The sequence below is a fragment of the Gobio gobio genome (assembly GCF_949357685.1).
Source record: "Gobio gobio genome assembly, chromosome: 11".
NCBI lineage: Eukaryota > Metazoa > Chordata > Actinopteri > Cypriniformes > Gobionidae > Gobio > Gobio gobio.
In genome coordinates this window covers 53,822,967-53,938,151 of record NC_137104.1, presented here as the reverse complement: position 1 = coordinate 53,938,151, position 115,185 = coordinate 53,822,967, and the positions used below count along the sequence as shown (strand labels likewise).

General features: G+C 45.6%; 2 protein-coding genes across 7 annotated transcripts; both read left to right on the top strand.

Moving 5' to 3' along the window:
- Positions 1-8,720: 8,720 nt before the first annotated feature.
- On the top strand, positions 8,721-94,282 carry LOC307133510 (major histocompatibility complex class I-related gene protein-like; the record flags this gene model as incomplete). Its single annotated transcript, XM_079828593.1, has 5 exons — positions 8,721-8,888; positions 91,269-91,502; positions 91,586-91,852; positions 92,675-92,959; positions 94,146-94,282. The coding sequence occupies exons 1-5, from the start codon at positions 8,798-8,800 to the stop codon at positions 94,280-94,282; spliced, it is 1,014 nt and encodes a 337-aa protein (XP_079684719.1). The 5' UTR covers positions 8,721-8,797.
- LOC307133427 (nuclear GTPase SLIP-GC-like) lies at positions 34,876-53,894 on the top strand. 6 transcript variants are annotated; one of them, XR_013817438.1, is made up of 19 exons: positions 34,876-35,048; positions 38,888-38,920; positions 39,025-39,087; positions 39,230-39,540; positions 39,661-39,876; positions 39,972-40,166; positions 47,363-47,541; positions 48,675-48,714; positions 49,100-49,177; positions 49,264-49,360; positions 49,509-49,645; positions 49,735-49,908; positions 49,986-50,143; positions 50,699-50,822; positions 50,962-51,070; positions 51,244-51,375; positions 52,872-53,005; positions 53,089-53,173; positions 53,285-53,894. XR_013817438.1 is itself a non-coding variant. In XM_079828510.1 (18 exons), the coding sequence occupies exons 2-18, from the start codon at positions 38,908-38,910 to the stop codon at positions 53,338-53,340; spliced, it is 2,169 nt and encodes a 722-aa protein (XP_079684636.1). In that variant the 5' UTR covers positions 34,876-35,048; positions 38,888-38,907; the 3' UTR covers positions 53,341-53,890. The 6 variants fall into 6 exon arrangements, 2 of the variants coding, with proteins under 2 accessions (XP_079684636.1, XP_079684637.1); XM_079828510.1 differs by lacking the exon at positions 51,244-51,375 and having other exon boundaries at positions 53,285-53,890; XM_079828511.1 differs by lacking the exons at positions 34,876-35,048; positions 51,244-51,375 and adding an exon at positions 37,614-37,748 and having other exon boundaries at positions 53,285-53,890.
- Positions 94,283-115,185: the final 20,903 nt, after the last annotated feature.

Genomic DNA, 115,185 nt, shown 5'->3' with positions numbered 1-115,185 from the left:
ATGAACTAATAATGATGGAAACCGGGGAGACAGACAAGTGGCGGGAAACAGAACAAAGGAACATGTGAAAAGAGGTAAAAACAAGAACAATTTGATAAATAAACTGTGACTGCAAAAGTAGGTGGCGATATGCACATAGGATGCAATGCGCCAGGAAACAGAAGAAGAAAGGAACATGCGAACAAACTGAAAGTCCAATCAAACTGAAACTAATGTGACTGACACATTTCTTTTCCACTAAAGAAAGAAAGACATGAACATCCTGTATGAGATGGGGTGAGGAAATCATCAGGAAATGTTCATTTTGAAGTGAACGGATCCTTTAACACACATTAAAGGGTTAGTTCAACCAAAAATGAAAATTCTGTCATTAATTACTCACCCTCATGTCGTTGGACACCCGTAAGACCTCCGTTCATATTCAGAACACAAATGAAGATATTTTAGTTGAAAGCTGATGCTGAGAATGGCTTCAGATAGGCCTCCATTGGCATTCAGTACATTGACACTTCCAAGACCCATGAAAGGCACTTAAAACGTCGTTACAAAGTCTATCTCACCACAGTGGCTCTACAATAATTTTACAATGCGACGACAATAGTTTTTGTGCGAAAAAAAAAATCAAAATAACACCTTTATCCAGCTTGTTCTCGACTTCCGTGTGTGCCTCCACGACGCATGCGCGAGAATATGACGTAGCGCCGGCGTTCGGGAATCCATGAAATCCACACTTAAGCCCCATTTTGAGAACTACGCCGAGACCTAAAGCACGATCAATGTAGAATCCAACAGCTGAGACACGCGCGTCTTCCTCTGCTCGTAAACAAATCGCTTCTGGGTCATGTGTCTGAACGCCGGATCTGCGTCATATTCTCGCGCATGCGTCGTGGAGGCATACACGGAAGACAAGAACAAGTTGGATAAAGGTGTTATTTTGATTTTTTTTGGCGCACAAAAACTATTGTCGTCGCATCGTAAAATTATTGTAGAGCCACTGTGGTGAGATAGACTTTGTAACGACGTTTTTAGTGCCTTTTATGGGTCTTGTGAGTGTAAATGTACTGAATGCCAATGGAGGCCTGTCTGAAGCCTTTCTCAGCCATCAGCTTTCAACTAAAATATCTTCATTTGTGTTCCGAATATGAACGGAGGTCTTACGGGTGTCGAACGACATGAGGGTGAGTAATTAATGACAGAATTTTCATTTTTGGGTGAACTAACCCTTTAACACTCTTTACACGGGCCAGACAAATGAAAGTTCTGCGTGTCCTTAAACTCTAATGATCTGAGTTCAAGAGGATAAACATGAAACATGTGCAACCTGTTATAATTTGTTATGAAAGCCACAAATATCATTTTACTCTTTAGATCATTATGATATGAAATATGAGTTTTTGACTTGCAAGTTTATTTGTAAAGCACATTTCAACAACAAGCCAATTCAAAAGTGCTTTACATAAAACATAACAGAAACATAGGCAATATAAAAAGACATGTAAAACACTTTAAAAGAGTTAAATAAAAAATAAAACAGGAGAGTAAAAGTTATAGTGCAGTGTAAGAAGTTAATCATTATTGCTTTCCAATTAATAAAAGGCAGCGTTAAAGTCTCTAACCTTGATTTAACAGATATAAGAGTAACAACCAGCAGAAGTATTTTGACATCAATTCTTTGACCGACAGGAAGCCGGTGTACAAACCTCAGAACTGGAGTGATGTGATCCACTTTCTTGGATTTAAAGACACTTGTTGCAAATGATCCAGTAATCAGTCAAAGCACAACAATGAATATACAGAACACTTGCATTCACAGCACATTGCACACACAAAGGAATAAAATCAGCTTTCACATTGTCCATCTTGTTGTGCTAATGCAACACGGTGGCTAAAACATGACATGTTTAAAGAGACAGTTCACCCAAAAATTAACATTCTGTCATTATTTACTCACACTCAAGTTGTTCCAAAGTTGTTTCTTTCGTCTGTTGAACACAAAAGATGATATTTTGAAGAACCAAACAGTTTGTGGACCCCATTGACTTCCATAGTATTTATTTTCCTACTGTGAAAGTCAATCCATCAAACGTCTGGTTACCAACAATCTTCAAAATATCATCTTTTTTCTTTCTTTTTCTTTTTGTGTTCAACAGAAGGAAGAAATAAAATGGAAATAAAGCCAACAATTAAGCATATTGTTTTATAAACCAACAAAAGGGTTAATCTTGTTTTATTTCACTTTTTTATTTTGTCATTCGTTATATTTTTTATTATATTAAGTATATTAAATATTCAATTTTGTATCTACATTTTTTATAATTTAATTGCATTTTTAATATTTTATTGTGTATTTTTTATGTTTTTATCTTTTGTATGTTCTTAAGTTGTTCTTTATGTCGTCAGTTCATTTCAATTATCATACAGTGACAGTGTGGGCTTTAGATCAGTAATTTAGTTGATATGGTTAATTTAGTTTAATAATTAGATTTATTTGGATATTTAGTTGAAAAAAATTAAGAAAAATGTAGTGAAATTTAGTGTCCCCAACTGAGCACGCCAAGTCAGAGGCAACAGTGGCAAGGAAACGTCTCGGTTACGTATGGTAACCCTTGTTCCCTGAAGGAGGGAACGGAGACGTACGTCGGACGTACCGACGAATTGGGATCACTTCAGGGAGCCCCTATCAGCTTCGAGATATAGAGAACAGGCCAATGGGCCATTGGCGTGCGAGATTTGCATCTCGCGCTCCGCCCCGCGCCGCGGGTATAAACAGGAAGCGAGAGCGAATGCACGCTGTTTTTCACTGAGGAGCCGAACTTAGTGACTTGGCCCTGCAGTGATGGTACAGCAACTGTGGCGATGGGACGTACGTCTCCGTTCCCTCCTTCAGGGAACGAGGGTTACCATACGTAACCGAGACGTTCCCATTCAGTCGGTCACGTTTGACGTAAGTCAGACGTACCGACGAATTGGGATCCCTTTGGAAAACGCCATAGTTACTACCACTTCCAGCGCCCAGCGATGAGTCCCTCAGACCCCGATCTGATGCGGGCGGGGAAATTCAAGCAGGGAGAGTCAAAGCTGCTGTTCCGCAAGACCCTCTCAGCTGACTGTATTGGATAACGCTGGGAAAGGGTGCCTGTGAAGGCCGCTGCGGAAGCCACATCATGCCCAGAGGGAGTTACCATGTGGAGAATACACGTATGGGCTGGCCGTGAGCAGCACAACATACGGAAGTCCCAGGGGTGGCCCCGGCCAATTAGTGGAGGGGGACAACACGTACCTGGGACGGCAGAGGAGACTCTGCCGAGGGAAAGACACGGGCTCGCCGTAAGGAGCCGCACCGTGGAAGAATACACATATGGGACCGCCGTGGGGGTCACAACATATGGAACCCAGCCTAACACAAGTTCCACCAATGCATACGAGTGTTAGACCTGGCGTCGAACGCTCCGCCACGTCCGACTGCCGTGGGTTGCGGAGGACTCAACAGGGTTCGCCGTTCTGGGGAACTCGACTGGAGCAGATAAGCGCACGTATCCGTACCATAGGGGAGGGAATGGCGCAGCAAGCCGACACTGGAACGGGCACTTCGGTGTTACTGACTATGGGAAGTGAGCACACAGGAAGATACCGGCCCTACACGGAGGCTATAGAATCTAGCGAACGTGTTAGGTGTCTTCCAGCCCGCAGCTCTACAAATATCTGTCAGCGAGGCGCCACGAGCCAGCGCCCAGGAAGAAGCAACACCCCTAGTGGAGTGGGCTCTTAACCCGAGTGGGAAGGGCACGTCTTGGGACTCATAAGCCAAGACGATGGCATCCACTATCCAGTGGGCCATCCTCTGCTTGGAGACAGCCTTTCCCTTCTGCTGTCCTCCGTAACAGACGAAGAGCTGCTCTGAGTTCTGTCCACATAAGTCTGGAGAGCACGGACAGGACAGAGAAAAGCTAGGGCTGGGTCTGCCTCTTCCGAAGGCAGCGCTTGCAGGCTCACCACTTGGTCCCGGAAGGGAGTAGTGGGAACCTTGGGCACATATCCAGACCGGGGTCTCATGATCACATGAGAGTTACAAGGCACGAATTCCAGGCACGATTCGTCGACCGAAAATGCATAGAGGCGCCTCATAGAGGGGGCTCTAGCGGAAGTGATGGTGTCAACTACCGCTTACGGTAGGTCACCTAGAACCTCTGCGTCCCGTCAGGGACCAGACATGGAGTTCCCAGATGTACGGACGTGGGTGCCATAGGGTGCCCCGTCTCTGAGTCAGGAGGTCCTTCCTCAGAGGAATGGGCCAAGGAGGTGCTGTCGTGAGGAGCACTAGTTCCGGGAACCAAGTCCGGTTTGCCAACACAGAGCGACCAACAGGACTTGCTCCTCGTTCTCCCTGACCAACCTTCGTAAAGACGCGGGGCGACAGGGACAGGCCGAAGGGCAAGACGCGGCACTGATATGCCAGTCCCTCGAACGCGAAGCGCAGAAAGGGCCGGTGTCGAGGGGAATCGAGACATGAAAGTACGCGTCCTTCAGGTCGATCGCTGCAAACCAACCTTGGGAACGGACGCACCTGAAGATGTGCTTCTGCGTTAGCAATCTGAACGGCAGCCTGTGAAGGGACCGGTTCAGGAATCGCAGGTCCAAGATCGGCTGTAACCCGCCGCCTTTCTTTGGTACAATGAAGTACGGGCTGTAGAACCCGGACCTCATATCGGCTGGAGGGACCGGTTCTATCGCATCCTTCACCAGTAGGACTGCGATCTCCGCCCGGAGCACGGGGGCGTTCTCCTTCACTACTGTCGTGAAGTGAATGCCCCCGAACTTAGGGGGACGCCGGGCGAACTGAATCGTATAGCCGAGTCTGATGGTACGGCCCCGAGTCGGGCTGGGAGGCGCTAGCCAGGCTCCCAGACACCGAGCAAGGGGATTAACCACAGACGTACCCGCAGCGGGGCAGCGACGCGGAATGCAGGGACCCGACTTGGACGGCATGGGAACGGCCCGAAGTGGGATCTGAATGTGCTGTGCAACACCTACCTGCGTCCGCGGAGGGGGCGTGCGAGTGTGGGGAGGCCGCTTGAGTGCGTTCCCACAGCCGGCGCCCCCTGCTGGCGAAGGGAGAGGCGTCTGAGGGTGGCGAGGCATGGGAGCGTCGACCACCGCCAAGCGCGCTCTCCAAATGAAGGAGGGGCTGAGCGTGGCAAGGCTTTGTGGCGTTGCGCACGGTCTGCCTCACCTCCTTCCTCAGCGGGGAACAAGAGTGGCGAGGCATAGTGTCGCGCACTGTTGTCCACGCACCGCTTAGAAGAGGGGAATGAGAGTGGCGAGGCTTTGTAGCGTCACACACTGCCATTCTCGCCCTCTCGTGGGGAGGGGAATGAAAGCGGCGAGGCTTTGTAGCGTCACACGCTGCCATTCCTGAACTCCTGAGACCCAGAGGTATTGGAACTGCTCTTATTTTTTATTTAATTTGGGTACCACTGGCTGTTTTTAACACCAATGGCGGAACAGAATTACTAATGGTTTTCCACCCGGCCCTCCTCCGGGGAAGAACAGTTCCAGACCGAATACGGGCCAATGGTGTTTCTGGACCAGGGTGGACATCGTCTAGCCAAGGGCCAGCGCTGTGCGCAGCTCAACCTCGGCTCAGAACTACCCTCGTGCAATAAGCAGGGCGGAGGTGGCCTGCCAGTGGCACTGCCACCTCACCAATGAGGGTAGTGAGAAAGAGAAAAACTTTATACAGATTATGGCCCTATTGGTTTTCCATATTTTGGCACCAATAGTTCCACAATGCCAAAGCCTTCCAATTCACATCCTAGAAAAGGCAAGGGGCAGGCAAAGCGATTTATGCGTTGCACTATGCCTCAGCCACCCGGGAAAGCATGGCTGTCAAGTATGAATCTGATTCAGCACGAGCGCCCACTATTACGGTGGGAATCTCAGCATCATCTTCATTTTCAACACATAACAGCCCTCTCTCCAATGCAGCGATTGACATCTGTCCCGTGCTAGAGCCCCAAATGAAACGCTAGGTCCCCTTTTAAGGACCAGCAATCCCATCTGTAAGCTACCAGCAGACATGTGAGATAGTGAGCATGGCCGTGAGACGGCACACGGTGCGCTGAACACTTAAGCCCTTATGAAAAAGGCAAGATGAACAACGCGCTGACGTGGCTATGCTCTCATGAGAGAGCATAGACCATCCACAAACACAGTCTCAACATGCTTGCGATGCGATAGAGGAGTGAGGGGCCCACAGAGGTGTACGCGGCAGGGAAGCCTCACTGTAATCCTCAAGTCACCCAGGCTTATCTGCCAAAATAGTCCCCCCTCTGGTGCACTAGAAAAGAGACTAGATCGGGGTATAAGCGAAGGGACTCAACCCCGTTTGAGGCATCATAGTCTTGACCGCGCATCGGAGGCGCCGAGTGACGCGCGCTGAGTTGCCGTGGCAACCCGCGCTGTCACCCGGCAGCAAGACGGCACATGGCACGCTGAACACTCAAACCCTCACGCGGAAGGTGAGATGACCAGCGCGTCGACGTGATCCCGTTCCCCTGAGAGAACACGGATCACCCACGAACACAGTCTCAACATGTTTATGCGAGAGGGATCGTGGCCGTCAGGACAGGAAACAACCGCATCCAGAAACGCACGAGTGGAATGACGTCTTGAAAAAGACGCAGTGTCACACCCATGTTGCTCTTTTGTGAGGAAACGCTCTTTCAACAGTGCTGAAGCACCCAGGGGAAGACCGCGGCAACACACAGGTGGTAAGTGCAGTCCTGTGTTTGCACTCACTGAAACAAACGCCCTCACCAAACCGACAGTTGCTGTGAGAACAGCAGTTTGTTATGCTGATGCAGCGGTGAACATGCGGTCGCGCTGATTGTACCTTTTCGCCAACACAGAGCGTCCTTCTCGTTCTCTGGAGCATCTCTCTTGCAGATAGGCTCTCTTTTAGAAAAGCAGTCTTGCTTCATCAACGCCGTTCGGCTCCAAAGTGAATGACAGCGTGCATTTGCTCTCGCTTCCTGTTTATGTGGAGCGCGAGATGCAAATCGCGCACGCCAATGGCCCATTGGCCTGTTCTCTATATCTCAAAGCTGATAGGGGCTCCCTGAAGTGATCCCAATTCGTCGGTACGTCCGACGTATGTAGAACGTGATCGACTGAAAGGGAACCAAAACCCCATCAGGTGACCTAATGGAGAAAAATACACCTTGGTTTATGTATTTAATGTACATAAACTGTTGTGCATAAATAACAGTTAGAATAGGCTATATATCATTTAACGCTGAAACTAGGGCTGAAACGATTCATTGAGTTACTCGATTAACTCGATTACAAAAATTCCTCGAGGCAAAAATTCTGCCTCGAAGCCTCGTTAAATTCCTATGATGCGCACTATACGCACAGGGATCTGATTCACACGGACCGCTGTTCAATATTCAGGAAGAACACCATAGCGCGTGATACATTTGGAATTTAGTTTAGATTCTAGATGCCCAGAATCACTATAGTAACTGCATGTTTTACACAGTTTATACAGGTAAGTTGATTGCCGTTCTTATAGCTGCCACACACACACGGCGTGCGCAAGCCCCGAAGCCAGATCGCTTTCACGTTTCGTCCTCATAAAGTTTGTCAAGTAAATGCGTTTAAAGGCTTGCCAGTTTGAACATTGAAGCGATTGTGCACTATTCAAAAACAACAATACGGAAAACTCCGTTCAGTGCTCAGCTTTTTTTATGTGACACACAGAGCCGAGCCGTGTCGTGTATCTGACAACGAGCGCGCCCTGAAGGCAGACCTCTTTTCACATGAAGATCGCGCGCAGAGAGGAGCGCAGAAACGCAGTGTCAACGCCGTCCTGTGACTAAAGTAAAGTCACTAAAGTAGCTTAGAAACTCAACTCAACCGTTTTAGGCATACATTTGAATACCTTTGAAGTACAAACCCCAGCTTCATAATGAATAGAGACGGTATGAGTGATTCACACACACAATCACTCTCTCATTAATGCATTCAAATAAATGTAATGTAGGCCTACTGTGTTAATTTATCTGTAGCCTATCTGATGTAAAACAAACATATATCTGCCCCATAGACAATAACTGCTGAAAGTGAACCGTTTCCTTCAAGTATTTTAAAATCACAAAGAAATGCACTTTTTGCATTTGTTGGAAAAATTCCAAATGTAATAGTAGATGAATGAATGTATGTATTTCTGCGCGCACACATACACACACACACACACACACACACACAGGTTGCTAGGTTACCATAGCAAATAGGCTCACCCCAGAAATGATATATTATTTGTTAGTAGCCTAATGGTCAATGCTGCAGGTGTAGAAATCTATATAAAAGATATTTACTTTGATGTCAGGGCTAGATTACAGCATGAAACCTGTTGTGCATAATTAATAAATGAAATTGCTTTTCGTTATGCATTATTTGTTTTGGTTGTTTAAAAACACGCAATTTTTAATCCGATTAATCGATCGATTAAGTGCTAGATTAATAGATTACAAAAAGAATCGATAGCTGCAGCCCTATAGCTGAAACACAGGCTAATTACCTTTATGAAAGCCGAGGAGTGTGCACTAATATCATCAGTGGCGCTTTAACACAAAACAGGAAACATGAAATACTCATACAGGCTGCAGCATCGCCCACAGAAACTCACAGAAACTCTCAGACTCTGATTATTTCCGACCAGTGACCACAAAGGGTCACTTGAAGTAGCTCGAGCTCATCCACACTTTCAGTATTGATTTGGAAGTACAGGGCAAACATGTTTCACACACTCTCGTTTAAAAACATTTTCTTTATAGGGAAAATAATGTTGAGTCTGTTTCTCTCTCGTCTAAGCGATGCGCTGAAAGGTAAGCACAGAGTTCACTTGTTTCTGCACTGTAAAAAAAATGTAAGGTTGGACAACAACAAAAAAGTCTTAGTACCAATTTCCCCTAGCTTTTTTTTGTTGTTGTTGTTGACTCAACTTTTGTAAATAACAGTTATACGAACTGAAAATAAGTTGTCTGTGACATAGAACTGTTTAGTTGAGTCAACTTGATATTATTTGTTTTCTGGAGAGATGCAACTATTCTGTAACAAATCTTTTGTAGTTGAGCCAATTCAAGAAATGTTGTCCATTGGAAACAGAAGTTTTTTAAGAATTTACAGGTTGAGATGTTGATTAAATTTTTTTTTTAAATCATGTTTCCTTTGTTTGGGCAGTTTGACTCGTTGTGTGAGTGTATGGCCTTTGCAACAGTGTTTAGCAAAACACATAATTTGTTGCTAAGAAAGAAACCAAGATGATCAAATTTTCAGCCTCATAAATTTTAATAAATCAATAATCTTATTTCTGACCAATATTTTACAATATTTAGTATTTTACCAGCAAAACTTTGTTGCAGCAGATCAGACATTCTGAATTTAAAATACATTACGGGGGAAAAAAGTATTTTGCCGCACACAGACATCAAGAATCAGCTTATGAATCTCAACAATGGTGATATGCTTCATGCAGCAATGCATGCTGGAAGCCAACAAAGTATTAAAATTATGGCTCCCAGTATGCATTGTGGCATGAAACATGTCACCATGGTTGAGATTCATATGCTGATTCTTGATGTATGTGTCTAAAAAAAGTTCCCACAATGTATTTAAAAATCAAAATTCAGAATGACTGTTCTGCTGTTTAAAACTTAAGTCTGTAAATATAATATATTATTCATAAATAATCACTTTTGATCAGGAATAAAGTAGTAAACTACTCCACTTTATAATGCTGTTATCTAGAACAGTGGTTCTCAAATGGGGGTACGCGAAGGCACTCCAGGGGGTACGTGAGATTTTAAAATATAGCCTACATATATTTAAAAAGAAAATAATCTACATATATTATTTTCTCTAATAAATATTTCAGGAAAATATAAGTATAAGTTCACAAAATGAATTTTATATTCAGTAGGCTATTCAATTTCATTATCCTAAAAACCCAGAGTCTCCCCCATACCAGGATGGTTTGACCCAACCTGTCATATTCCGCCTGGCATCACCTGTCAATCACTTGGATCAACGATAGGGTGACCAGACGTCCCCGTTTCCCGGGGACAGTCCCGGTTTTTAATGTTCTGTCCCCGACTGGAGTTGGAAATGTCCCCGTTTTACAGCTCGTTCCAAACAACCTGCAGATATATTGGAAAAAAGCGCCCAACCAACATACAGCTGCTACGCTGACTCTACTTGGTCGCGCGCGCGCCGCTACTACTTCATGAAGAACGTACCGAGTTGAAAGCAGACAGAGCGCCATTATCGTCAAATATCAAAAGAAACCTCGTTGTCGCTTTCAAGGTAGTAACATACTAACTATTCGTTTTTAATTTAAAGGGACTATATGCGTTTTTCTGAAATTTTAACTCGCGACTGACACCTGTGGCCAAAAAACAGAACTGCTCTTATTTTCTGCTCGCTCTCGCAGCGGTGGTGACGTCACATCCGCAGACAGCGCGGGAAAAACCTACCCGCCAGAAAATAGGAAAAATAGGATACAGGCTTATAGGTGCACCCACTGTGAGCGGACAAGGTGTCAGTATGCTCATCAGGAGATGTTTGAGTCATAAATGGTAAAATAAAAAGGCTATTGTTACGTTTATTTTGGGGGAAAAGTTGAATATAGCCCCTTTAAAGTAATATTGTATGTGCTTTATAGCAGAGCCTCAACAAGGTGCAGGATTGTTTTGTCCCCAAAAGTTCCGCAGTCACAACGCAGTGATTACCACACATCTGAACTATAACTTAATATAACTATATATAAAAACCTTAACCCCCCTAACCCCAAACAATTACACTTGCAACCAATACATGTGCAGAATACATATACTTTCTGCTTAAAATAATCCTAAAATGCTAAATAACAAGACCAATTAAGGACAGTAATATATTTTCAAGCATAAACGTAAAACTTTTAAAGTAAAAAAAGTAATTTATATAGTATAAACTTAAATACAATTATAAAATGTTACAATATTTGTTGAATTGTTTTATTTATCATATTTATGTTTTATTTTTGTAATGTGTTTTTGTTAAGTCATGTTACAATATTGTTTTGAACTGCTTATTTACAATGGTTAGCTTAGCAATAACTGTTTTCATTGTTTGTTTGTTTTTTGTGTTTTTTTTATTGTATTAAATCCAGACCAAAAATCCTAATAATCAAACTAAATCATAAAACTTAATGTTAATAATAATAATAATAATATACTAATATAATAGGACTCCACAACAACAACAAAAACATTCAAAAATGTATTGTCCCTGTTTTTTAATTAAAATATAATAACAAATGAGATTTGAGTGATATTTTGACCACTCAAATAGGAAATGTCCCCGGTTTCCATTTCAGAAATATGGTCATTGTTTTCACTACATTAGTTTGAATCACTACATTTTAGTGATGAGAAATATTTGCAATAAATTTCATGGATCATTTAAAATGATCAAAATAGTTTATTTTTTTCAAATGTTTGAATTTTGTATGTGTTTATCTGTTCCAAAGTTTAATAAATCAGACACTGATGGCACAGTACTCTGTTATAAGTCTTTTTTTTCCGAACCAAAAATGCTTTGTGCTGGTTAAGGGGTACTTGGCTGAAAAAATATTTCACAGGGGGTACATCACTGAAAAAAGTTTGAGAACCACTGATCTTGATCACCTGATCATTGGTTATGGCTTTCTTTACAACAAATTAAATGTTTTGTTAAACACTGTTACAAAAACCACAAACTCACATGAAACACTAGGAGTCAAACTGCCCAACTCTAGGAAACACAGATCTCCATAATGGTGACCAAACATTTCCAATAAAAAATTCTACATCTGAACCTGTTAATTCTTAATAAGAGCTTATGTTTCCAATGGACACATATTGTTGAATTGGCTCAACTACAAAAGATTTGTTAAAGCTACACTATGTAACTTTTCCGTCCACTAGAGGTCGCCTGAAAATCGCCAGAAATCATGTTCATGGATGCGATTATTAACATTACTGTAGTCTGAAGCAGAGCAGGAGCGAGTGTTGTGGAGCTGAGCAAGGCCGCAGGAGCGATTGAAGAGCGGGACTGTTATTATGGCATAGTCGCTGGCGGGACTTTTATTATGACACGGTTGCCGGCGGCACTTCCTCTTCTCCAGTGCTGAGTGTGAGGTAACGCAGCTCTGTTTATCGTATTAGATATATCTGAGTGTGTTGAAAAGGAAGTTATGACGTTCGCTCGGCGGCTGCTATGACACTTGTTCACACTGCAGTGAGAGTAAAGTGTTTCACTGAATAAAACCGGAGACCGAGGGTGACGCAGATATGACGTAATCGACAGGCGACTCCCTCACACGCATAGCTCACACGTCCCGGCTCCTTGGTTAAAATAGCAATTTTCTCACGATTTACAAATAGTTGAAAACATTTGGGATATTCTAAGTACTCAACTGAACAAAATATATAACACTGGCCTAGTGGTTTCTGGATGTTTTACTGCAAAAATCCTACATAGTTCACCTTTAAAGAATAGTTGCATCTCTCCAGAAAACAAATAATGTCAAGTTGACTCAAATAAAAAATTATTTTGTGTCACAGACGACTTATTTTCAGTTTCGTATAACTGTTATTTACAAAAGTTGAGTCAACAAGAAAAAGCTAGGGGGAATTAGCACTAAGGTTTTTTTGTTGTACGAGATTTTTACAGTGTGGATTTTTGCTGAACCAACAAAACAAAATCAGTCTGCTTTCAGGTTTTATATTATATAGTTTCAGGCAATCATATTTCCGACTATTGTTCCACATACAGGGGACGGATGTTTCCCTCTATATTGTGACATTCAGGCAGTTTCTGTTCGGGTTTCATGAAAGGTGAAGTGGTTGAAGAGCTCATTATCAGCTGAAGAAAATGCTCGATCTGCTTATAGTTTCCGACATGAATGAGGAAGTTAAGATACAGAGTCATGTTAAAAAGTTGAGCTGTAGTATTGTTTTTATAGCAGGATTTATCAAGCAGTTAGTTATGTAAACGATGATTAAATAAATATTTATTTCAACAACACTTCATTTCCGAGATGATGCATGGCAAACTTTGAATTGTAATACAATATAGTGCAATATAGAGGCTTGTATTAATATTGTATAAGCTATTCAAATCAATTTCTGCAGCTAAACACAGATATACGTTAAAGGGTTAGTTCACCCAAAAATGAAAATTATGTCATTAATAACTCACCCTCATGTCGTTCGACACCCGTTAGACCTCCGTTCATCTTCGGAACACAAATGAAGATATTTTAGTGTAAAGCTGATGCTGAGAAAGGCTTCAGATAGGCCTCCATTGGCATTCAGTACATTTACACTTCCAAGACCCATAAAAGGCACTTAAAACGTCGTTACAAAGTCCATCTCACCACAGTGGCTCTACAATAATTTTACTATGCGACGACAATAGATTTTGTGCGCAAAAAAAAATCTAAATAACGCTTTTATCCAACTTGTTCTTGTCTTCCGTGTGCCTCCACGACGCATGCGTGAGAATATGACGCAGATCCGGCGTTCGGACACATGACCCAGAAGAGATTTGTTTACAAGCAGAGGAAGACGCGCGTGTCTAAGCTGTTGAATTCTACATTGATCGTGCTTTACGTCTCGGCGTAGTTCTCAAAATGGGACTTAAGTGTGTATTTCATGGATTCCCGAACGCCGGCGCTACGTCATATTCTCACACATGCGTCGTGGAGGCACACACGGAAGACAAGAAGAGGTTGAATAAAGCCGTTATTTTGATTTTTTTTCCGCACAAAAACTATTGTCGTCGCTTCGTAAGATTATTGTAGAGTCACTGTGGTGAGATGGACTTTGTAACTACGTTTTAAGTGCCTTTTATGGGTCTTGTGAGTGTAAATGTACTGAATGCCAATGGAGGCCTATCTGAAGCCTTTCTCAGCATCAGATTTCAACAAAAATATCTTCATTTGTGTTCCGAAGATGAACGGAGGTCTGACGGGTGTCGAACGACATGAGGGTGAATAATTAATGACAGAATTTTCCTTTTTGGGTGAACTAACCCTTTAATGTTTAATATTTCCTCCATAATTACATACATAAAGAAATATGTTTGTGTTAGTTCAGTTATATTACAGGTGTCAGCAGTGTAGGCACACCCACATTAGCGATTTTCATTATATGACTCATCCTCTCTGAAAAGACCATAAACATTACATATAACTTCTGAAGTAACTATTAATTTACATACATATACCGTAAAGCTAATCCTGTGAGACTGAGACGCTGCAAATCGTGTGATTTTAGCTCAATGTTTTGGCTGTACGTCAATGATGCCCTCTGCTGGTAGGGAATAGTAAGATGGCCGCTCCGGCACTTCCGGTGGCTTCACTGCGTGATGGCAGTTTAGAACGCGATGAGCTATCCAGTCATTTATATAGATCAGTGATGAAAACACATCAATGAAATTGACCCGGAGGTATTTATAGCCTCGGCCGGTGACTTCAAATGCGCACCTGCTGCACGAGGCTATAAATAGATGAGCTCCAGCAGTAGCCATCAGATCTCTTTATTTAAAGACCAGTCCTGGAGCATCATCAGCACGGCCTAGCGATGCAGCATCTCGTTCCGCTTTATCAGGGAACAGGGTTACAGTCAAGAAAAACCAAGTGTTCCCTTTCAAAAGCTACACTCAATGCTGCATAAGCTTATGCAAATGAGAACGAGAATACCCACGCCACCATGCTTGATGGTGCCTGGACCCCTTACGGTTGTGTAGGTGTGCACAAGAACGCAAGAAGCCTCTGACATTAGCCTGTGATGTCGACTCAAGGACATGAGAGCCCGGAGTGGCATGAGCATTCAAGCTATAAAATCTTATGAATGTGTGTGGAGAGGACCAACCTGCCGCATCACAAACAATTTGTAAGGGAGCACCCCTTGTTAACACAGTAGAAGAGGCGACTCCCCTGGTGGAGTGAGCCCTTAACCCTATAGGCGAAGCTTGACCGCGCGTCAAGAGCAATAGCATCCCTGACCCAATGTGACATTGTTTGTTTGGTGGCAGCAGCAGAACCTCTGTTACGGCCTCTGTTATGGCAAACAGACAGTTGCTCTGACTTACACCACTGGCTATTGCGGTGGACGTAGGCCTGAAGAGCATGGACTGGACACAGTCTATGAAGTTTCTCCTGATCCGGCGTTGTGAACGGCAGAGGGCAGAAGGTTTCAAGAGTAACAGGATGTATAGTCGAGAAAGGAACCTTAGGCAGGCAGTCAGGATGAGGATGTAAAATCACCTTTCACCATTCCTGGGGCAAAGTCTAAGCAGGATGGCGATATTGACAGAGCCTGCATGTCCCCAATTCTTTTCAGAGAAGTTATAGTCATAAGAAAAAACATCTTTAGAGTCAGAAGTTTGTCAGACGCTGATTCTAGAGGTTCAAAGGGGTCTCAACCAGACCCTCAAAGGCTAAAACTAAGTCCCATGAAGGGATCTTGGTTCTTACTGGAGGCCACAACTGCCTGGCACAATGAAGCGAGCGAGCAGAGGATGCCTCCCGAGCGGCAGCCCATCCACCAGGGCGTGGCAAGCCGATAGAGCGGCCACATAAACCCTGAGAGTGGAGGGACAAATGCCTGATGACAATTTATCTTGCAGAAAATCCAGAACTGAAGCAACCTGGCAGTTGACTGGGTCTGCATTATGTGTCATACAAACATCTTTCAAAGACGCCCCATTTATTGCATAAACTCTCCGAGTGGATGAAGCTCTAGCACTTAGGATGGTCTCAATAACTGCAGGCAGAGTGTCTTAAAGTGGACATGAGCCCATTATAGTAGAGATACTCCTCTAACGAAATCCATATTTTAAGCACTTTTAAGCACAAAACAATTAAACATATTATATATTCGAAGAGATCTTTTCATCCTGAAATGCAAGGCATCAGAATAATCAGGAACCACAGTTTCCACAAATCCCTTCACACTTTTATTCTGGACGGCAAGGGTAGTGACTGTAACATTGAGCGTGTTTTGAAAATGAAACACGTATTTATACCGATGTCATCAGGCTCAGAAAATTATTAAAAAAGAACACAAAGAATGGCCTTCTCAGCTGCCATAGTTGCAACTCCTGCGTCATCAGAACAGGGTGTTCAACGCACCACCGTTTCCGTTTAAAAAACGTTTTGTCGGGGCTGAACGCAGTCCAGTTGTAGGCCTACACTCGTTATTGTGGTGCATTGTGGGATTGGATGAGTGCACTAACGTCCACTATGGTTTCGGACAACACTACAAATGGCTGTCCCCAAATAATGCCCGATTTAAGGGTATAGGGGGCGATTTCGGACACAGAGATTTAATATAGCCTGCTTCATAAAGTGAGTCACAAGATTTGATCGCGGGGACTCTGAGATATTCAGATACAATCTGAACGTCACTGTCGGGTCTCTGACAAGATCTCAATTTCTTCATTTTAAAATAACGAGGAACCACATTTTTTTTCCTTTAATGAAGTGGAGGGGAAAGTCTGATATTATGCTTTGCAATGTAGTGAAAAAAAGAACGTTTGTTTTGGCCCTTGTCAAACGCTTGATACTATTGTAAGGTCAACATTTGTACATTGTACAACATTGTAATGAACATTTCAAATAGTTGCATCCATGTTGATTTCATGGTGGCTTTAAAACATAAGGGCCCGTATTTATCAAGTTTCTCAAAGTGCCATGTTAGTCTTAAGTGCTGAGAATTCATGAAACATACTCCTACTTTCAAACTTAAGTATAAAAGCAAGTTATCAGATTTCTTAAAGCTAAGAATCACTCTTACTCCCCCAGTTATTTAAGACAGCTCGAGAGGTCTCTCAAGTGGTTAGGAGTTGCCAGTAGGGGCTTGTGATGGCACTGAGGAGACAGAGATGTGCGCAAATCTTTTTAGAAGAGGAAGAATGTTTTTGAAATGTTTGACAATGAGCAGTTAATCAAACGGTATCGTTTGGACAGAGCAGGCATCATCTTTGTCAGCGCTGGATAATGTTGAGCTGAACTTGCCTTTTATAACGTTTCCGCTGTTCGACTAATTCAGCAAGCAGTAGCACTTCTTCCTCCCACCAGTTCAGTTTTCTTTTGGAATCCATGGTGGCTGATTATATCAAAAAATCTAGGCCATATATAGGTAGGTCAGTTAACAGCACACCAGTTTAAAAAATTTAATTCAGACATGGTGGAAAACATGTTTATCTTTCATTTCAAATGTGTATGTTATAATGTATTGTCTTCAAAATTCTTTATTGTCAAATGTGTGTTGAATGTAAACTCCTCTTAGGAATTTCACCATTCAATGTGAATTTATCTGAGAATATAATATAAGGAAATCTATTCAGTGATTGGTTCATGCCTATGACATCATCCAAAATCCTGTTTGTGGCACAGCAAAGTGTCGTGAATCATCTCTAAGACTGACACTTAAGATTTAGTCCTACACTTCACTTAAAGTATGACTGAGATGCTTGATAACTAACTTTGAAGCGCAGCTTTTAGCCAAGAATTCTTTTACTCTTAAGTCAATTCTTATCAGTGTTCTTGTGAGTAATTCTCAGATGCTTGATAAATACGGGCCCTGATCACTGGTGTAATGGATTCCTTGACCGAATAACATGAATGGTTTTTATTTGTTGTTTGTTTTCCTCAGAGAGACACTTCCTCCACTACAAGTTTACAGCCCTGACCAGAGCAGACACATTCCCAGAGTTCAGTGCTGAGGTTGTTTATGATGACAGACGGATCTCACACTACAGTGATGAAGAAAGAGTCTGGATTGGGACTGAAGACTGGACTGAAGTTCCAGGAGAACCATCTGATCGTAAAGACTGGTACATGCATCAGATCAGGACTCTGTCAAACTGCACAGACTCACAGTGTTCTGGTGAGATTCATGCTTTACTCTTATTAATGATCACACATTATATTTACTGTAAGTTTCTCATGAGTGTTGTTCTGTGATTGTAGAGCTTCATGTTCTTCAGAGAATAATTGGCTGTGAACTGGAGAAACTTCCTGATGGATCAGTGGATCTGACTGTCTTTGATGAATATGGATTTGATGGAGAGGATCTTATATCCTTTAATTCTGACACTATGCAGTGGATTGAGAAAAGCCCCAAAGCCAAAAGAACCAAAGAGCAATGGGACAGTCAAACTGGACGAAACCACGTCATCAAACATTTCCTCGTGAACTGCACCGACTGGATCTCAACGTTTACAAACACTAAAAAGAGTAAGTTCTGTGAAATATCAGCAGCACCTTCACAATATAAAACACTTTTAATTCAGTCTAAAATATACATTTATAGAAAATCTTTCATGTTGTATTCATACACTCACCTAAAGGATTATTAGGAACACCTGTTCAATTTCTCATTAATGCATTTATCTAATCAACCAATCACATGGCAGTTGCTTCAATGTATTTAGGGGTGTGGTCCTGGTCAAGACAATCTCCTGAACTCCAAACTGAATGTCAGAATGGGAAAGAAAGGTGATTTAAGCAATTTTGAGCGTGGCATGGTTGTTGGTGCCAGACGGGCCGGTCTGAGTATTTCACAATCTGCTCAGTTACTGGGATTTTCACGCACAACCATTTCTAGGGTTTACAAAGAATGGTGTGAAAAGGGAAAAACATCCAGTATGCGGCAGTCCTGTGGGAGAAAATGCCTTGTTGATGCTAGAGGTCAGAGGAGAATTATGTATTTAGCTAATATTCAATATTATTTATAATTATATATTCAACTTTATTTATATAGCGCTTTTTACAATGCAGATTGATTCAAAGCAGCTTCACAGTGTTAAACAGGAATATAATACAACATAATTTAATTCGGCCGTACAGCCGCTCTGGAGAAAACGGTGATGTCATCAGTTTATTTCAATTATCATACAGTGACAATGTGGGCATTAGAACAGTAATAAGATCAGTAATTTAGTTGATAAAGTTAATTTAGTTTAGTGATTACATTTATTTGGATATTTAGTTGAAAATGTAGTGTCCCCAACTGAGCAAGCCAAGCCAAAGGCGAACTCACTGTTCAACAACATCTATAATGTGTGTGTTTTTATTTTAATTATTTATTTATTTTTGCAGTGGGAAATTGTGCTGAGCGTGAAACAGAAGACCAATGGTATATTATAACAGTAGCAACAACCATTGCTGTTCTAGTTTTAACTGGGATTGGTTACTGCATCTACCTAAAGCAATGTTTAAATGGTGAGTTTGAAATATATTTTATGAAGCAGTTTCTTGTTTTTAAATATCCTTGTTTTAAAGATGTTTCAAAATATGAATATGTTTTGACAGTATTTACTGTATGACAATAGAAATATGAGCTAGTAGAGATTTTGATAATGCGGAATTAAGTATTTTTGTTATTTGAAATGTATTTGTATTTCATTTGAAGGACACAAGGTAGGATTCATAACAAATGAGAATTTCATGACATCTGTTTGTACTCCAAAATTTTTTATTTAATTTTTATTTAATCTACTGTATTTTTTCTAGGCACGTTGAACAGAAATATCGTCCCTCACATCAGACCTTATTAGTCCAGTGTTTTCCATCCACCCCGTCACAGCAAGGGCTGTAGCAGAGTAATCTATACATTTAACTCCCACAAAACTAAAATGAATAGTTTATATAATAATTTTGTTATCTTCTAATTGGTTCCAGAGTTCCCGTTGATTTGTTTTGGGTGGGATGGAGATTAGTATAACATCTTAAAACTCTACACTGCCTCCCCGCCTGATTTCTTCAGCATAAGCATCTGCTCATGGGTTCAGCTGTTAATGTGAAGCTTCTGTCAGGACAATATTGTGTCGAATTTTAACATTAAAATGTATTCATTTGTTTAGCGGACTTTGACTTAAATAGCACTTTTAATATTTTTTTTATATATATTTCTGTATGTTGTAACTTTTTCAGTGTGTACGAGTGTGACCTGATTGTGGCCATGCGTGTCACATACATATGCAAATATTCATGATCTGAATCGTGATCTTCCCAGTTTTGAGGTGTGAAGAATATCCAGACTGGAACAAGCCTATCTATTTGCACAATTTAAAACACAGTATTGCATTAAACAATCAGTTGTCGTTAAACTATTGGTCGACCCGATATCCAGAGTCGTCTGGACTGAGGAACAAATCCTCCCAGAGAAAACAAAGGACGTTTGTGAAAGTAGCATCTCCATCCGAGACAAGAGTTGATCACCCAAGTATTGCCTTAATTTACATCTCATTCCCTTCACTGCCTCTTCCCACATGTCTTCTCTCCACAAGATGAAAACATTTCAAATTCACCCAAAATCTACATGGGTTAATGTGAACAAGTACTATTATACATGTTTGGTGTCATTTGAAGCGTCTCAGTGCGACTGCTACAAATGTCTCATCCCCACAGAAGTAAACCTAAAGGTAATAAAGTTTTTAAGAGTTTAGAAAGATTTGGCTTTCGGTGGAGGGCGGATCCTCTAATAATTGGTCTTTCATACATATTGCCCTTGTCCGCAAACGGTCTAAACTCCTCAGATCTGGGATCCTGATTAATGCAATTTCCCATTGTGAACCCGTGTTTCCATTTGAAAGCGGTTTCTGTCATGTTGTGGTATTTAAGGAGATGTTGCTGGAGCTCAGGGCACGATTCTGTACTCAGGTCAGTTTCAGCATTTCATGTTTTGTATTGATTATGTAATTGCCATGATATATTTACCTGACAATAAATTGTTATATTTGGATGTATTCTGATTTACTCTGGAATGATTAACTCTAGTAGATTACGTATAGGCCAAACCATGGGAAACTGCGCCAGCTGGTAAAGAATTGTAACATGCCTTGCCAACAGAACGAAAGCCTCAACAACGATTGTATCATTAGTTAAATTGGTCAATTGGGCCATTTTATGAGAATGAAATATTAAAATTCTGTCAAAACGTATGTAGTTGGCAGTAACACAGGGACATTTATTTTTTTAATTGAATTTCAAAAACACAAAACGAGCGTATGAATATGAGTATATTCAAAAGACTTTTAACAAACAATGTTTAATAAGAATGCAATAACTACATAAAATAAATGAAAATGAAATGGCAACACTATTAAATTCATTGGCTGCACCGATGTCAACCATAGACAGTCAAAGATGGCCGACGCCCCTTCACGATCTCGTAAAGGTGTAAAGTGAAGCCGCCAACATCTGAATATGGCGCTGACATCTTGCGGTGATTTGTTGTACAACAAATTGATTTGTTGTTTCTCTGTTGTAAACAATGAATGATTTAAACCAGAATGTCCTATTTGGAGTCGTGAAATAATTATGTCTTCTTTCCTACTATTAAAATATTCTCTCCCTTTACCAACTTGATTTTGGATTGGACCGGACCCTGCGCAGTAGAGAGCAGGAAGTAGAGCCGATATCAAACTCCCGCAGTATCTGTTAGCTGCAGAACAACTCAACAGTTATGGAAATGTAGAAATTAAAGTTAAAAGTCTGATCTCCTCCTGAAAAAAATCTGTTGGTGCTTCAGCGATAACTTCGCTCAGAGAAGCCGTCAATCTCAGTTGACAATCATTGACACACCCCCGTTCCCATTCAGTCGGTCACGTTCGACGTACGTCGGACGTACCGACGAATTGGGATCACTTCTGGGAGCCCCTATCAGCTTCGAGCTATCTAGAACCGGCCAATGAACAATTGGCGTGCGAGATTTGCATCTCGCGCTCCGCCCCGCGCCGCGGGTATAAACAGGAAGCGAGAGCGAATGCACGCTGTCATTCACTTCGGAGCCAAACGCCGCATGAAGACGACTCTCATTCATGAGTTTATCGCTGCTATCAAGCAAGAGGAACAAAGAACCGGAGAATCCAGGAAACGCGTGTTGGAGAGACAGCACATTTCAGCGGGATCGCGCTGACTCATCGGCTGCCTCTGCAAGCAGAGAAAAACTGCTGTTTTAACAGCAACAGCAAATCTGTTGGTCTGGTTGGGCGTTTTTCCTGTTGAGTACAGGCACGGGCTGCACACAATCCCGTGCGCTGTCGCGTTTCCCCCTGAGTGCTTCAGCACAGAGCGTTTCCTCACAAAAAGAGTTCACGGGTGACGTGCCGTCCTTTTCAGGATGTCTTACCACCCGTGCGTTTCTGGATGCGGTCGTTCCCTGTCCCCTGCTGACGGTCACAATCGCTGTCTCACGTGTTTGGGCACACAGCACGCTGAGGCGGCGTTTGTGGATAGTTCATGTTCCCACTGCGGGAACATGACTATCTCGGAGCTAAGATCGAGACTCTCCTACCTCCGGGCTGGGGGAGTCCCCTTACCCATCCCACGAACCAGGGCTGCCCCTAACCCGGGCGGACCTGCTTCTTTGGATGGCCAGGGTGATCTGAGGATTACGTTTAGGGCAAACCCGCCGAGCGACCCTCCGCAGGCCCCTAATCCCTCAGCTCCGCAGCCGGTAGAGCCTCCAAGAGAACCCGCTGGACCCTCCCACGGGAGACCAGTGGTGACTTTTGGAGCTCCAGCGGACGAACAGATGTCGATCGCTGCATCGGAGGGGGAGTTTCAGTCCTCAGAGGATGAAGGGTCAGCTGTACTGCCTCCCTCTGGGAGAGTGGCAACGGCTGCCCCGGACCCTGAGATGGCTGCTATGCTTGCCCGGGCCGCCGAAAGGGTTGGGCTCGAGTGGAACCCTCCACCGTGTCCCGAATCCTCTAGGTTGGACGATTGGTTCCTCGGGGTGGGTCGCGCTGGTTCTCAGCGTCCCGCCCTGACACCTTTCTTCCCGGAGGTGGAGCTCACGAGGTCGTGGACGGCACCTTTTTCTGCCAGAAACCGGCCGAGTGACTCCTCCCCCCTCACTACCCTCGACGGCGGGCCAGCCAAGGGTTACGTGGGGATCCCGCCAGTGGAGCGCGCCGTCGCGATGCAACTGTGTCCGGCGACCGCCTCTAACTGGCGCGGTGACCCACGTCTCCCGTCCCGGGCCTGTAAGTTCTCTTCCGGTCTGACCGGGAAGGCTTACAAGGCCTGCGGGCAGGCTGCGTCCGCCTTGCATGGCATGGCGTTGCTTCAGGTCCACCAGGCCCAGGCACTCCTTGACATGCACGAGGGTAGGCCTGACCCAGAGCTCCTCCGGGAGCTCCGGACGGCGACGGACCTCGCCCTCCGGGCGACGAAAGTCACCGCCCGTGCCATCGGTCAGGCGATGTCCACACTTGTGGTCCAGGAGCGGCATCTCTGGCTTAACCTGGCTGACATGAGGGAGACCGATAAATATCGGTTCCTGGACTCCCCCATCTCGTCAGCTGGGTTATTCGGCGACGCGGTCGAGAGCTTTGCCCAACAGTTCTCGGCCGCCCAGAAGCAGACGGAGGCGATCAAACACATCCTGCACCGGCGGCCCGCTGCTGCCTCCACCCCGCTGCCGGCGGCAGCGCCTCCGACTACTCGTCGCCGAGGACGTCCACCCGCCGCCGCCTCCGCCCCCGCCAAGGCACCGCAGCAGCCTTCCACCAGCCGACGGCGTGGGGCCGGCCGTGGGAAGGATGTCCAGCCCGCTCAGGCCGCTGCCAAGCCAGGTGGCAAGCGTCGTCGCAAGCGACCCTGAGACGGGCCGCCCAGAGATGGAGGAGACTGCTCTGAGGGAGATGGCTGCAGCACCACTCCTTCCCCCGGAGGAGGGCCGGGGGAAAATCTTTTGTTTTTCTGTTCCGCCGCTGGCCCCAGTGCCAGCGGCACCCAAAACATCAATAAAAGAGCAGTTTCCAATATCTCTGGGTGCCAAGAGAGCGCGCTTGGCGATTGTCGACGCTCCCATGCCTCGCCACCCTCAAGTACCTCTCCCTTCGCCAGCAGGGGACGCCGGCTGTCGGGACGCACACAAGCGGCCTCCCCACACTCGCACGTCCCCTCCGCGGATGCAGGTAAGTGTTGCACAGCACACTCAGATCCCGCTGCGGGCCGCTCCCATGCCGTCCGAGCCGGATCCCTGCGTTCCGCCTCGCTGCCCCGCTGCGGGTACGTCTGTGGTGCCGATGGTCCCCCTTGCTCGGAGTCTGGGAGCCTGGCTAGCGCTTCCCAGCCCGTCTCGGTGGCTCATCCGTACCATCAGACTCGGCTATGCGATTACGTTTGCCCGGCGTCCCCCCAAGTTCAGGGGCGTTCACTTCACGACTGTAGTGGAGGCGAACGCCGCCGTGCTCAGGGCGGAGATCGCTGTCCTACTGGCAAAGGACGCGATAGAGCCGGTCCCTCAAGCCGATATGAGGTCCGGGTTCTACAGCCCGTACTTCATTGTACCCAAGAAAGGCGGCGGGTTACGACCGATCTTGGACCTGCGATTCCTGAACCGGTCCCTTCACAAGCTGCCGTTCACGATGTTAACGCAGAAGCGCATCTTTAGGTGCATCCGTCCCCGAGATTGGTTTGCAGCGATCGACCTGAAGGACGCGTACTTTCATGTCTCGATTCTCCCTCGACACCGGCCCTTTCTGCGCTTCGCGTTCGAGGGACGGGCATATCAGTACCGCGTCTTACCCTTCGGCCTGTCCCTGTCGCCCCGCGTCTTTACGAAGGTTGCGGAGGCTGCCATTGCTCCCATGAGAGAGCATGGTGTTCGCATCCTCAACTACCTCGACGACTGGCTGATTCTTGCCCAGTCGCGAGAGCAGTTGTGCGAACACAGGGACAAGGTGCTCAGTCACCTCAGCCAGTTGGGACTTCGGGTCAACTGGGAGAAGAGCAAACTCTGCCCCATGCAGAGGATCTCTTTTCTCGGTATGGAGATAGACTCGGTTGCCATGACTGCGCGCCTCACCGTCGTTCAGAGGCAGGACAGCGGTTCCACTGAAACATTTTCAGAGGCTCCTGGGGCATATGGCATCCGCAGCCGCAGTAACGCCGCTCGGATTGCTTCATATGAGACCGCTTCAACGCTGGCTACACGATCGAGTCCCGAGATGGGCGTGGCACAGCGGTTCCCTCCGCGTCCAAGTGACTCCGAGGTGCCGCCAAACCTTCGGCCCGTGGTCGGACCCTCTGTTTCTCCGGGCGGGAGTTCCCCTAGAACAAGTGTCCAGGCACTCCGTTGTCTCCACGGATGCCTCATCCACGGGTTGGGGTGCCACGTACAACGGGCTTGCAGTTTCGGGTCTGTGGACGGGGCCTCAACTGCAATGGCATATCAATTGCCTCGAGTTGTTAGCAGTTCGTCTTACACTCAGCCGCTTCAAAGTGCCGCTCAGAGGCAAGCACGTTCTGGTCCGGACGGACAACACTGCGGCCGTAGCGTACATCAACAAACAGGGTGGTCTACGCTCCCGTCGCATGTCGCAACTCGCCCGCCATCTCCTCTTATGGAGTCAGAAGCATCTGAGGTCGCTTCGTGCCATTCATATTCCGGGCCTGCTCAATCGTGCGGCCGACGAGCTGTCACGTCAGCAGGTGCTTCCGGGAGAATGGCGACTCCATCCCCAGGCGGTCCAGCTAATCTGGAGTCGTTTCGGGGCCGCACAGGTAGACCTGTTTGCCTCCCCAGAGACGACCCACTGTCAGTGGTTTTATTCCTTGACCGAGGGGACCCTCGGGTCGGATGCCCTGGCCCACAGCTGGCCCCGGGAAGAACGCAAGTATGCGTTTCCCCCAGTGAGCCTTCTTGCGCAGACACTGTGCAAAGTCAGGTAGGACGAGGAGCAGGTCCTGTTGGTCGCTCCGTATTGGCCCAACCGGACTTGGTTCCCGGAACTAGTGCTCCTTGCGACAGCACCTCCCTGGCCCATTCCTCTGAGGCAGGACCTCCTGACTCAGAGACAGGGCACCCTATGGCACCCGCGTCCAGACCTCTGGAGACTCCATGTCTGGTCCCTGGACGGGACGCGGAGGTTCTAGGTGTCCTACCGCAAGCGGTAGTTGATACTATTACTTCCGGTAGAGCCCCCTCTACGAGGCGCCTCTATGCGTTGAAGTGGAACCTGTTCGTCGATTGGTGCTCTTCTCGCTGAGAAGACCCCCGAAGATGTTCGATCGGATCTGTGCTTACCTTTCTACAAGATGGGTTGGAGCGAAGGCTGTCTCCCTCCACCCTCAAAGTCTATGTTGCCGCTATCGCCGCTAATCATGAGCTCGTAGATGGAAAATCTCTAGGTAAGCACGATCTGGTCGTCAGGTTCCTTAGGGGAGCGAGGAGAATAAATCCGCCTCGTCCTCCCTCCATACCCTCTTGGGACTTAACTCTGGTGCTAACTGCACTACAGAGAGAACCCTTTGAGCCTCTGCAGTCAGCTGAGTTGAAAATTCTGTCGTTAAAGACAATACTCCTGACTGCATTGGCCTCCATCAAGAGGGTAGGGGACCTGCAGGCATTTTCGGTCGACGAATCGTGCCTGGAATTCGGGCCCGGTAACTCTCATGTGATCATGAGACCCCGGCCTGGATATGTGCCCAAGGTTCCCACTACTCCCTTCCGGGACCAAGTGGTGAGCCTGCAAGCGCTGCCTTCGGAGGAGGCAGACCCAGCCCTAGCTTTTCTCTGTCCCGTCCGTGCTCTCCGGACTTACGTGGACAGAACGCAAAGCTTCAGGACCTCAGAGCAGCTCGTCGTCTGTTACGGAGGACAGCAGAAGGGAAAGGCTGTCTCCAAGCAGAGGATGGCCCACTGGATAGTGGATGCCATCGTCTTGGCTTATCAGTCCCAAGACGTGCCCTGCCCGCTCGGGTTAAGAGCCCACTCCACTAGGGGTGTTGCCTCTTCCTGGGCGCTGGCTCGTGGTGCCTCGCTGACAGATATTTGTAGAGCTGCGGGCTGGGCGACACCTAACACGTTCGCTAGATTCTATAGCCTCCGTGTAGAGCCGGTATCTTCCTGTGTGCTCACTTCCCATAGTCAGTAACACCGAAGTGCCTGTTCTAGTGTCGGCTTGCTGTGCCATTCCCTCCCCTATGGTAGACGGATGCGTGCGCTTATTTTGCTCCAGTCGAGTTCCCCGGAACGGCGAACCCTGTTGAGTCCTCCGCAACCCACGGCAGTCGGACGTGGCGGTGCGTTCGACGCCAGGTCTAACACTCGTATGCATTGGTGGAACTTGTGTTAGGCTGGGTTCCATATGTAGTGACCCCCACGGCGGTCCCATATGTGTATTCTTCCACGGTACGGTTCCCTACGGCGAGCCCGTGTCTTTCCCTCGGCAGAGTCTCCTCTGCCGTCCCAGGTACGTGTTGTCCCCCTCCACTAATTGGCCGGGGCCACCCCTGGGACTTCCGTATGTTTTGCTGCCCACGGCCAGCCCATACGTGTATTCTCCACATGTTAACTCCCTCTGGGCATGATGTGGCTTCCGCAGCTGCCTTCACAGGCACGCTTTCCCAGCGTTGTCCAATACAGTCAGCCGAATGGGTCTTGCGGAACAGCAGCTTGGACTCTCCCTGCGTGAACTTTCCCGCCCGCATCAGATCGGGGTCTGAGGGGCTCATCGCTGGGCGCTGGAAGTGGTAGTAACTATGGCGTTTTCCATAGGGATCCCAATTCGTCGGTACGTCCGACGTACGTCGAACGTGACCGACTGAATGGGAACGTCTCGGTTACGCATGGTAACCCTCGTTCCCTGAAGGAGGGAACGGAGACGTACGTCCCGTCGCCACAGTTGCTGTACCATCCCTGCAGGTTGAGCCACTACGTTTGGCTCCTCAGTGAAAAACAGCGTGCATTCGCTCTCGCTTCCTGTTTATACCCGCGGCGCGGGGCGGAGCGCGAGATGCAAATCTCGCACGCCAATTGTTCATTGGCCGGTTCTAGATAGCTCGAAGCTGAAAGGGGCTCCCAGAAGTGATCCCAATTCGTCGGTACGTCCGACGTACGTCTCCATTCCCTCCTTCAGGGAACGAGGGTTACCATACGTAACCGAGACGATTAATTGTCAATGTATTGCTTGGCCAACAAATACTGAGATATTTGATGAAAATAAAGTTTATTTGAATTGGACTTAATGACTCTGGCTTTAATGCATAAAAATGGGGATTAGCAGTTAGACATAACAATAGCATTATTTGTACATTATTTACCTTGGTGCATCTTCGATTTGCACAGTTGATCTTCTTCAGGCAGTGGGCGCATTGCCGAAAAGTGCATCCACCTGGCATTTTTACTACAGACGAAACAAAAATAAATTATAATTATCGACATGCCACGTACATTTTTTTTAAATTATGAGTACGTTATTGTCAACCATGGATAAAGTTTGTTGGACCAACGGGATGGGTGACATGGAAAACATTAGACAAAATGCATATTAAGTAATCTAATTGATATACATTATATTGAACTGCAAGGTAATGTAAGTGTGTTATATCAGAGTAAGTATGGGTAGCACTTTTGTGGATATCACAAAGTAACTTTTATTTTATGGTAATAATTAGTAACTATTTTGTAATATTAATGTGTAATTTATTGGTTAAATATTAGTCATTTTTGGTAAAAGTAAATATTAGCATTATAAAAGTACTACATTAATGTAGTAATTTGATCACTCATTGAATAATTACTATGTAATACTTTGGAAACATTGGCTTACTAGTCCTTTCCTTCTCTCTTTAAAGGGGTGGTAAACCACGATTTCACTATTCTAACTTTAGCTAGCGTGTAATGTTGCTGCTTGAGCATAAACAACATCTGCAAAGTTACAACGTTCAAAGTTTAAAGCAAAGGGAGATATTTGCTTTTAAAGAAATCCATTTCTAAGGACTACAGCAAACGGCCAGTAGGCGACTACAGACATTCCTCCAGGGTCTCTGACATCACCAGGCTCAATATTTACATAAACCCCTCCTCCGAGAATATTAAATATGGGGGGTGAGGCCATTTTGTATCGCGGCGCTGTTGTGGTATAGTGGTATATGCAGGAGTGGTGTTGCTGCAATGCCGACGAAACGCTGTTATTTTCATCCGGATTGCAGGTCTGGGCACGTGTGTGTTTGAGACGGAGGGGAACAGGCGCGCGCGGGGCTCCCGCTGCACATCTCACGGAGGAAAACTTCCACAAAATTCGCGAGTTCAATACAGGATTCGCACAACGTCAGCTGCGTGAGACAAACACGGCCAGTGTGAATCATGCATGACGCGTGCGGGGCTCCCGCAGCACATTTCACGGAGGAAAACTTCCACAAACTTCGCGAGTTCAATGCAGGATATGCACAACGGCTTGTCCTGAAAGCTGGATTTACAAACAGAAGCTGTTTACGGGTCACAACCTGTAAGTCTGATTTATTTTTCATCGATGTGTTTTCCTGTAATACGTTAATTGTGCGTTGTAGCGAGGAAGTAAACAGATGACAACGCTGTTCTGCAAACCAGTCTGTTTAATGCTCATTCATACTTAAAGTTATCTGACAAACACCTAACGTTAAAATCTCAACAGCGAACTTGGCATTAGTGTAAATGATTCTTTGATTAGAGCTTTTATGTATTGTTTATCTACAGGCATGCTAAACATGGTTCTGTGTGTGATTTGGCTACTAGTAAAGTCAGTGTTTAGTGTTCGTTTTGGGTTAATAGTTCTTGCCACAGATATTTGGCTATAATCGTTCTAAAAATACAAAAGTGGCATTCAGTAGCGATCACTATAGATCCGCAGTCTTTACTCTTGAGGACTGAACAGGTTCTGCTCGATCATCTTCACTAAAATATTCTGGGTCTGATTCAGGCTCATATGGTTTTATTGACGCCATTGTTTCTAATACTGACCAAAGCACAGCCTCCAGGAAAGGTAAAGGGCGTGACGTTTCCGACAAACGTGCACTGCGGTTAGCGAATCACAACACACTGGGCCAGCTAACCAATCAGAGCCCATCGCGTATTTTTGAGGGACTGGCTTCAACCCGGAAAGCATCAGACCGTTTTACAAGGAGGGATAGAGCAGTGTAGAATAAAGGTCAAAAATATATGAAAAATAATGCCCTTTTTTTTTTTTAAACGAAGCATGAACACATGTTACAGTGCACCCCACAAACACAATCAAGCCTTCAAAACAATGTGTTTTACCACCCCTTTAATAGAACTGCCATTTTCTCGAGAACAGATGAAATTGTCTCAGTACTGTAACCAAATAAATATTAAGTACTAACACAGTAAATTCAGGCTTGATACCTTAATGTTGATGTTGTTGTTGTTGTTGTTTTTTTCTGCTTGAGACAATTTTTCTTTAGGTAAAATGCTAAAATTGTGGCTTCTTATTTATTATATTATTTCATATGAATTAATTTTTACATGCCACTGAAGGCTCTATTATTGTCTTCTCTCTTTTTTCAGTGTTGATAGTCATTTGATTGTGTAAGTGGTCAATCTAGCAGTCATCCTATATCTGTGAATTATCATGTGCATAACATTTATGCACCATTAGTCAATAAACATTGATGAAAATGTCTTCTTTTTCTCTCGTGTCAACAGGAGCTAACTACACCCCAGAAAGAGCCACAGCACTGAGCATCTTTGGCTTTGTAAGTATATATTTTGACTAACATTATGTGATTAACGTCTTTTAATGCATAACATTTTATTATTTCAACAATACTTGTTGCCTACATTTCCTACTTGGCATCTATTTGTTATCTTGTTGTGACTGTTTAGTCTCATGTGGGATATGTCACTGCATAACATGACAAAGTAATTAAAAATGATTCATTGTATGCACTTAAAAATTTGGGTAACACTTTACAATATGGTTCATTAGTTAACTACATTAGTTAACATGAACTAATAATGAACTGCACTTATAAAGCATTTATTTATCTTTGTTAATGTTAATTTCAACATTTACTAATGCATTATTAAAATCTTGCTAACATTAGTTAATGCACTGTAAACTAACATGAACAAACCATGAACAGCTGGAATTTTATGAACTAACGTTAACAAAGATTAACTAATGCTGAACAGAGCTGTTGTTCATGGTTAGTTCATGTTAACTAATGCATTAACTAATGTTAACTAATACAACCTTATTGTAAAGTGTTACCAAAATATGTATACATTATTTTATATGCAGATCATATCCAACCAATGACCTGAAAACAGAGAGACTGAGGAATAGACGGAGAAACGGACAAAGCTGGAATACAACTAAAATCTGAACTAAAAACTAATCATGCAAGTATGTACAGGTGCAAGTATTTAATTATTTGCAATTTCTGAGAGACTTTTATTTTTTAATTTCCAGCCAACCTCGTCTTATGCTGCCTTCAGATGCTAGAAATTTCCTACTTCCCACTTCTGAAGTTGTGATTACGAGCTCATCACATTCAGATTTTGACTTGAAAGGGCGTTCATGTCCAATTTTTTAACTAGGAAACTAGTTCAGTACTTCTGATAGCACTTGAAGGCAGCATAAGATGCCAGTTGAGCAGGAGTTGACGTTTGCCTACCACACCACAGGTGATATGAAGTATATCATATCATGAAATTGCGCTTATAGTGTATGGAATTCTTTTTAAAGAAAATTTGCGCGGGGGGGGGGGGGGGGGGTGTTTAGATGAAGTAATGGAGACGGTGTGAACATGGCCTTTACATGTTCCAGCGTGAGCTGGAGGGAGGTGTCTTCCGTCAGTAGCTTGCTTTCTGATTGGGTATTGTTTCGTTTCACGTGATAATCTCCAGAGTGCGCACGCTTGTCCTCGGGATAGAGATATATAATATAAGTATAACTATGAATAATAATAATATAATATAACTATGAATAACTGCTGTTGCACAAGTTGTTACCTCATCTGTCCATGAACAAATTTAGATGAGATAAACCATTTCTCACACATTTTCCCTCTGCTTTGTTTCAGATCAGCCATCAGTAGTTTACCAGGCCAGCCAAGACCAACTGGGACATTTTGTTCATACTTTTTGTTGCCATATCGTCATGATCTCTGCTTTGATTTGTTGTTATGAATTCAGTTCTCTATTTTTTATTTTTTTTGTAATTGATTGTGACGGTGAATAAAAAATATACCGATGGACTCAAGTCTCTTATTTGGAATTTATTAAATGTATTATTTATTTTATTGCATTCATGTAAAATATTCAAAATAAAGTAATAACATATTAACATATGCATATTTTGTAAAATAAAAAGTAAAATAAATTACAGTAAAATTACTGTAAAAATTATTATACTGTAAAAATAAATTGCGGTAAGGGCATCATACTGTAAAATGAAATTGCGGTAAGGGCATCATACTGTAAAATTAAATTACGGTAAGGGCATCATACTGTAAAACACGTTTACAGGTAAGCTACTGTAAAGGGGCAATTACAGTAACTTACTGGCAATAGTGCTGCCAGTAAGTTACCGCAAAAATACAATAAAATGTCTAACAGTGTGCTTACAATTGTCTGGGGTAGCAAACAACATCCCTTAAGATAATCTGTAGCTTTTTAAGAAGGATACTGCATCATTCGACTTAACTATATGTTAAAGGATTTTGTGCTACAGTAGTTAAAAGTAATAGAGCATAAAAGCATAAAAGTAATGCTTATGCCAACAATATAAGTGTATGTTTTTTTGTTTGCTTCAGCCTAAAGGCAAGGGAAAGGGAAGACAAACAATAGGCAAAGACTTGTGTTTCCTGATTAACACACTTGCATTTGTAAGATATTTAAGGGAAACAGGTCAGTTTAGCTCAAAAGGAAAATATTAATTAATTTATAGGGAATTTTGAAAGAGCCACTTATTTTATGGCCAGTTGAATGATTTTTGATAGATACTGACCACTGCAGACCGGGAACACCCCACAAGAACTTTAGTTTTGGAGATGCTCTGACGCAGTCGTCTATCCAATTCGGCCCTTGTCAAACTTGCTCAAATTCTTACGCTTGCACATTTTTCCTGCTTTTAACACATCAACTTTGAGGACAAAATGCTCACTTGCTGTCTAATATATCCTGGGCTGGATTTCCCGAAACCTTCTAAAAACTACGTCGTTCTTAAATTATACCTTAAGGTGTACCTTAACGTTAATATGTGTTTCCCGAAACGATCTTAGTTAAGAATATCTTCTGTAAGTCATTCGTTCGTAAGGTTGGTCTGGAGCACTCTTAGCTATACCGTATCACTATTGACAGTTCATTCCGATAGTGTATTCCACTGTTTCTTTACATCTCAGTCTACATGAATTTAATTATGTTAATTGAAGTGTTTTCGTGCAAAGAATACAATTGTCATTACACTGATGGTTGTTAGCTTTTTAATTATATTATCCAAAGCTACATCAGCTGACAAACCATTATGGAGTCTATATTTAAAGGGAATGCTTGTGGAGTGGAGTTTTGTCAAACTATGGCAGCGATACAGCGAATAGTTGTCCGCGGAGCCATTTCTATGTGCACTATTTCATCCGTGAAAACTTTAGTCCCCTGACTACCATGTCAGAAGCTGCAATTCAAAATAAATAAAAGCAGCAAATTCAGCAGATTTTAGATCTTGCTGGTCCGACTTTGTCAAGACAAACCCGACTCTCCTCTTTTTTTATTCTTCTCCGCTATTGATAAGTTTCGCGTGTTGCGACTTTATTGAGCAGGTCATCCAATAACAGAAATGAGTGATTTACACCAAAAATGTGATGCGGCCAATTATCCCTGCTTGTGGAGTAAAGGAAGACTATGGCAAAATATATTATGATAATATAAATGGTTAGTGTAATGTTGATGCATGATACGTTTGGACATGAGAGCTTGCGGGTTTGCACAATCATTTCAAAATTATACAAAATATCCACGGTTGGATTTAGTTTGCAATTTGGATTATATTATAAGATCTCACAAGTCCTGATAAATGCAATTTCAACTATTTCTGAAGTGCTTCTATTATAAAGAACACTGCTTTCTCACATAATGCAGTTAAACAGCCCCTGCATGGAGTTATTAATTGATTTTTGAGCCATTGATAAATTAATTCAGCACCGCCGCCAGGGACAACACCTGCCAACGTCGCACTTAAGAAGGTATACCTTAAGCAACCTCCTAAGGTATAGTTCGGGGAACACGCCCAGATATTGGATACCTTTAGTTAAGTTATACCTTTAGAGTAGGGCTGGGCGATATATCGCATGACATTGTTAGGCGCATCTCGTCAGTAAAGCCGGTTCCTTGATTAGTAGTAAATCGCCATCACCTGCTTTCAGATAGAGCGGCATTTACTACACAGAGCCGTAGTTCACTGACAAGCTGAGCCATATCGCATTACTTATCGCAGGCGATACGTCCGTCATAATTAATGCGATATGGCTCAGCTTGTCAGTGAACTACGGCTCTGTGTAGTAAATGCCGCTCTATCTGAAAGCAGGTGATGACGATTTACTACTAATCAAGGAACCGGCTTTACTGACGAGATGCGCCTAACAATGTCATGCGATATATCGCCCAGCCCTACTTTAGAGTCTTCTTAGCGCGCTAAGAGACAAAGTTATCAGGAAATACAGCCCTGGCCATTAAAAGGTGCCATAATGATGAGATAATCAGTGTTATTCACTTCACTTACACCTACGCCTAGTTGGTTTACACACCCTGTAAGCTGACTTATGTACCACATCCTGTGTGAACATATAACTTTAGGTTCATTGTGCAAAAACATTACTGTGTGTGTGCCAAATGAAATTATGAAGAGAGTTAGGAATGAGATTCCTAGAAAGATAGTCAAAAATCGGATAAAATGTACAATGTAAAAGTAGAAAAATGTGTATTACCATTGCAGTACCTTTGAAAATAGCAAGTGCATTGATACAGGAAACAGGAAATGCGTTGATGTAGGAAGTAGAAAACTGACTGCATAAGAGGAAGCGTTTTATAGCTCCCACTTCTTTTAATCTTAGAGAAGAGCGCGCAAACATCTCGACAAGCAGCAGGAAGAGGAATGCAGCGCTTCAGATCCAAGCCTTAAGATACACCTGAAGTTTCACAGAGACACAGACGAAGGATAGGGTAAGATTTATCTATGATCTGATCCACAGATTTACCAGATTACATTCTGATATAAAGTGGTGTATTTAGCTTTTTCCTCTGCAATAAATAATAAAATGAGAAAGACCCACATGATATTGTGCTGGTATGATCATTGCTGTCGAGTAAGAATCCATTAGGGGTACCAGTGTATGCCAACCAGTCACCATAGAGTGGGCCATGAGGGTGCATATAGCAGGCACAGATGTGGTGCACTTAATGTGAGAATAACTCACCCCACCCGGGTAGGCATGGTTATTATCCGGACCGTAGGCCTAGGGAGGTACAATAGTGACCAGAATAAGTTAACCCTGAAATGATATAGCCTATTATATGTATTTGACAAGAAGGGGTATCACTGCAAGTTGAGTGATCTTGATAGAGTGACATGTGTGAGGTCGAAAACACCCAGAGGGGTGATGCAGCTCACATGGCTCCTGAAGTTTGATCAAGTAACTCAAAAAATGTGAACATGTACAGATAACATGCAATCAAGCTTAAATTAAATGTATTATTTCTACACACTGATCAAAAATGATGAAAGAAGATCCGCACATGAAAAATAGGCCAACAAGCTAACAAGAATTTATTGTTCAGAGGCCACAAATAAAGTTCTAAGTGTACAAATTGTTTTCGGGTTCAACCCTTTATCAGTTCTCTCTTATTTCTACACACTAAAATAAAAGGCAAATCTGTAGATGCACGTAGATAATACGTGTCTCAATACATTTCATCTCAGTTCATTTATCTAACAGACCTGAATCCTTTACCTTTACCTTGGTCTTTGAATCCTAGTCATTAGATGTTAATCTCTATTTGCACTCCAGGGCAAATAGAACGTTGTGCCATTTTGCTTTAACTTCATGTGCTTATTACTTTCATTTCCCCTGAAATCTGTATTGCATTTTGATGGAATAAAGCTCAGTATAAATAAAGATAATAATAATACACTTAGCACAATATGAAGTCAAATGAAACTTTTTTAAAATATATTTTCCTTGCTTGGCACACAGGGTTTCATTTGATATCGGAATGTTTTATTAAGAAGTCCACACCCAAAAGCTGAGTCTGTGCAGGCAGATCTAACATAAGTACTCTTACCCTCTGTTTCACAGACAAGGTTTAAGCCTAGTCCCAGACTAAAATGCATGTTTCAGCTGTTTTATCTAAAAGCAACTTGCGCTGACATATCTTAAAAATAATTGTCCAAATAGAACTAAGGCCTAATCCTGGCTTAAACCAGGCCTTAGAGTCAGAGCTCAGAGCTCAACTTGATAGCTTAATCGACAGCAGTGTCTTGTTCCACAAGCATTATCCTGAGAAATCTGGAAAGTATTCACAGCACTTAACTTTTTCACCTTTTGTTATGTTACACCCTCCAAAATGGATTAAATTCATTATTTTCCTCAAAATTCTACAAACAATATCCCTTAATGACAACGTGAAAGAAGTTTGTTTGAAATCTTTGCAAATTTATTAAAAATTAAAAATCACATGTACAAAAGTATTCACAGCCTTTGCCATGACACTCAAAATTGAGCTCAGGTGCTTCTTGTTTCCACTGATCATCCCTAACTTTACCGTATCCCACCTCAATATCAGCAAAAGTGTTTTGCAATACAGAATGAACACAATAAGTACATTGTACTTATTTTTTGATGTGATTGTGGCATGATGAGCTGGAAGCCCATTTGCCCGCGTAGGCATAATTGCAGTGACGTCATGTAGTTGCGCCCGCATTTAGGTTGGAGCGCACTTGTGGTGGGTTCTCGTCTGTTTGTTCGCGTGCCTGGCATGGCGCTGCGGTTTTGTGTTGCTGCGACTGTTTGAGTGAGCAACGGTTTGCTGCTGTAACAGAGTTCCCATCAGACGTTGGTTTGGGGATTTTCCCGTTTGTTATCAGCTGGCTGCTGTGCGGGCGTCTGTGTCTTTCAGTCCGTGATGTGTGAATGACTATCGCGAACTATTAAAAGGATGTTTCTTTACTCTCTCTTGGTGTACCTAATCCCGCAGCGACGAGGATCGCATTGAGTGCAGAGATGTCACCGCTGTTTTGTCATAGGTCATTTTGATACTGCTGCTTGAGTTATTATATTCACACACTCATTACTTTATACGGTCCGAGTTCCTTGTTTATTAAGATAAATTTGTTTATTTGTATTTTTTTACATAATTTTGCTTTGAGTTTTTGACTGTGGTTATGAATCATTTGTTCAAATCCTGATTTATTTAATTTGATTTAACTGTTGATTTGTGAATTGTTTATAACCATGCATATGTTTTCTTTTCTTTTCAATTTTGATTTCTTTCCTTGACTGAAGTTAATTGTCTTGATTTCTTGTATGTGCATAACAAACATTTTGTTTTCTTGATTTTGGGATCAAAGATTATTTTGTTAAATTCGGTTTATTATATTTTTATTGTTAATTGCTTTCTTCATTGAACTGGCCCAGTAAGGGTATTACGACCAAAGGCCGGTTGTGAACTAATAATTGACATCCACTTGTCTGTTTATATAATTAATGTCTTTTTCTTTTGCGTGTTTGTGTGGAGAGTTGTGAGTGTATATTTTTAGGAGCTGCGGCCGCCTGGCGTAGGCAATTGACTCCTCCTTCCTTGCTTTTGGTGGTGGTGTTTACACCGTGTGCCGTGACTGATCATTTTCACTGGGGCCCGTGTGATGTGAGCGTGCAGTGCGTGTGAAAGGAGCGTGTCTGTCTTTTGCCGGCTACTCCTTGAACGAGGCCGCAGCTTCTGTCCTTTTAACACTGCAATTGAGTGATTGTGCATCAGATTTTATGCGGATGAATCATAATACATTTTTGTACTTTTGTATCAAATACCTGTGTCTCCATTCTCCTTGTCTGTAGTAGGGAACCTGTGCACTGGTCATATTCTCTGGGTGAAATTCCCAGGGTGGCGTATTCGAATATCCTAATTTGAACCCCTTTTCCTCTGTCTGCTTCTTGTGGACGCCACATAAGTACATAGTAGTTAAGGCCACCTAATAGAAAGTGGGACCGTATAAATAGGATGTAATTACTATTTACACATAGGCTATAAGAACTGCTCCTTTTACATGGTGCAAATAGAATATAACACTATTTTCACTTAGTGTAAATGGCCGCTGCCTAATAATAATATTTAATAAATAAATGTACACTAAACATGTTTTATCAAGTTTGATAATGAAACAATGTTGAGGCGAAACGTTTTAGTCATCACAGGTCACCCTTTTAGCTGTAAGTTGAATAAAGAATCCCTGCAGTCATGGGTGTAAATTTCATCTAACAGTTGGGGGGGGAAATAAACATAACATTTCTCAAGAGCAATTTTTGAAGGGGACACAGATAATACAGCCAAAATCGTACTTGTAAGGATATGTGTACCACAAAGAACATTTTGTACATACTTGGCGTTTTGTGCACTGAAAAATGATCTAATGTCCGTTTTCTTTTCTCTCTCATTTTATCTGACCAACAACACAAAACGATAGTTGTTTAAATATGAGTAAGGTTCACCACACAGTCAAACTATAATTATTAAATTATCTTGCGTCCTCCACATTATATTTTATACTATGATATTCTGATATTTAAAAATTCAACTGCAGCAAGCCCTCTGATCTGCCACTTATCATATTGAGCATTATTAATATTGAGGTTAAAAATGTTTCTAAACTTAAAACGCATTCTTTGTCCCGTTTGTGTTTGTATTATTTGACTACTTACTCAATTATTTTAAGTATATATCATTATATTATTTACAATACAATACATGTGCTTGATCCGAGTGTATTTATTTATTTTTTTCCTCTCCAGGAATTTCCATCAATCTCACAATGGCTAGAAGAGGTATAAACGTTTCTCAAAAAAAAAAAAAAAAAGATTTGTGTGTTTGCTTTACAATCAGTGATTGATTGAGGAAATATATAATGAGTGGAATTAATTCTCTATAGGTACTAAAAGAAAGCGTGTTCACAAACCGTCTGACTCAAGCAAAGAGTCACCTCTGACAACAGGCAAGTAAAATCTGAATCTGTCAACTTAATCTGGAACCACTAGTAACTAATCATGTGGTTGCCTAGAAGGTCTGCACACATTTTCTTTATTTAATGTGTGCTTTAAATAATCCCCATTGTGATTGTCTTCTTCATTGTGCAGATATGGATATCATGCTGAAGGGAAAGCAAATCATGAAAAGAGTCACTGACAATTTAGTCCACACAATCATTATGCACAGAGACATAATTTCAAAGATAGATCAAATTAATAATGTCAGCAGGAAAAAGGCAACTATTGGGATTTTTGGAAAATCAGGAGAAGGGAAGAGCTCCCTATTAAGTGCAATCTTGGGGAAACAGGATTTACTGCCATCTGGTTGTTTTGGTGCCTGTACAGCCATTGTCACTCAGGTGGAAGCCAATCTGACTGACTCCAACTACATAGCAGAGATTGAATTCTTCTCTAAAGAGGTTTCCTCATTTGTATTAATTTTAGTTTTAAAGCATTTTAAAGCAAATCATTATTTTTAAATATGTAAATATTTATCAATCAGACTGGAAGGAAATAAATCCTATATTGTACCTCTGCAGGAGTGTGAGAAAGAGCTCAAAGATATTTTCAGAGTTTTGTCGGATGAAAGTGAGGACAGGAATGAAGACTTGATTGAAATTGCTGCACAAAAGATCACTGCGCTGTATGGAGCTGATGCAGATAAGAAGACATTAGAAGAGCTCAAGAAAGATGACAAATTTACTGAGATTGAAACCTCTTTGTCTATCAATAAGAAAACAATCTCAAACAATGATGTAAGTTAGTAGACTAATTATGTTAATGCCTGATGGTTCATAACATTATAATGAATTTGTAATTGAATATACAACAATAATTATTTTCTCAACAGGTCTCAGAATTTATCAATGATGTTGCACCTTACATTCTGCACAGTGAGGCCAGTTCTGGTGGCTGGTACTGGCCACTTGTGAAGAGTGTGACCTATAAGGTTCCAGATTGTCATGAACTCCTGGAACACTTTGTGTTTGTTGATATTCCTGGATCTGGAGACTGCAACAAGTTAAGAGATGACAAGTGGAAATCTGTACGTATATTACTGCACTCTTTTCCAATTAACCGTTTACTAAGTATACTTACAGTATTGTGGAAAGTTAAAGTGTGTGGGGGGGATTTTTACACTGTTAAAGACTTGGATTCCCATGCTAAACATGGGCAAAGTTTCAAAAAAAAAAGTTGGACGTTTGATGGAATATTTCTGTGGCAAAAATACTCATACTAAGTTTCGGAAAGTTTTTTTTCGAGTATGGGTATATGTGACGTCAGATGGGGCGGAATGTCCTTGTACGGGCCGTACGGGCTCTTTTCCCGGTAGGGCGCAACAATGTCAACAAAAGATGTGCGTTTTTGGTTGTCCGGGAAACCCAAGACAACCCTGTACAGCTTCCCAAAGAACCCAGCGTTAATGGGATCCCTGCATTTCGGCGACGATTGTTTTATAAACAAGGCCCAGTTCAACTCCAGATTTGTAGCTTGTCTAACGCTGAAAGATGGAGCGGTTCCAGCGATTAAGCTTGGAAGCAGGTGGTGAGTAAAACTGCTTCAAATGTCTTTATGTTGTTAGCTATTGACTCGTTCATTCAAATGCGCTACTATTCCATTGTTTTTCTATGTAAACACACACTAGTCTGACTTGCAAAACCGTTCCGCTTGCTACTGCTAACATTGAATCACATACAATGGTCCATAAATCAAATTATGTCCTCATAAACCATGAGTAAACACACAAATGTTGTAAAACTCGCGCATGACAAGCCGCTATAAGCAGGTACCATTATAAGTTATACGTTTTACAGTACATACCATAGATACGTCCTGCTGTTGTCGTCGTTGCTGCTTCTCCTGTTCAATTTCAGCCTCTAGATCTGATTCTGGATCATATATGTATGGCTAGATCCGATTGATCTCCATGGTTTATTTAGGATAACGTTTTTTCCATGTTCAAGGATGTCACAGCTTTCTCAGCTCTCAATGCAATCACTGTGCGTGCTCATGATTCTTGATTCTTGACACACGCTCGTTTTTTTCTGGAAAGACTCGGTACAGCGTATCTTTCTTTTATAAATATAATAAAACTAAACACTTTTTGGAGATATGAAGGATGCAGTACTACTCTATAGGCACTCAAGATTGACATGAGATTGACTGAAACTGAGAGTTTCACCCCCCCTTTAAGGGGGTCACGACATGAGAAATCAAATTTGCCTTGATTTTTTGACATATAGGAGGTTAAAACATCCCACAAGTTTAATGTCCTCCTCATTATAAAAAAATAATTTATTAAATCAAACTATTGTTTTGATATTGCGGGATCTTTAACATCACACGGGCAAACACATTTGCATATGAATAGTGTACATCATAGCACCATGTAGGCTCTGCCCATTGTCGTTCAGTCATTTAACAGCTGACACATGCCTACACCGGATGCGAGCACCACATTGTGTCAAAAGCGAATAGACCCCATTATAATCACTGACGCTGTCTACACTGTATGGGAGCAAGTCACATGTGTTCATGTCACAAGTAAATCTCAAGTCCCTACCATCAAGTCTCAAATCACAGTGCACACAAACCAAGCATGTCAAGTCAGTGGCTTTCCTCAAGCAAGTCAAGTCCTGCTAAGGGTTAAGTCAAGTCAAGTTACAATACCAAACAGAAACAAATAGAGTTTATATTGCTCTTGACCTTATTTATTATTCACTCAGAAATTATTAACTTTCTTATTTATACATTTATACCGTAATATTGATTCATTGATTGCAATAATAATATCATTTTGTATAGTTTTTTTATAGTTTATATAATTTTATAATTATTAACATTTTGAATTATTATTATAATAACAATTATACAAACATTTTTGGAGATACGCAGCACACACACACACTCACAATAATCTGCTGTAATACTCCATATAAAACTCCATAGAAAAGCCAGAATCCAAGCTTTTTTTTGCACAGTCCTATCTAAAGGGTTAATGGTGCCAACTGGTTATCAACTGTAAAAAGAAAACAAATTTTACCTCTTCCCAACAGGGAAAACCATCAACAATCAAAAATGCATGGGTATATGGTGGCATGGCGTTGCAATCAAAACATGTGGTTATAATGGAAGTCAATGGGGCAAAAACAGCCACGAGGAGTAAATGAAAAAAATTAAATGAAGTAAATGAAAATTAAAATCTGATGCTGCACAAAAACTAACAATGCATCAAAGCCAATGTTGTTTCTTATCTTTGACATGTCCAAGACTTTGATAAAAGGTAAAAAAATCCAGTTCTCAATTACATTTTATATTGAAAATAAGTCATTTTGCCCTGATTTAAAAAAAAAAACATTAAGTAGTTTTGATCAGGACTGAGGTTGATTAATGGATTTATGCAAAAAAAATTGAAAAAAATATTGAATATTTATCTGATACATTTTTACAGCAGTTTAATTTAGTGGCTGTTTTCAGCCACGAGGGTAATAAAAGGGTAGTGAATTTGAAGGATGCACAAGGGTTAAACAAGATGGTTCGGGTCCCGTATCCACGGGTCTCGGGTGCTCCGTGTAGACCTCTACATCAAAGTACCACCAGAGTCATACGCCAATAGGCCTGCATAATGCAGATGCATCTAGAACAAGCCTAGTGACTGGGCCACTGAATCACTGAACCGATTTGTTCAAAACCACAGATTCGTTTAGTGACAAAATGCAGACGCTGTGACTTGGAACTATTGTTGTTGGAGAAATAGAGCAAAAATCACACTCTTATCACACTAGTAATGTTTACTGAACTGTTGTATAAAATCAATATCACATTTGCAATCACGCTAATATTCTGGAATTATTGCTTAATATCATATGTTTTAAATATAAAACAATAACTCCTACTGGGGCAGTTTTAACCACCATATCTTGAATTTTAGGTGCATTTTATTAATTCTGGTGGTATTTTGCCCCAATAATGTCTGGACTTGTTTAAGAGAAACATCGATAAAAATCTAGCTCCATTAACAGTTTTGTATTTTTTCGTCATTAGAAAGAGAGACATATTTGGCATTAAAGCACTTAGAAAGAAACAGACTTCAGGGAATTCAGGGATGACCTCTGTGGTCACATCAGGGCGGACAGGGAACTCAGGGGCGACCTCCGTGGTTGTATCATGGCAGAAAAGAAATTCATGTTGACCGGGAACACAGATATGGCCTCCATGACCACTGAAGATTCTGGTGAAGGATCCGTGAAGGCTGGAGACTCTGGCGTAGTGTCCCTGACGCCTGGAGGCTCTGGCATAGCGGCCATCTTGGCCATCATGCTCTTATTAAAGGGGTCATGAACTGGCTTTTAAAAAAATTTTATACTGTTGTCTGAGGTCAACTTATGACGTTCGCTTGGTTGTCTCCTGACGGCCTGTTCGGTGATGCCGTCACTACTGTCACCGACAGGTTCCAGGAGGCAAAGAAGCAAGCTGCGGCGCTCAAGCAGTTTCTCCCCCGTAAGCCCCAGGCCCCGCCTGCTGGTGCCGAGTTTGAGAGAGCGTCGCCACCCGTACCCCCCCTCAAAAAGCGTGGGGCGGTGGGCGGCGCTCGCAGGCGCAGCCTTCCAAGGGTAAGACTGATCTGAGGACAGTCATTGTCTCAAGGAAGGCTGCGTCGAAGAAGCCCTGACGCCAGTGTGCCCAGGGCTGTGACGGTGGTCCCCCCCGGGGGCAGGCGGTGTTCACCTCAGCAAACGGTGCCCGTCTGTCGTCGGTGCCCTCACAGGGTCAATCCACCAACCCCGCCCGAGTGCCCGGGCATCCTGGGATGACTCGCGCCCTCTGAGGAGGGAGGTGGCGCTGTCGAGCCAGTTGTTCCCTGCCGGTCCGCCGTTTCAGGGCGCTGCGCTCGCGGTGCAGAGTCCATCAGAGGCCAGTCTCGAGAGGCTGGTACCCTTAGTAGATTTTCTGGCTGAGTGGGAGAATCTGCCAAATATATCTCAGTGGGTCCTGCAGTTTATAAGAAAAGGGTACACCATTCAGTTTCGATGTCGTCCACCCAGTTTCAACGGGGTTCTGCCCAAAGATGCATATTTTCATGTCTCCATCCTTCCACAGCACAGGAAGTACCTGAGGTTCGCTTTCAGGGAAGAAGCGTACCAATATCGGGTGCCTCCTTTCGGTCTAGCACTTTCACCGCACACGTTCACGAAGTGTGTGGACGCTGCACTAGTCCCCTTGCGTATGCAGGGGATCCGCATTCCCAATTATATCGACGGCTGGCTGATTCTAGCACATAGGCTCAACTCCAAGAAGAGCGTTCTTTCTCCAGTTTAGAGAATAACATATTTAGGCGTGACTTGGGATTCAGTCTCTATGCATGTCCGCTTATCAGAGCCTCGCATAGGGTCGATCCTCTCTGCAGTCAAAAGGGGTGAAGCTAGACCAGCCGCTCACTGTCAAACAGTATCAGAGACTGTTAGGTCTGATGGCAGCAGCGTCCAACGTCATTCCCTGTGGCCTGCTGTACATGAGACCTTTGCAGTGGTGGCTCAAAACCAAGGGATTTTCCCAGAGGGGAAATTCTTTTCGCGTGATCAAGGCAACGCGGCAGTGTCTCCGCACCTTGGTCATGTGGAAGGATCCTTGGTTCCTGGCCCAAAGTCCGTTACTCGGGGCACTGTGTCAGCGAGTATCTCTGACCATGGATGCCTCCCTTTATGGGTTGGGGGGCAACCATGAGTGGTCGCTCAGCCCAGGGCTTATGGCAGGAGCGCCATCATTCATGGTACATAAATTGTCTAGAAATGCTGCCGGTGTTTCAAGCTCTGAAGCACTTCCTCCCATATCTCAGGGGCCATCATGTGCTCGTTCTCACAGACAGCACATCGGTGGTCTCTTACATCAACCATCAGGGGGGTTTGAGGTCTCGCCAGTTATACAAGTTGGCTCGCCTTATCCTCCTCTCCCAGAGGAAACTGCTTTCAGTCAGGGCGATGTACATCCCTGGGCGGTTGAATGTGAAAGCAGACATCCTGTCGAGGCAGGGGCCGAGGCCCGGGGAGTGGAGACTCCACACCGAAGTGGTGGAGCTCCTTTGGGAGAAGTTTGGCAGGGCTCAAGTGGACCTGTTCGCTACTCACAAAAACACACACTGTCATTTGTGGTTCTCCCTCACGCCTCCAGCTCCTCTGGGACTGAACGCAATGGTAAAGGAGTGGCCGAGGCTGCCTCTGTATGCTTTTCCCCCGATTGCTCTGCTTCCGGGAGTTCTAGTGAGAGTACGTCGGGACGGGGCCCATCTACTGCTAGTAGCCCCGTTCTGGCCGGGCCGAGTATGGTTCTCAGACATCCATCGTGTCTCTCCTCGACGGCTCTCCCGTGGAGATTCCGCTCAGGAGAGACCTTCTCTCTCAGGCGGGCCGTGCCATCCTGCACCCTCGCCCAGAGTTGTGGAAACTGTGGGCTTGGCCCCTGAGGGGGCTCAGTTCATAAGTTCTGGTCTCTCAACCAAGGTTGTTGAGACCATTCTACACTCTAGAGCTCCCTCCACAAGGAAACTGTACGCTTTGAAGTGGAGACTCTTCACCTTATGGTGCAGAGATTGCTTGTGGGATCCAGTAAACTGCCCTGCGAGCGCGGTGCTGCATGAGAGGTTCTCCGCTGGGTTAGCTCCCTCCACATTAAAGGTGTACGTGGCGGCCTTAGCAGCTTACCAAACTCCTTTAGGTGGGTTTCATTGGGGCGACACCCCTTAGTTACTCGTTTCCTCCGTGGCACTTTGAGGTTAAGACCTGCAGTTCGTACCGGGGTGCCGGCCTGGGACCTCGCTATTGTCCTTCAAGGCCTTTCCGAGGCCCCCTTTGAGCCGCTTGAGGAAGTTTCTGAGAAGTTTCTCACTCTAAAGACTATATTTCTTTTTGCTATATCTTCTTTGAAAAGAATAGGGGATTTGCAAGCCCTCTCTGTGGCACCCTCGTGCTTGGAATTTTCCCGCGGCATGGCTAAGGCCTTTTTACATCCTAGACTGGGTTATATTCCCAAGGTTCCTTCTAACCCTGTAAGACCCATAGTACTGCAGGCCTTTTGTCCTCCTCCGTTTCTGATGTCAGACCAAGAGAGACTTAATCTGCTTTGCCCTGTCCGGGCTCTAGATGCCTATGTCCACAAAGCTGCCCTGTGGAGAAGATCAGAACAGTTGTTTGTTTGTTATGGGCCACTCTCGAGGGGGGTCCCGTGTCAAAGCCGAGGATGAGCAAGTGGGTAGTCGAGGCTTGCTTATGTGGCGGTCGGACAGCCTTCTCCTTTGGCTGTCCGGGCCCACTCAACTAGGAGTATGGCTGCCTCTCAGGCACTTTTGGCAGGGGCCTCCCTGCAGAATGTTTGTGATGCGGCAGGCTGGTCCTCAAAGCACACTTTAGTCAGGTTCTACGAGCTCGACATTAATACTACTCCTGGGGCTCGGGTGCTCGCCCCTTAGACAATGTCACAGCGAGCACCCGGCTCCTATGGGGGCGTGGGTATTGTCATTCCCAAAGCGTTGACGCAGCGCGAGTTCCCTTGAAAGGGAACGTCTCGGTTACGACTGTAACCTTAGTTCCCTGAGTTGGGAACGAGATGCTGCTTCACTCTGCCATACTCCCTGCATGGCCGCAAGAGTCTTGCTTCATCCATTCCAGAAGCTGTGGGCATGTTCTTCCTGCCTTGCTTTATAGTCTCCGGTCGATGACGTCACCCGCCTATGACGTTCCTCTCTATTGGACTGATTACATATGAGCTTCACAACGCAATCTCGCAGAGGCGTTCTCAAAGCGGTGACGCAGCATCTCGTTCCCTACTCAGGGAACTAAGGTTACAGTTGTAACCGAGACGATTCTTGGTCTGTTCCCATTTTGGAATAGAAATAAATTTTTTATTGTGTGTTATTGTGTTAATTTACTTGTTACATCAAAAAAGTTAACTGATTATGTAATGCATGTGAGATGGTGGTCCAGTGGGTTAAACCATGGAACTGATACACAGAAGGTTGCTGGTTCGATCCCAGCGGTCACCACCAGTGTGTCCTTGACCAAGGCACTTTACTCCATGTTGCTCCAGGGGGATTGTCCCTGTAATAAGGGCACTGTAAGTCGCTTTGGATAAAAGCGTCTGCCAAATGTAAATGTAAATGCATGTAATGCATTATCCCCACACTGTGTACATAAAAACACACAATATATTATGCTACTAAAATCATGTCATCTATTTCCAATCTTGTAGAAACTGACAGAGTGCTCTTCTGTATGGATAGTAAGTGATATTAATCGAGTAAGCACTGACAGTGGCCCCTGGGGGATTTTAAAGCATTGCATTGAAGAACTGGGACCAGGAGGAGAATGCAAAAGCATGAACTTCATCTGTACAAAGACAGATAATATCAATCTACCAGCCTATATAAGGTTAGAATTAAATTATCTTTACCATTAAAGGTGCAGTGATTTTTATTGGCAGATATCACTGAAGTAGGTATCAAAGATAAATCAAATTGTCTCTGTATCTCTATGATCTCTCAACAGTGAGAAAAAAGGAAAAAAGAAACATGGTGTTGACCATTTTTGAGCTAGTCAGGAAATGTGTCAATCATTTTGCTTGTTCAGGTTTCCTGACATGTTTGGGAGAATGGGTGTCCAATCCTGCTCCAGGAGGGCCAAAGTCCTGCAGAGTTCAGCTAAAACCCCAATCAAACACGCCTGAACTAGCTAAACAAGGTGTTACTAGAAACTTCCAGGCCAGTGTGTTGAGAACAAGCGTGTTGCACACATCCTGAAAAGTTAAGCCAAAGCGCCTCGATCGACCCCTGGTGGTTGGTCCCAGTATAGGTCATAAACCCCATCCTCTCCATTCAATGTAACAGGACATAGGACAAACTAAACAATCAAATTACACTTCAAATAATTTTTTCCCAAAAATGGTGTCTGTCATTTTAGGCAGTTTTTATCACGCTGATGTCATTTCAAGTGTTCTTTTGTGCGTTTATTTATAAGCGTTTATTCGTTTGTGAGTTATTTGATGCTATAAAAACATATCAAATTTTTTTATTTCTATTTTTAAGTATTTTTAAGTATTTAATGTCTACATTTCCATAACTGTTTATTTCACACCAACATAATGAGTTGTTCTGCATCTGCAAGAGTGTGGGCGGGCTTTTGATATCGGGGCTCTACTTCCTGCTTTCTACTGCGCAGACTCCCTTTTACTATGTGCAGACTCAGGTCCCAAATCAGCGCAAGATGTATGTACACATATTCGGATATTGGTGGCTTCACTTTTCTTGTGAAGGCATGTCGTCCATATTTTTTACAGTCTATGGTTGAGCAAAACTGGAGTGGCCCTCCAAGACAGAGTTTGGACTCCCCTGTTTTGGAGAATGGTTGAGGGGCTGGATGGGGGGCTAATTCAGTCTTACAGGAGTTTGCAAAATGTCACAAACAGCACCCTTGCATACAGTTTCTGTTTGTTACTGCTATTTTGTCCAAAACAAAGATCAGATTTTTAAAACAACACTTTGTGACTTTTTAATATTACTTTTTAGATCTGCACGGATTACTCTAGACCAAACCTCAGGAGACAAGGTTTGTGAAATTTTAAACTGTATAGCATATATTTCTCTTTTATATACATTTTCCAGTTTACAGTTTGTATTGAAAGTGTTTTTTTAATTTTTATTCAGACAATGGAAAACAAATACCTTTAGAAAATCCTAAAAATAAACACATTTTTAAATTGCCACTTCATAGTCCACAAAATAAAATATCCCTGGTTTACAGTGTGTTCCAGCTCTGAGCTGATTTGATGTAAAAAGTTCCTAGCTGGTTTTAGATATACAGCTAGTTTGAGTACATTGAGTAATATTATACAGCTTGTATTATCAACCATTGAATTACATTTCACACTGGTATTATATTATTATTCATTATATTAACATATTGCTGTTTTTATCATTCTTATATGGATCAGAAAAAAGTGTGCATACTTCATAGAAATGAACATGCCAAGACAAGAGTCAAAGAAAAGTTTGAAAATTTGGAATTCAAGGTATTTTATTCAATTTTACAATTTTTAATCATCTCAATTAATTAATACAATTATTATTATTGCTATTATGTATTTTTATTTTTTAGAAAAGATTCAGCACTGATGATAATTTCCTTAATATCTTCACTGTAAGTTCCAATGCCTTCTTTGACCATAATTTAAATCTGGAACCTTGTGAAACAGGTAAACTACTGTTCACCAAACTACTACATTATTCATCATTCAAAAAATCCTTACATGAACTAAATGCCAAACTGTTCTGCATTCACATCGTCTAAAGTTATTATACAGGCAATGCAGTCAAACTGACCAAAATCACACCCTTCTGTAGAAATCCCTAAACTGCAGGATGATCTGAGGACTTTTAACAGGAACATCAACAGAGAACTGACCAGAGATTATGTCAATGAAGCAAAGGGGCTGTTATCCCTGATCCAAAGTGTCCAGCTGGATACAAGCACGAAAACGGTAAGAGTCAGTATCGCTAATATACATGCAAGTCTTCAGAATGCTGCCAATATCCTGTAATTCACTGCTTTTGTGTGGATGTGTTTCAGGTTGAGACAAAAGTCAAAGTCTACATTGAATTAGAGATGAACCTAATAAAGGCACTGAATGAATTGGACAGGGGTTTTGACACCATTTATAGTAACCTGGAGCAGTGTCTCTCAAAGGGAGTGGACCAATCAGTGCAATTATGTGTGTCTTCTACACAAGCAACAATATCCCCTGTAAGTGTGATTTTAATGTGCAAAATTAACCCCCCCCCCCTCCCCCTTAACGGCATTGGTATTTTGTTTTTTGTCAGAATATAGATAAAAGAGGGTTCCATAAAATCCTTCAAGCTTTGTGCAAGAACGACGGATGCTACTGGTCGAAAAATTGGGATGTAATTCTAGATCTGAACAAGCAATTGGCCAAACACTTGCAAGAATGTATTGATGAATATTTCAATCTGATTTTCCCGTAAGTTCTATTTTATTTTTCCATTAAACCCATTAACCGTTACCCCCCATTTTGGATCATAGAAGTGAAAATTGTCATGAATGCTTTGGAATACAGACCTAAGATTGCTCTCTTTTTAAGAAGACACTCGGAAGATTATTGGAGAAATGAAGAGCATTGTTTTTCTTGAATATCATCATGATTACAAATGTGATATTGATTTATAACAGCATAAATATTTATACAGCAGTTAATATTGAGTGAGATTTAAACAATTGTGAATATTTTTCTTTTTGTTCCATTTTGCTAATGAGCCACAGCAGAACAGTATATCTCAGAGCAACACAATATTTTATTACTGAATGAACCCACAATTTGAATGAATAGGTTGAGTGAATGATTCACTGCTGACAGTCTGTAAATTTCAGATTAATATGAGGCCAAAAGCTTTGTTTCACACAGCGTTAGATATGAGCAAATACATAATTGGGTTTATATTGGTAAGTATTGTATCAGATTACAACAACATTTTGTTAAACTGTTTTTAAATTAAACTCTGTTTTCTCTTGGTTTCAGTATGACTGGAACAACAGGGCAGTCAGTGCAAGAACAGATTGACAAGTTCAGTATCATCCAGAGTGACTCAGCTTACTCTGAATCTCCCATATTACATCACATTCAGAACTACATCAAAACAGAGGTGAGTTCAGTTGTCCTCTTGTGGGGATGCAGGGGTCTTAATGCGACCCTGGGTCTTTGTCTTTACTTCCTCTACTCATTACTCAAGGAAGCAGGGACATTGGTCATTAAAAAAAATAGTTTTTCCCCTTTTTTGAAAGGAAACTGACCTGAAGGCAAACCTCAAAAGAGAAGTTGTTGATAACAAGAAGAGCATCTACTCATCAATCCAAATGACCATTAAGAAGGAAATGTCTTCTTGCTATGAACGTAAGATAGCATTTCAATTTAAATCACTATTTATATTAATAGTCGCCTTTATGGTCTTGCAAAACAATTGTTCTAATCACTAGCTCATTCATTGTATATAAAGGAAAAGGGAGCATTTTGAAACATCACTGTCGAGATAATTATGCATTTTATTTCTGGAAAAAAATCCTCAGATGACGCAAATATCGTGCTAGTTCTACATGTTTTCAACTGGCCCACAGGGAGGGATCTCACTCACAGAATGTAAATGTGCACGTCCGCTGCCTCTCGGCTCGGGCATTCATAACGGAGCGGTACGGAGCAAAGTGAGTGTTTCAACTTTTCAATGAATTCCTATGAAAGTTTATCTTCCACATGCGATCTGATAACGCGCCGATAATGACAGCCGCGCTTACCTCAGCTCTGCACAGCTCTTCTCTCGTGATGAATGAGATCTGACTCCTGCTGCGTCTGTGACGTGACTTTCGTTCCGCTCACTCACACTTTATTGAAAAGACACGTTCAGTTTTTAATTGTAGTGTCTATTCTCTAACTGAGCGAAATTATTTTATTACTATGAAAATCAAAATGATGTGGGAGTGGTGCCGCGGTGGACAAGTGACAACCAATAGCCGTGGCCTCGTAGGGCAGCGAAGCAAGTGCATTCTGGGAGTTGTTGTCTTTCATCCACATGAGACAAAAATACATTTTCTGTCTTTTCTCAGTCTAGAAGGCATCAAATTCAAAAACAATTTCACATTTCTACTACATAAATGACACAGTTTAAACACACATTCATCTTCCCAGCGCTGATGTACCCCTTTAATTCAGTGTATATAGAGGTGTAATTTATGTTTGGGTGAATATTTTTATGGGGCTCTGCCCCACCTGCCCATACAGACAATCCGTGGCTGCATGTGGAACAATCCAAAATTAAATGTAAAAGAAATGAATCCTGTAACCTTTCTTGACGGTATTCAGATCCCACTGAGAGAGACTCGGCAGTAGTTGCCATGCTGCCACAAAGTTTGGGTCCTGAAACAGCTGACTTGCAGGGACCCACCAAACTGACGAAGAGGAAGAGTCATTGAAGAGCGAAGATAAGGTGGATAGCCCGCTGGATGCCTCTTTCTCCCAAATCACCTGCGGTAGTGGGATTGGTAGATATGCTCCCTGAGAGCCCCGAAGGAAGTTATGCACACAGTGGAATGGTGTTCACAGACATCACTCACAGGGACCAGGACAGAGTGGCGTCTGTTTTTTCTCTTGGCTGCCCTCGAGGAGATCCCCTTGCTCAAATCCAATCCCACCCTAGGCAGGTTTCTTTATGAGGGCTTGAGTGGCCACACTCACCTTTTGTTCCTCTCTCCTAATGCCCGCCCTGGTCAAGCCTGGCTAGTTGACGCTGTGGGCTCCTGGACACGGTGAGGGATCAGCTCCTTGACCGCCAACAAACAAATGTTTTGACTCCTGATACCTTACTTTAATCTCATCCCTCTCAGAAGAGAGCCAAGCAGGATCGGAGCTTATGCTAGCTGAACTTGTCAAAATGGACACATTCAGTCCCCTCAAGGACTGACTTAGCAAGCTCCTCATCGGCTACGATAATAAAGTGGTGTCAATCATCTCCTGTACTTTAGTCCTGAGATGTTTTTTTCTAAATCTTGACTAAAGACTTCAACACACACACAGGAACAGTTATGTGCTGAACAAAGAAGCTGACAATGCACATTTCTGATGTCCATTAATGGACTTGGTGTCACTATGTTCATATGTTTGACCGCTTTTAGACACCGGCTCACAAAAATGTTTCTTAATTTAGAAGCTGCAGCAATGACTGGAATCGGATCCATGAAGAAAAGGCAAGAACTGCTAATAGCCACAGTCGATACGATAAAACATGACATGTTCAACCAGGCAAAAACTGAAGTGCTTAAAAAATTCAACATTTTAAAGGTAATGATATCATATTTATTTAGACAATCATGAATTTAGTTGTACAATGACTAAAGTAATTTTCTTGTTTTTTTTCTGTTAAGCTGTACATAAAGGATTATCTTAATTCAGAATTAAAGAAATCAATGAAACTCTCACTGTCACAAGCCAGCAATATCACATCGATGGGTAAGAGAGAATGTCATCCTATTTTACCACAGAAACAGGAGTTTAAACAAATAATACTTAGCAAGTGTTTAAATAATCTCAATTACTCCCTAATATGTAATATGTCTTTAGATGTCTCAGAAGAGATCGAACAGATGGAGAGACTTGCAGAGCAACTGTCAAACTGAGGTCATCAAGCAATAAAAGGCCCAAGAGAAGAAGCAGAATTCACAGACAAACATATGTAACACATTTTCTGTAAATGTTTTCTTTAGTTTTACATTATATAGATCATATTGTTTTACTTACATTAATGTGTTGGTTTTTAAATGGTGTACTTTTATCAAATTTCTTTGAACCTTGTGTTTTATTTTAGGGTGAAAACTGCGTATTGCACAAACTGTGTATTTAATTATTACCCTTATAGGGTTAGGGTTAGGGTTAGGGTTATTCAGGGAATAGGGTTACCCAATTTCTAGGTGATGCATTTAGATGGGAATGAAGCAAGGGTCTTTTTTATGAATTAGTACAAAATAGATATTTTCTTTTTTATATTTTTAGTGTAAAGAATTTAGTTTTATTCTTATCCCATGTGCATCTTTAATCGTTTTAGGTTAGGAATGTTCAGTTTAATCTTTAAGTGCTCTGTACTCTTCTTGTATTGAATTATTCAAAAAAATTATTTAATTGAAATTAGATTTTGATTTAATTCTCAATAAATAATAAAAACAGATATCTACTTTACTGTTTCTTTATTTATATTGATTGCTTACAAATATGTGAAATGTCTTTAATCATCAATGTTGTGCTTAGAATGCACACAAAACGTGTACATGAATACAACACGGTACATTAATCATTATTGATATTATAGTGCTATTGGCTTTGATACATAAATCATCCACCCATAACATTCAAGCACAAGCACATGCATTAAAGAGCACCTATCATGGAATTTTTAAATTTACTTTTCATGTAGTGTGTAACATAGATCTAAGTGAACAAAAACATCCTGCAAAGTTTGAAATATGACAGTGCAACGTATATATAGTTATTTTCTTTCAAAAGTTATTTTTAAGAATCGTTAGAAGACCGAAGCATTTTCTCTGACTAGATGACGTCAACTTGTCAAGTTATTTGAATACAATACGCCCACTTATTGCGCTCCAAGACGCCAGTGAAAACTAGAAAACATCATGGCGACGAGACGCCAGTGAAAACTAGAAAACATCATGGCGACGAGATGCCAGTGAAAACTAGAAAACATCATGGCAACGAGACGCCAGTGAAAACTAGAAAACATCATGGCGACGAGACGCCAGTGAAAACTAGAAAACATCATGGCGACGAGATGCCAGTGAAAACTAGAAAACATCATGGCAACGAGACGCCAGTGAAAACTAGAAAACATCATGGCCACGAGACGCCAGTGAAAACTAGAAAACATCAGGGCGACGAGACGCCAGTGAAAACTAGAAAACATCATGGCGACGAGACGCCAGTGAAAACTAGAAAACATCATGGCCACGAGACGCCAGTGAAAACTAGAAAACATCATGGCGACGAGACGCCAGTGAAAACTAGAAAACATCATGGCGACGAGACGCCAGTGAAAACTAGAAAACATCATGGCGACGAGACGCCAGTGAAAACTAGAAAACATCATGGCGACGAGACGCCAGTGAAAACTAGAAAACATCATGGCGACGAGACGCCAGTGAAAACTTGAACACATCATGGCGACGAGACACCAGTGAAAACTAGAAAACATCATGGCGACGAGACGCCAGTGAAAACTAGAAAACATCATGGCGACGAGACGCCAGTGAAAACTAGAAAACATCATGGCGACGAGACGCCAGTGAAAACTAGAAAACATCATGGCGACGAGACGCCAGTGAAAACTAGAAAACATCATGGCGACGAGACGCCAGTGAAAACTATAAAACATCATGGCGACGAGACGCCAGTGAAAACTATAAAACATCATGGCCACGAGACGCCAGTGAAAACTAAAAAACATCATGGCGACGAGACGCCAGTGAAAACTATAAAACATCATGGCGACGAGACGCCAGTGAAAACTAGAAAACATCATGGCGACGAGACGCCAGTGAAAACTAGAAAACATCATGGCGACGAGACGCCAGTGAAAACTAGAAAACATCATGGCGACGAGACGCCAGTGAAAACTATAAAACATCATGGCGACGAGACGCCAGTGAAAACTATAAAACATCATGGCCACGAGACGCCAGTGAAAACTAGAAAACATCATGGCGACGAGACGCCAGTGAAAACTATAAAACATCATGGCGACGAGACGCCAGTGAAAACTAGAAAACATCATGGCGACGAGACGCCAGTGAAAACTAGAAAACATCAGGGCAACGAGACGCCAGTGAAAACTAGAAAACATCATGGCGACGAGACGCCAGTGAAAACTAGAAAACATCATGGCAACGAGACGCCAGTGAAAACTAGAAAACATCATGGCAACGAGACGCCAGTGAAAACTAGAAAACATCAGGGCGACGAGACGCCAGTGAAAACTAGAAAACATCATGGAGACGAGACGCCAGTGAAAACTAGAAAACATCATGGCGACGAGACGCCAGTGAAAACTAGAAAACATCAGGGCGACGAGACGCCAGTGAAAACTAGAAAACATCATGGCGACGAGACGCCAGTGAAAACTAGAAAACATCATGGCGACGAGACGCCAGTGAAAACTAGAAAACATCATGGCAACGAGACGCCAGTGAAAACTAGAAAACATCATGGCCACGAGACGCCAGTGAAAACTAGAAAACATCATGGCGACGAGACGCCAGTGAAAACTAGAAAACATCATGGCCACGAGACGCCAGTGAAAACTAGAAAACATCATGGCCACGAGACGCCAGTGAAAACTAGAAAACATCATGGCAACGAGACGCCAGTGAAAACTAGAAAACATCATGGCAACGAGACGCCAGTGAAAACTAGAAAACATCATGGAGACGAGACGCCAGTGAAAACTAGAAAACATCATGGCAACGAGACGCCAGTGAAAACTAGAAAACATCATGGCCACAAGACGCCAGTGAAAACTAGAAAACATCATGGCGACGAGACGCCAGTGAAAACTAGAAAACATCATGGCCACGAGACGCCAGTGAAAACTAGAAAACATCATGGCGACGAGACGCCATTGAAAACTAGAAAACATCATGGCAACGAGACGCCAGTGAAAACTAGAAAACATCATGGCCACGAGACGCCAGTGAAAACGTCTCAGGTTACGTATGTAACCATGGTTCCCTGAGAGGGAACGAGACGCTGCGTCAAGCGCTGCGGGAACGCCCCTGCGTTTGCGTCATGAAGCACTCGTAAAATCAGTCCAATGGCGTGACAGGACGTCATAGGCGGGTGACGTCAGCGACCAGGAAACTATAAAGCACCCCTGAACCAAACAATGTCAGCTTCTGAAAAAGTCGAACAAGTCGGTCACGGGCATGCCGGGAGTATGGCAAAGCGACGCAGCGTCTCGTTCCCTCTCAGGGAACCATGGTTACATACGTAACCTGAGACGTTCCCTTTCAAGGGAACTCGCGCTGCGTCAAGCGCTGCGGGAACTCAATACCCACGTCGCCATAATTCTCAAGTGCCCGTACATGTGAAGTCGTAGCGCACATTTAAGCTATAAGCACCCGAGAACCTGGAGTAGAAGCTACATCTAGGTTGTAAAACCTCACAAAAGTGTGCGGAGAGGACCACCCTGCCGCATCACAGACCTCCTGCAGGGAGACTCCTGACAGAAGAGCCAAAGAGGCAGCCATACTCCGAGTAGAGTGGGCTCGGACCTTTAGTGGTGAAGGTTGGCCGGCCGACTCACATGCGAGTGAAATAGCCTCGACTATCCACTTGCTTAGCGTTTGCTTAGATGCGGGTTTCCCCTTATTTGGAGACCCGAAACAGACGAACAGTTGCTCAGATTTTCGCCACAGGGCAGCTCTGTGGACATAAGCATCTAGTGCCCTCACTGGGCAGAGCAGATTTAATTTCTCCTGGTCTGAATTCTGAAAGGGAGGCGGAGAGAAGGCCTGCAGCATGATAGGACCTGCCACGTTCGTGGGAACTTTGGGGACATATCCTTCTTTTGGAAACAAGAATACTTTCACCATCCCTGGCGCAAACTCAAGACAGGAAGGGGCAACAGACAAAGCTTGCAAATCCCCTACTCTCTTTAGAGAAGAAATAGCCAAGAGAAATACAGTTTTTAGTGTTAGAAATTTCTCTGGCACTTCCTCGATCGGCTCAAAGGGGGCCAATGCTAGACCTTCTAGCACCAAGGCCAGATCCCAGGTCGGCACCCTCGAGCGTGCCGCAGGCCTAAGCCTCAGAGTACCACGAAGGAAGCGAGTAACCCATGGGTGTCTCCCCACCGATGCACTATCCAGATGAACGTGATAGGCAGATATTGCCGACACATAAACCTTCAAGGTGGAAGGGGATAAACCCGAAGAGAACTTCTCTTGTAGGAAATCCAGCACTGAGTTGACTTGGCAGTTAACTGGATTTAGAGAATGGTTGGAACACCATGCAACAAAGACTCTCCATTTAAGGGCATACAGCCTCCTCGTAGAAGGAGCTCTGGAGTGCAACATGGTCTCCACTACCTCGGCAGAGAGACCTGAGTCTGTGAACTGATCCCCCTCAGGGGCCAGGCCCACAGTTTCCATAACTCCGGCCTCGGGTGCAGAATCGACCCCGACGCCTGGGAGAGAAGGTCCCTCCTGATGGGAATCTCCCACGGGGAACCCTCTAGAAGGGACACAATGCCCGAAAGCCATACCCGGCCCGGCCAGAACGGGGCTATTAGCAACAGACGAACCCCGTCCCGGCGTACTCTCTCCAGGACTCCTGGTAGCAACGCCAGAGGGGGAAAGGCGTACAGACGCAGCCTCGGCCACGTCTGCACCATGGCATCCAACCCCAGAGGGGCTGGATGTGTGAGGGAATAAAATAGGGGACAGTGCGTTGTCTCCTGAGACGCAAACAAATCCACCTGAGCCTGACCGAAGTGGTTCCATAGGAGCTCCACCACCTCTGGGTGGAGTCTCCAGTTCCCTGGCACCACTCCCTGCCTCGACAGGGAGTCTGCCGTCGTGTTCAGATACCCCGGAATGTACACTGCTCGTAACGATAACAGTTTGCCCTGGGTCCAAACTAAGACTCGATGAGCCAATTTCCACAGCCGGCGCGAGCGTAGCCCCCCCTGGCGATTTATATAGGAGACCACCGATGTGTTGTCCGAGCGAACCAACACATGATGGCCCCTCAGGTCTGGGAGAAAGTGCCTGAGCGCCAGGAACACGGCCATCAGCTCCAACTGGTTTATATGCCAGGAGAGCTGATGGTCGCTCCACAAACCTTGAGCTGGGCGGCCACTCATGGTCGCCCCCCAGCCGGTGAGAGATGCATCCGTCGTTAGCGTTAAGCGACGACAAGGAGCCCCCAGCACCGGACCCTGGGACAAGAACCAAGGATCTTTCCACATGACTAAGGCACGTAGGCATCGCCGCGTGACCTTGATCATGCGAAACGGATTTCCCCTCGGGGAGAATCCCTTGGTCTTGAGCCACCACTGTAAGGGTCTCATGTACAGCAGGCCAAAAGGTATTACGTTGGACGCTGCTGCCATCAAACCCAGCAGTCTCTGGAACTGCCTTACAGTGACTGACTGGCCTAGCTTCATCCTGGTTACTGAGTGTAGGATCGAATTCACCCTGGCGGGCGCCAGGCGCGCCCTCATGGTGCTCGTGTCCCAAACTACGCCGAGAAAAGTAGTACTCAGTTGTGGAGATAGCACACTTTTCTTTGCGTTTAACCTCAACCCCAACGCCTTCATATGAGCGAGCACAGCATCTCGATGCTGAGCCGCTAGCTGTTCCGACTCTGCTAAGATTAGCCAGTCGTCGATGTAGTTCAGCACGCGAATGCCCTGGAGTCTCAGCGGAGCCAAAGCTGCATCCACGCATTTTGTGAAGGTGCGGGGTGATAGTGCTAGGCCGAATGGAAGAACCCGATATTGGAATGCCTCGCCCCCGAAAGCAAACCTGAGGAACTTCCTGTGTTGAGGAAGGATGGAGACATGGAAGTACGCGTCTTTCAGGTCTATTGTGACACACCAGTCCCTGGACCTGAACTGACACACGATCTGTTTTAGCGTAAGCATCTTGAATCTTAGCTTCTTTACCGCCCGATTTAACTGGCGCAGATCCAGAATAGGACGCAGTCCTCCATCCTTCTTCGGAACTACGAAGTACCGGCTGTAAAACCCCGACTCTCTGCTGTGGGGAGGAACCCTTTCTATAGCCTCTTTCCGCAGAAGAGTCTGTACTTCTTGTTCCATTACCAGAGCCTGCTCGGAGTTTACTACCGTGGGTAGTACCCCGTTGAATTTGGGTGGGTGTGACCCGAATTGTATTCTGTACCCTTTTTCTATAGTACGCAGGACCCACTCTGAGATATTCGGCAGAAGTTTCCACGCTGCCAGAAAATCTACTAAGGGAACCAGCCCCTCGGGGCTGGCCTCTGGATTTTGTTGTGCGGGCAGTTTGGTGTCCTGAAACGGCGCGCCGGCAGGAAGCAACCGAACTGACCCACTTTGAGCCCTCCATGGAGGGAGCGAGCATCCCCGCGCCGCTACGTTTCCGGGCGGACGTGGAGATATGCGCTCGCCGAGAACCGCTGCGCCCTGAAGCACCAGAGGTGGCAGGGTTGGCAGAACGGCCCCCTGATGGCACCGAGAGGATACGGGTGCCTCGGCACACCGCTTCCCCTTGGAGGGGACTGCCATCAGAAGCCTGACACCCTTGGCGTCAGGACTTCTTCGCCGAGGCCTTCCTAGAGATAAGGACGGTCCTCAGATCCGCTCTACCTCGGGAAGACCTCGGCTGAGAGCGCTGCCCCGGCCCCCAGTCTCTCTGTGGGGGAGCGCGGGTAGCAACACTCTCTTTTTGTTGCGCTCTATATGAGGAGGACGTACTCGGCTGGGTCTGCTCCCGCCCAGCAGCCCCAGAGACATGAGACTTTCTAGGGAGAAACTTCTGAAACGCCGCCGCCTGCTTTTTTGATTCTTGGAACCTCTCGACGACCGCATTAACTGAGTCGCCGAAGAGGCCAGCAGGGGAGATAGGAGAATCTAACAGAAATTTTTTATCCTTCTCTGTGATATCAGATAAATTCAACCACAAATGTCTTTCCGTGGCCACCAGGGCTGCCATAGAACGGCCGATGGATTTGGCCGTCTCCTTGGTAGCCCGAAGAGACAAATCTGCAGCTCTCCTAATCTCCGCGATCGTTTCTCTCCCCACTTCTACACATTCGTCATCGATGTCTTTCAGCAGGTCAGCCTGGTATGCTTGAAGCACCGCCATAGTGTGTAAACAGGCGGCCGCCTGACCTGCTGCCGAGTATGCCCTACCCACTAAAGCCGACGTTGTTCTGACCGGCTTAGTGGGCAGCTGCGGGGCTTTTAGCGATGATGCAGACCCGGGAGAGAGATAGCTCGCGAGCGTCTCTTCTACCCGAGGCATCGCCGCATAACCGTGCTTTTTCAACCCCACAATGTTTGAATATGACGCAGTTGTAGGGTTAAATGGACGAAAAGATGCTGGTTTAATCCATGATCTCGACACCTCGGTGTGGAGATCAGGAAAAAACGGCAAGCCCCGCCTTGGAGGTTGCGATGTAGATGGCAGAAAGCGTTCGTCTAATTTACTCGGCTGACGAACCACCTGCGTCTCGGCTGGCCAGTCTATTTGCAGCCTGGCAACAGCGCAAGTCACAACCTCCAACAGCTCCTCATTAGCGTGTGAATGAGGCGGCGAAACCTCATCTAAATAATCCAGGCTCACCACATCCAACTCCTCAGAGCTGGAATGATGCTGAGCCTGCGCTTCAGCGCGAGCAGAAGAAACCGCAGCGCGTGCTTCTAACTCGGCAGCTGAAGCGTCAGATCTAGCGGGTAAAGGCAGAGATAGGGGATCACCCGTCTCTAACCCCTCCGCTAGATCCCTTTGCGATCCCCAGGACATAAGCCTTCGCTGTGCCTCAGCAACAGCGGGACCTGCACCCTGGGGAACGCGAGCCGAAGCGCCCTCCTCAAAGAGCGCTCGGCGGGATCGGAGAGTTCTCATGGGGAGCTTTTCACAGTGCTCACAGTCAGCTCTCTCGAGAGCTGACTGTGCATGCTCCGATCCCAGACATACAACACACAGCAGATGTGTATCCCCACCCGTGATGTAACGAGGGCAGGGAGAAGCACACTGTCTGAATTGTTGTAGATTCGCCATTATTTTTCTATTAGAGAGACACACACACACTTTGATATATATATTGGACAAACGATTTCACATGGAGCGCTTGTGAAGACACAGAAGCTGACATTGTTTGGTTCAGGGGTGCTTTATAGTTTCCTGGTCGCTGACGTCACCCGCCTATGACGTCCTGTCACGCCATTGGACTGATTTTACGAGTGCTTCATGACGCAAACGCAGGGGCGTTCCCGCAGCGCTTGACGCAGCGCGAGTTCCCTTGAAAGGGAACTAGAAAACATCATGGCAACGAGACGCCAGTGAAAACTAGAAAACATCATGGAGACGAGACGCCAGTGAAAACTAGAAAACATCATGGCAACGAGACGCCAGTGAAAACTAGAAAACATCATGGCCACGAGACGCCAGTGAAAACTAGAAAACATCATGGAGACGAGACGCCAGTGAAAACTAGAAAACATCATGGCGACGAGACGCCAGTGAAAACTAGAAAACATCATGGCGACGAGACGCCAGTGAAAACTAGAAAACATCATGGCGACGAGACGCCAGTGAAAACTAGAAAACATCATGGCGACGAGACGCCAGTGAAAACTAGAAAACATCATGGCGACGAGACGCCAGTGAAAACTAGAAAACATCATGGCAACGAGACGCCAGTGAAAACTAGAAAACATCATGGAGACGAGACGCCAGTGAAAACTAGAAAACATCATGGCAACGAGACGCCAGTGAAAACTAGAAAACATCATGGAGACGAGACGCCAGTGAAAACTAGAAAACATCAGGGCAACGAGACGCCAGTGAAAACTAGAAAACATCATGGCCACGAGACGCCAGTGAAAACTAGAAAACATCATGGAGACGAGACGCCAGTGAAAACTAGAAAACATCATGGCGACGAGACGCCAGTGAAAACTAGAAAACATCATGGCGACGAGACGCCAGTGAAAACTAGAAAACATCATGGCGACGAGACGCCAGTGAAAACTAGAAAACATCATGGCAACGAGACGCCAGTGAAAACTAGAAAACATCATGGCAACGAGACGCCAGTGAAAACTAGAAAACATCATGGCCACGAGACGCCAGTGAAAACTAGAAAACATCATGGCCACGAGACACCAGTGAAAACTAGAAAACATCATGGCGACGAGACGCCAGTGAAAACTAGAAAACATCATGGAGACGAGACGCCAGTGAAAACATCATGGCGACGAGACGCCAGTGAAAACTAGAAAACATCATGGAGACGAGACGCCAGTGAAAACTAGAAAACATCAGGGCAACGAGACGCCAGTGAAAACTAGAAAACATCATGGCCACGAGACGCCAGTGAAAACTAGAAAACATCATGGAGACGAGACGCCAGTGAAAACTAGAAAACATCATGGCGACGAGACGCCAGTGAAAACTAGAAAACATCATGGCGACGAGACGCCAGTGAAAACTAGAAAACATCATGGCGACGAGACGCCAGTGAAAACTAGAAAACATCATGGCAACGAGACGCCAGTGAAAACTAGAAAACATCATGGCAACGAGACGCCAGTGAAAACTAGAAAACATCATGGCCACGAGACGCCAGTGAAAACTAGAAAACATCATGGCCACGAGACACCAGTGAAAACTAGAAAACATCATGGCGACGAGACGCCAGTGAAAACTAGAAAACATCATGGAGACGAGACGCCAGTGAAAACATCATGGCGACGAGACGCCAGTGAAAACTAGAAAACATCATGGCCACGAGACGCCAGTGAAAACTAGAAAACATCATGGCGACGAGACGCCAGTGAAAACTAGAAAACATCATGGAGACGAGACGCCAGTGAAAACATCATGGCGACGAGATGCCAGTGAAAACTAGAAAACATCATGGCCACGAGACACCAGTGAAAACTAGAAAACATCATGGCGACGAGACGCCAGTGAAAACTAGAAAACATCATGGAGACGAGACGCCAGTGAAAACATCATGGCAACGAGACGCCAGTGAAAACTAGAAAACATCATGGCCACGAGACGCCAGTGAAAACTAGAAAACATCATGGCAACGAGACGCCAGTGAAAACTAAAAAACATCATGGAGACGAGACGCCAGTGAAAACTAGAAAACATCATGGCAACGAGACGCCAGTGAAAACGATACTCGGTTACTTAACGTAACCTCGGTTCTCTCTAGAAGAGGGAACGAGTATTGCGTAAGTTCCTTACGCTACGGGAAAGTATTCTTTCTTCGAGATTTCTGAAAAACCCAAAATTATCCTTAATTTTGTAACATTGTCAACGCAGTGCGGCAGCCTGGCAGACCATAGCAGGCTATTCCAGCGTGCTATTGGCTGCTCTGCTGGCAACTGCAGCAGCCTATCGGTGAGCCCGCGTGACGTGGCGACCAATGAGGGCGCTTCGCGCCCACCTGGCTTCATTTGCCTACAGGTGGGGCGTGGCCACGTGTATATAAGCAGGGCTCACGGGCTGCATATTCGGTTTTCATAGTTCTGAAGCGTAAAAGCCCGCGGGGCGCACGGCAAGGAACGCAATACTCGTTCCCTCTTCTAGAGAGAACCGAGGTTACGTTAAGTAACCGAGTATCGTTCTCTTACGAGAGGTTCTCTCGTATTGCGTAAGTTCCTTACGCTACGGGAACATATTGTCAACGCCGTGCGCGCCTCGCATACAGCATATGTATCCCAGGGAACCGGGGAAAAAACACTGCTCGGGCAGGGTGGCCGGTAAAGGAAACGGGCCACCACATATACGGACACTTCATTTGAACTGACGGGTGGTTACAACAGGTGGTTACAACACCCTGTCCCATGAATGAGGGAACGGCACCTGCCGGTCTCCTTCAAATTCACCACACCTTGTCTCATGAATGAGGGAACGGCAACGCCGGTCGCCTTCAAATTCACAATATCTTGTTATATGAGTGAGGTAACGGCACCGCCGGTCACCTTCAAACTCACAACAGCTCGTCTCGTAAATGAGGGAACGGCACCGCCGGTCTCCTTCAAATTCACATGAGCCTAGTACCGAACTTACTACCAGTATGTGAGCTATGTCTGCGCAGAATCACTGGGCAGAACGAACAGCCCTATTGAACTGATAACACTTTCGCCTGTAAGGCAGGAACTTCCAGATTGTAAAATCTCACGAACGTAGACGGGGAGGCCCAGCCTGCCGCCATACAGATATCGTGGATGGAAATCCCTCTGGCCCAAGCCCACGAAGAGGCCATGCCTCTGGTGGAGTGTGCTCTGACACCTAGCGGGCACTGCAGGTGTTTGGAAGCGTATGCAGTTGCAATCGCGTCCACTATCCACCTGGACAGGGTCTGTTTCGAGGAGGCGAGACCTTTAGCGCGCCCTCCAAACGAAACAAATAGCTGCTCAGAACGCCTGAAGGCGGCGGAGCATGTGACATAAACCCTCAATGCCCTGACAGGGCAGAGGATATTGCCACCGTCCCCCTCGTCGGATGCTGGCAGAGCCGAGAGGGAGATAATCTGCGCCCTGAAGGGAGTGCCGATCGCTTTGGGGACATAACCATGCCTCAGTCTGAGAATGACCTTAGAGTCATTAGGACCGAACTCCATACACGTCGGGCTCACTGAGAGCGCGTGTAGATCCCCCACGCGTTTCACTGAAGCCAGAGCCATCAGGAACGCGGTTTTTAGCGAAAGGAACCTTGGTTCCACAGTCTCGAGCGGTTCAAAGGGATGAGCCTTCAGGGCCTCTAGGACCAAGGCCAGATCCCATATAGGAACCAAAGGGGGCCGCGGGGGATTCATCCGTCTGGCTCCTCTGAGGAAACGGATGATGAGCTCGTTCCTTCCTAGCGTGCTACCTAGCGTCGTCTGAGCGAACGCTGCTATAGCCGCCACATACACTTTGAGCGTGGAAGGGGACCTGCCCAGTTCCAAAAGCTCTTGGAGGAAGGAGAGCACCCGCTGGACCCCACATTGCTGTGGGTCCAATCCCTTGGAAACACACCACTCAGTGAACACAGACCACTTAGAACTATATAACCGCCTCGTCGAGGGGGCTCTAGAGTGTGAAATCGTGTTCATAACCCCTTCGGGCAGGTCAACGGGTATCCGTTCGTCACCCATACATGCAGAGACCATCGCTCTGGATGGGGATGCCAAACTGACCCTCCTGCTTGAGAGAGGAGGTCTGCTCTCAGCGGAACTGGCCAGGGGGGTGAGTGCGACAGCTTCACCAGCTCTGGGTACCAAATCTGGTTCTCCCAGCGCGGCACTATAAGGAGCACCGGGCGGCGCGTCTCCCTGATTTTCGCTATGACGTGGGGCAATAGGGAAATCGGCGGGAAAGCATACAGCGGGAGGCTGGGCCAAGGTTGGGACAGCGCATCCTCGCTTTTGGACAGAAACCTCGGGCAGCGGGCGTTCTCTTTTGTTGCAAAGAGGTCGAGCTCCGCTCTGCCGAATAGGCGCCATACCAGCTGGACTGTCTGGGGGTGCAGGGACCATTCTCCTGAGAGAATGAGGCCCCTGGACAGCTTGTCCGGGCCCACATTGAGGTGGCCCGGTACGTGCGCAGCTCTCAGCGAGCGCAGCGAGCTGTCTGCCCACACGAGCAGGCGTTCTGTCAGATTGCCCAGACACCTGGACCTGACACCGCCCTGCCGGTTCACGTAGGACACCACTGTGGTATTGTCCGACCGGACCAACACATGGTGTCCTCGTATAAGCGGGAGAAACTGCTTGAGTGCGTTCTCTACCGCTATCATCTCCAAACAGTTTATGTGTAGGAGTTTTTCCTCGCTCGACCAGAGGCCCGAGGCTGATCTGCCCTCGAAAACGGCGCCCCAACCCGTGGTGGAGGCGTCCGTCGAGATGACCTTGCGGTGTGAGATGGCTCCCATCGTCACTCCCCTCTGGTACCAGTCGGCTACTAACCAGGGCTCTAGGCTGAAACACAGCTCTGAGTCACTCTGATCCTGAAGCCTCCGGACGCCCAGGCTCTGTGAGGCACTCAGGCGTTTAACCAGCATTGCAGCGGGCGCATGCGCATTAAGCCCAGCTGGAGCACAGCTGCAGCTGAGGCCATACATCCCAGCATCCTCTGAAAGAGCTTGAGAGGTGCGATTTTGCCCGGCCGGAAGTACACAGCCATGCGCTGAACTTGGCACGCGCGTTGGGGTGACAGGTGGGCTGACATTGCCACAGTGTCCAGATTCAAACCCAGAAATGAGGTTGATTGCGTGGGCACTAATGAGCTCTTGGTCCAATTGACCGTGAGCCCCAGGCTGTCCGGATGGCTGAGCAGCATTGCCCTGTGGGCGAGGAGCTCGGCCTCTGACTGCGCCAGGATGAGCCAATCGTCCAGATAGTTCAACACTCGCATCCCTCGACTTCTCAGAGGAGCGAGGGCCGCGTCCATGCACTTCGTAAATGTACGGGGTGCTAGTGACAGGCCGAACGGAAGGACGGTGTATTGATAAGCCTGGCCGTCGAAGGCGAATCGTAAGAATGGCCTGTGACGTGGCGTTATCTTGATTTGAAAATATGCATCTTTCAAATCTAGGGAGATTAGCCAGTCTCTCGGGCGAGTATGCGCGAGGATCTGCTTGGTCGTGAGCATCTTGAACGATCTTCTCATAAGAGCTTTGTTCAGACGCCTCAGATCCAGAATCGGTCTGAGCGACCCATCCCTTTTTGGCACGAGAAAATACCGGCTGTAAAAGCCTGACTCGCTCATAGAATGGGGAACCAGTTCTATAGCCCCTTTGCACAGCAGCGTGGCTATTTCTGCTCGAAGTAGATGTGCTACTTCCTCGCTCACTCTCGTCTCTGTACGCGCACAGAAGCGCGGAGGGTGGCGAGCGAACTGCAGAGTGTAGCCGTGCTTCACTGTTTTCAGCACCCATTCTGATACACCTGGAATGGCTTCCCACGCTCTCGCGTGTGCCACACGGGATAGAACGGCCTCCGGGCTCAAAACGCCGCGCTTCGCGGGTTTGACGGCCTGTATAGGACGGGCGGGCGCAGTGCGCGCGCTCTCTGTGCTTTGGGCCAGCCGATCGCTGGCGATGGCTGGCCACCCTACACACTGTATCTCTGCCGCTTCGAGCGGGGAGTGGCTTGTGTGTGGCCCTACACTCGTCGTTCCGGCCACCTTGGGCGGAGAACAAATGGTGTGTGGCGCGGCGCATGGCGCCGGGGGCAGAATGTTCGCGAAAATGTGTGAGCGCGTTTGAGCGGGCACAACTCTTACGCGTGGAACATGACCGGTTAAGAGTGGCTGTGTGACAGCGCGTGTGGTGATTAGGCGTGGGCGCAAATAAGCGGACACGTGACCTAACTCTAGCACTCGAGCGGCCGGTGGCCGCTTTATGTGAGTGAGAGACACGGGATTTGTGGTGCTTGGGTGCAGGGGTGAACACAAAAGTGGGCACGTTTACTGCATTTGAAAACACATACGGCGTGAGCCGTGCAACCAGAAATAAAGCAACTTCGTGATTTCTCTGGTTCGTCGTAAAACGGCGGTTGTAGACAGGCGAGAGGGCACTTTTGCCGGCTCGTTGGCTGCGTGAGAGCCGTCTGCAGCAGCCACAGGAGTGGGGGCTGACAGGAAGAAGAGTTTTGACGGTGGTCCGGCCACGGCGGGACTTAACCGTCACTTCCCCCTTCTGCTAGGAGGACTTTGGAGGGGCTTCAGTTGGAAACAGGCGAGAGGGCGAGTCTGCCGGCTCGTAGGCTGCGTGGAAAACATCTGCAGTAGCCACAGGAGTGGGGACTGACAGGAAAACAGAGTTTTAACGGTGGTCCGGCCGCAGCGGGACTTAACCGTCTATTCTCTCCTTATGTATAGACGCCCAAAAATACTCGAGCGCCACGTGGTGCAAGTTAGCTTTCTGTATGTAAGAAAAGCTGGCCGCGAGCCCGGGGAAGCGGATAATAAAACATTTTTATCTGCCGCGAGAGCTGGGCTCGAACTCGGGTCTCCGGCGTTTCAGCCACTGATTTTGCCACTGTGCTACCGGGAGGGACACAATAGCGTTCAGTTAGCGCGAGCATACGGCAGTACGTCCTCGTGCTTGTTGGCAGTCGTGCGTGCATAAAAGACAGGCTCGTTACTGCAATAGTAATATTTCCAGCCGCCTGAACTGGAGAGGGGGCTGAGAAATGCTAGAGAAAGGCGGTTCGTCCGGCCACAGCAGGACGAAAACACCCTCTGTTAATTTCCCGGTGAGTGCGGCGCACTCTCATTCCTTGTGAACGGCGCAATCTGCGCGGTCCAACAGGGGGGAGTGCGGGTTCGTTGGAGAGCATATGTCAGCGTCATGTCTCATGACGTTTGTTCGCTGGCGTGCGTGTCTTAACAGGCTCGTGTACAGCAATATGAACAATTCCAGTCGCCTGAACTCATGAGGGGACTGAGAAATGTGCGCGAGGGTGGAACAGCTCTCTTGTAACGTAAAGAGAGCTGCAGGACCGTCCATTTCTGCCATCCCTTGTATGTAAGCGGCGCATTAGCGCGGCATGAACAGAGGGGGGAGGAGGCTCGCTCCGAGACCGTTCATTTCTACCATCCCTTGCAAGCGGCGCGGTGGCGCGGCTTGAACAGAGGGGGAGGAGGCTCGCTCCGAGACCGTTCATTTCTACCATCCCTTGCAAGCGGCGCGGTGGCGCGGCTTGAACAGAGGGGGAGGAGGCTCGCTCCGAGACCGTTCATTTCTACCATCCCTTGCAAGCGGCGCGGTGGCGCTGCTTGAACAGAGGGGGAGGAGGCTCGCTCCGAGACCGTTCATTTCTACCATCCCTCGCAAGCGGCGCGGTGGCGCGGCTTGAACAGAGGGGGAGGAGGCTCGCTCCGAGACCGTTCATTCCTACCATCCCTTGTAAGCGGCGCGGCTTGAACAGAGGGGGAGGAGGCTCGCTCCGAGACCGTTCATTTCAACCATCCCTTATAAGCGGCGCGGTGGCGCGGCTTGAACAGAGGGGGGGAACAGTGGAGTGATGTAATCATAAAACTGCTCGAGTCGAGCCCGCAGGGTCGACATAGAGAGTTCCTCGCACTCGGGGCAATCGCCCGCGAGGAGTGCGGCGGCGGCGTGGTCACGGCCCAGACAGAGAGCGCAGACACATGGCGGTCTCTGGTGCTGAGCTGCACGTGGCACGAGCCGCAGGTGGAACGAGGCGTTTTGATAAAAACGCTCGTGCTCTTTTATGAAACGTGTGACGCAACGGCGAGAACACGTGCAATGAAAGGATATAATGCTGCCGGATAGCAGAGCAGGCACGGATGGCTGAAGGTGGCGCGATGCTGCCGGCTTCTTCAGGCGCTGTCCTCTGCTTGCTCGTCTGCACGATCACGGCGGCGGGTTCCAGATCCAGCGATGCGAAGGGCTTCGCTGAAGAAAAGAAAATCGAATATGCAGCCCGTGAGCCCTGCTTATATACACGTGGCCACGCCCCACCTGTAGGCAAATGAAGCCAGGTGGGCGCGAAGCGCCCTCATTGGTCGCCACGTCACGCGGGCTCACCGATAGGCTGCTGCAGTTGCCAGCAGAGCAGCCAATAGCACGCTGGAATAGCCTGCTATGGTCTGCCAGGCTGCCGCACTGCGTTGACAATGTTACAAAATTAAGGATAATTTTGGGTTTTTCAGAAATCTCGAAGAAAGAATACTTTCCCGTAGCGTAAGGAACTTACGCAATACGAGAGAACCTCTCGTAAGAGAACTAGAAAACATCATGGCGACGAGACGCCAGTGAAAACTAGAAAACATCATGGCCACGAGACGCCAGTGAAAACTAGAAAACATCATGGCGACGAGACGCCAGTGAAAACTAGAAAACATCATGGCGACGAGACGCCAGTGAAAACTAGAAAACATCATGGCAACGAGACGCCAGTGAAAACTAGAAAACATCATGGCGACGAGACGCCAGTGAAAACTAGAAAACATCATGGCGACGAGACGCCAGTGAAAACTAGAAAACATCATGGCAACGAGACGCCAGTGAAAACTAAAAAACATCATGGCCACGAGACGCCTGTGAAAACTAGAAAACATCAGGGCGACGAGACGCCAGTGAAAACTAGAAAACATCATGGAGACGAGACGCCAGTGAAAACTAGAAAACATCATGGCGACGAGACGCCAGTGAAAACTAGAAAACATCATGGCAACGAGACGCCAGTGAAAACTAGAAAACATCAGGGCGACGAGACGCCAGTGAAAACTAGAAAACATCATGGCCACGAGACGCCAGTGAAAACTAGAAAACATCATGGCAACGAGAAGCCAGTGAAAACTAGAAAACATCATGGCCACGAGACGCCAGTGAAAACTAGAAAACATCAGGGCGACGAGACGCCAGTGAAAACTAGAAAACATCATGGAGACGAGACGCCAGTGAAAACTAGAAAACATCATGGCGACGAGACGCCAGTGAAAACTAGAAAACATCATGGCAACGAGACGCCAGTGAAAACTAGAAAACATCAGGGCGACGAGACGCCAGTGAAAACTAGAAAACATCATGGCCACGAGACGCCAGTGAAAACTAGAAAACATCATGGCGACGAGACGCCAGTGAAAACTAGAAAACATCATGGCCACGAGACGCCAGTGAAAACTAGAAAACATCATGGCAACGAGACGCCAGTGAAAACTAGAAAACATCATGGCCATGAGACGCCAGTGAAAACTAGAAAACATCATGGCAACGAGACGCCAGTGAAAACTAGAAAACATCATGGCCACGAGACGCCAGTGAAAACTAGAAAACATCATGGCGACGAGACGCCAGTGAAAACTAGAAAACATCATGGCCACGAGACGCCAGTGAAAACTAGAAAACATCATGGCGACGAGACGCCAGTGAAAACTAGAAAACATCATGGCAACGAGACGCCAGTGAAAACTAGAAAACATCATGGAGACGAGACGCCAGTGAAAACTAGAAAACATCATGGCAACGAGACGCCAGTGAAAACTAGAAAACATCATGGCCACGAGACGCCAGTGAAAACTAGAAAACATCATGGCAACGAGACGCCAGTGAAAACTAGAAAACATCATGGCCACGAGACGCCAGTGAAAACTAGAAAACATCATGGCGACAAGACGCCAGTGAAAACTAGAAAACATCATGGCCACGAGACGCCAGTGAAAACTAGAAAACATCATGGCGACGAGACGCCAGTGAAAACTAGAAAACATCATGGCCACGAGACGCCAGTGAAAACTAGAAAACATCATGGAGACGAGACGCCAGTGAAAACTAGAAAACATCATGGCGACGAGACGCCAGTGAAAACTAGAAAACATCATGGCGACGAGACGCCAGTGAAAACTAGAAAACATCATGGCGACGAGACGCCAGTGAAAACTAGAAAACATCATGGCAACGAGACGCCAGTGAAAACTAGAAAACATCATGGCAACGAGACGCCAGTGAAAACTAGAAAACATCATGGCCACGAGACACCAGTGAAAACTAGAAAACATCATGGCGACGAGACGCCAGTGAAAACTAGAAAACATCATGGAGACGAGACGCCAGTGAAAACTAGAAAACATCATGGCGACGAGACGCCAGTGAAAACTAGAAAACATCATGGCGACGAGACGCCATTGAAAACTAGAAAACATCATGGCAACGAGACGCCAGTGAAAACTAGAAAACATCATGGCAACGAGACGCCAGTGAAAACTAGAAAACATCATGGCAACGAGACGCCAGTGAAAACTAGAAAACGTCTCAGGTTACGTATGTAACCATGGTTCCCTGAGAGGGAACGAGACGCTGCGTCAAAACGCTTTGAGAACGCTTCTGCGTGATTGCGTCTTGAAGCACTTGTGGAATCAGTCCAATGGACAGACGGAACGTCATAGACGGGTGACGTCATAGACCGGAAACTATAAAGCACCCGTGAACACAGACAGAACTAGCTTCTGAAAAAGCCTGAAAGAAGTCGCTCACGGGCACACAGGGAATATGGCAGGGTGACGCAGCGTCTCGTTCCCTCTCAGGGAACCATGGTTACATACGTAACCTGAGACGTTCCCTTTCAAGGGAACTCGCGCTGCGTCAAAACGCTTTGAGAACGCAATACCAACGCCGCCATAAGAGCATGTGACCGTATGTGTGAAATCAAAAGTGCACACTACTACGATAGCACCTGCACCCCAGGAGTGGTCAAAGCAGATTAGTTTCCCTTGGTCTGACGCCGAGGAGGACAAAGGCCAGCAGTACTATAGGTATTACAATGCTAGTAGAATTTTTTCCCCAGCAACATAGCCTGGCCTAGGATGAAGAGAACTTTCCCTATGCCGGGCTCAAACCCTTGACTGCAGATCTAAGCCTCAAAAAGCCACGAAGGAAACAAGTAACTAGCGGGTGTCTCCTCAAAGAAACCTCACCCAAAAGGAGCGTGGAAAGCAGCTAAGGCTGCCACCTACACCTTCAATGTGGCTAGAATACAGTTTCCTAGTGGACGGAGCTCTGGAGTGATATATGGTCTCAACAGCCTCGGCTGGGCTGGGCCCCCTCGGAGGCCAGGCCCAGTTTCACCCTCCTGGCAGGGGTGATGATCAAACCTCTCACTTAAGAGTTAAATTCCCTACTGAACGGAATCTCCAGCGGAGAGCCATCCAGAAGAGAAACTAGGTCTGGGCCCTACTCGGGCCCACCAGTACGGAGCTATTAACAGCAGACGAGCCACGTCTCGGCGAATTCTCTCCAGAACTCCCAGAAGCAGAGCAATCGGGTAAAGGTGTACAGGGTGGCCTCGGCCATTCCCGTATCATGGTGTCCAGTCCCGGAGGAGCTGGATAACCACAAGAGCTCCGCCACCTCGGTGTGGAGTCTATATTTACCCGGGCCTCAGCCCCTGCCTCAGCAGGATCACTCATGATCGCTCCCCCAGCCCGCAAAGGAAGACACTGTCGTTAGCGTAACGCGACGAACATGAGTCTCCAATACCGGCCTTTAGGACGTTAACCAAGGATCTTTCCACATAACTAGAGCACGAAGGCATCGCCGCGTGACTTCAATCATGCGGTGCAGGTATCCCCTCAGGGAAACCCCTTGGTTATGAGCCACCACTGTCATGGTCTCATGCTCAAGAGGCCAAAAAGGTATCCCCGTTGGACGCAACTGCCATGAAACCTAACAGATTCTGCCATGGTGCCAGTCCCTCAAGACTGACCTCTGACATACTGCGAACAGCAAGCGCAGTGCCCTGAAGCACGAAGGCGCAGGGAACAACTGGCCTGACTGCTCTAGGACCCTCCTCGGAGGGGGCGCACACCCCAGGGCCACTACGTTTCCGGGTGGAACCTGAGATATAAGCTTGTTTGGGACCACTGCGCCCCGAAACACACGAGGTGGGGGGGTTAGCAGAATGGTCCCCCCCAGACATGATATTGATATCGTCGAAAATATTAGAGATACCAGTCTCTCGAGACTGGCCTCTGGTGTACCACAAGCAGCAAGCGCAGTGCCCTGAAGCACGAAGGCGCAGGGAACAACTGGCCTGACCGCTCTAGGACCCTCCTCGGAGGGGGCGCACATCCCAGGGCCACTACGTTTCCGGGTGGAACCTGAGATATGTGCTCGTTAGGGACCACTGCGCCCCGAAACACACGAGGTGGCAGGGTTGACAGAATGGTCCCCCTGAGGGCACCGAAGGGAGACGGGCACCGTATAATGAAGTAGAGACCGCCTTCCTATGGAGGGGATCCTCAGAGACATGATATTGAAATTGTCAGAAATATTATAGATACCAGTCTCTCAAGACTGGCCTCTGGTGTACCACAAGCAGCAAGCGCAGTGCCCTGAAGCACGAAGGCGCAGGGAACAACTGGCCTGACTGCTCTAGGACCCTCCTCGGAGGGGGCGCACATCCCAGGACCACTACGTTTCTGGGTGGAACCTGAGATGTGCTTCCTTCTTTTTCTTTCTTTTTTCAGACTGCATCTACACGCTGCCTCGGCAAAACATGAGATGCAGTGTTATATTGCTCTAGAGAGTGACCACTCATGATTTCTACCCCCAGCCCGCAAAGGAAACTCTGTCGTTAGCGTAACGCGACGAACATGAGTCCCCAATACCAGCCTTTAGGGCATAAACCAAGGATCTTTCCACATAACTAAAGCACGAAAGCATCGCCGTGTGACTTCCATCATGCGGAGCAGGTATCCCCTTAGGGAAACCCCTTGGTTATGAGCCACCACTGTCACAGTCTCATGCTCAGCAGGCCAAAAAGGTATCCCCGTCGGACGCAGCTGCCATGAAACCTAACAGATTCTGCCATGGTGCCAGTCCCTCAAGACTGACCTCTGACATACCGCGAACAGCAAGCACAGTGCCCTGAAGCACGAAGGCGCAGGAAACAACTGGCCTGACTGCTCTAGGACCCTCCTCGGAGGGGGCGCACACCCCAGGGCCACTACGTTTCCGGGTGGAACCTGAGATATAAGCTTGTTAGGGACCACTGCGCCCCGAAACACACGAGGTGGGGGGGTTAGCAGAATGGTCCCCCCCAGACATGATATTGATATCGTCGAAAATATTAGAGATACCAGTCTCTCGAGACTGGCCTCTGGTGTACCACAAGCAGCAAGCGCAGTGCCCTGAAGCACGAAGGCGCAGGGAACAACTGGCCTGACCGCTCTAGGACCCTCCTCGGAGGGGGCGCACATCCCAGGGCCACTACGTTTCCGGGTGGAACCTGAGATATGTGCTCGTTAGGGACCACTGCGCCCCGAAACACACGAGGTGGCAGGGTTGACAGAATGGTCCCCCTGAGGGCACCGAAGGGAGACGGGCACCGTATAATGAAGTAGAGACCGCCTTCCTATGGAGGGGATCCTCAGAGACATGATATTGAAATTGTCAGAAATATTATAGATACCAGTCTCTCAAGACTGGCCTCTGGTGTACCACAAGCAGCAAGCGCAGTGCCCTGAAGCACGAAGGCGCAGGGAACAACTGGCCTGACTGCTCTAGGACCCTCCTCGGAGGGGGCGCACATCCCAGGACCACTACGTTTCTGGGTGGAACCTGAGATGTGCTTCCTTCTTTTTCTTTCTTTTTTCAGACTGCATCTACACGCTGCCTCGGCAAAACATGAGATGCAGTGTTATATTGCTCTAGAGAGTGACCACTCATGATTTCTACCCCCAGCCCGCAAAGGAAACTCTGTCGTTAGCGTAACGCGACGAACATGAGTCCCCAATACCAGCCTTTAGGGCATAAACCAAGGATCTTTCCACATAACTAAAGCACGAAAGCATCGCCGCGTGACTTCCATCATGCGGAGCAGGTATCCCCTTAGGGAAACCCCTTGGTTATGAGCCACCACTGTCACAGTCTCATGCTCAGCAGGCCAAAAAGGTATCCCCGTCGGACGCAGCTGCCATGAAACCTAACAGATTCTGCCATGGTGCCAGTCCCTCAAGACTGACCTCTGACATACCGCGAACAGCAAGCACAGTGCCCTGAAGCACGAAGGCGCAGGAAACAACTGGCCTGACTGCTCTAGGACCCTCCTCGGAGGGGGCGCACACCCCAGGGCCACTACGTTTTCCGGGTGGAACCTGAGATATGAGCTCGTCAGAAATATTAGAGATACCAGTCTCTCGAGACTGGCCTCTGGCCACAAGCAGCAAGCACAGTGCCCTGAAGCACGAAGGTGCAGGGAACAACTGGCCTGACTGCTCTAGGACCCTCCTCGGAGGGGGCGCACATCCCAGGGCCACTACGTTTTCCGGGTGAAACCTGAGATATGAGCTTGTCAGAAATATTAGAGATACCAGTCTCTCGAGACTGGCCCGTGGCCACAAGCAGCAAGCGCAGTGCCCTGAAGCACGAAGGCGCAGGGAACAACTGGCCTGACTGCTCTAGGACCCTCCTCAGAGGGGGCGCACATCCCAGGACCACTACGTTTCCGGGTGGAACCTGAGATATGTGCTCGTTAGGGACCACTGCGCCCTGAAACACACGAGGTGGCAGGGTTGGCAGAATGGTCCCCCTGAGGGCACCGAAGGGAGACGGGCACCGTATAATGAGGTGGACACCGCCTTCCTACGGAAGGGACCCTCAGAGACATGGGGCCCTATCTTGCACCCAGCGCAATTGACTTTGTACACCGACGCATGTGTCATTCCTATTTTGCACCCGCGCAAAGCGCGCTTTTCCCTCCACGGAAGCACGTCGCTAAACTAGTGAATGAACTTGCGCTACCTGGGCGGTTCAGCGCAAAAAAGGAGGCGTGTTCCGGCGCAAACAATCCCTGGTGCTATTTTGCTGTTCCATTAAACAATTGCGCCACTGACCAGAAAAAACCTAGTCTAAAGTCAGTGGCGCGTTGCGCGTTGTTCATTATGCTATTTTAAGGGCGCATGCTTGACCATAATGTATAGCGTGCACAACGCGCATACACTTTGCTCATGTAATCTACACAGATGCAACAGTTATTTTTGCAAATCATAAATTGTTACACTAAAAAATATTAACACATGAGATGACGGAAATCATTGTGGTGTGCCACGAAGATGTAAAAAAATAGGCATAAATCTAGCTTACAAATTATTCAGGCTAATTGTAGTCTAATAATTAAGGAGACCTGTTTGCCCAATAGTGGCAACTTCTGGCAAGACATATAAGGACATCTAACAAATTGGTTTGTCCGTCAAGAACCAGGAAAAAAAATCGGTGAGGGTGGACGCAGCGATGTCCTCTGCTGGCGTCAGGTCCTGAGGCAGATCCACCTCCCGTTACACGGCGTGCCCGATTGATGCTGGCAAGCTTGGACTTTCCCCGTCTTCTGATGTCATTGTAGCGCTTGCGGCACTGGTGCGACGTCCTGGGGATGCCAGCTGATGAAACAATTGTGGCTATTTCCTCCCACGCCTGTTTAACCGACGCTATTTTGGGTGGGTTTCTCCAATCCCCATACAACACAACTTCTCTGTCTTTCACTGCTCTTACAAGCACATCAGTCTCCTCGGCTGTGAACCGCTCCTGGCGTGCGCCTGGTAAATACGCCATAATAATAGCAATCCATAATGGAACTTGCGCACCTGCTTTTAAAGGGAATGTTGGATGACGCTCGGATTGGTTTATTCACGTTACGCCCAAACCACACCTATGAATAATGAAGCTACTTCAGACCAACCCATTTTAGATTTGCGCCGGGCGCAAGAGCCATTTATCCCGCCGGGAAAATAGCAACAGCGCCGAGACCCGCCCACAAAGTTACTTGCGCTTCGCGCTTTCACACTTGCGTTTCAGATCGTTAAAATAGGGCCCATGATATTTATATCGTCAGAAATATTAGAGATACCAGTCTCTCAAGACTGGCCTCTGGTGTACCACAAGCAGCAAGCGCAGTGCCCTGAAGCACGAAGGCGCAGGGAACAACTGGCCTGACTGCTCTAGGACCCTCCTCGGAGGGTGCGCACATCCCAGGACCACTACGTTTCCGGGTGGACCCTGAGATATGTGTTCGCCAGAGACCACTGCGCCCCGAAACACATGAAATGGCGAGGTTGGCAGAATGGTCCCCTTGAGGGCCCCGAAGGGAGATGGGCAGCGTATAATGTGGTGAACACCGCCTTCCTACGGAGGGTTTCCCTCAGAAACCTGACATTGATGGCATCAGGAGTTTTACTTTGACAAAGCCCTCTTTATGACAATAACGGTCTTTCAATACCGCCTTGCCTGAAGAGAACTTCACTCTGCTTCCACATTTTGGAATTAGAAAGGGCATGAAGCACTCAGCGCATGCTCTTACCATAACCATGGATTTTTAGAAATATGTATATATATGTTCCATATATAAAGAATTCTCAAGCCACAAAGAAATATGATTTAATTTGTCAAAATGAAATGCATTCAAAACCACTCAGATGTTCACTCTTTTGGCTGAATATTCATTGGCATGAAAAATGCAAAGAGGAGTCAAACATAGGAACAGAGAAAAAGGCTTCTCTTTTCCTTTTTCTCTTCCTTCTTTCCCCCATTTATAAATGCATTGTGGCAACATGATCTACGTGTTGCCTCGGCAAACACGAGATCCATTGATTTCTCTTATATTTCAGAATGTAATCTACGTGTTGCCTCGGCAAACACGAGCTCTGTCCATTATATATATATATATATATATTTTTTAGCAGACCCTGATCTATGCGCTGCCTCGGCAAAACGCAAGATCAAACGCTACTATATTGCAGACTGTAATCTACGTGTTGCCTCGGAAACACGAGCTCTGCAAATCCGTTACATTCTTAGCAGTCTACACGCTGCCTCGGCAAAACGTGAGATGCAGTGTTTATATTGCAGACTGTAATCTACATGTTGCCTCGGCAAATATGAGATCCGAGTCGTTATTTTCTCTTTTTCGCTACGTGCTTTTTTTACACATTTGAGAAATTTATCAATGAATGTCCGCCCACTCCTTTTTCATGAAAGCTGACGCACATACATATGTCTCTGCGCTTCACCCGGGGCGGAAGGAACCGCAAGCGTGCTTCCAACCCTGAGATGAAACACTGGATCCGGCAGGTGAAGGCAGAGAAAGGGCAATGCTCGTCTCTAACCCCTCTGCCGGACCTATTTGCGATCCCCACGACTGAAGCCGCCGCTCTGCCTCGGCAGAAGGGACCTGAGCCGCGGGGAACGCGAGCCGAAGCGCCCTCGTCGGAGAGCGCCCGGCGGCTTAACGAACAGTCAACACGCATAGAATATGCATCCCCACCCGTAATGAAATGAGGGCAGGGATGAACACATCCAGTGAATTGCTGTCACATTTGTTTTACTTTTATGTTTTTCTTTTACAAGAACAAAGGTGGAAAACTCCTGCCTAACTTTTTTTTTTTTTTTTAAAGACAGACAAAAAACACCAGTTTTTACAGACAAGATTCACACAGAGCGCTTCTTGAAGGCGAAGAAGCTAGTTCTGTCTGTGTTCACGGGTGCTTTATAGTTTCCGGTCTATGACGTCACCCGTCTATGACGTTCCGTCCGTCCATTGGACTGATTCCACAAGTGCTTCAAGACGCAATCACGCAGAAGCGTTCTCAAAGCGTTTTGACGCAGCGCGAGTTCCCTTGAAAGGGAACATCATGGAGACGAGACGCCAGTGAAAACTAGAAAACATCATGGCAACGAGACGCCAGTGAAAACTAGAAAACATCATGGCCACGAGACGCCAGTGAAAACTAGAAAACATCATGGCCACGAGATGCCAGTGAAAACTAGAAAACATCATGGCCACGAGACGCCAGTGAAAACTAGAAAACATCATGGCGACGAGACGCCAGTGAAAACTAGAAAACATCATGGCGACGAGACGCCAGTGAAAACTAGAAAACATCATGGCAACGAGACGCCAGTGAAAACTAGAAAACATCATGGCGACGAGACGCCAGTGAAAACTAGAAAACATCAGGGCGACGAGACGCCAGTGAAAACTAGAAAACATCATGGAGACGAGACGCCAGTGAAAACGATACTCGGTTACTTAACGTAACCTCGGTTCTCTCTAGAAGAGGGAACGAGTATTGCGTAAGTTCCTTACGCTACGGGAAAGTATTCTTTCTTCGAGATTTCTGAAAAACCCAAAATTATCCTTAATTTTGTAACATTGTCAACGCAGTGCGGCAGCCTGGCAGACCATAGCAGGCTATTCCAGCGTGCTATTGGCTGCTCTGCTGGCAACTGCAGCAGCCTATTGGTGAGCCCGCGTGACGTGGCGACCAATGAGGGCGCTTCGCGCCCACCTGGCTTCATTTGCCTACAGGTGGGGCGTGGCCACGTGTATATAAGCAGGGCTCACGGGCTGCATATTCGGTTTTCGTAGTTCTGAAGCGTAAAAGCCCGCAGGGCGCACGGCAAGGAACGCAATACTCGTTCCCTCTTCTAGAGAGAACCGAGGTTACGTTAAGTAACCGAGTATCGTTCTCTTACGAGAGGTTCTCTCGTATTGCGCAAGTTCCTTACGCTACGGGAACATATTGTCAACGCCGTGCGCGCCTCGCATACAGCATATGTATCCCAGGGAACCGGGGACCATAACACTGCTCGGGCAGGGTGGCCGGTAAGGAAAACGGGCCACCACATATACAGACACTTCATTCGAACTGACGGGTGGTTTACGACGGGTGGTTACAACACCCTGTCCCATGAATGAGGGAACGGCACCTGCCGGTCTCCTTCAAATTCACCACACCTTGTCTCATGAATGAGGGAGCGGCAACGCCGGTCGCCTTCAAATTCACAATATCTTGTTATATGAGTGAGGTAACGGCACCGCCGGTCACCTTCAAACTCACAACAGCTCGTCTCGTAAATGAGGGAACGGCACCGCCGGTCTCCTTCAAATTCACATGAGCCTAGTACCGAACTTACTACCAGTATGTGAGCTATGTCTGCGCAGAATCACTGGGCAGAACCAACGGCCCTATTGAACTGATAACACTTTCGCCTGTAAGGCAGGAACTTCCAGATTGTAAAATCTCACGAACGTAGACGGGGAGGCCCAGCCTGCCGCCATACAGATATCGTGGATGGAAATCCCTCTGGCCCAAGCCCACGAAGAGGCCATGCCTCTGGTGGAGTGTGCTCTGACACCTAGTGGGCACTGCAGGTGTTTGGAAGCGTATGCAGTTGCAATCGCGTCCACTATCCACCTGGACAGGGTCTGTTTCGAGGAGGCGAGACCTTTAGTGCGCCCACCAAACGAAACAAATAGCTGCTCAGAACGCCTGAAGGCGGCGGAGCGTGTGACATAAACCCTCAATGCCCTGACAGGGCAGAGGAAATTGCCACCGTCCCCCTCATCGGATGCTGGCAGAGCCGAGAGGGAGATAATCTGCGCCCTGAAGGGAGTGCCGATCGCTTTGGGGACATAACCATGCCTCGGTCTGAGAATGACCTTAGAGTCATTAGGACCGAACTCCATACACGTCGGGCTCACTGAGAGCGCGTGTAGATCCCCCACGCGTTTCACTGAAGCCAGAGCTATCAGAAACGCGGTTTTTAGCGAAAGGAACCTTGGTTCCACAGTCTCGAGCGGTTCAAAGGGATGAGCCTTCAGGGCCTCTAGGACCAAGGCCAGATCCCATATAGGAACCGACTGGGGCCGCGGGGGATTCATCCGTCTGGCTCCTCTGAGGAAACGGACGATGAGCTCGTTCCTTCCTGGCGTGCTACCTAGCGTCGTCTGAGCGAACGCTGCTATAGCCGCCACATACACTTTGAGCGTGGAAGGGGACCTGCCCAATTCCAAAAGCTCTTGGAGGAAGGAGAGCACCCGCTGGACTCCACATTGCTGTGGGTCCAATCCCTTGGAAACACACCACTCAGTGAACACCGACCACTTAGAACTATATAACCGCCTCGTCGAGGGGGCTCTAGAGTGTGAAATCGTGTTCATAACCCCTTCGGGCAGGTCAACGGGTATCCGTTGGTCACCCATACATGCAGAGACCATCGCTCTGGATGGGGATGCCAAACTGACCCTCCTGCTTGAGAGAGAAGGTCTGCTCTCAGCGGAACTGGCCAGGGGGGTGAGTGCGACAGCTTCACCAGCTCTGGGTACCAAATCTGGTTCTCCCAGCGCGGTGCTATAAGGAGCACCGGACGGCGCGTTTCCCTGATTTTCGCTATGACCTGAGGCAATAGGGAGATCGGCGGGAAAGCATACAGCGGGAGGCTGGGCCAAGTTTGGGACAGCGCATCCTCGCTTTTGGATAGAAACGTCGGGCAGCGGGCGTTCTCTTTTGTTGCAAAGAGGTCGAGCTCCGCTCTGCCGAACAGGCGCCATACCAGCTGGACTGTCTGGGGGTGCAGGGACCATTCTCCTGGGAGAATGAGGCCCCTGGACAGCTTGTCCGGACCCACATTGAGGTGGCCCGGCACGTGCGCAGCTCTCAACGAGCGCAGCGAGCTGTGTGCCCACACGAGCAGGCGTTCTGTCAGATTGCCCAGACCTCTGGACCTGACACCGCCCTGCCGGTTCACGTAGGACACCACTGTGGTGTTGTCCGACCGGACTAACACATGGTGTCCTCGTATAAGCGGGAGAAACTGCTTGAGCGCGTTCTCTACCGCTATCATCTCCAAACAGTTTATGTGTAGGAGTTTTTCCTCGCTCGACCAAAGGCCCGAGGCTGATCTGCCCTCGAAAACGGCGCCCCAACCCGTGGTGGAGGCGTCCGTCGAGATGACCTTGCGGTGTGAGATGGCTCCCATCGTCACTCCCCTCTGGTACCAGTCGGCTACTAACCAGGGCTCTAGGGCTGACACGCAGCCCTGAGTCACTCTGATCCTGAAGCCACCGGACGCCCAGGCCCTGTGAGGCACTCGGGCGTTTAACCAGCATTGCAGCGGGCGCATGCGCATTAAGCCCAGCTGGAGCGCAGCTGCAGCTGAGGCCATACGTCCCAGCATCCTCTGAAACAGCTTGAGAGGTGCGATTTTGCCCGGCCGAAAGTACGCAGCCATGCGCCGAACTTGGCGCGCGCGATGGGGTGACAGGCGGGCTGACATTGCCACAGTGTCCAGATTCAAACCCAGAAATGAGGTTGATTGCGTGGGCACTAATGAGCTCTTGGTCCAATTGACCGTGAGCCCTAGGCTGTCCAGATGGCTGAGCAGCATTGCCCTGTGGGCGAGGAGCTCGGCCTCCGACTGCGCCAGGATGAGCCAATCGTCCAGATAGTTCAATACTCGCATCCCTCGATTTCTCAGAGGAGCGAGGGCCGCGTCCATGCACTTCGTAAATGTACGGGGTGCTAGTGACAGGCCGAACGGAAGGACGGTGTATTGATAAGCCTGGCCGTCGAAGGCGAATCGTAAGAATGGCCTGTGACGCGGCGTTATCTTGATTTGAAAATATGCATCTTTCAAATCTAGGGAGATTAGCCAGTCTCTCGGGCGAATATGCGCGAGGATCTGCTTGGTCGTGAGCATCTTGAACGATCTTTTCATAAGAGCTTTGTTCAGACGCCTCAGATCCAGAATCGGTCTGAGCGACCCATCCCTTTTTGGCACGAGAAAATACCGGCTGTAAAAACCTGACTCGCTCATAGAGTGGGGAACCGGTTCCATAGCCCCTTTGCACAGCAGCGTGGCTATTTCTGCTCGAAGTAGATGTGCTACTTCCTCGCTCACTCTCGTCTCTGTACGCGCACAGAAGCGCGGAGGGCGGCGAGCAAACTGCAGAGTGTACCCGTGCTTCACTGTTTTCAGCACCCATTCTGATACACCTGGAATGGCTTCCCACGCTCTCGCGTGCGCCACACGGGATAGAACGGCCTCCGGGCTCGAAACGCCGCGCTTCGCGGGTTTGACGGCCTGTATAGGAGGGGCGGGCGCAGTGCGCGCGCTCTCTGTGCTGTGGGCCAGCCGATCGCTCGCGATGGCTGGCCGCCCTACACACTGCATCTCTGCCGCTTCGAGCGGGGAGTGGCTTGTGTGCGGCCCTACACTCATCGCTCCGGCCACCCTGGGCGGAAAACAAATGGTGTGTGGCGCGGCGCGTGGCACCTGAGGCATAATGTTCGCGAAAATGTGTGAGCGCGTTTGAGCGGGCACAACTCTTACGCGTGGAACATGACCGGTTAAGAGTGGCTGTGTGACAGCGCGTGTGGTGGTTAGTCGTGGACGCAAACAAGCGGACACGTGACCTAACTCTAGCACTCGAGCGGCCGGTGGCCGCTTTATGTGAGTGGGGGACACAGGGTTTATAGTGCTTGTGTGCAGGGGTGAACACAGAAAAGTGGGCACATTTACTGCATTTGAAACACATACGGCGCGAGCCGTGCGACCAGAAATAATGCAACTTTTGTGATTTCTCTGGTTCGCCGTAAAAACGGCGGTTATTGACAGGCGAGAAGGCATTTTTGCCGGCTCGTTGGCTGCGTGAAATCCATCTGCAGCAGCCACAGTGGTGGGGGCTGACAGGAAAAAGAGTTTTGACGGTGGTCCGGCCGCGGCGGGACTTAACCGTCGTTTCTCGCCTCTTGCTAGGAGGACTTTGGAGGCTCGGGCTTCAGCGTGATCCTAGGCCGGGGGCCCCGAGGTGGAGGCGGCTTACCACGGCTGGAAGAGCGCGATCTGGGGCGGCCGCTCGGTCTTCTCTGAGACGAAGGGGGCCGCGCTGGGCGCTGCGCAGAGCTCGTTGCTGGCTGGTCACGAGGACGGCGAGCAGCGGAGCTATTGCTAGCGCCGGGGCGTCGAGGCAGGAAAAGGTTCATGGCCTGCGTCGTTTTCTGCACTTCGGAGAAACGGTCGACGATCCCCTTGACCGCTGGTCCGAAAAGCCCAGACGGAGAGAGCGGGGCGTTTAGGAAGGCCGCGCGCTCTGTTTCTCGCATGTCCGCGAGCGTGAGACAGAGGTGGCGCTCAGCTACCGTGAGGGAGGCCATAGAGCGTCCGAGGGCCTGTGCTGCGGTCTTGGTGGCGCGAAGGGAGAGATCCGTCGCGCTTCGCAAATCCGTGATTAACTCAGCGTCACAGCATTTCTCGTCCAGGTCGCGGAGGAGATTAGCTTGGAGGATTTGCAGCACGGCCATAGAGTGCAGAGCGGACGCAGCTTGACCGGAGGCAGCGAAAGCGCGGCCGATCAGCGATGACGTCACTCTGCAGGCCTTAGACGGGAGGGCAGCCTTTGAGCGCCAACCAGAAGGCGGGCAAAGGTGCGCTGCGACCGCCTCTTCCACCGGAGGGATAGCGTTGTAGCCTTTCTCAGCCGCGCCGTCAACTTGTGAGAGCGTCGAAGAAGCCTGAGACGAGACCCTCGCGGAGAATGGCGCGTTCCAGGACTTTGCAAGCTCCTCGTGAAGCTCTGGCAGAAAGGGTGCAGTCCTGGAGGTGGGCGCACGGCGGCAACTGTTTAGGAAGCATCCGTCAAGTCGGTTCGGCGCTGCCACCTTGGGCGGGGCCCATTCGAGGCCTAGCTGCTCGACAGCCCGGGAGAGAAGGCGCAAAAGTTCGGCGTCCTCACCCGCTCGAGAGCGTCCGGAGCCCCGGACTGAAGAGGTCGCGGAAGACCAGTCCTCGCTGTCGGAAGCCATGATGGAGCAGCTGTCGGCGCGTTCCGCGGCCGCATCCGCCTCATCCCCGGAGGCGGCAACAGAAATGGCGGCCTGGGGTGGGGGCGGGGAAGGCGAGAGTGAAGCGGGCGGGAAAGGTTCCGGCGAGCTTCTCTCGGCGAACTCCGGAGTCCGCTGCGAGCGGCGCTGCGAGCGGCGCTTCTTTCTGCGCGGCGTGGCAGGGACTGGAGGGATATCATCTTCGAACAGGACGAGTCGAGCCCGCAGGGTCGACATCGTCAGTTCTTCGCACTCTTGGCATCCGCCAGCGAGGAGTGCGGCGGCGGCGTGATCACGGCCCAGGCAGAGAGCGCAGATCACATGGCGGTCCCCGGAGCTGAGCTGCGCGTGACACGAGCCGCAGGTGGAACGAGACATTTGTATCAACGCTCGGCTCTTTTTGTGAAAAGTGTGACGCAGTGGCGACAACACTTTGAGCGTAAAAGGATATGGGGCTGCCGGATAGCAGAGCAGGCACGGAAGGCTGAAGGTGGCGCGATGCTGCCGGCTTCCTCAGGCGCTGTCCTCTGCTTGCTTGTCTGCGCGTTCACGGCGGCGGGTTCCAGATCCAGCGATGCGAAGGGCTTCGCTGAAGAAAAGAAAATCGAATATGCAGCCCGTGAGCCCTGCTTATATACACGTGGCCACGCCCCACCTGTAGGCAAATGAAGCCAGGTGGGCGCGAAGCGCCCTCATTGGTCGCCACGTCACGCGGGCTCACCGATAGGCTGCTGCAGTTGCCAGCAGAGCAGCCAATAGCACGCTGGAATAGCCTGCTATGGTCTGCCAGGCTGCCGCACTGCGTTGACAATGTTACAAAATTAAGGATAATTTTGGGTTTTTCAGAAATCTCGAAGAAAGAATACTTTCCCGTAGCGTAAGGAACTTACGCAATACGAGAGAACCTCTTGTAAGAGAACTAGAAAACATCATGGCGACGAGACGCCAGTGAAAACTAGAAAACATCATGGCAACGAGACGCCAGTGAAAACTAGAAAACATCATGGCCACGAGACGCCAGTGAAAACTAGAAAACATCATGGCAACGAGACGCCAGTGAAAACTAGAAAACATCATGGCCACGAGACGCCAGTGAAAACTAGAAAACATCATGAAGACGAGACGCCAGTGAAAACTAGAAAACATCATGGAGACGAGACGCCAGTGAAAACTAGAAAACATCATGGCCACGAGACGCCAGTGAAAACTAGAAAACATCATGGCGACAAGACGCCAGTGAAAACTAGAAAACATCATGGCGACGAGACGCCAGTGAAAACTAGAAAACATCATGGCCACGAGACGCCAGTGAAAACTAGAAAACATCATGGCCACGAGACGCCAGTGAAAACTAGAAAACATCATGGCGACGAGACGCCAGTGAAAACTAGAAAACATCATGGCGACGAGACGCCAGTGAAAACTAGAAAACATCATGGCCACGAGACGCCAGTGAAAACTAGAAAACATCATGGCCACGAGACGCCAGTGAAAACTAGAAAACATCATGGAGACGAGACGCCAGTGAAAACTAGAAAACATCATGGCGACGAGACGCCAGTGAAAACTAGAAAACATCATGGCCACGAGACGCCAGTGAAAACTAGAAAACATCATGGAGACGAGACGCCAGTGAAAACTAGAAAACATCATGGCCACGAGACGCCAGTGAAAACTAGAAAACATCATCGCAACGAGACGCCAGTGAAAACTAGAAAACATCATGGCCACGAGACGCCAGTGAAAACTAGAAAACATCATGGCGACGAGACGCCAGTGAAAACTAGAAAACATCATGGCCACGAGACGCCAGTGAAAACTAGAAAACATCATGGCGACGAGACGCCAGTGAAAACTAGAAAACATCATGGCGACGAGACGCCAGTGAAAACTAGAAAACATCATGGCCACGAGACGCCAGTGAAAACTAGAAAACATCATGGCAACGAGACGCCAGTGAAAACTAGAAAACATCATGGAGACGAGACGCCAGTGAAAACTAGAAAACATCAGGGCGACGAGACGCCAGTGAAAACTAGAAAACATCATGGCCATGAGACGCCAGTGAAAACTAGAAAACATCATGGAGACGAGACGCCAGTGAAAACTAGAAAACATCATGGCCACGAGACGCCAGTGAAAACTAGAAAACATCATGGAGACGAGACGCCAGTGAAAACTAGAAAACATCATGGCCACGAGACGCCAGTGAAAACTAGAAAACATCATGGAGACGAGACGCCAGTGAAAACTAGAAAACATCATGGCCATGAGACGCCAGTGAAAACTAGAAAACATCATGGAGACGAGACGCCAGTGAAAACTAGAAAACATCATGGCAACGAGACGCCAGTGAAAACTAGAAAACATCATGGCCATGAGACGCCAGTGAAAACTAGAAAACATTATGGCGACGAGACGCCAGTGAAAACTAGAAAACATCATGGCCACGAGACGCCAGTGAAAACTAGAAAACATCATGGCGACGAGACGCCAGTGAAAACTAGAAAACATCATGGCGACGAGACGCCAGTGAAAACTAGAAAACATCATGGCGACGAGACGCCAGTGAAAACTAGAAAACATCATGGCGATGAGACGCCAGTGAAAACTAGAAAACATCATGGCAACGAGACGCCAGTGAAAACTAGAAAACATCATGGCGACGAGACGCCAGTGAAAACTAGAAAACATCATGGAGACGAGACGCCAGTGAAAACTAGAAAACATCATGGCGACGAGACGCCAGTGAAAACTAGAAAACATCATGGCGACGAGACACTGTGTTCTGAAGTGCGACTCAAAAGCAAACTTTTTTCATCTGCCCAAGGATGAGCATTTGAAGACTAAGTGGCTTGAAGACAAACCATACATCGTCGCGATTGTGTGTTTATTAGTCTTCAAATGTCTCTATTTGCATGTTTCGCGATCTCAGGAAGCTTTTATTATGGACTGCTATTATGGCACATGGTATCTTCTTCATCTGTCTGTACCATATATGGACTACATGTGCACAGAGCGCCCTCCGGCTGCCAGGATGAGCTGAAAACAACACATAAGAGACTCAATCGCTCATGATTAGGCTACATCTGCGCATTTTGAGGAAGTATTGAATAAAAAATACTCCTCTGTTTAGAAATTTGACACAGACATATGAGAATCTATCAATATGTCTCCTCATCTGCACACTTTTGAACTAAAAGCCCTGAGGGATGTTGATTTGTCGCGAGTCTTCGTGAGGAGAATAGAGGAGTTTTTTTATGAATGAGATCAGCTGAGGCTCATATTACAATCAAACGGTACCGACGCGGTTTTCATATTCATAACTCCTGACACATATTAACAAATTACTGTCACTATAAGACTTTGATGGGCGTTCCGTTTCCGAAAATATCTGCACAGACTATACCAATCACAACTGACTGGGTCATCGGACCAATCACCGCAGATTAGCGTCACGTAAATGCGGGGTTTTGAAAATTGAATCACTAAAGGAATCATTTGAGAATCGCTGTCAAAACAGGTAAAAATAAATGCATATTATAAGAAAACTAAAGTCTTTTTTGTCATTGCATGCATGCAAAACTGTTGTTGGGGACTTCTAAAACAATATTTGGAACATTTTATATGTCATAATAGGTGCTCTTTAAACTTTGAACGTTGTAACTTTGCAGATGTTGTTTATGCTCAAGTAGCAACATTACACGCTAGCTAAAGTTAGAAAAGTGAAATCGTGGTTTACCACCCCTTTAAGTTTAGTCTTAAACATATTTGAATGTAATATTCCTAAAAGGCCTGGAGGAGCCACACGGAGAGAGCAACTCCTCATCTTTCCCTGTAACCGATCAGGAATGTAGAGTGTGCTGATGGGTCTAGTCCTGTTCTGACCCCAGGCTGTGTTCTGGATTACAACATGTGTTGTTAAAGTAAAGTGAGACACAAGACGACTTTTTAAAACAATCGTATTTTCCCTGACCTTCGTCCTAAATACATTCTGATCATTTCCATTGCTAGGAAACATCCTGAATTAATGGGAAATGTGTCAATTTTACTGATATATCATTTTAGCTCGCTTAGAGGGTGTCTCACTTTACCCCACTCTCCCCTAATGGTAGAGTCAAACGGTAGATCATGCGGAGACCACAGGCATACGCTACAACAATAATCTGACAAAGAAGCTGAGAGAACTAGAGAATCAGGGTGGAGAAGATGTGATGATGGCAGACAGCTGCTGAGTGAAAGAGAGAGAACAAACCCGACTGTGATGATGGCAGACAGCTGCTGAGTGAAAGAGAGAGAACAAACCCGACTGTGATGATGGCAGACAGCTGCTGAGTGAAAGAGAGAGAACAAACCCGACTGTGATGATGGCAGACAGCTGCTGAGCGAAAGAGAGAGAACAAACCCGACTCATGACATATTCACTGGACTTTTCCAGCATTTTTCAAATATTGCCAGTGGGTGGAGTCACACTTTAAGAATACCCTTATGATGCATTATAAATGCAGGCTTCATTTTGAGTTATAAAGCATTGTACTCTTAAAACTTATAACCACAAATAGGCAAGTATTATAATGCATTGTACCTGTTGTTATGATTATTTATAAGAATGCAACTTATTATAAGGTTGCATTATGCATGCATTATAATGCATTAAGAACACCATTATAATGCATTATAAATACAGGCTTCATAGAAAGAAGTACCGGATTGGTATTTAAAAAAACTACTATCTAAAGATCAGATTCACAGAATGTATAATTGTGTAAATTTGCCTTATAAGTCATAAAATCATTGATTATTTGTGAGATGAATGTTTTCATATGCTAAATAATGTTGACACGCTTCTTCAAAGAGCTTTAAATCAACATGAAATCAAATCTGCCTCTGTTTGCCTCACATAAATCTGTCATGGAAGACTTGTGTGTGTGTAAATCTAGCACAGCTGGTCCACAGTGCAGCCGCTCGAAGACGAATGATCACATTAACCTGATTCTGCATTGACTGCATTTTTCAAATCTTGCAGATTACTTATAAAGGCTGTTTTTTTGTTTTTTTGCCATATATTTAAGTCGCTTAAAACATAAAAGTTTGCTACTGTATTTTACAGTAATTTTATTTTCTTCTTAGAGCTGTATTACAGCACAATTTGAGTTTGTTGTATAAAGCTTCTTTGAAACAGAACTTGACTTGACAGAAAAGTTTGTGCTTTCAGCAAGTGTGTCATCATGTTTACGCATTTCCTGTACGGATGCGGATGCGTTTTCTCTTCGGAGTGTGATTGGAGGGACGGCAAAGCATGTAACATATTTTGAATTTTTCCGCCATGTTTAACCCGCTCAAGTTATTGAACACACACATAAGGGCGCAGCGAGGCACACACACACACACACATAAGAATGATTTTCTTTGTTTTTTTGTGGTTTTGCTCCTCTCTAAGCGATGCACAGCGAGGTAAGAACAAACGTTGCACTTCCTTCTGATCGAGAGATGACGGTTACATTAAAACATTTTCTAACAATTTGAGTTTATTTTCATTTTCAGATGTTTTTTAGTAAACATTTTGCCTATCATTTTATATATAGTCTTTATTGTGTTCATTTTGTTCAGCACTTTGGTCAGCTTTGCTGTCTTTGTTCAGTATAAATACATTTTACTTAGTTGCTTACATATTGTATTTTCATCGTTTATATTTCATATCTCTTTCAGAGAGACACTTCCTCCACTACAAGTTTACAGCCCTGACCAGAGCAGACACATTCCCAGAGTTCAGTGCTGAGGTTGTTTATGATGACAGACGGATCTCACACTACAGTAATGAAGAAAGAGTCTGGATTGGGACTGAAGACTGGACTGAAGCTCCTGCAGATCCTCCTGATTCTAGAAAGTGGTTCACTCGTCAGATCAGGACTCTGTCAAACTGCACAGACTCTCAGTGTTCTGGTGAGATTCATGCTTTACTCTTATTAATGATCACACATTATATTTACTGTAAGTTTCTCATGAGTGTTGTTCTGTGATTGTAGAGCTTCATGTTCTTCAGAGAATAATTGGCTGTGAACTGGAGAAACTTCCTGATGGATCAGTGGATCTGACTGTCTTTGATGAATATGGATTTGATGGAGAGGATCTTATATCCTTTAATTCTGACACTATGCAGTGGATTGAGAAAAGCCCCAAAGCCAAAAGAACCAAAGAGCAATGGGACAGTCAAACTGGACGAAACCACGTCATCAAACTTTACCTCAAGACCTGCACCGACTGGATCTCCACATTTATCAACACTAAAAAGAGTAAGTTTTAATCAATTACTTTAATTAGCTCCTGTCTCTTTACTTTCTCACACTGTGTCTGTGTGTGTGTGTGTGTGTGTGTGTGTGTGTGTGTGTGTGTGTGTGTGTGTGTGTGTGTGTGTGTGTGTGTGTGTGTGTGTGTGTGTGTGTGTGTGTGTGTGTGTGTGTGTGTGTGTGTGTGTGTGTGTGTGTGTGTGTGTGTGTGTGTGTGTGTGTGTGTGTGTGTGTGGGCATGTTTTCGTGAAATATCAGGACACAAATGTGTATAATGACATGGGTATGACATAGGTATTACAAAAAGAGGGTGAAATATGAGGACGTTCCCCATGTCCTCACTTTTCAAAATGCTTATAAATCACACAGAATGAGTTTTTTTTTCACAGAAAGTGAACTGCACAGTCTCCTGTGAGGGCTAGGTTTAGGGGCAGTGTAAGGGGATAGAAAATACGGTTTGTACGGTATAAAAACCATTACGCCTATGGAATGTCCTCACATTTCACAAAAACAAACGTGTGTGTGTGTGTGTGTGTGTGTGTGTGTGTGTGTGTGTGTGTGTGTGTGTGTGTGTGTGTGTGTGTGTGTGCCAAAATGTCCCCGTAATATACCATGTCATATGTCATTTTTGATCTTGTGGGAAAATTTTGTGTAAATGTAAAAATGCTGAAAGTTTTGTGTGATGGTAGGGTTAGTGTGAGGGCAGAGAATGTGCAGTTTGTACAGTATAAAACCTTAATTTCTTCCCGGCAAAGAAAAACCACAGAGACAGAATCAAGTTCATTGTAAATGTTTGTTTATTAATTGCATTATTATTTTCATCTCCAGCTCCTCCAGATGTTCACGTCTCTGTGAGTGAAGCTCCTGATGAAGAGAATAAGCTGGTTCTGACGTGTCTGGCCACTGGTTTCTACCCCAGAGATGTTCAGATGGACATTAGAAGGAACGAATTCATCCTTGAGGGTCAAACATCTTCTGGAATCAGACCAAATGCTGACGGATCCTTCCAGATGAGAATCAGTGTGAAGATCGACACAAACCACAACGGGATTTATGAATGTCTGCTCAATCACAGCCATCTGACTCTATCACGAGCGGTTTTAACACTGTATGGTAAATATCAACATACATATTGTTGTGATTATGATTTGAATATCCATTATGCTCTAATGCTGCTTCTGCAATTACAATAGCAGCCAAAAGTGTGTGTGTGTGTGTGGACTGGTAATCCCTACGAAAATGTCCCCACAAAGATGGCAATATCCGAAATCCTCACCCTTGTGGGGACATTTTTTGGTCCCCATGAGGAAAACATCTTATAAATCAGACTAAGTGATGTTTTTTGAAAATGTAAAAATGCAGAATGTCTCCTGTGATGGGTAGGTTTAGGGGCAGGGGCAGTGTGTGTGTGTGTGTGTGTGTGTGTGTGTGTGTGTGTGTGTGTGTGTGTGTGTGTGTGTGTGTGTGTGTGTGTGTGTGTGTGTGTGTGTGTGTGTGTGTGTGTGTGTGTGATGGGTAGGTTTAGGGGCAGTGTGTGTGTGTGTGTGTGTGTGTGTGTGTGTGTGTGTGTGTGTGTGTGTGTGTGTGTGTGTGTGTGTGTGTGTGTGTGTGTGTGTGATGGGTAGGTTTAGGGGCAGGGGCAGTGTAGGGGGATAGAATATGCAGTTTATACAGTATAAAAACCATTACGCCTATGGAAAGTTCATGTTTTACGCCCATAAAACATGAAAACCCAACGTGTGTGTGTGTGTGTGTGTGTGTGTGTGTGTGTGTGTGTGTGTGTGTGTGTGTGTGTGTGTGTGTTAACGCAACGACACATGCCAAATTGTGCGGATACAATTTGTCACATAAAGAACAGGCTGTCAATAAAGAAATTATGAACACATTCAAAAACAAGCGTTAACTCATAAACTATTTAAGTGTCCATAACACACACAGTTTGTGCCAGTCTCGTGTTAATCTTGAGTATCTGTAGAGTAGTGTTGATCCTTCATATCTCACAAGAGTCTTTAGTTTATCAGATTTATAAAAGATACGCTGTACCGATTCTTTCTGAAAACAGCTGAGCTTGTGAAGGGGTGCAGTGGGCGGAGCTACACACACACACACACACACTATACATTGGTGTTGTTCACATTATATGCACTTATGCGCCGATTGCCAACAAAACACACACATTTACTGCAGTTTTACTAGTTGAACTACTAGCTGTAGTGTAATTGCCAGAAACAGTTAAAGTTAAAATCTGTTCAAAGTTTAAAAGTGTTTCTGATGCATTATGTTGTTCTTCATTCTGCAGATGTAAGAAGTTTTGATGGTGAATCTGAATCTTCATGTCCTGTTATAGCAGGAATCACAGCAGCTGTAGATCTAGTTCTAGTTCTCATTGTGATCATCTACTGCATCTACAAAAAGATCCTGTCCAGTGGTGAGTGATCACTGTTGCTTTAAATCTCTTGTTTAAATGTTTTTGTTTTTTTCAAATGTATGTGACAGTATGTGTGACGGTAGAAATATGTGAACATGGTGAAAGAGATTTTTGTAATGGTGATATTTCTGATTATTTTCTTTACATGAACTTAATTTGACGTAATCCATAATATTTATCAAACAAATGTGGTGTGGCATAAACGTATTTACAAGAACATGATATGTACTCAAGATGAAGTTTTTAAAATGGTATAATCTGCTGTATTTTTCCTAGATCTGATGAGAATTGTTAAACGTCGGAGTGATTGAGCCGGCACAGATCCCGTCCGGCGAGTGGATTTGAAAGGATCAAGGTCATGTCGGTGGTAATAGCAGAAGCTCATGAGCCTAAAAGATCAACGTCACAGTGTCACACTCTTCAGGAATTCAAACTACACACACACACACACACACACACACACACACTTCTAAATGGACGTCAAACAGTCAAAATTACACTCATCACCTTTAAGGACAAACTCTGTCACCTAAGTTTAGTGACTTTTATTTTGTCATAGTACATTTTCTAATAAATCACCCTCTCAAGGTGAAAACAGAGGGAATTCATTTAAAGGGTTAGTTCACCCAAAAATGAAAATTCTGTCATTAATTACTTACCCTCATGTCGTTCGACACCCGTAAGAAAGTCCATCTCACTACAGTGACTCTACAATAACTTTATAAAGCGACGAGAATAGTTTTTGTGCGCAAAAAAACCCTAAATAACGACTTATATAGTGATGACGATTTCAAAACACGGCCTCATGAAGCTTCGAAGCGTTATGAATCAGTGAGTAGAATCAGCAGTTTGGATCGCCAAATTTCAGCATTTTCCCGGTTTGACACGCGATTCGAATCATGATTCGACTCACTGATTCATAACGCTTCGAAGCTTCATGAGGCCGTGTTTTGAAATCGTCATCACTATATAAGTCGTTATTTAGGTTTTTTTTGCGCACAAAAACTATTCTCGTCACTCCATAAGCGTGTCCCCCGCACTTTTAATAAAACGTACATTCGTCCCCCGCACTTTACCGAGTCTCACCGGTCCAAGTCGACCCGCTTCGTGAGGGATTCGAACCGGCGTCTAGTCGCACCGCTCTTACTGGCCTACGTCTGTTACACGGCCAAGTTTGTTAACGTAGAAGTGTGAATGTGAATAAATCTAGATTTAAATTCAAAGACACAAAATAAAATATACATGACCTGTCATTTTATTCATATCCAAAAATGAGGCGATCTGAACACCATGGAGTGCCAACACTCTCGTGCAACACTACTCTAATTCATCCTCGAAGCCGGAGGGCGCTCTCTCACAGAAAGTCCAAAACGGATTCGAAGAATAAAAATAATTATGACTGATGAAACGCGACGACAAACAAATGATTTCGACAATAGATGGTTCATGTGTGTTTTTCAAGCCATCTCAAGGTATTTATTGGCAATAAAGTATATGAATAATGCAGTGCTAACTGACATCCTTTTTAATATTTAGTATCTTCTGCTCACCAAGGCTGCATTTATTAGTATATAAAACAGCTGTTTTCTATGTGAATATATAGTAAAGTGTAATCAAAACTGAATTTTCAGCATCATTACACCAGTCTTCAGTGTCACATGATCCTTCAGAAATCATTCTAATATGAGGATTTGCAGCTCAAGAAACATGATTACTATCAATGTTGTGCTGCTTAAAAATGTTGTGGAAACCATGATGCATTTTATTTTTCAGGATTCTTTGATGAATAGAAAGTTAAATGAACAGCATTTATTTGCATTAAATAAAGCACTTATTAAATAGAAATCTTTAGTTATATTATAAATGTCACTTGTGATCAATTTAATGCATGTTTGATGAATACAAGTATTCATTTCTCTCTTTTTTTAATCTTACCACAAAAGTTTGAATAGTATCATGGTTTCCACAAAAATGAAGCAGCAGCACAACTGTTTTCAACATTGATAATATCCGAAATGTTTCTTGGGCAGCAAATCAGCATATTAGAATGATTTCTGAAGGATCATGTGACACTGAAGACTGTTGAAAATTCAGCTTTGATCACAGGAATAAATTACTTAATTTCTTTTTACTATATATTCACATAGATAACAGCTGCTTTTAATTGGGATAATATTTCACTGTATTACTTTTTTACTGCATTTTTTATATGAAATATATATAAATAAATCATAATAATCAGCCTTGGTTAGCAGAAGACTTCTTTCAAAAACATTGAACAGTTGTAATTTTTAAACTTTTCTAAACTGCCTTATTCAGTGATATTTTTTTAACATTGCATAAAATGGGTACTTAATGCACAAGTGTTTGTAGTGCATAAACCAATCATAAAATTGGCATAAAATATAGGGGGAAATATTATACATATTAGTGGTTATTGTTCAGCAGTGTATTTGATATCTTACTGAATTAAAAGCAACAGATCAATTAAATCTGTCAATTAGACAGAGGTCAGAAAAAAAAAACAGGTATTACACCTGACATTTCTGTCCCCTCACTTCTGAAAAGATGGCTACGCCCCTGAGCGTTACAGAGCTTTTTTCTTCTTCTTCCAGTTATTTACATGTAGGTGCTGATGAATGGAAGTCTCGACCATTAAAGCCACAATATGTAATTTTCCAAAATCAAATGATGAAGAGAATCACACTCGACCCCTTCTGGCCACTGTTTGTCTATCTTGTTCTTACTTCTTTGTTCTTAAAGCTACACTGTGTAACTTTTTTAGTTTATTCTTAGCTAAAAACACGTAGTTCTTTCAAAAATCTGCTCATTAATTGTGCTCATTAATGTATATTTACTTCTTTCAAGTAATAAAGTATTCTCGTAAGTTTATAATATGCCATTGAAAATACATACGGGTGAGGGTTTGAATGCGGGTCGCCATGTTGCCCCTCCATCTTGAAAGTACATTAGCCAAAGAGGGACATACCCGTAAATTCAAGCTTCGCCTTTGGCGTTTTAACACTCGATGGCACCGTGTAGAATGTGGACGAGGTCGAACTGGAAGCCATGTTAATCTTGGACTAAATCGGCCACCGTAGGAGTTCAAACGAAATCGGAATTGAGAGGAAGAGAAATTAATATTCACTGGATGGTCATATACAAGTTCACCACTAGATGGGGGAAAATATCACACAGTGTAGCTTTAAAGGGGAAGTGTGTAATTTCTGCAGCACTAAAATCGACTGGGAAAAATAATGACTCATGCCATTGACATTGATGTCCCACACACTCTTCAGGAAGTCAAACCACACACACACACACACACACACACTTCTAAATTAACAACAAGAAACGTCAAAATTACACTCATCACCTTTAAGGACAAACCCTGTCACTTAAGTTTAGTGACTTTTATTTTGTCATAGTTCATTTTCTGATAAATCACCCTCTAAAGGTGAAAATAGAGGGTGTTCTGCTTCAAGTTTACTTGTCACTTGTATTTTGTATATTTGTTTTAGTTTTGGCGCCACCTAGTGGCAGTTCGCTAGAAAAAAATAAGTGATCACATTTCACCAGTCAGCATCTCCTCAATCTTTGGATGCTATCCTTTGTTTTGCGTTTGTAAAAGCCCCATCTGTAAGTTCATTCTTCATTATATAATGCTTGATGTTACATATTTGCATATATTTGTGATAAGTTTATTCAAAGCTTTGATTTAGTGTCATTTTTGTGATAGCCTTTAGCTATTAGCCTAGCCATTGTCTGATATAGCACTTGATGTGTTAATTTCAGTCTACTAAGATAAGATGACTACTCTTTGGCATTAATATCTGTATTTGTTGCTATTTTCTTGGTCATCTGATGATCCCATTTATGTAAATTGATTAGATTGGATTAATTTGGGGTATTTTCAGACAAGAGTTTGAGAACTACATGAATGTTCTTTAGTCATTAGATAATTGTTCTGATTATTGTTTATTTGCTGTTTGTTTACAGTTTTACTCCTTATTCATAATGTACTTGGCATCTTATTAAACGACAAAGACTAAGATGAATCCTGACTCGTCTGTACTTATGGATGGAGTTTGGCTGGCTGTTAAATTGCATCTGTACAAGGAGAACAGTACAGAGGGAATTAATGCACCTGTTATGATGATAAATTATGATAAATGCAATCAAGAAAATCCATGTAGAGTCATGTAAGATCATAATGTTTTACGTGGAGACGCATTCGGTATAGGGCAAAGATGGACCGTCTAAATGTGGTCATTTAAAATATGTTATTAAATTACAACCTTGCATAATTAACTGATGTAGACGATATATCGCTAGTTCACACACAAACAGTTTATATCATTTGTTTTATGCATATTTTCTGCTGTTACTGACAGGAATTTTGATAAAATAAATAACTACGGTGCAAAATGATTTGTAAATATTTACTATTTTCAGCAACGTTGGATTTTGTTCAGTTAACAACAAAACCTAAAACCAACAAAAGATCAACGTCAAATGATGTTAGAATTTGGCGTAGTGTGGACTTTACCATTATGACGTCAAGGAGACGTTGGGTTTTGGTCACCATACCTCATGACTAAATGTCAGTATCTGACGTCAATACGATGTTGGCTTGAGGCGTTGGCTCAACGTTGGATTTTGGTTACTTTACAACACAAACTAAAAACAACTAAATATCAACATCAGCTGACGTCGGTTTTGAACGTCAAGGTAATGTTGGCATTAGACGTTGAGCTGACATTGAATGTTGGTCACCTGATGTCGCAACCAAATATCAACGTCATGTGTCTGATGTTGGGTTAAATAAACAACCCAATTGTTGAATATGGAAGTCACCTGTCTGATTACCATCATTCTTCAAAATAACTTATTTTGTGTTGAGCAGATGAAAGAAACTCATACAGGTTTGAAACGACATGAGGACGAGTAAATGATGACATGTTCATTTTTGGGTGAGCTGTCCCTTTAATAGTGAGTGTGTGTTTGTGTGCTGGACATGGTGTAACGTTATGGTTGAGAGATCCTCACCAATATCAGACGTTTCCTTCAGTTCATGAAAACACTGAAAACATCTACAAACAATCTAATGTAAGTACATCTAATAAATTCATCACAATCTGTGAAAAAAGCTGATAAACGCAGTAGGATGCTCTTAAATGTGTGAACAGGAGTGCAAAGTTGTTAGAAGAATTGATCCCCATCTCATAATCTGCTTCCTCAAATGATGATAATGTTAGGGAAATGTGTTCACTCAGTGTGTGTTGGCAGATATGGTGGCCATTTCCATAACACCAAAAAGGAGGACACTTTGCGGCATTTAGTGAGGCAAGAATAATTGCATACTACATAGGTGTACTCGCAACTACAATACAATTTCACGAGTTCACACTTACATATAATTTATGGAGAGTAGTTTAAATGCGTATTTGGCGTGCTGTCCGGGGGGGGAGGGCTTCGAGCTCGGAATTTTGGCCCGAACCCAAAGTACCCCCCCCCGTGAATGTAAGTGGTTGATGAATAAAAGTGTGGAGAAGGGGTGGTGGAGGGATGCTGGCAAACAGTCAATGAACAGAGGTAAGACTGTTGCGTGTATATATACCTCTTATTGATGATTAGCTGATTGCTCTCCACCTGTGTCAATTATCTGAACGTACTCCTCCCGAACTTTGTTTGTAAAACATCATTTCACGAGTTCACACTTACATATAATTTATGGAGAGTAGTTTAAATGCGTATTTGGCGTGCTGTCCGGGGGGGGAGGGCTTCGAGCTAGGAATTTTGGCCCGAACCCAAAGTACCCCCCAAAAATGCTAAGCATAGGACAGCCGCCTGCTAAATACCCCCCAAGAAGAGCCGAGCTTGGCGGGCTGGCATTCGTGAAGGGGCTTGATTGCTTGACCGGTAGGCCCTTGAGGGCTGCTGCGGTACATCAAGCCGGGGGATTGCCTGCAATAGAAAAATGTAAAAAGAGAAACATGGGAGAGACAACAGTATTAAAACATTAAACATATCCTTGCTGCGTGGAAACTTTCCACTCCTTCGTTCTGCGTGGAAACTTTCCACTCTTTCGTTCTGCGTGGAAACTTTCCACTCTTTCGTTCTGCGTGGAAACTTTCCACTCTTACTCTTTCGTTCTGCGTGGAAACTTTCCACTCTTTCGTTCTGCGTGGAAACTTTCCACTCTTTCGTTCTGCGTGGAAACTTTCCACTCTTTCGTTCTGCGTGGAACTTCCACTCTTTCGTTCTGCGTGGAAACTTTCCACTCTTTCGTTCTGCGTGGAACTTCCACTCTTTCGTTCTGCGTGGAAACTTTCCACTCTTTCGTTCTGCGTGGAAACTTTCCACTCTTTCGTTCTGCGTGGAACTTCCACTCTTTCGTTCTGCGTGGAAACTTTCCACTCTTTCGTTCTGCGTGGAAACTTTCCACTCTTTCGTTCTGCGTGAAAACTTTCCACTCTTTCGTACTGTGTTGGAAACTTTCCACTCTTTTGTACTGTGTTGGAAAGTTTCCACTCTTTGTACTGTGTTGGAAACTTTCCACTCTTTCGTACTGTGTTGGAAACTTTCCACTCTTTCGTACGGTGTTGGAAACTTTCCACTCTTTCGTACTGTGTTGGAAACTTTCCACTCTTTCGTACTGTGTTGGAAACTTTCCACTCTTTCGTACTGTGTTGGAAACTTTCCACTCTTTCGTACTGTGTTGGAAACTTTCCACTCTTTCGTACTGTGTTGGAAACTTTCCACTCTTTCGTACTGTGTTGGAAACTTTCCACTCTTTCGTACTGTGTTGGAAACTTTCCACTCTTTCGTACTGTGTTGGAAACTTTCCACTCTTTCGTACTGTGTTGGAAACTTTCCACTCTTTCGTACTGTGTTGGAAACTTTCCACTCTTTCGTACTGCGTGGAACTTCCACTCTTTCGTACTGCGTGGAAACTTTCCAACTCTTTCATACTGTGTTGGAAATTTTCCACTCTTTCATACTGCGTGGAACTTCCACTCTTTCGTACTGCGTGGAAACTTTCCACTCTTTCATACTGCGTGGAACTTCCACTCTTTGATACTGCGTGGAAACTTTCCACTCTTTCATACTGCGTGGAACTTCCACTCTTTCATACTGCGTGAAAACTTTCCACTCTTTCGTACTGCGTGGAACTTTCACTCTTTCGTACTGCGTGGAAACTTTCCGCTCTTTCGTACTGCGTGGAAACTTTTCAATCTTTCATACTGCGTGGAAACTTACCACTCTTTCGTACTGCGTGGAAACTTTCCGCTCTTTCGTACTGCGTGGAAACTTTCCGCTCTTTCGTACTGCGTGGAAACTTTCCACTCTTTCATACTGCGTGGAAACTTTCCACTCTTTCGTACTGCGTGGAAACTTTCCACTCTTTTATACTGCGTGGAAACTTTCCACTCTTTCATACTCAGGCTGTAGGGAACTTCCCGTTGTACTACTGTTTTACTGGATTCTGAGAACACAAAAGAGAGAGAACAGCAACAAAACAAAATATGAGTGTTTGGTCAGGAGATTCTCAGTGAGTACTAGTCAATAAGGGTTTGATGGGCTATTTTGATGTGGAACCGATTGGTCCTGATATAGCTTTGGAAGGCATCGGATGACCATCTCCCGAGAGCTTGGATCTGCTGTTGGGAGAGGCCTTTTTGAGCTGCTGAGGTTGCTGCCCCGATACGGAAGGAGTGGCTCGAAAAGTTCTTTGCTGGGACCCCTGATAGTTGGAGAACGGATTTGAGGTGTTTCTGGAACCAAAACCGTGTCACAGGTTTGTTGGATTCATCTAAAAAGAGGGGTTCCAGGGAAGATTTAGCCTGAGATTTCCTCCATTGAAGATAAGCCAGGACTGACTGGTATGGCTGGATTGGTGATGGAAGATTGAAAATATAGATGAAATGACCTTTTTTGGTTTGGTCGGTCTTGCTTTGCTTAATCAAATATGAGATTGTTTCTTTGTCTAGAACTGATAAGTCTGCGATAGTGGGGTGGATTTTCGGGTCGAATTTGGCAGTGATGGTTAGTTCTGAGCATCTAAGAAAACCGAAAAAAGCTAGGATAAACATAGCATCGAGTGTTTGTGCGGTGTTGGGGGGCTGGTAGCCTGTGCGGAGAGCGTGGATGCATTTGGTGAGGATGTCTAGTGTTATAGGTTGTCTGGTATCAGTACGGGTGGGCTGGGATTTTTGAATCCCTTTGATCAGGAGGGATGTTTGTGAATTGTTTATCTCCTTGGAAGGAGCGCCGTAAATAAGTTTATGGAAAAATTGAATACCGCTTAGGTAACCTTTGATGGACCCTATATGAAGACTCTTCATGGTATTAAGGTAGGAAATGAACGAGGTGATGGAAAGGAGAGAAAAATCGGGGAACTGTATGTTATAGGAAATGTGGAATGCTCTAAAGTTTCTCCAAGCGGTCATGTAGGATTGAAGTGTCCTTGGGGAAACTGCTTGGAGGATGGTGTCGCGGGATGCATCGAGGAGATGTTTTAAAGGGTGGTTTACGGGAATATCAGTTCCGAATAGAGAGGTACTGGCGTTGGGAATTGGTCCGCCTCTGGAGCCAACGTCCTGAATTTCTGAAACATAAAACGAGACAGGGAATCAGCAATTTGATTTTCCGCTCCAGGGACGTGTTTAGCGATTAAGATAAATTGGTCGCAAGCTGAAATCCATATAAGACGCCTTAGAAGGGGCATCATAGCGAGAGCGTGGGAACGACCTTTATTTATGCACTGTACCGTTGCGTCGTTGTCGCAATGCACTAAAATGCTGCTAGAGGCCCATTCTTTCCCCCATAGAAATGCTGCTACTACTAGGGGGTAAAGTTCAAAGAGCGCCGAAGACTCTGTTGTGTTTTGGAGCTGCGGTGGCCATGAAGAAGCAAACCAACGACCCCGGTAAAATCCCCCGAAACCAATCGAGGGGGCGGCGTCTGTGAACAACTGAATATCGGTGGGGGACGAAACGAGGTTGCTATAGAAAAAGGAAAGGCCGTTCCATTGGTTCAGAAATGTTATCCATAGCCTTAGTTCATCGCGACATGCTTGGTTTATGGATATTAGGTCTTCTAGTGAGTGGACGGAGGACGCGAGCGAGAGAAAATGCGATATGAATGGGCGGCCCTGTGGAATGATGCGCATTGCGAAGTTTAGATGGCCTAGTAGAGATAGAAGTTCGCGTTTTGAACAATTGTGTTTCTCGAGGAGAGTAGAAGAGACGAGAATTATCCTGTCAATTTTCTCTTTGGGTAGAGATGCCTGGAATTTGATTGAATCCAAATTAATTCCGAGGAACTCGATGGAAGTGGCAGGCCCCATAGTTTTCTCTTGTGCTATGGGAATTCCGAGCTCAGAAAAAACTTTTTGGACTGTAACGATATGCGCGGCTGGGATGGCTTCGGGAGGCGAGATTATTAAAAAATCGTCTAGTAGGTGAATGAGGTAAGGAATGGCATAGTTGTTTGACAGAATCCAGCAAACAGCTTCTGATAGCATGTCGAATATTTTTGGACTGCTCTTGCATCCGAAAGTTAAGCGCACTGCGAAATAGTATTTCTCGAGCCAGCGCACCCCGAATAAGTGCCATGCCTCGGGGTGGATGGGCATTACTTTGAAGGCTGAAGTTATATCTAATTTTGCAAGCCAAGCACCCCTCCCTGCGATTTTAATCATGTCTATTGCCTGGTCTATGTCGTGATATTTTAGTGAGAATTCGTCGAGAGGGATTAAGCTGTTTATGCTTGGGAACGGAGAATTGTGCGGGGCTGATAGATCTATTATTAAACGTTTTTTACCCGAGAATTTCCTTGTAGCCACTCCAATGGGGCTGATGCGAAAAATATTAAACGGGGGATTGTCGAACGGCCCGATCATAAAGCCTGACTCAACTTCTTTTTTGATAAGGTTTCCTACGACTTCGGGTTCGATGAGGGCAGATTGGAGATTATTACAGATTGTGATTTGGGAAAGTGGGCTTTCTACTCCGGGGTTAAAGCCGTTCTTTAACCCTGACAGCAGATAATTAGTAAATTCGGTATCTGGGTGACGAGCTAGTTCAAATTCCATGCGCAAAATATTTACAGGAGTCGATAAGTAGTTTCTGGATTTTTTATTTACAGCTTTATGCACTGGACATACAATGCGTGCATGTGCACCACCACAGAATTTGCATACGTGCATGTACCGGCAGTGCTGTCTGGCACATTTGCCATTGTTAAAATGGTTGCAGGGCTGCCTGCTTTCCTCGAAGGAGGAGGTTGCTGCGCGAGGCACGTAACTGGTGGATTTGTAGTTTTTTGTTTCCGGGTCGGGTAGAGAGGAAGGTCTGATCTGCGGGCATGATGTCGTAACGTGCATTACTGACCTGCAGACTGCGCAGGAAATGTTTTTGCATCCTAAAAACACCCTGCTATGAAGATCGGAATCAAGAGCGCCCCAGTAGGTGCATTGATTCCATTGCGCGATTCGCACGGCACTTTTGGCTGAGAAGAGTTTGTGATACGTATAGAAGTGCCCTCCCCCATAGGACAGCGCGAGCTCAGCTATGATAGCCAGGTAGTCGTTTAGTTCGCGCCGTCTGTGGGGAAAAGCTGAACAAATTATTTCGGTGAAACGGGCAAAAGCAATTGAAAATTCTGCAAAAGAAAGCATTCGGGATGACTGTGAATTTGTGTTTTTCAGTGTGACGGAGAAATCCCCGCAGTCTATTTGGCGAACTGGTTCGGCTGCGGGGAGCATGGAGAGAAGGGATGAAAGGTCTATGTCTGCACCTGCTAGGATCTGTGCGCGGATGTTTTGCGACACTGGTGGTGGCTCCATGGCGAGGGCGTTGGACGGCACGGGCATCTGAGCTGCTGAAAACAGAGAATATGGTGTTTTAGTTTGCATTAGAGAGCTTGTAGGATTGCAAGCTGGGGCTGCAAATGTCGGCGGCGGCCTCGCGCTTGTATTGCCATCTGTGGCTTGGTATGGAACGTGAGCTGAAGGACAGAAAGAAAAGGGGTGAAATGAAGTGTGGGCTTGTGCTGCAAGCGGAGGTAGGCTTGCGTTTGTTTGCCCTGCTGGAGCTGCAGACCACTGGACCTGGGCGGGGTTATAGCCTGTAGGAAAAAGCGGTTGAACTGGTTGGACCTGTTGTGCTAGTGGAGGTAGCATTGCGCTAGCGTCTGCAGCCGGAGCCATCGGTCCCTGAAAGGAATAAATGTTAGAACCTGGTGGAGCATAGAACTGGGAAACTGTGGGGAGGCCGGTGGGCCCAGCTGCAGAAGGTGCTGCAACGGCAGAAAGCATGGAGAAATGCCGATCTGCGTCGGGAGGTGTGGAATCTGGGGCGCGGCCCAGACTTGCTGAAGGCCTGTTGGAGCGGCTCAATTGGCGGTGCCGGTCAGATCTTGTGCGAGGAGACGGCGGTGTTACCGGGAGAGGCGAACTTTGAGCTCTGCTGGGTTGGCTCTGCCTACGGGCCTTCTTCGAAGCTGGTGTCGATCCTGGAGAAAGGTTAGTGGGATGCAGAGTAACATAGAGCTCATACAGCTCCGCTTTATTTAGCTTGCGTGAAGCTGGTATGTTTGAGTTCCCCAGAGCTTGCCTCAAACTAGCTACCGTCCATTTCCCGATAGGAGGAATTGTCGGGACGGTCGAGCGGTAGGAAGAGGCTGGGGAGGAATCTGAAAATCTTGCCGGAGGTGGTGACGGCTGGCCTCGACGTCGTGGCGAGTGTAGGCCCGTTCGAGCGGGCGTGCGACCACGCCCGGAAGCCTGGGGCTCGAGTTCGGTGACCGGCGTCGGGCTGATGGTATTGGTGCCGGCGGAATGCGGCGGTGGATCCCTGGGGATGTCGTTTCCGTCATCGGAATGAGGGCTTGGACGTTGTGACATGATGCTAGGATGCTGGCAAACAGTCAATGAACAGAGGTAAGACTGTTGCGTGTATATATACCTCTTATTGATGATTAGCTGATTGCTCTCCACCTGTGTCAATTATCTGAACGTACTCCTCCCGAACTTTGTTTGTAAAACATCATTTCGATGGTGTCATGACCCAGTGATTCTGAAATAGCCTACTCTATTCATTGCCAGACAATTTGATCTACGATATATCTTGATGTAGACCTATGTGTAACAGAAGAGGCAAAAAAGTGTTTGTTCACAGACCACTGAGAAGAACCTGTCTTGCAAAAGTGCACAGTGCCTGAAAACTTAACATTTCTGGACTTCTGGAAATAACAGAAATACATAAATAAACAAATAATGAATGCGAAAAATAAATACACATTTCAGTTCTTAACAAACACGTTCACCCCCTGCAGCAGCTCAGGCGGCTCAGGCTCAGCTCTTTGTTAAGAACAGAAATGTGTAGGGGAGACCGGGTATAGTTGTAACACAGGGAGAGTTGTAACACTGGGTGCGTCCATTCAACAGGGTCCCTATGCACTGTTCACTGCTCCCTACTCCCTGAGCACGGTATATCAGTTGAAGTGGACTTCGCTGACAATAATCGCTCATTTGGAACGCCCTGCAACGTCATCAAAGAAAGGCAACGACGGGTGTAGATTATGATATAACATAAATTAATATTGTAATTTACTTTACTTTCAAATTGAAAACCATATAATAAACATACACATTTACAAAACACACAGTACACTCTAAAAAAAAAAGTCTCGTAATCATAAGGGAACCTTTTTTAGTGCTATATAGCACCAATTGCACCTATATAGCACCTATATAGTACCTATGAGATCGCATCACTGTGACATCATTCATAGACATAATCTTTTTACTTTTGAAAACTTTATACATTTTAGTACTCTGAAATTGGTTTTTAAATGTTTGAACAGTCATGTGTCGCCGCTGTTTTCTGCTCTTATTATTAGGCGTCAGGGCTCACTTAGACCCTCCACCAGAGCCTCAGTCAGTGGGGACTGTGTTCTTCCAAGATTTACAAAATCTTTTGGTCAGTCCAGTTTCTCTTTTAATGGATCGAGACTATGGAACACTCTGCCCACTGACTTAAAACTGCAGACAGACATGATCAGCTTTAACAGAGGTCTCAAACAATGGCTGAAGTCAAGTCAAAGCTGCACACATGGTAATGCTGTATGAAATGTATATTGATGATGTGTATTGTTTATCTTCTTAAATATTGTATTGTGTACTGTTCTGCATTGTGTTTTGTATACTGTATTGTGTTGTGTTTTGTGAAATGTGTAGCCTCCTATGGACAAGTGTTGTAAATTAGCAGTTTTGCTATAACACTAGAAACAATGTATCTGGTTTGCCCAATGCTGTTGTTATGTCCATATCAAAAAAAAAAAAAAAAAAAAAAATCATTTTTGGTGCTTCAGTGGTTCTTCAGAGGTGCTATATAGCACCTTAGTCAAAGAACCGGTGAAGAACCTCTGAAGAACTGCTGAAGAACCACTGAAGCACCAAAAATGGTGCTATATAGTACTAAAAAAGGTTCCCCTATGATTACGAGCCAAGAACTATTTTTGGTGCCATATAGAACCTTTTTTTTTAGAGTGTATAGGCTATCTAAAACATATAATCAAAACATTGTCCATTAGTTTTATCAGTTTACTTATAAGTTACCTGTATTGACTATGAACAGATTTGAAGCTGCACCTGTCATTCAATATGAAAATACTTTGATTTGGTTAACTATGTATAAATGTAGGCTATTCTTAATCAATGGTCTTTGTAGCGGTCTCATCTCGTGCGCTTTCTTTCCCAAGTGCAGCTGCACAGTAAACATTCCTGAGGTAAATAAAGTAAAATATAAAAAATGACAGCCCTCAGGTGCTTCTCAACAGTTTTAATTTGTTTACATATTCATAAAATATAATATACAAATGTAACAGTTATTGCCATAACCATTCATAAATACTCTTGTTTTTATAATAACTATGAATATTCAAATGCATATGTAAACTCCTCAATCGCAGAGCTGTTTAAAAACTCTTCCAACCAACGGCTCTGCACCATCATTAGTTCAGGTTCAGACAGGTGATACATGCGACGAATGGTCGAATGGAACGTACCCACAACCATTTCCACGAATCAGGGATAAGATAGGAGTCATGTGACAGTTTCAGTTTTTTCAGACTTCATTTATGATCCCACATGGAGGTGTTGCTGTTAGTGATGGGCAGACCGAGGCTTCGTGAAGCACTGAAGCAGTTGAAGCAAATGTGTCATATTGTTTCGAAGCTTCGAATCAATCTGACACCCGTCTCTACGGCGCCATCTAGTGGTCATTTCCTTGTGTTGATCTGAAATACCTTGACAATGATCCATGTAAAAAAAATTGTTTTTAACATCTGTCTGACAACTACATGATCTTGGTTTTGTAACCTGTAGCCTCGTCATTGTAAAGAACTATATATATTTTGTTTGTTATACAAAATGAACATTAATAAAATAAATAAAGCCACAATGTGTCACATTTGTCACAAAACATTTTTATTCAAAAATATGAATTGCTCTGCTGTTGAAGGACTCAGCTGACTTCTTTTTTTACATATAATTTCTCCAGCCTTTGAAAAAATCCTCTCACAAGGGACACTTGTTGCTGGCATGCACAAATATTTTTGGATGATGTAAATACATGGATGATGTATTGTTGCAGAAGGCTAGCTGCCTATCACAATACACACATCTCACTTTATTTGGTGCTTCCAAATGGAAATGCTCCCACACCACAGATGTACGGCATCTCTTGCGTGCAGCCTCCATTTTTATATATTCTATTAATATATCTATCTATATATCACCTATGAATCTATATCTATATAATTCTATATATCTAACTTATGCTGTGCTATCTATCTGTCACTATCTAACTTAGCCTATATGAATGTGTCACTATATCTATCCTAACTATATGTCACTGTCTATACCTATCAGTCAATAGCCTATATCTAATTTAAATCTAGCCTAAATATAACTAACCAAAGCGCACTATAAATCTCACTGCTATCACAAAATCACTGCTATCAAAATCACTCTCCTCTCACAAAAACCCACGAGGTGAAGATGGATTTACTTCACTTTTAAACTGTGGTGAATTAGGTTTATACAGATGTGTGACTGTGTGGCTTGTTCCCGCCCCCTCTAATCAACGCAGTTTCGGCAGCGCCACCTGATGAAACACTTTGAAGCTTCATTTAGCCATAGTCACGTGACATGGGTGTTTCGAATCACAGTTCGGAGCAGTGTTTCGAAACATCTGCGCTTCGGGATCTCGGCAAAGCCCCGAAACGTCTGTTTCGCGTCTGCCATCCCTAGTTGCTGTCTGTGTTGCTCTCTCCTGATCAAATTCTGAGGTAAGAAAGTTTAAAAAAATGTTTTTAGTACTTCTACTGTTGTAGATAATGTTGTATGAGTTATATCAGGTCAAACTGTAGTTTCTCTAGTAAAGAATGGTGTATCAACCTCCTGCTAATTTCAAAGCACCATGCTAATAAAGCTAGCTAAACAGTGGGTGACAGTGGTGGGGTAGGGAAAGTTTTACAACCATCCCCATACATACAAATAAGAACATTTTTGTGATTTTAATAATTCTACAGAATGCCTAGAACTTGGGTGAGAAAAACAGATCATGGAGTCGATGCCAGTCTTTTAAAAAGAGCAGCAGAGGAAGTTATGAAAGGAAAGTCTGTCAGGGCAGTGGCAAAATCCCATGGAATCTGCCATGTCACCTTGAACAGATATTGGCGGAAATATAAAGAACTGAAACAGCAGGGATCGAGGGGCCTTCCTCGTGTAGGATACTACAGTCCTCACCAGGTCTTCACCAGGGAGCAGGAGGAGACTTTGTCTTAGTATATAAGCCAAGCAGCCGATATGCTGTATACTATGGGCTAACTCCACGTGAGGTGAGTATGATGGATAAGCATCTTGAGAACAGGGTAGAAAAGGCAAGATTTAAGACATCTTAATTTGTATTCGACCTTTCATGCAAACTCATTTTATTCATCATTCACAAAAATTGAATTGTTTAAAATCAGGTAAAAGTTAAATAAATACCAACACATACATTTAGACAATTTCAAAAAAAGTCTCTCTACTCAGACATCGTGTTATGATTTCTTTTAGGCCAGAAAGTTTGCTTATCAATTCGCGGTGGAATTACCTGGAATGAGGAGAAAAATGGCAGGGCCTGATTGGTTTAGCTCATATATGAAGCAGAACCCCAGACTTTCAGTGAGGAGTCCGCAGGCAACTAGCCTTTCAAGAGCCACCAGTTTCAATCGTGCTAATGTGGAACTCTTCTTCAGTCGACTGAGGGAGGTGATTGACAAAAATGGGTTCGATGGCAGTGACATATGGAATGTCGACGAAACCGGCATGACAACTGTCCAGGCACCATCCCGAGTCGTAGCACGCCGGGGTGTGAAGCAGGTCGGTGCCATGACGTCGGGGGATAGAGGCACACTTGTTTCGGTTGCATATGCTGTGCAGACTCTGGGGAATTCCATTCCTCCATTCTTTGTGTTCCCTCTCAAGAATTTTAAAGATCACTTCGTTCAGAGCGGGCCATTGGGGAGTGCAGGAAGTGCTAATTCATCAGGCTGGATGCAGAAAGAGGATTTCCTATCATTCCTCGTTCACTTTGTGAAGCATACAAAGGTCAGTCCAGAAAGAAAGGTGTTGCTCCTGCTCGATAACCACTCTTCCCATATCTCTGTGAGAGCTGTGGATTTTTGCAAAGGCCAGGGAATTGTACTACTTACATTCCCACCACATTGCAGCCATAAACTTCAACCACTTGATCGTAGTGTGTTTGGTCCGTTTAAAAGGATGGTGAATTCGGCGAGCGATGAATGGATGAGGAGAATCCAAGTAAAACTAGTATTTACGACATTCCAGGCATTGTGAGGATCGCCCTGCCTAGAGCCGCAACACAGAAAAACATACAGGCGGGCTTCCAGTGTACAGGCATATGGCCTTATAAATCTAATATTTTTCAAGACTGTGACTTTGCGCCTTCTCAAGTCACAGATCGTCCTGATCCATCTGGTGCTCTTCAAAAGAACTCCTCTCCATCTCACCTGATGCCCGGCTCCTCTCCAGCTCACCTGCCACCCGGTTCCTCTCCTCCTTACCTACGGCCCGGCTCTTCTCCAGCTCACCTGCCACCCGATTCCTCTCCTCCTTACCTACGGCCCGGCTCTTCTCCAGCTCACCTGCCACCCCATTCCTCTCCTCCTTACCTGCGGCCCGGCTCTTCTCCAGCTCACCTGCAGCCTGACTCCTCTCCAGCTCACCTGCAGCCCGGCTCCTCTCCAGCTCACCTGCCACCCGGTTCCTCTCCTCCTTACCTGCCGCCCGGCTCCTCTCCAGCTCACCTGCCACCCGGCTCTTCTTCAGCTCACCTGCTGCCCGGCTCCTCTCCAGCTCACCTGCAGCCCGACTCCTCTCCAGCTCACCTGCCACCCGATTCCTCTCCTCCTTACCTACGGCCCGGCTCTTCTCCAGCTCACCTGCCACCCGATTCCTCTCCTCCTTACCTGCGGCCCGGCTCTTCTCCAGCTCACCTGCAGCCTGACTCCTCTCCAGCTCACCTGCGGCCCGGCTCTTCTCCAGCTCACCTGCAGCCTGACTCCTCTCCATCTCACCTGATGCCCGGTTCCTCTCCTCCTTACCTGCCGCCCGGCTCCTCTCCAGCTCACCTGCCACCCGGCTCCTCTTCAGCTCACCTGCTGCCCGGCTCCTCTCCAGCTCACCTGCAGCCCGACTCCTCTCCAGCTCACCTGCAGCCCGGCTCCTCTCCAGCTCACCTGCCACCCGGTTCCTCTCCAGCTCACCTGCCACCCGGTTCCTCTCCTCCTTACCTGCCGCCCGGCTCCTCTCCAGCTCACCTGCAGCCCGGCTCCTCTCCAGCTCACCTGCAGCCCGACTCCTCTCCAGCTCACCTGCAGCCTGACTCCTCTCCAGCTCACCTGCCACCCGGCTCCTCTTCAGCTCACCTGCCACCCGGTTCCTCTCCAGCTCACCTGCCACCCGGTTCCTCTCCTCCTTACCTGCTGCCCGGCTCCTCTCCAGCTCACCTGCAGCCCGACTCCTCTCCAGCTCACCTGCAGCCCGACTCCTCTCCAGCTCACCTGCAGCCCGACTCCTCTCCAGCTCACCTGCAGCCCGACTCCTCTCCAGCTCACCTGCAGCCCGGCTCCTCTCCAGCTCACCTGCTGCCCGGCTCCTCTCCAGCTCACCTGCAGCCCGACTCCTCTTCAGCTCACCTGCAGCCCGGCTCCTCTCCAGCTCACCTGCAACCCGGCTCCTCTCCAGCTCACCTGCAGCCCGACTCCTCTTCAGCTCACCTGCAGCCCGACTCCTCTCCAGCTCACCTGCAGCCCGACTCCTCTCCAGCTCACCTGCAGCCCGGCTCCTCTCCAGCTCACCTGCAGCCCGACTCCTCTTCAGCTCACCTGCTGCCCGGCTCCTCTCCAACTCACCTGCAGCCCGGCTCCTCTCCAGCTCACCTGCAGCCCGGCTCCTCTCCAGCTCACCTGCTGCCCGGCTCCTCTCCAGCTCACCTGCAGCCTGACTCCTCTCCAGCTCACCTGCAGCCCGGCTCCTCTCCAGCTCACCTGCTGCCCGGCTCCTCTCCAGCTCACCTGCAGCCCGGCTCCTCTCCAGCTCACCTGCAGCCCGGCTCCTCTCCAGCTCACCTGCTGCCCGGCTCCTCTCCAGCTCACCTGCTGCCTGGCTCCTCTCCACCCACTCATGCTGTCCACCTGCATTCGGGGTCCATCGTGGGTCAGTTGTTCAGTCTATCACTCATTAGGCCATTTCCAAAAGCAGGCCCAAGGAAAGAGACGGGTAAGGGTAGGAAGAAGAGGCGCTCGGAAATACTCACTGATACACCCGTGAAGCTTGCATTGGAAGAAGAGGAGCATCGAAAAGGGAAAAACATCAGAAAAAAAATCTTGGGGAGTGTGAAAAGCCAAAAAAAGAAGGTAAAAAAACCTGCCGGGAAAAGGGTGAAGGATGATAACTCCTCTTCTGAAGAGGAAGATTTCTGTGTCGTCTGCATGGAACCATTTAGACCCAAGAGCCAACGAAGTGTGGGTCAAGTGTGTTTTATGTAGCTTTTGGGCCCACCATGCATGCACTCCAGGCCTGACCAATTTCATTTGTCACCATTGTGACTCTGATTAAGAATGCGCTTAATTGTTTTGTTCTTGTCACCATTGTGACTTAAAAAATGCATTTATTTGTTTGTTTTTGTCACTATTGGACTGATAAAGAATACATTTAATTTGTTTGTTCTTGTCACCATTGTGACTTAAAAATGCATTTATTTGTTTGTTTTTGTCACTATTGTGACTGATAAAGAATGCATTTCATGTGTTAGTTCTGTGGAATGGGGGTAAATATGTTTGTTAATTTGCATCTATTCATTTAAAATAAAACTGTTGTTGTGGCATAACACTGGAGTACCCTTTTTTGTGTTTTTGTGCATTTTGTCTACCTGTTACAACTTACCCCAGCCCAGTATGTGTTACAACCTACCTCAGTTGTGGGGTATGTTGTAACAAAGGACCACCTTGTAGCCTATTTGTCATCATCTCAAAAAGTCTGTGATAGTTGGAGAAATTTAAATTGTTGCCAATTGTAGTAGACAAGTGTGGGTACTTTGCCTAAACATTTCAGACGTGTAGCTAAAAAAAAAAAGGTAGTTTTAGGTGCTGAAGAAAAAAGTGTTACAACCATACCAGGTATTTATTTTTCGCATTCATTATTTGTTTATTTATGTATTTCTGTTATTTCCAGAAGTCCAGAAATGTACTGTTTTCTGGCACTGTGCCAGATTATTTGGTTATGTATTTATTTTATACAGTATGACTGGGGATGCTTGACTGCATGATTATGATAGACAAGCTCTGGTCCTGAGGTGATGTTGCTTCTCGAAAAAAGGACCTAAGGGAAGACGCCCTGCGGCTCGTCGTTAACTTTTATGTTTTTTCGTGCTGGCATGTCGGTCAGTTGCGGCTTTCCCTTGAGGGACACAGTGTGCTTTTTGATATAAATTCGTGCTCCTTAGTCCATTCCGGATGAATGAGTTCTGACGTTTCGGCATGATAACGTTATGATATGATGTCAGCACTAGGGTTGCCACCCGTCCCGTAAAATACGGAATCGTCCCGTATTTACAAGCAAAATGACCGATTTGTCCCGTATTTTACACCGGTCCATACATAGGCGGAGTCTCGAGAACATGCGCTGTGCCGTGTGCCTGTAAACTTGCGCGTTTTTTTAAAAACATGTCGAGCTCGCGTCGCGTCCACCGTTTGAACGCAAGAGGATCTCCAGATGTAGTGCTGAATATCAAAAAGCTATCAATGGGTCTGTCCAGTAACTCATGATGAACCTCAGGCCAACTGCACACTTTATGAGAAGCATTTCAGTGTCTTAAATGTGACACACACATCCGTGCTTTTAAAGGTATAGGCCTATAGTTTTTTTTATGGATAATATATTAATATAATATTCCATACATTAGAGCTTGGCAGACAGAATTATTATTTTTTAGACCGGTTAATTAATATATTAGAGCCTAATAAATATTATTATTAATTTATAATTTAGCTAGGCTATAATCATACATAATAAATAATCCTGTCATATTAAGTTTGACATTTAAAAAAAAAATTGAAATTCAAAAAAGTGATAACTGGTTCAGAATGACTGCTTAAAGGGACAGTTCACCCAAAAATGAAAATTCTGTCATCATTTACTCACCATCAAGTTGTTCCAAACATGAATACATTTCTTTGTTATGTTGGACACATAGGAAGATTACTATGGAAGTCAATGGTGCCCCAAAGCAGCCTGGTTACAAACTTTCTTCGTAATATCTTCTTCTGTGTT

Coding starts and splice junctions, on each gene's coding strand:
- LOC307133427 (XM_079828510.1), top strand. Junction 49,361..49,508: donor TCTGGAACCTTGTGAAACAG/GTAAACTACTGT, acceptor ACCCTTCTGTAG/AAATCCCTAAACTGCAGGAT. Junction 51,071..52,871: donor AATGTCTTCTTGCTATGAAC/GTAAGATAGCAT, acceptor TTCTTAATTTAG/AAGCTGCAGCAATGACTGGA.